Below are 129,715 nucleotides of genomic sequence, written 5' to 3' on the forward strand. Positions count from 1 at the left end.
CCTGTGCTACTCTCTGCTTCGGGTCTCTCTCCCCTTGCCAGTCTCCGCTCTGGGACTCTCTCCCCATGTTGCTGTCCGCTCCGGGATTCTGTACCCGTTTTGCTCTCCGCTCCGGGAATCTCTCCCCGTTCTACTCTCTGCTCTGGGACTCTCTCTCCGTGCTACTCTCTGCTCCGGGACTCTCTCCCCGTGCTGCTCTCCGCTCCGGGATTCTCTCCCCGTGCTGCTCTCCGCTCCGGGTCTCTCTCCCCTGTTGGTCTCCGCTCCGGGACTCTCTCCCCGTGCTGCTCCCCACTCCGGGACTCTCTCCTCGTGCTGCTCTCTGCTCCGGGACTCTCTCCCCGTGTTGCTCTCCACTCCAGGACTCTCTCCCAGTGCTGCTCCCCTGTCCGGGACTCTCTCCCCGTGTTGCTCTCCGCTCCATGACTCTCCCCGTGCTGCTCCTCTCTCCGGGACTCTCTCCCCGTGTTGCTCTCCGCTCCAGGACTCTCTCCCCGTGCTCCTCACTGCTCCCTGCTCCGGGACTCTCTCCCCGTGCTGCTCCCCTCTTCAGGACTCTCTCCCCATGCTGCTCCCCTCTCCGGGACTCTCTCCCCATGCTGCTCTCCGCTCCGGGACTCTCTCCCGTGCTGCTCCCCACTCCTGGACTCTCTCCCCGTGCTCCTCTCTGCTCCGGGACTCTCTCCCCATGCTGCTCTCTGCTCCTGGACTCTCTCCCCGTGCTGCTCCCCACTCCTGGACTCTCTCCCCGTGCTGCTCTCTGCTCCGGCACTCTCTCCCCATGCTGCTCTCTGCTCCGGGACTCTCTCCCCGTTCCGCTCCCCACTCCGGGACTCTCTCCCCGTGCTGCTCCCCACTCCGGAACTCTCTCCCCGTGCTGCTCCCCTCTCCGGGACTCTCTCCCCCTGCTGCTCTCTGCTCCAGGATTCTCTCCCCGTGCTGCTCTCTGCTCCGGGACTCTCTCCCCGTGCTGCTCCCCACTCCGGAACTCTCTCCCCGTGCTGCTCCCCTCTCCGTGACTCTCTCCCTGTGCTGCTCTCTGCTCCAGGACTCTCTCCCCATGTTGCTCTCCGCTCCGGGACTCTCTCCCCATGCGGCTCTCCGATCCAGGACTCTCTCCCCGTGCTGCTCTCCGCTCTGGCGTTCTCTCCCAGTGCTGCTCTCCGCTCCGGGTCTCTCTCCCCTTGTTGGTCTCCACTCCGGGACTCTCTTCCCATGCGGGTGTTTGCTCCAGGACCTCTCCCCGTGCGTGTCTCTGCTCTGGGACTCTGCTCCGGGTCTCTCTGCCTGTGCAGCTATCCGCTCCAGGACTCTCTCCCCGCGCCGGTCTCTGCTTCGGGTCTCTCTCCCTGTGTTGCTCTCCGCTCCGGGACTCTCTCCCCTTGCAGATCTCCGCTCCAGGACTGTCTCCCCTTGCAGGTCTCCGCTCCGGGACTCTCTCCCCTTGCAGGTCTCCGCTCCGGGACTATCTACCCATGCTCCTCTCTGCTCCGGAACTCTCTCCCCATGCTCCTCTCTGCTCCAGAACTCTCTCCCCGTGCTGATCTCTACTCCAGGAGTCTCTCCCCGCGCGGGTCTCTGCTCTGGGACCTCTCCCCATGCTGCTCTCCGCTCCGGGTCTCTCTCCACATGCTGCTACCCGCTCCGGGATTGTCTCCCCGTGCTGCTCTCTGCTCCGGGACTCTCTCCCTGTGCTACTCTCTGCTTCGGGTCTCTCTCCCCTTGCCAGTCTCCGCTCTGGGACTCTCTCCCCATGTTGCTGTCCGCTCCGCGATTCTCTCCCCGTTTTGCTCTCCGCTCTGGGACTCTCTCCCCGTTCTACTCTCTGCTCCAGGACTCTCTCCCCGCGCTGCACCCCGCTCCGGGACTCTCTCCCCGTGCTGCTCCCCTCTCCTGGACTCTCTCCCCGTGCTGCACCCCGCTCCGGGACTCTCTCCCCGTGTTGCTCTCCGCTCCAACACTCTCTCCCCTTGCTGCTCTCCGCTCCAGGACTCTCTCCCCGTGCTTCTCTCCGCTCCGGGACTCTCTCCCCATGCCAGGCTCCACTCCAGGACTCTCTCCCCGTGCGCTCCCCGCTCCGGGACTCTCTCCCCGTGCCAGGCTCCACTCCAGGACTCTCTCCCTGGGCGGGTCTCTGCTCCAGAACTCTCTCCCCGTGCGGGTGTCTGCTCTGGGACCTCTCCACATGCTGCTCCCCGCTCAGGGATTCTCTCCCCGTGCTGCTCTCTGCTCCGGTACTCTCTCCCCTTGCAGGTCTCTGCTCTGGGACTCTCTCCCCTTGCAGGTCTCTGCTCTGGGACTCTCTCCCCGTGCTACACCCCACTCCGGGACTCTATCCCAGTGTTGCTCTCCGCTCCAGGACTCTCTCCCCATGTTGCTGTCCGCGCCAGGACTCTCTCCCCGTGCTGCTCCCCTCTCCCGGACTCTCTCCCCGTGTTGCTCTCTGCTCCGGGACTCTCTCCCCGTGCTGCTCTCTGCTCCGGCACTCTCTCCCCATGCTGCTCTCTGCTCCGGGACTCTCTCCCCGTGTCAGGCTCCACTCCTGGACTCTCTCCCCGTGCTGCTCCCCACTCCTGGACTCTCTCCCCGTGCTGCTCTCTGCTCCGGCACTCTCTCCCCATGCTGCTCTCTGCTCCGGGACTCTCTCCCCGTGCTACTCCCCACTCCGGGACTCTCTCCCCGTGCTGCTCCCCACTCCGGGACTCTCTCCCCCTGCTGCTCTCTGCTCCAGGACTCTCTCCCCGTGTTGCTCTCCGCTCCAGGACTCTCTCCCCGTGTTGCTCTCCGCTCCGTGACTCTCTCCCTGTGTTGCTCTCCGCTCCGGGACTCTCTCCCCGTGCTGCTCTCCGCTCCGGGACTCTCTCCCCGTGCTGCTCTCTGCTCCGGGACTCTCTCCCCGTGCTGCTCCCCACTCCGGGACTCTCTCCCCGTGATGCTCTCTGCTCCGGGACTCTCTCCCCATGCTGCTCTCCGCTCCGGGACTGTCTCCCCCTACTGCTCTCCGCTCCGGGTCTCTCTCCCCATTCGTGTGTCTGCTCCAGGACCTCTCCCCGTGCGTGTCTCTGCTCTGGGACTCTGCTCCGGGACTCTCTCCCCGTGCTGCTCTCCGCTCCAGGACTCTGTCCCCGTGCTGCTCCCCACTCCGGAACTCTCTCCCCGTGCTGCTCCCCTCTCCGTGACTCTCTCCCTGTGCTGCTCTCTGCTCCAGGACTCTCTCCCCATGTTGCTCTCCGCTCCAGGACTCTCTCCCCGTGCTGCTCTCCGCTCCGGGACTCTCTCCCCATGCGGCTCTCCGATCCAGGACTCTCTCCCCGTGCTGCTCTCCGCTCTGGCGTTCTCTCCCAGTGCTGCTCTCCGCTCCGGGTCTCTCTCCCCTTGTTGGTCTCCACTCCGGGACTCTCTTCCCATGCGGGTGTTTGCTCCAGGACCTCTCCCCGTGCGTGTCTCTGCTCTGGGACTCTGCTCCGGGTCTCTCTGCCTGTGCAGCTATCCGCTCCAGGACTCTCTCCCCGCGCCGGTCTCTGCTTCGGGTCTCTCTCCCTGTGTTGCTCTCCGCTCCGGGACTCTCTCCCCTTGCAGATCTCCGCTCCAGGACTGTCTCCCCTTGCAGGTCTCCGCTCCGGGACTCTCTCCCCTTGCAGGTCTCCGCTCCGGGACTATCTACCCATGCTCCTCTCTGCTCCGGGTCTCTCTCCCCATGCTCCTCTCTGCTCCGGGACTCTCTCCCTGTGCTGCTCTCCGCTCCAGAACTCTCTCCTCGTGTTGCTGTCTGCTCCAGGACTCTCTCCCCGTGCTGATCTCTACTCCAGGAGTCTCTCCCCGCGCGGGTCTCTGCTCTGGGACCTCTCCCCATGCTGCTCTCCGCTCCGGGTCTCTCTCCACATGCTGCTACCCGCTCCGGGATTGTCTCCCCGTGCTGCTCTCTGCTCCTGGACTCTCTCCCTGTGCTACTCTCTGCTTCGGGTCTCTCTCCCCTTGCCAGTCTCCGCTCTGGGACTCTCTCCCCATGTTGCTGTCCGCTCCGCGATTCTCTCCCCGTTTTGCTCTCCGCTCTGGGACTCTCTCCCCGTTCTACTCTCTGCTCCAGGACTCTCTCCCCGCGCTGCTCTCCGCTCCGGGATTCTCTCCCCGTGCTGCACCCCGCTCCGGGACTCTCTCCCCGTGCTGCTCCCCTCTCCTGGACTCTCTCCCCGTGCTGCACCCCGCTCCGGGACTCTCTCCCCGTGTTGCTGTCCGCTCCGCGATTCTCTCCCCGTTTTGCTCTCCGCTCCGGGACTCTCTCCCCGTTCTACTCTCTGCTCCGGGACTCTCTCCCCGTGCTGCACCCCGCTCCTGGACTCTCTCCCCGTGCTGCGCCCCGCTCCAGGACTCTCTCCCCGTGATGCTCTCTGCTCCGGGACTCTCTCCCCATGCTGCTCTCCGCTCCGGGACTCTCTCCCCGTGATGCTCTCTGCTCCGGGACTCTCTCCCCAAGCGGCTCTCCGATCCAGGACTCTCTCCCCGTGCTGCTCCCCACTCCGGGACTCTCTCCCCGTGATGCTCTCTGCTCCGGGACTCTCTCCCCATGCTGCTCTCCGCTCCGGGACTGTCTCCCCCTACTGCTCCCCACTCCGGGACTCTCTCCCCATGCTGCTCTCCGCTCCGGGACTGTCTCCCCCTACTGCTCTCCGCTCCGGGTCTCTCTCCCCATTCGGGTGTCTGCTCCAGGACCTCTCCCCGTGCGTGTCTCTGCTCTGGGACTCTGCTCCGGGACTCTCTCCCCGTGCTGCTCTCCGCTCCAGGACTCTGTCCCCGTGCTTCTCTCCGCTCCGGTACTCTCTCCCCATGCCAGGCTCCACTCCAGGACTCTCTCCCCGTGCGGGTCTCTGCTCCAGGACTCTCTCCCCGTGCGGGTGTCTGCTCCGGGACCTCTCCACATGCTGCTCCCCGCTCAGGAACTCTCTCCCCGTGCTGCTCAATGCTCCGAGACTCTATCCCCGTGCTGCTCCCCTCTCCGGGACTCTCTCCCCATGTTGCTGTCCACTCCGGGACTCTCTCCCCGTGCTGCTCTCTGCTCTGGGACTCTCTCCCCGTGCGGGTCTCTGCTACAGGTCCCTCACCCCATGTTGGTCTCCGCTCTGGTATTCTCTCCCCGTGCTGCTCCCTGCTTCGGGTCTCTCTCCCCGTGCCAGTCTCCACTCCATGACTCACTCCCCATGCGGGTCTCTGCTCCGGGACTCTCTCCCCGTGCTGCTCTCCGCTCTGGGACTCTCTCTCCGTGCTGTTCCCCGCTCCGGGACTCTCTCCCCGTGCTGGTCTCTGCTTCGGGTCTCTCTCCCTGTGTTGCTCTCCGCTCCGGGACTCTCTCCCCTTGCAGATCTCCGCTCCAGGACTGTCTCCCCTTGCAGGTCTCCGCTCCGGGACTCTCTCCCCTTGCAGGTCTCCGCTCCGGGACTCTCTCCCCATGCTCCTCTCTGCTCCGGGACTCTCTCCCTGTGCTGGTCTCCGCTCCGGAACTCTCTCCCCGTGCTGATCTCTACTCCAGGACTCTCTCCCCTTGCAGGTCTCTGCTCTGGGACTCTCTCCCCGTGCTGCACCCCACTCCGGGACTCTATCCCCATGTTGCTCTCCGCTCCAGGACTGTCTCCCCGTGTTGCTCTCCGCTCCAGGACTCTCTCCGTGCTGCTCCCCTCTCTGGGACTCTCTCCCCATGTTGCTCTCTGCTCCGGGACTCTCTCCCCGTGTTGCTCTCCGCTCCAGGACTCTCTCCGTGCTGCTCCCCTCTCTGGGACTCTCTCCCCATGTTGCTCTCTGCTCCGGGACTCTCTCCCCGTGTTGCTCTCCGCTCCAGGACTCTCTCCCCGTGCTGCTCCCCTCTCCAGGACTCTCTCCCCGTGTTGCTCTCCGCTCTGGTACTCTCCCCGTGCTGCTCCCCTCTCCGGGACTCTCTCCCCGTGTTGCTCTCCGCTCCAGGACTCTCTCCCCGTGCTGCTCTCCGCTCCGGGACTCTCTCCCCGTGCTCCTCACTGCTCCGGGACACTCTCCCCGTGCTGCTCCCCTCTCCAGGACTCTCTCCCCGTGCTGCTCCCCTCTCCGGGACTCTCTCCCCGTGCTGCTCTCCGCTCCGTGACTCTCTCCCCGTGCTCCTCACTGCTCCGGGACACTCTCCCCGTGCTGCTCCCCTCTCCAGGACTCTCTCCCCGTGCTGCTCCCCTCTCCGGGACTCTCTCCCCGTGTTGCTCTCCGCTCCAGGACTCTCTCCCCGTGCTGCTCTCCGCTCCGGGACTCTCTCCCCGTGCTCCTCTCTGCTCCGGGACCCTCTCCCCGTGCTCCTCTCCACTCCGGGACTCTCTCCCCGTGCCAGTCTCCACTCCTGGACTCTCTCCTCGTGCCGCTCCCCGCTCCGGGACTCTCTCCCCGTGCTGCTCTCCGCTCCGGGACTCTCTCCCCATGCTGCTCTCTGCTCCGGGACTCTCTCCCCCTACTGCTCTCCACTCCGGGACTCTATCCCCTTGTTGGTCTCCGCTCCGGGACGCTCTCCCGTGCTGCTCTCCACTCCAGGACTCTCTCCCCGTGCTGCTCCCCTCTTCGGTACTCTCTCCCTGTGTTGCTCTCCACTCCGGGACTCTTTCCCCGTGCTACTCCCCGCTCCGGGACTCTCTCCCCATGCCAAGCTCCACTCCAGGACTCTCTTCTCGTGCGGGTGTCTGCTCCGGGACCTCTCCACATGCTGCTCCCCGCTCAGGAACTCTCTCCCCGTGCTGCTCACTGCTCCGAGACTCTATCCCCATGCTGCTCCCCTCTCCGGGACTCTCTCCCCATGTTGCTGTCCACTCCGGGACTCTCTCCCCGTGCTGCCCTCTGCTCTGGGACTCTCTCCCCGTGCTACTCTCTGCTCCGGGACTCTCTCCCCGTGCTGCTCTCCGCTCCAGGACTCTGTCCCCGTGCTTCTCTCCGCTCCGGTACTCTCTCCCCATGCCAGGCTCCACTCCAGGACTCTCTCCCCGTGCGGGTCTCTGCTCCAGGACTCTCTCCCCGTGCGGGTGTCTGCTCCGGGACCTCTCCACATGCTGCTCCCCGCTCAGGAACTCTCTCCCCGTGCTGCTCAAAGCTCCGAGACTCTATCCCCGTGCTGCTCCCCTCTCCGGGACTCTCTCCCCATGTTGCTGTCCACTCCGGGACTCTCTCCCCGTGCTGCTCTCTGCTCTGGGACTCTCTCCCCGTGCGGGTCTCTGCTACAGGTCCCTCACCCCATGTTGGTCTCCGCTCTGGTACTCTCACCGTGCTGCTCCCTGCTTCGGGTCTCTCTCCCCGTGCCAGTCTCCACTCCATGACTCACTCCCCATGCGGGTCTCTGCTCCGGGACTCTCTCCCCGTGCTGCTCTCCGCTCTGGGACTCTCTCTCCGTGCTGTTCCCCGCTCCGGGACTCTCTCCCCGTGCTGGTCTCTGCTTCGGGTCTCTCTCCCTGTGTTGCTCTCCGCTCCGGGACTCTCTCCCCTTGCAGATCTCCGCTCCAGGACTGTCTCCCCTTGCAGGTCTCCGCTCCGGGACTCTCTCCCCTTGCAGGTCTCCGCTCCGGGACTCTCTCCCCATGCTCCTCTCTGCTCCGGGACTCTCTCCCTGTGCTGGTCTCCGCTCCGGAACTCTCTCCCCGTGCTGATCTCTACTCCAGGACTCTCTCCCCTTGCAGGTCTCTGCTCTGGGACTCTCTCCCCGTGCTGCACCCCACTCCGGGACTCTATCCCTGTGTTGCTCTCCGCTCCAGGACTGTCTCCCCGTGTTGCTCTCCGCTCCAGGACTCTCTCCGTGCTGCTCCCCTCTCTGGGACTCTCTCCCCATGTTGCTCTCTGCTCCGGGACTCTCTCCCCGTGTTGCTCTCCGCTCCAGGACTCTCTCCGTGCTGCTCCCCTCTCTGGGACTCTCTCCCCATGTTGCTCTCTGCTCCGGGACTCTCTCCCCGTGTTGCTCTCCGCTCCAGGACTCTCTCCCCGTGCTGCTCCCCTCTCCAGGACTCTCTCCCCGTGTTGCTCTCCGCTCTGGTACTCTCCCCGTGCTGCTCCCCTCTCCGGGACTCTCTCCCCGTGTTGCTCTCCGCTCCAGGACTCTCTCCCCGTGCTGCTCTCCGCTCCGGGACTCTCTCCCCGTGCTCCTCACTGCTCCGGGACACTCTCCCCGTGCTGCTCCCCTCTCCAGGACTCTCTCCCCGTGCTGCTCCCCTCTCCGGGACTCTCTCCCCGTGCTGCTCTCCGCTCCGGGACTCTCTCCCCGTGCTCCTCACTGCTCCGGGACACTCTCCCCGTGCTGCTCCCCTCTCCAGGACTCTCTCCCCGTGCTGCTCCCCTCTCCGGGACTCTCTCCCCGTGTTGCTCTCCGCTCCAGGACTCTCTCCCCGTGCTGCTCTCCGCTCCGGGACTCTCTCCCCGTGCTCCTCTCTGCTCCGGGACCCTCTCCCCGTGCTCCTCTCCACTCCGGGACTCTCTCCCCGTGCCAGTCTCCACTCCTGGACTCTCTCCTCGTGCCGCTCCCCGCTCCGGGACTCTCTCCCCGTGCTGCTCTCCGCTCCGGGACTCTCTCCCCATGCTGCTCTCTGCTCCGGGACTCTCTCCCCCTACTGCTCTCCACTCCGGGACTCTATCCCCTTGTTGGTCTCCGCTCCGGGTCTCTCTCCCCTTGTTGGTCTCCGCTCCAGGACTCTGTCCCCGTGCTTCTCTCCGCTCCGGGACTCTCTCCCGTGCTGCTCTCCACTCCAGGACTCTCTCCCCGTGCTGCTCCCCTCTTCGGTACTCTCTCCCTGTGTTGCTCTCCACTCCGGGACTCTTTCCCCGTGCTACTCCCCGCTCCGGGACTCTCTCCCCATGCCAAGCTCCACTCCAGGACTCTCTTCTCGTGCGGGTGTCTGCTCCGGGACCTCTCCACATGCTGCTCCCCGCTCAGGAACTCTCTCCCCGTGCTGCTCACTGCTCCGAGACTCTATCCCCATGCTGCTCCCCTCTCCGGGACTCTCTCCCCATGTTGCTGTCCACTCCGGGACTCTCTCCCCGTGCTGCCCTCTGCTCTGGGACTCTCTCCCCGTGCTACTCTCTGCTCCGGGACTCTCTCCCCGTGCTACTCTCCGCTCCAGGACTCTCTCCCCGTGCTGCTCCCCTCTCCGGGACTCTCTCCCCATGTTGCTGTCCACTCCGGGACTGTCTCCCCGTGCTACTCTCCGCTCCAGGACTCTCTCCCCGTGCTGCTCCCCTCTCCGGGACTCTCTCCCCATGTTGCTGTCCACTCCGGGACTCTCTCTCCGTGCTGCTCTCCGCTCTGGGATTCTCTCCCCGTGCTGCTCCCTGCTTCGGGTCTCTCTCCCTGTGCCAGTCTCCACTCCATGACTCACTCCCCATGCGGGTCTCTGCTCCGGGACTCTCTCCCCGTGCCGGTCTCCGCTCTGGGACTCTCTCTCCGTGCTGTTCCCCGCTCCGGGACTCTCTCCCCTTGCAGATCTCCGCTCCAGGACTGTCTCCCCTTGCAGGTCTCCGCTCCGGGACTCTCCCCTTGCAGGTCTCCGCTCCGGGACTCTCTACCCATGCTCCTCTCTGCTCCGGGTCTCTCTCCCCATGCTCCTCTCCGCTCCGGAACTCTCTCCCCGTGCTGATCTCTACTCCAGGACTCTCTCCCCGCGCGGGTCTCCGCTCTGGGACTCTGTCTCCCCGTGTTGCTCTCCACTCCGGGACTCTCTCGCCATCCTGCTCTCCGCTCTGGGACTCTCTCCCCGTGCGGGTCTCTGCTCTGGGATCTCTCCCCATGCTGCTCTCCGCTCCGGGTCTCTCTCCACATGCTGCTCTCCGCTCCGGGATTGTCTCCCCGTGCTGCTCTCTGCTCCTGGACTCTCTCCCTGTGCTACTCTCTGCTTCGGGTCTCTCTCCCCTTGCCAGTCTCCGCTCTGGGACTCTCTCCCCATGTTGCTGTCCGCTCCGGGATTCTCTCCCCGTTTTGCTCTCCGCTCCGGGACTCTCTCCCCGTGCTACTCTCTGCTCCGGGACTCTCTCCCCGTGCTACTCTCTGCTCCGGGACTCTCTCCCCGTGCTGCTCTCTGCTCCGGGATTCTCTCCCCGTGCTGCTCTCCGCTCCGGGTCTCTCTCCCCTGTTGGTGTCCGCTCCGGGACTCTCTCCCCGTGCTGCTCCCCACTCCGGGACTCTCTCCTCGTGCAGGTGTCTGCTCCGGGACTCGCTCCCTGTGCTGCACCCCACTCCAGGACTCTCTCCCTGTGCTGCTCTCTGCTCCGGGACTCGCTCCCTGTGTCGCTCTGCACTCCGGGACTCTCTCCTCGTACAGGTGTCTGCTCCGGGACTCTCTCCCCGTGCTGCTCCCCACTCCGGGACTCTCTCCTCGTGCAGGTGTCTGCTCCGGGACGCTCTCCCTGTGCCGGTCTCTGCTCCAGGACTCTTTCCCCGTGCAGTTCTCTGCTCCGGGACTCTCTCCCCGTGCTGCACCCCGCTCCGGGACTCTCTCCCCGTGTTGCTCTCCGCTCGAACACTCTCTCCCCATGCTGCTCTCCGCTCCAGGACTCTCTCCCCGTGCTTCTCTCCGTTCCGGGACTCTCTCCCCATGCCAGGCTCCACTCCAGGACTCTCTCCCCCTGCTGCTCCCCTCTCCGGTACTCTCTCCCTGTGTTGCTCTCCACTCCGGGACTCTTTCCCCGTGCTACTCCCCGTTCCGGGACTCTCTCCCCATGCCAGGCTCCACTCCAGGACTCTCTCCCTGGGCGGGTCTCTGCTCCAGAACTCTCTCCCCGTGCGGGTGTCTGCTCTGGGACTCTATCCCCGTGCGGGTCTCTGCTACGGGTCCCTCACCCCGTGTCGGTCTCCGCTCTGGTATTCTCTCCCCGTGCTGCTCCCTGCTTCGGGTCTCTCTCCCCGTGCCAGTCTCCACTCCATGACTCACTCCCCATGCGGGTCTCTGCTCCGGGACTCTCTCCCCGTGCCGGTCTCCGCTTCGGTTCTCTCTCCCCATGCTCCTCTCCGCTCCGGGTCTCTCTCCCCGTGCTGCTCTCCGCTCCGGGTCTCTCTCCCTGTGCTACTCTCTGCTTCGGGTCTCTCTCCCCTTGCCAGTCTCCGCTCTGGGACTCTCTCCCCATGTTGCTGTCCGGTCCGGGATTCTCTCCCCGTTTTGCTCCCCACTCCGGGACTCTCTCCTCGTGCAGGTGTCTGCTCCGGGACTCTCTCCCCGTGCTGCATCCCGCTCCTGGACTCTCTCCCCGTGCTGCACCCCGCTCCTGGACTCTCTCCCCCTGCTGCACCCTGCTCCGGGACTCTCTCCCTGTGCCGCTCTGCACTCCGGGACGTTCTCCCTGTGCCGGTCTCTGCTCCAGGACTCTTTTCCCCTGTGGGTCTCTGCTCCAGGACTCTCTCCCCACGGTGCTCCTGACTCCGCGGCTTGCCTCCGGGACTGGCCAGTTCCCCCATTCCCCCCCTGTTAGGTGCAAGTCATTTGTTGAATAAAAAAACAGAGGCAAGAGGAAGGAGAAGAGAAAAAAAGAAGTGAACGGGTGGAGCAGAGCAGCTCCAGCCGGAACCTCTGACAGTGACATCATCCTGGCACAGGATTGATAAGTTCATCATCGGTAAAGGGATCAAGGGTTATGGGGAGAAGGCAGGGGAATGGGGTTGAGAAACATGTCAGCCATGACTGAGTGGCAGATCAGACTTGATGGGCTGAATGGTCTAATTCTACTCTTCTATTTTATGGTCTTATAAATGGGACCTGACTGGGGACAGAAGCTTATATACCTCCTCATAAATACGTGTTTATATTTCAGTGACAGATAACCATGTTAAATTATAATAAAAAATGACTTATAAGGCCACAGCTGGACTACTGTGTACAGTTTTGGTCTCCTTACTTGAGAAAGGATGTACTGGCAGAAGAGGTGGTACAGAGGAGGTTTACTCGGCTGATTCCAGAGTTGAGGGGATTGGCTTGTGAGAAGAGACTGAGTAGACTGGGATTTGGAGGAATGAGGGGTGATCTTAGAGAAACATATCAAATTATGAAAAGAATAGATAGCATTGAAGTAGGGAGGATGTTTCCACTGGCGGGTGAAACTAGGACAAGAGGGCATAGCCTCAAAGTAAGGGGACACAGATTTAGGACTGAATTGAGAAGGAACTTCTTCACCCAGAGGGTTGGGAATCTATGGAATCCCCTGCCCAGGGGAATAGTTGAGGCCTCCTCATTGAATGGTTTTAAAGTTTGGATAGATAATTGTTTGAACAGTATAGAAATCAAGGGTTATGGAGAGAGAGGGCAGGCCTCAAAAAGATCCGCCATGATCTTACTGAATGGCAGAGCAGTCTCAAAGGGTCAGATGGCCTACTTCTTGCTCCTGGTTCTTATTGTTTCGTATTTTGATGTTTCGAATCCGGCCAGGTTTCAGTCTGGTTTCAGACACGTCCACCAGCAACATCAGCTGGGGTCATAACACAACTCTTTGTCAGAGCTTTTCAATTTGTCTCCTCCTCTCCAGAGCTCTGCAATTTCCCTCTCTACAATCTGTCATCATGTGGTCTGGTGAACGTTATTATTAGAATTTGATTCGGGCAATTTACTGAGACCTAACCAAGCCTCTTCTATTTTTAGTTCAGTTCTCACAGGGGTTTGGAGAGGTGTGTATTTAAAACAGAAAACACCCTCAACATTCGAGCAAACTCTCCAACACTTCAGTAGAGGAAATACAAAGCTTATGTCCCAGTCTGAGCCACTTCATCAGAATTCCCGGGCAGTCTCTCGAACATGGAGCTGAAGAGAGCAGGAGAAAGGGAGGGGCTATCATGAGGGTGTTGGGGAAAAAGGGGGAAGATGAATCATGGGTGGTGTTTGTGATTCCTGAGTGGTTTTGTTTAAGCATACCTTTGAGACAGAGTTGAAGGGGATTAATCCTTCATCGATTACAGTAAAGAGCTTCCCAAAGCAGGATGGTGATTTCTGGGATGAGAATTTGGGGTCATGTGCTCCGTGGCAGGGGTGGAGATCAGACTGAGTTTTGAAAGCAACTTGTCCTCTTTAATGTGCTGTTATATCCTGCCCGTGGGAGTCACTTAATTATCTGATCTCTGTCGCCTGATTTCTGTTACCAATCAAAACTGTTAAAAAGTGGGTCTTTGCTTTTACTCTCAGGACAAGCCCAACAGTTTTTTAACCCCTGGTCCACCACTCGCTACCCATTCAACAAACTCTCTAATCCTGTATTTCTCAAACATTTTCCCACCTTAACCTCATTTCAACCCTTGGACATTGTTATAGTCCCATAGTGAGAATTGAGATGGCAGGGAGAGAGAAGGCAGTGGGAGTAGAGGGGAGGCTTAATGTAGTCACGTCATGCTCACATCAAAGAACTTTGGTGAAGATAGGCTGGTTGAGGAGATGGAAAGATGAAGAACAAAGAGACCTTCAGAGAAAAACCTCCTTTCCTGAAGAAGGGCTCATGCCCGAAACGTCGATTCTCCTGCTCCTTGGATGCTGCCTGACCTGCTGGGCTTTTCCAGCAACACATTTTCGGCTTCCCCATCATGAACATTGATTAATATTTATGTACATTCTTAAAAGAGTCTTTACAGCATTTTTACAACATCTTTTTATTACAATTACTGTAACTTTCTTCCTTATCTTCTCACTCCTCAAGTGTTTGCCTGAATATTTTTATGTTGGTACAAGGGCCAGGAAAGTGTATAAAGAGGTCCAGAAATAATACGTAGAGGTAAAATTGGTGAGCTTTCTGTTTCTCTGCTGGCTTCTGTTGGATCAGAGATTTAATTAAGTTGGTTGCCTGGCCACATTCTCTGAGAGAAAGTGAGGGCTGCAGATGCTGGAGATCAGAGCTGAAAATGTGTTGCTGGAAAAGCGCAGCAGGTCAGGCAGCATCCAAGGAACAGGAGAATCGACGTTTCGGGCACAAGCCCTGGCCACATTCTCTGACCAGATAATACAAACCAAGGGATCAGTCGAAGGTAGTTTCACTTCACGGATACACTGTAACATAAGCAGGAAGATCCTGTGGTAAGGAAGGTCGATGTCTAGTTTGGAACACTGAGATACAGTAATGTCGGTTCAAATAGATAGGATCTTTGGTCATACTTAAAAGCTATAATCAGTGCTGCACAGGAGGTTTTTCTGTGAAGGTCTCTTTATTCAGATAGGTTACCCATGTACCAATGTAGGCAACATCTTTGCACAGTAAGGTTGATCGTAGTTCCATGTCCGACTTCTCTGAGAAGTTATGTGAAATATCCTACAATCACCTCATGGAAGTAAATTGCTTGATAATATAGGATATTACATATTCAACCTGCACTCCATCACTTGTTCTGGTAGAGACAGCTCTGAGGAGAGCAGAGTGGAGCTGTAAATGAGCGGAACAGGATTTTCCACAGTCTGAACCACAGGTTCTGCCTCTCCACTGGACTGGGTGGACTAAAAGCTGACTGTTGAAATGCTTTGAACACCTCGCTAGCAAACTGTGGGCTATTGTTGGAAACAACAACAACTTCTGGAATACTGTGGGTCGTGAATATCTCCCACAAGGCTCAGTGATGTCAGTTTTACGATCTCAGGCAGTAAAGACTGCAATGAAGTAAGAGTGGCCTTCACTGGATGAAGAGGTCCGTGTCTAAATCAGGATTGAACCTAAAAGTTTCAATCAGGAAATTCAGTATCATTGAGAGCTTCCCATTATTCCTTACCATGTGTGGCACATGTATAGTATTAGTTGCATGACCCCTGGCCACCAAACTGCCCTACACCACTGCTCTTATCCCTCACTTGTTTATGCCAAACCGACCTTCCTCGATCCTTGGATTAGATTAAATTCCCATCAATGTTAAACAGGCCCTTCTGCCCAACAAGTCCACACCAACCTTCCAAGAATGACCCACCCAGGCCCATTTCCCTCTGATTAATTCACCTAACACTCTGGGCAATTGTGCATGGCCAATTCACCTGACCTGCACATCTTTGGATTGTGGGAGGAAACCAGAGCACCCGGAGAAAACCCACACAGGCACGGGGAGAACGTGCAAACTCCACACAGACAGTCGCCCGAGGCTGGAATTGAACCCGGGTCCCTGGCGCTGTGAGGCAGCAGTGCTAACCACTGAGCCACTGTGCCACCCATGCACTCCTCTGAAGAAGCTTGTTCAACAATGACTGGGGAATTACCAGCTGACTAAACCAGAGAGATGCTGCCTGGGTTTATAGCAAGTGTCTTGAACAGGGACTGTGCATTGAAATCCAGACCATCTTTGGGTACGATACATGTGCACAAGGATGCTCTCTGCATCATTCTTCCTGGATGAGGTTATATTATTTGGGCAAGGTTGGCCAATGCGGTTAGCTGGGCATCATTCCCAAAATCAGTGTAGTCTAACGTGGGTACATTCGCCATGGCTCTGAAGAGACCATCTGCCATGTCTAATATCTGTCTTGAACAGGCTGGTGTTAATCTTGCCAGACCCTGAGTGACATGGTTCATGGTGCAATGCCAAATGATATCCTTCTATAGGTTGAGACGAAAATGTCACATTTTGCAACCAAGATCCCTGATGCTCTTTAGCGAAAGAAACTGCCATCTTTCCCTGGTCTGGCTTACATGTGACACCAGACCTATAGAAATGTGGTTGACTCTTAATAACTCAGGATGGGCAATAAATGCTTCCCGAGCTAGTGATACCCTCATCCTGTGAATGAATTTTAAAAATCCAGGCATTGAGATCAAATTCTTGCTTGGAATTGGTGAGACTCTAATTAACGATGGTTATTGCTCATTATCACTCTTATTATTACTTAGTTTTGGTTTGTTATTACATACACTCCCATTCTACCATCCACTGGATAGGAAATAGACACCCAGCATTCTCGACATTAAAGTGTCTCCAGCTCACTGAGTCATAGAGTCACAGGGTCAATCAGCACAGAAATAGACCCTTTGGTCCAACTAGTCTATGCTGACCAGGTTTCCCAAACTAAGCTTTTTGTTAGCATTTGGCCCATATCCGTCTAAACTTTTCCTATTCATGTAGCTGTCCGAATGTCATTTACATGTTGTAGTTGTACCAGCTTCTATCATTTCCTCTGGCAGTTTATTCCATACACACACCACTCTCTGTGTGAAAATGTCCCTTAGGTCCCTTTTAAATCTTTCCCTTATCACATTAAACCAATGCCCTCTAATTTTGAACTCACCTACCCTGGGACAAAAACCTTGGCTCTTCACCCTATCCTTGCCTGTCATGATTTTATAAATCTTTATAAGGTTGTCCCTCAAAATCCTACACTCCAGTAAAAAAAAAGTTCCAGACTATCCAGCGTCTCCTTATAATTCAAACCCTCCAGTCCTGGTAACACCCTTGTAAATCTTTTCTGTAATCTTTCCAATTTAATAATGATCATCCATCTTGGACAACAGTCATCAATGTCTCAGGGAATACTCTGAGGGCAGTGACCACATGCACTCTACTTTCATGGTCATCAGAATCCCACTGGCCTCATTGCGACATCGTGGTACATCTTTGACCTTCTTACGGTATGGTTCTGCACATTAACGTGAGACTTTGGATGCACTGTCAATGGAATACTGCTGGAAGGACATTTTGTGGGCAGGTACAGGCCCCCAGCTCACTAACAGGACCAGGCTGCATCTCAGGGTTGCTGGCTCACTCTCTTAGCACTGTCTATATGCATGTAGGAGGCAGCTATGCCAGGACATCCTGCGAGGATTCTGTGCACCCTTCCACAGGAAGGGGAATGTGCAGCCATGTCCTCCTCTTGACTGCAGACTAGACACCTTGGAAATCCCATTTGTTATACAGGAGACAAAAGAGAGAATGCATTCATAGTGGGGACAGCGGGAGAGGAGCAAGAACTGGGCAAATGTCCACAAACATGCAGGGCAGCTCCAGACTGCTCGTTCTTGAATGGGTGCACCATGGCCTTTTAAACATATCACCAGTGGCAGGGGTCCTGGGATACCCTGGTGGAGACGAGTGCTTCCATCTATGGCCAAGTTGCAGAACCGGATTAGCATAGGATGAAAGGGTGATCATAGGGAAATGGTAGGTAGTTAATGGACAGTCTAGCCATTGGAGGAATACAAAGGTTTTCCAGACTGATTCCTGGGATCGCAGGACTGACATATAAAGAGGCACTGGATCAGTTTGGACTATATTCACTGGAGTTTAGAAGAATAAGGGGATCTTGTTGAAACCTATGAAATTCCCACAGGACTAGATAGAGCAAAGGCTGGAATGATGTTCCTGCTAATTAGTGACTGTAGAACCCAGAATCACGGTCTAAGGTATGTCATTTAGGATTGAGATGAGGAGAAATGTCTTCACCCAAGGAATGGTGAGCCTGTGGAATTCTCTACCACAGAAAGAGCGTGAGGCTAAAATATTCAATGTTTTCAAGAAGACTTAGAGGTAGTTCTTAAGGCTAAAGGAATAAAAGGCTATAGGAAGAAAACAGGAACAAGGAACTGCATTGAATGATTAGCCATGATCGTATTGCATGTTTTTATGAGGTGAGTTTGGGCTGATGGTGTGTGAAATCTTGCTAAGTCTTGTGGGGACAAACTCTCCCTGAAGCTCGATGAAACTAACATCCAGCTGATTTCATGTAAGCTTCAGTCCATTGAGGCTCACATAGGAATCACGAGAAGTCATTTTTGCAAACTCCTTTTCATCCAATAAGGAGATCAATGGTTTATGATTGGTCTCATCATGACTTTGAAGTTCAAAATGTGATTAGAGATATTTTCACAGTTCCATGTCACTGCTAAAACTTCTTTCTTGATGCTGGCATACTGGGTTGCCATATCCAATAATGTCCTTGAAGTGCAATATAAGGATTTGGCTGGACTATGCCATCTACGCTGAAGTGGTATTTTGGGCAACACCTGTGTCGAGATACTGTAACATCAGATTACTTAGGATTACACATTGATATTGTCACATCATGTATATTTAGCTGATGGAAGGTCTGTTTCCTCTGGTCAAACGTTTGATTGTGCCTTATGTAGTCAACACTTGCTATGGAATATTCTGCATTGAATGAAATTTTGCTGTACAATGCTTCTTAAACAACCTTTTAGACTCTTTATCCTCTGCCCATATAGAATACTCATTCTAGAGTTATATCCTCCCTTCATTGAAGCAGTTCAGTCAGTGACTTAAGTAAGAGATCAAACACAATTCTGTAACAAATGAGATATTATAAGTTTGCAATGTTAAATGGTTTATATCATATATATGAGACTTTAATAAACCTATCAACAGACTCTGGAATTGGCATCAGCCGTTGAAGCACGATCTCACCCGTATCCTTTTTGTTCTTAAAGAGAAATGTTTGTCAAAAGCTGTTACATTGTCAAATATAATTTTTTTCTCATTGACCTCTTGTCTGTGAAACACATCGTCTTAAGTTCTTCCCATATACAGAGGAACCTCGATTATCCGAACGAGATGGGCGGGTACTATTTTGTTCGGATAATTGATTATTTGGTTAATTGATTCAGTGTCTTTCCTCTGGGGTTTGGAGTTTTCTGTTAGGTCTGCTCCCCATTCAGGAGACTAGGCAGAAACACACCACACGCGAGCCCCTGCCCACCCCACCCCCCTGAGCATGCCCTCCGACCCCCAACTCCGTCCATCCGCGCCCACCCAACCCCATCCACCCCACACCACCCTCCAACCCCATCCAACACCGCCCCCTGTCTGCCCCTCTTCTTCCCCCACCCCTCTCTGGGGCAGTCGGACTGGACACTAACAACAAGACTGCTGCTGCTGCCTTTTGGGAGGGGGCGGTGTGAGTCTCCAAATTGTGCGCACGCACACAAACACACACACACACACACACATGCACAAACACACACACACTCACCCCCCACCCCACACACACACACACGCACACACACACACGCACAAACACATGCACAAACACACACACACTCACTCCCCCCCCACCCCACACACACACACTCACACACACGCACACATGCACAACCACACACACAACTTTTTGAAGTTCCACCTTTGCCCTGTACAGGACAATGTTGGAGAGATTATCTAGGGAAGGGGGGATTTAGGGTACACCCCTGTGCAGAACCCCAGGGAAGGTGTGGGGGGGGGGGGGGAGAGAGAGAGAGAGAACAGGCAGTCAGTCATTTGGAGATGATGTCTGGGCTCTCATCGATGTCTGAGACTGTTCTCAGGAGCATTTCAGTGAGCCCAGCTCACTTTTAATCACTGTAAAAAAAAAGACGCGAACAGTGTTGGAAACATATCTTTGATATAACGTTTCTAACAGGACCTCGAGATTTCCTTCGGATAATCCGATATTCGGATAATTGATATTTGGATAATCGAGGTTCTTCTGCAGAGAAGTGTGCTAACCTGTGTTGAGTTTGATTTGGTGTCCAATGCTGAAGCTGTTTAAACCCTTAGTTATTGTGCTTTTCATGTTTGCCAATTTGCTGATCTATCAAATCGATCCAATAGTTTGAATTTTTTGGTTGGAAAGTGCAGGTGAATTATATTATGGGTGTAGATTTGCTCACTGAGCTGGAAGGCTTGTTTTCAGATGTTTCGTCACCATACTAACATCATCAGTGAGCCTCCGGTGGAGCACTGGTTGTATGGCCCGCTTTCTATTGATGTGTTTAGGTTTCTATGGGTTGGTGTTGGTGATGTCATTATAAACATCATCATAATGACATGACTAACCCAAGGAAACCTAAACACATAAATTACCTAGTATGGTGACAAACATCTGAAAACAAAACAAACCTTCCAGCTCAGCAAGCAAATCTACACCCAGAACTTCAACCTGAACTACAAAACTCACGAAGTATATTATATTGGCCAATTGTTGATAGCCATTTGAAATTGTTGAATATTTTTTGACCTAGATAATCATTGTTAAGATTGTGATCTCCTGGAAGTACAGACATTTTATTGAATGCTTACTTAATGAAAATTGTTGTTGAACATTTGTTGTTGTAAAGATTGTGGTTGTAGTTCTAAAACTGAAAGCTCTCAAGGATTCTGCAGTTCTAAATACAGTTTCAAGGTAAAGTTTAGCTTTTCTTCATTAATGTGGCATCTTCATAGATGCCTGAGTGATTTCTAAAAGATCTGTGGGCTGACATTTTCTCAAAATGGTGACAATCAATAAGATTCAAAGACTTTTTGACTATATCAAAGATGGCAGCCATGATGTGTTTTGCAGTGACAGGTGTTTTACAATCCTTTACAAATGAGTGCTGAATTCATGCGCTCAGATTTGTGCTTCAGGTGCTGTTTCAGGTGCTGTTTTTGTTTCAGGTGCCGAATTCTGATTTATCATCTTGGCTACTAGTCAGCTTTGACTGCTGTCATTGTTTTATTGGTTTTGAAAATTTGTTTCCCCTATTGCTGGCTGTAAAAAAACGTTTGTTCAGATTTATACTTGTTTTTGGCGAGTTCCTCTCCAGGATTTTTCTGTTCAGCATTTTTTCTTCTTCACAGCAACTTTTCAGCTTTTTGGCTCTTCTGATTGCTAGCTGGTTTTAGATGATGGATCAATAATATTTTGAATGAGTGATTTTTTTTTAGTTTTTCTCTTTTGCCAAGGACTCCGAGTCTATTTCTTGATCTTTGCTGCAGCCACGGTTTTTCTGGGCTGCAGATCCCACTGCTGCCACCATCTTTAGTTTATGTGGTTTTAATGCCGACATCATTGAGTGTGGATTCAAGACAGACAGATCAAGAAGGCAAGGTCAAGAAGTGTGGTCCAGATTGGGTCTCTTCATCACACTGCGTATTACATATTAATTCTAGATATTACAACACATGTAATCAGGAAAGTGTATTACCACTTGACTGTTAATCTAGAGACCCAGGTAATGTTCTGGGGATGGCAGATGGTAGAATTTGAATTCAATAACTATCTCAAATGAAGAATCTGATGATGACCATAAATCCACCGTCAATTGTTGAAAAAACCCATCTGATTCACTAATGCCTTTTAGGGATGGAAACCGACATCCTTATCTGGTCTGGCCTACATGTGATTCTAGACCCACAGCGATGTGGTTGACTCTTAACTTAGGGATGGGCAATAAATGCTGGCCTAGCCAGTGATGCCCTCATCCCATGAATTATAAATAAAAAAAAACTAGGTTCTAATCTTACTGTTAAATTATTTAAAGACAGTCTACTGTCTGTCTACTTCACTGCATGTGTTTTTTCTGTCTCTCCTCTCTTCCTTCTATTTATGCCATGTGCTATTTATGCCCGGTGAGGATCAGTTCTTGGACATCATTGCAAGGTTGCTCCAGGGTTCTGAAGCTCTTTCACAACAGGTGGCTCAGATGGTTGAGGGGTGGGGACAGAATCCCGCAGTAATCATCTCTGCCTTGGAGCTCGCAACCCACAAAACCTCAGCTTACAACTCTACTTGGGATCCCTGACACCCACTTCGGGAGAGTTTGCTCTCACCCTTCTCCTCCACACATCCATCCCATCACTTAATCTGGGGGTTACACACAGCTTGAGGCTTTAGTACAGTCAGGGGCTCACAGGAAAATTACTTGGGAAGAACTGCACTGGATGACGGTGTAAATTCAAAATGAAAATGTTGATTCTTCCTTTATCAATGGCAAAGCCAACAGATATAAAGAAAAAAAATACAGATGAGCACATTAAATCTTTAAAACTCCTGTAACTTTTGGCAGGTCTCATGTGGAATGCCTAAATGGGTGGTGGAAAGAGGTCCATGAAACAAGGGGAATGTTTTGCTTAACCATTGGCTGAAAACATTTGATTTCCCTGAGAGATATTTCCAAACTAAGACAATTTCCACGTCATTCATTATCCAACAAATGTTTTCCAGCTGTTGACACTCTCAAAATTCTCAGGTACTCCAGAATTTCTGGTCACAGTCACAAGAACTTAATGACTGGCAGGAGAAAGAGTATATTTCCACAACCAATTAAAGCCAAGGGTAGGGAAAGAAATGAGAGAGAGTTGTAGGGAGGGAATTCAAGTAAAATTTAATTCCTGAAAAGGAGAGGACTAAAACTTCAGGTGATTTGCAACAGAATCAGATGGAACACGAAGAAAATAAAACTGTGATTAGAACGTGGAATGAATTGTTTTAAAATGATATGTCAGTGTTAATAATTGATATCAAAACACAATGTATGAATATTTGGAAGGAAAGAATGTGGGTGACTGACAGTGAGATTAGCTGGATTATTGTTTGAAAGAGCTAGGACTGACTTGATGGACTGAACGTCCTCCTGGTGAGTCATTCTGGTAATGAAATGTTTATAAACTTGCGTACTGAATAACACATTGTGCCACCCTCAGGTAAAGCTGGCTCTAAGGTGTGTTGGTGATTTTTCCTCTTCAAACTACCCGAAGTTATTGCTATACCCCTTCCTGATGAAGGGCTTTTGCCCGAATCGTCGATTTTGCTGCTTGTCGGATGCTGCCTGAACTGCTGTGCTCTTCCAGCACCACTGATCCAGAATCTGGTTTCCAGCATCTGCAGTCATTGTTTTTACCCCTTTGGGGCAGGCGAGGCTTTGAACCTCAGTCCCCTGGCTCAGCACCAGGGACATTACCACCAAGCCACTGATGAATGCTGGCGATATTTTCGAACGAGCCCGTTCAGGGATGTTGTTACACAACTCTGGGGCAGGTAGGACTTCAACTCCCAGGTCTCCAAGCTCAGAGACAGGGACACTATCACACGAGTCCTCTGATGAGCATGCTACAAACTTCATGGCAGCCGAACGCTGGGTTAGGATCGACTGGGAACCACGTTCCACCAACAGTAAGCGTAGTGACTAGGAAGACCTGCCTTCTTATATGGCATTGGTTGAAAGAGAAGAAACGACCCAATGATTGGCTCAGCAATCTGTCACTAATCCTGACCTCTATGGGGATATACAGTGCATGCCAAAAAAAATCCAAGAGGCGATGCAGCTTGTAGGAGATTCAATTGGGAGCGTGCTCTGGGTGTCTTGTCACAGGAGGCAAAAGATTTCTTTAACCCTCGCCAGTGAAATCCAGCAATCAGTCTTTGATGATTACAGTTTTTCCTTTGAATAGCAGCCAGACCCAAGAGTGTCTGATAAGCAGATGGGAGGCTGGTCTTGCAAAGTGAAGCCACGGTTCGATCCCACGACAGGTCATTGGTAATCGGCAGCACTAGCCCGGACAGGGGGAGTGCAGCAAAGAGGGGCTGAATGGTCCCAGCAATTGGAAATACACCGAGCTCGACGCTAGTCTCAGGGAATCACGTTCTAACCTCCTGTGTGAACGCCTGATGTGCCTTTTCTCAAGAAAGCTGGAGAAAAATAAAGAAAACAGACACCCAAAAGGATAACTTGTACGGTCAGCCAAAACAAGAAATCCTAATTTCTCTGCTGCATTTCAAGAATCTCGCTGACTGATATGCTCCTCTTTTTTAAGGAGACAGCGTGCATCTGTGCGCTTTCTCTTTTCCTAATTATAGGGCTCTTCACACAGTTTAATTACAGGTAGGTCATTTTCTTTTTTCTAAAAAAAAAACGCTCACTTGTTTCTGGGCTAGCTGACATTTCTGTTCGACATTTACTGCAGTCTCCTTTGTCACTTAGCCTCGAAGTTTTTGAGATGGAGGGATTGGGAAGTGTTACTGCAGGTAATCTAGAGGTTGGGAATATTTCTGGCTGTTTTTTTTTTGTGTGGGGTCCGTTACCCAAGAAGTCTCGCTGCTGATCCCTTACCCCGCCCAATTCCAGTTAACGATTTGAACATTACTGTATGGGCAAGTTGACTTTGAGTACCTTCACTTGTTCGCTGTTCCCTCCTGGTTAATTATAAAACCCAACAGCACAGTACTAACAGCTCTCAAAGATCATTTTTTTTCCAAATTAAGGTTTTTACATCAAGATTTCTATTAAAAAAGTTTTTTGGAGGGTGGGGTGGGTACGTGGCGGAGTTGTGTGGATTTTTATTTCCTTGTTGGAGGCAGGGGAAATTGGTGGGAAACGCTCTGCCAAACTCTGTTTCTGATCTTGACTGTACCAACAGGGAACTCAGAAAGTCCAAGGCCAGCCAATTCTCTAGGGATCAGATGGACTGCTTCCACAAGGATTTTGTGTTGTGCAACCTAGTAAAAGAGTTACTGAGGAACATTGAGGATGGTTTGGAAGCATGTTAACTGCTTGATTATCACCGGCAGCCAATGGCATTTGAGTTCATGAGATTTAAATACAAGCCTGAAATTAATATATCTTGTTTCTAAAAGACCATTTTTAAATGGCAAAGATATACTTTATTCATTTTTTAAAAAACTTTGTCCGTATACATTGCTACCAAAGCAGTTCAGTTTTGTTCAGCCTTTGTATGTGGAGAACAATCAACCGCCGAAGTTACAGCAAAACCCAAAGACAATTATACAAGGTGGCATTTACTTGTATTTGAGGCTCTGGACCCCCATTGTACTTTGGTAGAATGACGATAGATAGATTAGTCAAACTGAGCAAGAATACTAACAGGAAGAGGGGGGCCTTACCCCCATATTCACAACTAAACGCAAAGTGTCTCTCTCTCTCTCTCTTCGTGTGTTCACTGTAGTTTTTAAATACAGACCTGTTTATTCACTGTAATTTTCTTAAATATAATGTGCATTCCATTAATGTCTCATTATTTGTGCATTGCACAGGCAGTGCTTTGTGCATTTCTGCTGGTTTATCCTTCATCTGCACGCCAACATTGACCAGTCATCGATGCAATTCAAGCCACCTGGCTTATCACGTTTGTACCAGCTTTTTGTTCACTTAACCTCACTCCCATTCACCTTCTCGATTATCTTACTTTGCCTATCAAATTTATTCTGTTGAACTTCTTGTGTGCCATTTCTGAAAACTGCTTTACAACTTGGTGGGGCAGTTGTGTTTGCTTCTTTCTTCCACGAGATGATGTTGTTGTTGGAAACGTCAGCAGTTGGTTACCTGTCACTAGTTGCTCTTGACTGTAATGACTTGCTAGTAAAGGGGCAACTGCATTGCTGTGGATCTGGAGTCATAGACCAGACCAAAGAGAGTCATAGAGATGTTCAACACCGAAACAGACCCTTTGGTCCAACTCGTCCATGCTGACCAGATATCCTACGTATATCTAGTCCCATTTGCCAGCACTTGGCCTATATCCCCTAAACCCTTCCTATTCCTATACCTATCCAGGTGCCTTTTAAATGTTGTCATTGTACCAGCCTCCACCACTTCCATAAACGTGCCACCCTCTGCGTGGAAAATGTTGCCCCTTGGGTCCCTTTTAAACTTTTCCCCTCTCACCTTAAACCTATGCCTCTTGTTTTTAAGTTTCCCCATCTTGGCGGCACGGTGGCACAGAATCGGTTGATTCCGGAGTTGAGGGGGTTGGCTTGTGAGGAGAGGCTGAGTAGACTGGGATTATATTCATTGGAATTCAAAAGAATGAGGGGTGATCTTATCTATTCCCTCCATAAATTTATATATTTCTATAAGATAGAAGTAGAGAGGATGTTTCCACTGGCAGGTGAAATTAGGACAAGAGGACAGAGCCTCAAAATGAAGGGGAGCAGATTTAGGACTGAATGGAGAAGGAACTTCTTCACCCAGAGGGTTGTGAATCTATGGAATTCCCTGCCCAGGGAAGTAGTTGATGCTACTTCAGTCAATGTTTTTAAAGCTAAGATAGATTTTTTTGTTTGAACAATAAAAGAATTAAGGGTTATGGTGAGAGCGCGGTTAAATGGAGCTTAGTCCACGTAAAGAGCAGCCATGACCTTATTGAATGGAAGAGTAGGCTCAAACGGCCAGATGGCCTATTCCTGCTCCTAGTTCTGATGTTCCGCTGGATACCTTACAGACTTGAGGACTCAACATTGAGTTTAAGAATGTGAACACCTTCCTCCATATTATTATCTACAGCCACACCTTTGTTTTGTATGGATTGCCCCCAGCACAGCCAGCACATTTTAAGTTATTTACATTTCTTATTATCATTGTAGCATTTCTGTCTCTCTCTCTCAGCTTATCAACAATTACTTTGCATACTTATGCCTTTTTCTCTCTCTCCCTCTTATCATCAGCAATCACTTTGCTTTCCAATGCCTCACTCTCGTGTTCTCTCGCCTTATGTTCTCTTGCCTATGCTTCTCTCATTCTCACTCTCTCTGGCGCTCTATCTCAGCTTATCATCAACCAACACCATGGGCGGCACGGTGGCACAGTGGGTGGCATGGTGGCACAGTGGTTTGCATTGCTGCCTCATAGCGCCAGAGACCCGGGTTCAATTCCCGCCTCAGGTGACTCTCTGTGTGGAGTTTGCACATTCTCCCCGTGTCTGCGTGGGGTTCCTCTGGGTACTCCTGTTTTTTCCCACAATCCAAAAATGTGCAGGTTAGGTGAATTGGCCAGGCTAAATTGCTCATAGTGTTAGGTGACGGGGTAAATGTAAGGGAATGGGTCTGGGTGGGTTGCGCTTCGGCGGGTCAGTGTGGACTTGTTGGGCTGAAGGGCCTGTTTCCACACTGTAAGTAATCTAATCTAAAACACTTTGCCTGCCTGTCTCTTTTTCTGTCTATCTCTAAGCATGTATTCTATTCTCTCCTCTCAACAATGCAGTGAGACTTCCTGGGGTGTTGATTCAATGTTGAGGATTCCTTGGGTTTTTGCCTCCAATGTACAACTGTTGGCGACGAGATAAAGCCAAGTGCAGACTCTTCTGCTCCATCTGCTTTTAGTTTCATTTTCTTTCTGTTTTTTTTAACTTTAACCATACTTACCTTCTGTGGACAGCAACCAGCAGTTTCAGCAGCAGCTGCTTTGCCAAGATTGCAACCATGAGACCGTGTGGGTCATCGGTGAAGCAAGATGGCGCCGAAGAATGGTGACACTTTTCTGCATGTTGAAGGACCACTTACTGGTGATGACCTCAGCGTCAGTTGTGGAACAGCCTGGATCCACCTCCATGGCTAAACCGTTAAGAAGGACTTTAATGCTAAACTTTTATTTATTTCTTATTTCTTATTTCTTTATTTTCTACTTTATACCTAGGATGTTGTACCTAGGTACCTTTGTGTCTAAGATGGTGCTGGAGAATGGCGATTTGTACACTTTTCACTGTACTTCAGTACATGTGATAGTAAAACCTAATTCTAATTAATGGTGGGTAAAGTCGTGCACTTTTTAAAGGACAAGGGGAAAATTAAGTAATAGTTCTCTGACAAAGATATGGTATTTAACTATGAATAAACATAAAAATGATTTATTTATAAATGTCTCATTATAAAATTTTATTCCTTCCATCTGTTAGCTGTTCTCCATCTTCACTCTCCTATTCCTTCCTTCCTTCACCTCGCTAGCTTTTAAATGCTTCTTTTGAAGGACACTTCTTAGAACTCACCTTTTGAGCAAGCTTTTGGTGATCTGCCTATGTGGCTCAGTGTCACACTTTGTTTTACAATGCTCATATGAAGTGTATTGGGGCGCTTTGTTATATTTATGTAGCATCTTTGGTAGGAAGTTGTCTTCTCTAATAGTATGGTGAAAAGGGTTATATAAATGCATATTTTGTTTTAGGTTTTTAGATTTTTTTTAAGATTCCCTACAGTGTGGAAACAGGCCCTTCAGCCCAACAAGTCCACACCAACCCTTCGAAGAGCATCCCACCCAAACACAATTCCCTTCATTTACCCCTGACTAATGCACCTAATACTATGGGCAGTTTAGCATGGCCAATTCACCCAACCTACACATCTTTGTGACTGTGGGAGGAAACCGGAGCATCCGGAGGAAACCCACGCAGACACGGGGAGAATGTGCAAACTCCACACAGACAGTTGCCCACGGTGGGAATTGAACGCAGGTCCCTGGTGCTGTGAGGCAACAGTGCTAACCACTGAGCCACCGTGCCGTGTTGTTGTTGTAACAAAGAAACCATGGTTACAAAATCATGGTGACCATTCTGGTCGATGTTACCATTGGCCCTTTTCCTGAAGAAGGGCTCATGCCCGAAACGTCGATTCTCCTGCTCCTTGGATGCTGCCTGACCTGCTGCGCTTTTCCAGCAACACATTTTCAGCTCTGATCTCCAGCATCTGCAGTCCTCACTTTCTCCTTTTTCTGTTCCAGGCAAAAATATTAGTCATATTAGTCAGTATATTCGTCCTGAGGAAGGATCACTGGACCCGACATGTTAATTCTGTTTTCTCTCCACAGTTGCTGCCAGACCAGCTGAGTTTTTCCAGCAATTTCTGTTTTTGTTTCTGATTTACAGCACCAGCAGTTCTTTCAGTTTTTATTGTGTATATTAGTAAAACTGATGCTAGCTCATGCTTCCCTTTTCAAGGTCACAGGTCACCTACCCCAAAGAAAGGCAAATACATGTCAGTGAAAAGAAAGCTGGTGACAGAGGTTGCGACAAGTGCGCTTACAGGTAAGAAACAGTGGGGCTAAATCTAAGAAGGTTTCTGCTGGTTACTGGCCTCGGTTTGGCCAAGTATCCCTCAGTGACAATTCAATCCCAGTGCAATAGTTTGGTAGTAATGACCATAGTGTTGATAATTGGACAGAGATAAAGAAACGAGAAGAACATTTACTGATTTTAAAATAAATCATTTCATAGAATTGGTGTTGCGGCAGGCCATTCAGCCCATCAAGTCCACACTGACCCTCTGAAGACCAACCCACCCAGATCCACCCCCACACACTATCCTTGTAACCCTGCACTTGCAATGGCTAACCTTCCTAGCCAGCACATCCCTGGACAATTTTAGCATGGCCAATCCACCTAACCTGCACGTCCTTGGACTATGGGAGGGAACCCACGCAGACATGGGGAAAATGTGCAAATTCCACACAGTTAGTAAGATGTAATGAAAGGTGTGGCACGGGATTGGTGCTGGGACCTCAACTGAAAAAGTGATTTAGATGGAGAGATGGAAGATATTGTTATCAAATTGGCTGATGATGCAAAGTAGGAAAATATATTATGAATAGGACATAAGGAAGCTACAAAAAAATACAGATAAAGAAACTGGACAAAGATGTGGCAAATGGAGTATAACATGGAAAAATGTAAAATTGTCCATTTTTGACAGGAGGAATAAAACAAAAAAGCATTTTGTTATTGGTGAGCAATTGCAGCGCTTTGCGAAGCACAGAGATCTGGGTGTGTTAGTGCATGTACATCCTTTCTTAAATAAGGTGACGATTACTGTGTGCAGTACCCTAAGTGTGTTCTCACCAGACCTCTGTATAAATGCAGCATCTCCTTTGACAGGAAAAGTGAGTACAATTAACTAAAAGAATCTGTTAACTTTCCGAATTACTTGATGTACCTGCATTCTAAACTTTGTGCGCTAAACCTGTCTGCATCTCAAAGTAACAAACATCTTCCTTTCTGCTTGGGATGACTATCTCCAATGGAGAGGTTTAACGCTGATCCCCATTGTTATGGACAAGACTAGACCCCCCAAACTAAAGTCAGATAGTGTAGACTCTGACTATTTGTTATTTAAAGGCAAGTGTAAGGTGCTGTGTTCCCGATGTGATTTGCATGGTCCACCAATAGGCTTTAATCAAAACCCGCATTATTCTTATAGTGTAACTAAAGTAACTCTATTGAATGACTTCACAAGATAATATATGATTTAACTGTTCCAATGTAAGCAGCATCCTTTGGCAAAAATGTAATTCAGCAGAACAGCTATGATTCGCATGTGCTGTCTCTCTCCCCAGTCCAGAAAAATGAAACAATCTGCCCCTTATGATTTTTAAGAGGCAGCCTGCCTGTCTAAGACTTCACTCCAGCAGAGAAATTCAGTATTAAGCTCAGCAGCCAGCAGAAATCTTCTCACTAACTGAAAGTCTTTTTAGGTCTGTTTGAACCCTGACCCTGCATACATGATTTTTTTTCCATCTCATTAAAAACACACACACAGCAAGAATTTAAAAGCTCTTTGCCAAGCGCCAGTCTGAAGGAGATGTTCTGGTAACACTGTCACCACACCCCTCTATTAGAGAAACAGCACCCAATACATCTCTCTTCAAGGCACAGTTCTGTCACAATTGACACAAGTTTTAATAGGGCTCCTTGATGTCAAACGTGGTCAAATGCTGCCTTAATGTCAAGGGCAATCATTCTCTCTGACTCTCTTGAGCTGTTTTTGTTTATGCTCGAGCTAAGGTTGTAATAAGATCAGGAGCTGAGTGGGTCTGCCAGAATGCAACTGAGTGTTGGTGAGCAGGGTGTTATTGAGTAAGTGCCAATTGATAGCACTGTTGACAATCGTCTCTATCGTTTTGACGGTACAGTATACTAGGACTATATTTCTCTTGATTGTATCTTGGCCTTTGTTCAGTGGACAGGACGTACCTGGGTAATCTTTTTAAACTGCTGGTTAGGTGCCAGTGTTGGAGCTTTTATGGAGCAATATAGTTTGGAGTCTGGTAGCTCTGGAGCACAAGTCTTTTTTTTATATATAGAATCCCTACAGCATGGAAACAGACCCTTCAGCCCAATGAGTCTACACCGACCCTACAAAGAGTAACCCACCCAGACCCTATTGCTCTATATTTACCCCTGACTAATGCTCCTAGCCAACACATCCCTGAACACTTTAGGCAATTTAGCATGGCCAATTCATCTAACCTGCATGTCTTTGGACTGTGGGTGGAAACCGGAGCACCCGGAGGAAACCCACGCAAACACTGGGAAAACGTGCAAACTCCACTCAGACAGTTGCTTGAGGGTGGAATCAAACTCCTTTCTATGGTCAGAATGTTGTCAGAGCCCATAGCATTTACAGTATCTAGTACCTTCAGCCTATTCTCGATATTAATTTGAATGAATTGAATTGGCTGAAGGCTGGCATCTGGATACTGAGCACCTCTGGAAAAAATGATCACCCACTCAGAACCTGTGGCTCAACATTACCATGAATACTTCAGCCTGATCCTTTTGCAGTGATGTGTAAGGCTTCCCCACCATTGAGGCAGGGATATTTACGCAGCCTCCTCCTCCAGTGAATTGTTTAATTGTCCACCACCATTCACAACTGGATATACCAGGACTGCAGAACTTAGTTCTGATTTGTTGGTTGTGGGATCGATTGGCTCTGTCTATTGCAGCTGCTTGCACTGTTTGTTGTGCGAGTCATCTGGAAGTTGTGGCCATATCTCTTTGGCATCTTGTGTCTAGGAATGGCAGGTGTTGCTCCAGGCACTACATCTTTAATTCTTGGTTGATCCCCTCCCTCGATGGTAATGGTGCAGTGAGGGATGTGTCAAACCTATAAGGTTGAAGATTGTGCTTTGAGTGTATGTCTGCTGATGACCCACAGCAATAGGGTTAACCCTAACCCTAACCCTATCGCTGATGACTCACAGCGATAACCCTTATGGAGGCCCAGTCGAGAGTTGCTAAATCTCAAAATCTAACAATCTCAGGAAGTTCAAACTCTATCCCATTCTGCATGGTTGTCATGCCACACAGCATGATTGAAGATGTGCTTGCAGGTCTGTATCTCCAAAAGGAGTGTGTAGTGGTCACTTCCACCAGCTATGTCATTGACTGATGCCTCTGGAAGTGGTAGATTTGTGACAATGAGATAAAGTACATTATTTTTCTTATTTGTTTCCTATCCACTGGCCACAGGCCCAGTCCAGCAACTATGTCCCTTACGAGTTTGCCAGCTTGATCAGTAATGTTACTCCTGGGCCACTCTTAGTGATAGACACTCTGGTTTCCCCACCCAGAGTATGTTATGTGCTATTGTCACCTCTTGGTGCTTCCAGCAAGTGGCGTCCAATAGAAAAGACCTGATCCATCAGCTGATAGTGGTGGTAGGTGATAATCAGTAGGAAGTTTCCAAGCTGTGGTTGACCTGATGCCATCAGGTGTGGAGTTAGTGTTGAGGATCCCTGAGGTAATTCTGTTTTGACTGCAAACTACTGTGTTGCCACCTGGAAATTCCCAGGGATGGCCATGATGAAGGCCGGGATGTTGTCTGTCTCCTTTTGACTATATCGGGCTGTTGCTCCACAGTCTGGGGGACAGCTCTCCGAGTTTTGGTGCAGGGCCCAAGGAGAGCTTGGAGGGTTGCCTGACAGGGTTTGTTGGTCCAGCTGCCTTGGTCAATGCTGGTTGATCCAACTGGGGTCATTCCTTTTAAGGGACTTTATGGTGACCTTAGGGCTGTTTCCAAGGGAAATTGAGTTAACTACATTTCTGTGAATCTGGTGTCACATGTAGGCCAGACTAGGTAGGGATGGAAGATTGCTAGGTGTGTAAGCCAGATCGACTTTTATGACAATTAAAAATAGTTTCAAGATCATTATTAGACTAACTTTTAATTGCAGGTTTATTAATTAAAGACAAATTTGACCTCAGTGGTTAACAATGCTGCCTCACAGCGCCAGGGACCCGGCTTCGGTTCCAGACTCAGGTGACTGTCTGTGTGGAGTTTGCAAATTCTCCCTGTGTCTGCGTGGGTTTCCTCCAGGTGCTTCGGTTTCCTCCCACAGTCCAAAGATGTGCGGGTTAGGTGAATTGGCCACGCTAAATTGCCCATTGTGTTGGGTGCATGAGTCAGGGATAAATACAGGGTAGGAGAATGGGTCTGGGTCGGTTACTCTTCGGAGGGTCGGAGTGGACTTGTTGGGCCGAAGGGCCTGTTTCCATACTGTAGGGAATCTAATCTAATTTAATCTAAACCAAAGGATTTTTTTGGATCTCTGGATTACGATTCAATGGCAATACTGCCTCCCCTACACAGTGATTCATAGAGTCCGTTTCCATGCTGTAGGACTCTTTGATCCAACCAGTCCGTGCTGACCATGTTCCCAAACTAAACAAGTCCCACCTGCCTGTGTTTGGCTCATTTCCCATCAAACCTTTCCTATTCATGAACGTATCCAAATGTCTTTTAAACGTTGTAACTGTACCTGCATCCGCCACTTCCTCTGGCAGTTCGATCCACATACGAGCCATTCTTTGTGTGAAAAAGCAAAGTTGCTTCTTGGGTCCTCTTTAAATCTTTCTTCTCTCACCTTTGAAATATGCCGCCTGGTTTTGAACTCGCCATGTGAGGGAATAGGCTCTTGCAATTTACTTTATCCATATCCCTCATGATTTTATAAACCTTTGAAAGGTTGCAATCTCCTACGCTCCTTTTTATAACTCAAACCAGTATTCCTGGCAAAATCCTGGTAAATCTTTTGTGCACCCTCTCCAGTTTATAATATCCTTTTCACTCAACATGGTTCGTCAATAATAAAACTTATTTTTTTGTTTAGTCAGGTGGCAAATTTCTGGGATAAGAATGTGACAGAGTGTGCAAGGCTTTACAAGGAGATTGCATCATCTCCCGCTAAAAGGTGAGTCAACTTTCCTTTGTTTCTTGCTCAATGTTATCTTGCAAGATTTTCTGAATGATTTAGGTGCTAATAAATGAATTGACCTGCTTATCAGTCTGAAGCATACAGTTTATTTCCATCACGCCCCACTGACTACATTTGAGCAAGTCTCTCCAGAGTCTGGGAATTGAAAGAGATGGTTAGTGCTCAGGGCGCTGTTGTCATTCTGTGACTGTCGTCATGGTGGGCTCGAGAGGACAACTCCGCCTCTGTTTTGTAACCTTCTACTGGAACTCCCTGAAGTTTTCGGCAGAGCTCTCCATGTCTGTATAATTAGGAAGCAGGACTTTTGGCCACTTGTCCAGTACAACCAGAGTTCTTCTGTATTTCCATAAACTTCCAATCCTGGTTTCAGTTTATCAATTTGTATCATGGCAGTCATGATGATTAGGGGCTCTGTGATTCAAATGTGTCTAACTGCAAAGAATTTCAAAGTTTCAAAGGAGCGACGCTCCTTCATCAGGTGATTGTCACGAAGGAGCGTTGCTCCGAAAACTAGTGCTTCCAATTAAACCTGTTGGACTATAACCTGGTGTTGTGTGATTTTTAACAGATAATTTGTGTTTGTGATGTTGATTTGAGAGATAAATATTGGCTATGGGTTAACCCTCTTGATATTCTTTAAACTAGTGCTCTGGGATTTTATTTTTCTTAACATCCACATCAGGTGGATGTCTAATCTGAAAAATAACCTCTCCAATTAATGCAGCGCTTGCCCAGTATCGCACAGCTGAATCAGATTAGATTTTTACACATGAATAGACAAATTAAGCGACTAGTGGAGTTTTGCATTTGGGACCACAACTATTCACGTTATACACCAACGATCCGAATGAAACAATTGAGGGCATTGTTGCTATGTTTGCACATGGCACAAAGATAAGTGGAGGGATGGGTAGTATTGAGGAAGTTGTGAGGCCGCAGAAGGACCTGGACAGGCTGGGAGAGTGGGCAAAGTGGAATGCAATGTGGGAAAATGTGAGGTTATGCACGATGGTAGGAAGAATAGAGATGTAGACTATTTTCTAGAAAGGGAAAGGCTTTGGAAATCTGAAGCATGAGGGGACTTGAGTTCAGGATTCCCTTACAGGTAATGTGCAGGCTGACTTGGCAGTTAGGATGGCAAATGCAATGTTGGCATTCATTTCAAGAGGGCAAGAATACAAGAACAAAGATGTACTGCTGTGGCTGTATCAAGTTTGGTCAGACCGCATTTGGAATATTGTGAGCAGTTTTGGGTTCTGTATGTAAGGACAAATATTCCGGGGGGGGGGGGGTGGACTTTTACTAGAATGATCCCAGAAATGAAGGGCTTGTCATATGTGGAGAGGTTCAGGACTAGGGATCTGTACTCGATTGGACTTAGAAGGATGAGGGGTGATCTCATTAAAACTTACAGAATACCGAGAGCCTTGGCCATAGCAAATATGAAAAGGTGTTTCTACTCGTAGAAGCAACTAGGACTGAAGAGCATAGCCTCAGGGTGAAAGGACAATCTTTTCGAGCTGAGATGAGGAGGAATTTCTTCAGGCAGAGGGTGGTGACTTTGTGGAACTCATTGCCACAGAGGGCTATGGAGGCCAAGCCATTGAGTATATTTAAGTCAGAGATACATAGGTGCTTATAGAGTCATACAGCATGGAAACACATCCTTCAGTCCACCCAGTTCATGCAAACCAGGTTCCCCAATCTAAACAAGTCCCACTTGCCTGTGCTTTGGCCCATATTCCACTGAACCTTTCCTATACATGCATCTGCCCCAGTGTCTTTTAACTGTTGTAAATTTACCACTTCTTCTGGCATTCCATATACAGAACATTCCTGTGTGATCATCTTTGATTAATAAGGGGATCAAGGAGTCATAGTTTCATAGAATCCCTACAGTGTGGAAACAGGCCCTTTGGCACAACATGTCCACACCGACCCTCAGAAGAGTAACACACCCATTTTTACATTTACCCCTGACTAATGCACCTAACCTAGACATCCCTGAACACTATGGGACAATTTAACAAGGCCAATCCACCTAACCTGCACATCTTTGGATTTTGGGAGGAAACCAGAGCACCCGGAGGAAACCCAAATGGATGGGTTGTGGATGCTGTCTCCACAATGCTGTTGGGAAAGCAGTTTCATAGACACTCAACCCTCTGTAGGAAAAGCTGCCTCCTCATCTTCATCTTGAACAGCACGCCTCCTTTTTAAACTACGCAGGGGAGAACACTCTTAAAAGGAAATTAATTTGATGATAACAGACGACTTGAAAGGTTCTGGTTTTTGCAGAATAGCCTTGGCTTCAGCGGAAAGCCATCTGGGGGAAAAGACATGACTTTGTGTCATAAGCACAGATTGAGTCCAGCAACTTGACTGAAAGCCAAGAACAGGGATATACTGCATTGTTCTGGAGGCTGAGTTGTGAATGAGGATTTAATCTGAGGATCCGAGGAATCTGTTGTTGAGGCTAACTTTGGTGCCAAATGACATATTGATTAGGAAAATATTTGGAGGTGGGGGGAGGTGGCAAGTGAACAGGGAAAGGTGAGGTTGGGTATTGAAGGAACCAGGAACAGTTCGTATGAGGAAGTGAAAGTTCATTGGCACTTCTTGAAACATGTCTGGAAGGGAGTGTTCTCCGCGACTACAAAAAAAAATTGCTGGAAAAGCTGAGTAAGTCCGGCAGCATTCCGTGAAGAGAAATCAGAGTTAGCATTTCTGATCCGGTGACCGTTCCTCACAAGACCCAAAACGTTAACTCTGATTTCTGTTCACAGATGCTACCAGACCTGCAGAGCTTTTCCAGCAACTTCTTTTTTGTTTATGATTTGAAACATTCCCAGCTTTTTTGTTTTTTATTTAACATTCTCTGGGCTTTGGCCAACAACTCCTCTGCCTCGCAGCCATGCAGAATTGAAAATGGCCAACCACTCCCTGGGCTAGTTTCAATAGCGAGCGCACCTCACAATGTTTCACGTAGTACCCATGAAACACTGAAGCAGTTTGCAATGATAAAGAAGTCCTTACAGGAGGACTTGTATCTCAACGCTTCACTCAGGCCTGCTGTACATTGAACAACAACTCCTCTACCTGCTGATCATAAATAGGATTGTTCAGCCTGTAGTCCCTTGGCTGGCTCTCCAGAGCAGCCACCTCAATTCATCTCAACCCCTTTGTTCTTTCCCATTGCTCCTGCAGGTCTTTCCCTTTCAAATCTTTATCCAATTTTCTTTTGAAAGTTACTTGCTAATCCAATTCCATGGCTGTTTCAGGCAGCACATTCCTGCACATAATTTGCTGTGTTTATAAAATTATCCCTCCTCATTTCTTTGAGGGAAAAAAGTCTTTTCCCTGGGGTGGGGAAGTCCAGAACTAGAGGGCATAGGTTTAGGGTGAGAGGGGAAAGATATGAAAGAGACCTAAGGGGTAACTTTTTCACGCAGAGGGTGGTACGTGTATGGAATGATTTGCCACAGGAAGTGGTGGGGGCTAGTACAATTGCAATGTTTAAAAGGTATCTGGATGGGTATATGAATAGGAAGGGTTTGGAGGGATATGGGCCGGGTGTTGGCAGGTGGGACTAGATTGGGTTGGGATATCTGGCTGGCATGGACAAGTTGGACTGAAGTGTCTGTTTCCATGCTGTACATCTATATGACTCTAAAGTCTTCAATTATAGACCATCCTGACCTAAGCTTCTAGCCCTATAAATTTACATTTTAAGCAACAATCATGCTCCCAACTAGCTAGTTATGTAAACATGATGAGGAGGAACTGGTGTTGGACTGGGGTGGACAAAGTTAAAAATCACCCAACACCAGGTTATAGTCCAGCAGTTTTATTTGGAAGTACCAGCTTTCGGAGCGCTTTCATCAGGTGGTTATGTAAAAACAGCCCTTCAGTACAAGCAACCTTCGGCTCACCCATTTTGAGTGAGAGTCTATTGCATGTCTCGGGGAGAATCATTGAGAGGAATTGAGATGGAGCGGATTTTGTTTTAATCAAGGTGTGGAAATGTGCTCATTTGTAACCTGTCTCTTTTTTTGTTGCCGACTTCCAAAATCAGATCAATTGCAAATCTCATTGTGCACCTCTACATTTTGATGAAATCAATGTTTTTCCCTCTCTAAGCCCCTTATCTTTTCCTTTGACATTGAATTGCAGACAGACTGAAGACCTTCTTAAAAATATCACCGAGATTTGGCATTGCCAGTGGCAAAAGCAGGAGCTAGCAGTTGAAGAATTCAGGTACTTTCTGCCCTAGAGTGGAACATGTTGATATTTTTGAAAAACATCCTAAAACATATTTACAATACAGAGCAAGCCATGTGATTCAATGAGCTTATACCAGCCTTTTTTTGCTCGATACATACATTTCTATCCCTTTTCTCATTGTCAGAGTTTTCTGTTGCTTTCTATCACACTCTTAATCAGAATCATTGATGTAAGTGAATGATTTAATTTATCCAATCCCTTCAGCCTTCCTGATATCGGCAGGTCTCTAATCCTGACCTCTTGTGCATCTCCAGTTTGTGTTGTCTTGACCTTGATACACCTCTCAGACACTCTATGCTGCTTTCTTTCTTTAAGATGCTTCTTAAAATGTATCGCTTAGACCAAACCTTTGGTCAGCTGACTGCGTAACTCCTTGTTTGCTACTGCGACACAGCTGTGTTTAAACTAAATAGCGGGAGGGAGGGGACAAACTGGAAGTTTAAGAAGGAAATTGAAGGGAAAGTTAGAACAAGGGAAGTCAAGAAAGACAACGGTATCAATGAAGCAGAAAACTCAAAAAGGGATCATGCCCTAAGGTTGAGTGAAATAGGGGTTGATAGGAAGGGTGAGGGCAGTAACAAGTTAAAAATACTATATATGAATGCACAAAGTATTAGAAATTTTGGAAATTGGCAGCTACGAAATTGTGGGGATAACTGAGACGTGGCTTCAAGTGGATAGGGCCTGGGAAATGAATATTCAAGGCTATACGTGCTATCGTAAGGACAGACTGATGGGCAGAGGGGGTGGGGTGGCCCTGTTGGTAAGGGATGATGTTCAGTCCCTTGCATGGGGGGACCTAGAATCAGGGGATGTACAGTCAGTATGGATAGACCTGAGAAATTCTACGGGTAGAAAGACCCTCTTGGGAGTTATCTACAGGCCCCCAAACAGTAATATGGATGTAGGGTGTAAGTTGAATAAGGGGCTGAACTTGGCCTGTCGCAAAGATGCTACTACAGTTGTTATGGGAGATTTCAACATGCAGGTAGACTAGGAGAATCAGGATGGTATTAGACCTCAAGAAAGAGACTTTGTGGAGTGCCTCCGAGATGGATTCTTAGAACAGTTGGTGCTGGAGCCAACCAGGGAGAAGACAATTCGGGATCTGGTATTGTGCAACAAGCCAGAATTGATCAGGGACCTCGAAGTGAAGGAGCCATTAGGAGGTAGTGACCATAATACAATAAGCTTCAATCTGCAATTTGAAAGGGAGAGGGTACAATCGGTAGTGACAATATTTCAGTTGAATAAAGAGACCTATGGAGCTATGAGGGAGGAGCTGGCCAAAGTTCAATGGTGCAATACCTTAGCAGGGATGATAGTGGAGGAACAATGGCAGATATTTCTGGGTGTAATGCAGGAGATGCAGGATCAGTTCATTCCAAAAAAGGAGGAGGCAGAGGTGGCCGTGGTTGATGAGGGATGTTAAGAAACATATAAAGTGAAAAGAGAAAAAGTATAACATGGCAAAGATGAGTGGGAAAACGGAGGACTGGGAAGCTTTTAAAGAACAACAGAGGATTACTAAGAAGGAAATATGCAGAGAAAAAATGAGGTACAAAGGTAAACTGGCTAAAAATATAAAGGAGGATAGTAAAAGCTTTTTTAGGTATGTGAAAGGGGAAAAAATGGTTCAGACTAAAATTGGGCCCGTGAAGACAGAAACAGGGGAATATATTACGGGGAACAAAGAAATGGCAGAAGAGTAGAATTGATACTTCAGATCTGTGTTCACTGGGGAAGACACAAGCAATCTCCCAGTGGCTGAAGGACATGAACTGAAGGGAATTTATATTTGCCAGGAATTGGTGTTGGAAAGACTGTTAGGTCTGAAGGTTGCTAAGTCCCTGGAGCCTGATGGTCTACATCCCAGGGCACTGAAGGAGGTGGCTCTAGAAATCGTGGATGCGTTGGTGATTATTTTCCAGAGTTCGATAGATTCAGGATCAGTTCCTGCGGATTGGAGGGTGGCTAATGTTGTACCACGTTTTAAGAAAGGAGCGAGAGAGAAAGCAGGAAATTATAGACCAGTTAGTCTGACCTCAGTGGTGGTAAAGATGCTGGAGTCAATTATAAAGGATGAAATTATGACACATCTGGATAGCAGTAACAGGATAGGTCAGAGTCAGCATGGATTTATGAAGGGGAAATCATGCTTGACTAATCTTCTGGAATCTTTTGAGGATGTAACTCTGAAGGTGGACAAGGGCAATCCAGTGGATGTAGTGGATCCAGTGGACTTTCGGAAAGCCTTTGATAAAGTCCCACATAGGAGGTTAGTGAGAAAAATTAGGGTGCATGGTATTGGGGGCAAAATACTGACTTGGATTGAAAAGTGTTTGGCTGACAGGAAACAAAGAGTAGTGATAAATGGCTCCATTTCGGAATGGCAGGCAGTGACCAGTGGGGTACCGCAGGGATCAGTGCTGGGACTGCAGCTTTTTACAATATATATTAATGATATAGAAGATGGTATTAACAGTAACATTAGCAAATTTGCTGATGATACAAAGCAGGGTGGCAGGGTGAAATGTGAGGAAGATGTTAGGAGATTACAGGGTGACCTGGACATGTTAGGTGAGTGGACAGATACATGGCAGATGCAGTTTAATGTGGATAAATGTATGGTTATCCACTTTGGTGACAAGAACAGGAAGGCAGATTACTACCTAAATGGAATCAAGTTAGGTCAAGGGGCAGTACAGAGAGATCTGGGTGTTCTTGTACACCAGTCAATGAAGATAGCATGCAGGTACAGCAGGTAGTGAAGAAAGCTAATAGCATGCTGGCCTTCATAACAAGAGGGATTGAGTATAGAAGCAAAGAGGTTCTTCTCCAGCTGTACAGGGCCCTGGTGAGACCGTACCTGGAATATTGTGTGCAGTTCTGGTCTCCAAATTTGAGGAAAAGCGTTCTGGCTATTGAGGGAGTGCAGCGTAGGTTCACGAGGTCAATTCCTGGAATGGCAGGACTATCTTATGTTGAAAGACTGGGCTTGTATACCCTTGATTTTAGAAGACTGAGAGGGGATCTGATTGAGACGTATAAGATTATTAAAGGATTGGACACTCTGGAAGCAGGAAACATGTTTCTGCTGATGGGTGAGTGCCGAACCAGAGGACAGAGCTTAAAAACAAGGGGTAGGCCATTTAGGACAGAGATGAGGAGAAACCTCTTCACCCAGAGAGTGGTGGCTGTGTGGAATGCTTTGCCCCAGAGGGCAGTGGAGGCCCAGTCTCTGGATTCGTTTAAGAAAGAGTTGGATAGAGCTCTCAAGGACAGTGGAATCAAGGGTTATGGAGATAAGGCAGGAACAGGATACTGATTGAGGATGATCAGCCATGATCATAATGAATGGTGGTGCAGGCTCGAAGGGCAGAATGGCCTACTCCTGCACTTATTGTCTATTGTGTGGCATGATGTCCTGCATTGTTTTATAATGCTCCTGTGAAACACTTTTGGGATGTTCCATTGTTCCTATCTAAGAGTAGGAACAAGCCATTCAGCTCCTCCATAAATTGTGTTGGATTCATCAATGCCAGTTGCTTCAAATAAACCTTGTGGTAGTGACTTCCACATTTAACCACACACTCTGGTTGAAGAGGTTTCTTCTCTCCGATAAATTTGTTTTATTTGAGACGTATATTTATAGTCCTTGGTGATGGTCTTGCTTGCAAATAAACTTCATCTCCAAGCAATATCTCCATAATCTTAATGATAGTCATCAGGTCAATCTTCCTCTGCCTTCTATCTATGGAAAGGATTGCCTGTCCAACCTTCAGTTAAGATTTTTAAAACCCACTGTGGATCTTGTGGTTACCCAAAGAGCTCTGCCCCATTTCCAAAATGTTGAGAACAGTATCTTTATCCATTTAAGCAAAATTTAAAGCAACATAGGAGCAGAAGGAAATTATTCAGCCTATTGTTAAAAATCATGCAATTCCAGGTTATAGTCCAACAGGTTTATTTGAAAGTACAAGCTTTCAGAGCGCTGCTCTGTCGTCAGGTAGCTCGTGCGGCAGAATCATAGGACACAGAATTTATAGCAAAAGATCATAGTTCAATGTTTGTGAGAAGATTTGTAGCTCAGGTGCTCGTTGTTGTGGTTCTGTTCGCCGAGCTGGGAATTTGTGTTGCAGACGTTTCATCCCCTGTCTAGGTGACATCCTCAGTGCTTGGGAGCCTCCTGTGAAGCGCTTCTGTGATCTTTCCTCCGGCATTTGTAGTGGTTTGAATCTGCCGCTTCTGGTTGTCAGTTCCAGCTGTCCGCTGCAGTGGCTGGTATATTGGGTGTAGGTCGATGTGCTTATTGATTGAATCTGTGGATGAGTGCCATGCCTCTAGGAATTCCCTGGCTGTTCTCTGTTTGGCTTGTCCTATAATAGTAATGTTGTCCCAGTCGAATTCATGTTGCTTGTCATCTGAGTGTGTGGCTACTAAGGATAGCTGGTCGTGTCGTTTCGTGGCTAGTTGGTGTTCATGGATGCGGATCGTTAGCTGTCTTCCTGTTTGTCCTATGTAGTGTTTTGTGCAGTTCTTGCATGGGATTTTGTACACTACATTGGTTTTGCTCATGCTGGGTATCGGGTCCATCGTCCTGGTGAGTTGTTGTCTGAGAGTGGCTGTTGGTTTGTGTGCTGTTAGGAGTCCTAGTGGTCGCAGTAGTCTGGCTGTCAGTTCGGAAATGCTCCTGATGTATGGTAAAGTGGCTAGTCCTTTGGGTTGTGGCATGTCCTCGTTCTGTTGTCTTTCCCTTAGGCATCTGTTGATGAAATTGCACGGGTATCCGTTTTTGGCGAATACCTTGTACAGGTGTTCCTCTTCCTCTTTTTGCAGTTCTGGTGTGCTGCAGCGTGTTGTGGCCCTTTTGAACAGTGTCTTGATGCAACTTCTTTTGTGTGTGTTGGGGTGGTTGCTTTCATAGTTCAGGACTTGGTCTGTGTGTGTGGCTTTCCTGTATACCTTTGTGGTGAATTCTCCGTCTGGTGTTCTCTGTACCATCACGTCTAGGAATGGGAGTTGGCTATCCTTTTCTTCCCCTCTCGTGAATCGGATTCCTGTGAGTGTGGCGTTGATGATCCGGTGTGTGTTTTCTATTTCTGTGTTTTTAATGATTACAAACGTGTCATCGACATATCTGACCCAGAGCTTGGGTTGAATTTGAGGTAAGACTGTTCTAATCTTTGCATTACTGCTTCTGCTATGAGTCCAGAGATGGGTGAGCCCATGGGTGTGCCGTTGATTTGTTCATATATTTGTTTGTTGAATGTGAAGTGTGTTGTGAGGCACAGATCCAGTAGTTTGAGTATGCCGTCTTTGTTCATAGGTTCAGCGTCCTGTTTTCTGTTCTGTATGTCCATCAGGTTGGCTATTGTTTCTCTGGCTAGGATTTTGTCGATAGAGGTGAAAAGTGCCGTTACATCGAATGAGACCATGGTTTCTTCCTTGTCTATGTGTATATTTCTGATGATGTCCAAGAATTCCTGTGTTGATTGTATAGAGTGATCAGGTGTTTCAGTTTCTGCTGTAGTTCTTTAGCCAGTTTGTGTGATGGTGTCCCTGGTAGTGATACTATGGGTCTGAGTGAGATGTCTGGTTTGTGCACTTTAGGTAGTCCATAGAATCTGGGGGTGTTGTTGCTTTCAGGTTTCGTTCTTTGCAGGTCGAACCTGGTTATCTGTCTTTTTTTTAAGGACACAACCAGCTATCCTTAGTAGCCACACACACAGATGACAAGTAACATGAATTCGACTGGGACAACATTACTATTATAGGACAAGCCAAACAGAGAACATCCAGGGAATTCCTAGAGGCATGGCACTCATCCACAGATTCAATCAATAAGCACATTGACCTGGACCCAATATACCGGCCACTGCAGCGGACAGCTGGAACTGACAACCGGAAGCGGCAGATACAAATCACTATAAATGCTTTAGGAAACATCACAGAAGCGCTTCACAGGAGGCTCCCAAGCAATGAGGATGTCACCTAGACAGGGGGCGAAACGTCTGCAACACAAATTCCCAGCTTGGCGAACAGAACCACAACAAAGATCATAGTGTTATACACTGAGATATATGGAACGAATTATCTCAAGAATGTGACTTGAAAGACGTTCTGGGATTTACATAATAATTAATAGAAACCTGCAACCCATTCTAAAAGATTAAAGACATAACAGCAATCTAGGTCTGCACCTTTGTCCTAAGTTTAAATGTCTTGTTAGGAACATGTCTATATTTATGGACAGTGTGTGAACCTGGAAGATATGACAGATTCCAGATTCAGAAACAATTTAAAAAAAAAAAAATCAAGGTTATGAAGGGAGTCCATGTTGTTTGTTGGAAAGCAAGACAACAATTTAATGTGATTTATGATCAGCCTGCTGATTATGGAAAGTCAAGAGGCCCATATCACATACAGGAATTTATCCTCTGACGTATCGGTGCTGAATTCATAGAATCATAAAATACCTATAGTGTGGAAACAGGCCATTTGGCCCAACAAGTCCACACTGACACTCTGAAGAGTAACCCACCCAGACCCATTTCCCTATCACTCTACATTTCTCCTGAATAATGCACCTAACCTACACATCCCTGAACACTATGGGCAGTTTAGCATGACCAATTTATCTAACCTGCATACCTTTGGACTGTGGGAGGAACCGGAGCACCCGGAAGAAACCCATACACAGATTGGGAGATTGTGTGGACTTTGCACAGAGACTGGAGTTGAACCCAGGTCCCTGGTGCTGTGAGGTACCAGTGCTAACCACTGAGCCACTGTGCACCCTTTACCCAGTCACTGAAATGACCCATTATTACTATATTACCAACTTTATATGCATCTCTACTTTCATGATTGAAACCTACCTCATCTTTACTATTTGGACTATAAGCAACTCCGACCAATATTTGCCACTTTTTGCTCTGTTAGCTGCAACCAAACTGATACTACATCTTGATCCTCCAATTCAAGATCTTCTATTAATAACATTTATCCCTTTATTAAAGAGTGCTGTCCCAGGACTATCTCATATGTAAATTTTGCCTTTTGGGGAAGATTTGATGGTTTTGTGTTCATGGTTCAGTTATAACATTGCTCGTGTCTTCAAAACCTAGATTATTTACAAAGCTGGTTCTGTTTTGTGGAAGAGAACTGCTTTCCATTGATTTAGAGAGACAGACTGTGAATCCCTGGCAACAACCTTTTGCTTGTTTGTGAGAAGTTTATTTGTGCAGATATTTAATGGCGACTGGTGAACACTGCTGACTCACGTCATGGGCTATCTAAGCCATGCATATGCTGTGCAGTTGGGAACATTATTCAAGTTGATCTCTGCCTGCCTTTCAGATCAGAACTGAAGCAATGCTGTAACTGTACTTACAACTTTGTGGTCACTCAAAAGAACACGCCGTTGGGGACTGAGCTAACTTATGAAGTGGAACCCAAAAGGAAGATAAAAATTACTCCACAGATTTTCGCACTGTTTCCCAAGGTAAGTGCTGCACTTTAAACTGGTACCACTGTTTTGCACCGGACTGGTGTTGCAATATTAGACATATCTCCAGTGCACCTGTCAGCTCAGCCCCTTGGTTTGCAGTGAGAATCAAACATTGCATTTTTCATTTTGCCCAATTGTGGCAGTTTGGTCACTGAAACTGCCCCCTTGTTGAGCATTGTATTGTTTCAGCACATTGATTATATACCCCACACCTGGAGGCTTGTTTGTTGGAAGGATATTATTAGGCTGAAGAGTATTCAGAAGAGATGTACCAAGATGTTGTCAGGTATGGAAGGTTATAAAGAATGGCTGGGATTTCTTTCACTGGAGTGTAGGAGGCTGAGAGGTGACTTTTATCGAGGTTTATAAAGTCATGAGAGCTGTGGATAGGGTTAATGGCGGCATCTTTCCTATAGGATGGGAGATTTCAAGACCTGGGGGCATGTTTTTAAGGTGACGGGGGAGATTTAAAAAAATAGACATGGGGGCAAATTTATTACACAGAGGGTGGTTCGTGTGTGGAACGAACGTCTGAGGAAGTGGGTACAGTTAGAATATTTAAAAGACATTTGGATAGGAAGAGGAAAGGTTTGGAGGGATATGGGCCAAGAGCAGGCAGGTGGGACTAGGTTAGTTTTGGGATTATGGTTGGCCTGAAGGATCTGTTTCCGTGCTGCAGGACTCTATGGCCTTGGAGTCAGAATTCCGCCTGCCGTATGTCTCGGCAATTGGCAATGACTTCACGGTCATCATTAGATTTCTCATTTTGCATTTTTATTGAATTCAAATTTCACCATCTGCTGTGGCGGGATTCAAACCCAGTTCCCTGCAACTTGAGCTGGGCCTCTGGATTAACAACCCCACAATGATACCACAAGACCACCAGTGGTCATCTGTGAGGAATTGCTCTTTCAATCATGAGCCATTTGTCATCAACCACAGGTGAATAGAGAAATAACAAGTGAATTGAAAGCATTTGGGCTGTCCCCATAGCTTGCAGTGTAGTTCAATAAGATTGTGCCTGATCATTTTGGGTTTTGAATTTGTATCAACTCCCTATTAACCATTTCATTTGATTGCTCAATAACAATCTGTTGAATTTCACCTCAAAAATCAGCATCAATGAGTCTCTCTCACCACTCTTTGAGGTGAGAATTCCATATTTGCACAACTGAGAGGAAAAAAAGTCCTCATCATCCTAATTTTTAAAACAATGCCCCCCTAATTCTGGACTCACCGACAAGAGGAAACATTCTTTCACCTTGTCAAGACCATTCAGAATCTTGTAAACATCAATCTAATCAGACCCCTCATTCTTTTATAAACTCCAGTGAAGAGCCCAAGTCTGTTCCTCATAAACACCCCATTCACTCTCGGTATTGATCTAATAAACTTCTGAACTGACTCCATATTATTTACATCTTTATTTAAATATTCATACTGTGGTCTCCCCAGTGCCCTGTATAACTCAGGCACAACATCTTTCCTTTTATGTTTGATGTCAGTTGTAATAAAAGCATTATTGGAATGCTATTCTTCCATTACTTGCTGTACCTGCATATTAATGTACTGTGACTCATGCGAGAAAACATTTCTTTCTCAGTCATTCTGTAGTCATTCTAGAATTCAGTAATGCTTTATTCTTCCTGCAAACTACTTCACATTTTCCCATATTATACACCATCAGCCAGATCTTTTCCCACTCACTTAACCTTATCTGTACCTTTCTGCACCCTCTGTAAGTCCTCTTCAAATACTTTGTGACATTTATGTCATTTGAACATGTACCTACCCAGTCTTTCATCCTTTTGTTTAGGTGATTGATATAAATTGTAAAAAAAACTCAGGCACAGACCGCTGCTGGATTCTGCCATGTTTAGGTACACTCTGTTTTCTTTCTTGATGAAGGGCTTACGCATGAAACATTGATTCTCCTGCTCCTCGGATGCTGCCTGACCTGCTGTGCCTTTCCAGCACCACACTCTCAGCTCTGATCTCCAGCATCTGCAGTCCTCACTTTCTCCCACACTCTGTTTTCTGCCAGCCAGCTAATCTGCCTGTGCAAGTACATTACTCCATGCAATGTAAGGAGCTGCTCCTTTGCACAGTACCCTTTTCAATGCACCTTGTTAAACACTTCCTAAAATCCAAGTACACACAGCGAGACTACAGGCTCCCCTTTACCACTATGCATGTTACTCTTTCAAAGAACCCTAGTAAGTTGATTAAACTTCTCTTTCATAAAACTATGCTGACTTTTTCCAACTATCTTGAGTTTTTCCAAGTGCCTAGCTATATTCTCTTTAATTAATTTTCACACCTTCTCCACAGCAAACATCAAGCCAATTGGCCAACTGTTTCTATTTTCTCCCTTTCTCCATTCTTGAACAGAGGAATTATATTTCCTGCTTTCCAATCTGATGGATATTTTCCAGAAGCTAGCAGATGTTCTAAAGTTCAACACCAATGCACCTACTACCTCGTGATCAGCTTGATTTAAATCCCGAGGATCAAGTTGACTACCACCCCTGGGGTTTATCAGTCCGTAGCTCCATCTATTTACTCAGTGAAGCCAACAGTGGGTTCAAGTCCCACACTGGCTGAGGTCACCATGAAGGACTCTCTCCTTCTCAACAGTGTCCCCACCTCCCTCCCCCAGACATGGTGATCCTCAGATTAAACCACCACCAGTTTTCTCTCTCTATCTCTCTCTCTCTCTCTCTCTCTCTCTCTCTCTCTCTCTCTCTCTCTGTGTGTGTCTCTCTCTCTGTCTCTCTCTCTGTCTCTCTGTCTCTTTGTCTCTGTCTCTCAGTCTCTGTCTCTCTCTCTGTCTCTGTCTGTCTCTGTCTCTGTCTCTGTTTCTGTTTCTGTCTGTCTCTGTCGCTCTCTCTCTGTCCCCAACACACGGGCATCTCCTGTTTATTCTTTTTAAAGTCTACCTGAAAACAAGGGGAAAGGCAAAAAAGAAAACTCTCCTCCTCAGTAGGAAACCCAACAGCAGTATTAACACAGTGACTGTGTGGTCCAGGCATTTAAGAGGTCAGTCTCCCTCTTTAACACACAAAATGGAGAGTCCTTTACCACTGATGCAGCTCCCTCAGAGGCAGCTCTCAGTCAGCAGGATGTCTGACACTCCTGTTTATTATTTTTTTATTTTTCCTTTTTTTTTCCCTTCCCTCACACTTATATTTTCCCCAGCACCCATGTTGTGTGTGTGTGCAGGTGTCAGACACAAGCGTGTAAATCTGTATTGATATTTCGCCACCTGGAAGAAAGGCAACACCCAAGTGGCCAGTGACCAGCAGTGCCCATCTCCTGTTTATTTTTTCTTTTGTTTTCATACAGAAATAAGCAGAAAGAAAAGCCAGAAAACAAACAATCACAATAAACAATAAAGAAAAACAAAAATTCAAAGTAAACACCTCCTCAGTAGGAAGATACCAACAGCTGTAAATAAGACACTGACTGTGTGGTTCCAGGCTGTTCTGAAGTCAGTCTCCTCTCCTCTCCTCCTTAACACAGAAAAGTGGAGAGTCCATCACTCACTGATCCAGCTCCCTCAGAGGCAGCTCTCAGAGTGAACAGAACCTCTGACACTCTAATCATTTTTTTTCTCTTTCCTTTTTTTAATCTTCCCCCACAGTACCGCCTGGCAGCGGTAGTGTTTGTTTTTCCCCAGCACCCACGTCGCGTGTGTGCAGCTGTCAGACACAGTGAAGAACGGCAAGCATGTAAATCTTTATTGATGTTCCACCACCAGGAAGAAAGGCAACACCCGAGTGGCCAGTGACAAGCAGTGCCCATCTCCTGTTTATTTCTGTCAGCCAGGGCTTCCTGATTGGCCCAGGTTAAGAACCCCAATCAAGGATCTCAGTCAGAGATCCACCTGACCATGGTGCCAATCACTACATTTCCATTTTCCATGTGCTCTCTGACATACTTTGGTTCTCAGTCCAGGAATACCTTGCTGTTTAAAAAAAGAACCCTGCTTTTTGCTTTTGCTTTCAGTTTCCTCCACATTGTTGACCCTCCTTAATTCTGTAATCATATCTTGACCTCGGGAATCTCTGCACATCTCCAATGTTGGCTCTAATTCCACATCCATGATTCTGTTTGCTTCCCCAATGGCTGTACCTTTAGCTGCCTGGCCATTAGCTCCAAAATTCCTTGTATATTTGTTTGTGGGATATGGGTGTCCCTGCCGAGTCCAGTGTTTATTGCCGGTCCCTAATTGCCCTTTGAACTGAGTTGCTCATTGGGCTGTTTCAAAAGGCGTTTAAGATTGAAGCATTGCTGTGGATCTGAGGTCACATGTTGGTCAGACCAGGTAAGGATGACAGATTTTCTTCCCTAAAGAACATTGTTGAAGCAGATGGATCTTTATGATGATGGCTACACTATCATCACCTGACTAGATTTTTCTTAAATTGAATTCAAATTTCACCATCTTGTGTAAGTGGTGGGATTCAGTCTCCCCTCCTGACAACATAAGTCCAAGGTTCTGCATTACTATTCCGCAATTAGCACTACCCCACCACCTGTCTGAAGGGGAACTCTAAAGCTCTGCCCATCCCATCATTTAAGATGCTCACATTGCGTTTGCTTTCCTAACTGCTAACTGAACCTGCATGTTAATCTTAAGAGAATCCCGAACTAGGATTCCCAAATCTCTTTGTGCTTCAGACTTCCAAAACCTTTCCCCACTTAGAAAATAATCCATGCCTCTGCTCTTCCTATCAAATTGCATAGCCTCACACTTTCCGACATTTTATTCCATCTGCCACTTCTTTGCTCACTCTCCTAGCCTGTCCAAGTCCTGCTGCAGCCCCCCCCCCCCCCCCCCCCCCACTTTCTCAACACTGCCTTTGCCTTCATCTATCTTTAGGTCATCTGTGAATTTAACAACAATGCCCTCAGTTCCTTCATGCAGATTGTTAATGTATAACAGGAAAAGTTGTGCTGCCAATACAGACCCCTGTGGAACTCCACTAGGCACAAGTTGGCATCCCTGCTCTCTGCCTTCTGCCAGTCAGCCAATTCTGTATCTGTTGTGAGTACCTTGCCCCTAACAACATTGGCTATTACCTTATTTGGCAGCCTCCAATGTGAAATAACTCCTCAAAGCGGGGTATCCTATCATTAAGCCACCCTTTATGTACACACAGTGCATAGTATGTGTCACTGACCCAGCTAGCTCAGAACAGGGTCCCAGAGTGAACAGAGCCTCTGACACTCCTGTTAATATCTGTCAGCCAGGACTCCCTGATTGGACCAAGTTAATAGCACCAGTCAGGGAACTCCTGTGGCTGCTGCTCTCAGCCCAAAGATAGCCTTCAGGTTCAGCTCCAAGCCAAAACAGTGAGCATTCTAATAATAATACGTAGAATTGTAAAATCTTTACAGGACAGGAGGAGGCCATTCAGCCCCATTGTGTCTGTACCAGTCCCATTCTTTAGCTCTATCTCCGTAACCCTCTACTTTCCTCCCTTTCAAACATATCTCCAGCTTGCTTCTGAAACCTTCTGTGGAATCTGCCTCCCAGGCAGCCCATTCCAAATCCTACCGACTCTCTGAGTAAAGAAGTTTCTCCCCATCTCACTCTTGGCTCTCTCGCTGATAGTCTTGAAATGTTGGCCCTTAGTTTATAACATACTAACTAGTGGAAACAGAATTTCCTTCGTTACCCTACCAAAATCATTTGTAATTTTGAACACTCGATACAGTCACCTCTTAATCTTCTGTGCTCCGAGGAGAGCAAGCCCAATCTCTCTCATCTTTCCTTGGATCTAAAATCCTTCATTCTAGTAACGCTCTAGTCAATCTTATTTGAACTCTGTCTCCAGAGCTTTAATATCCTTCATTAAATAAGGTGCTCAGAATACAATACTCCGAATGTGGTCCCACTAATGATTTGTAGAGGTGAAGCATCACTCCCTTGTTTTTATACTCTGAGCCTCCATTTACAAGTCTTCTTTGCAATTATTTCAACTTGCCTGGTCACCTTCAGAGAATCATGCAATGAACCCCAATGTCCCTCTGCTCCTGAATTCCTCTCAGAGACAATATGTCTGCTAAAATGCCTTACCTCACATTACTCTGCATTGAGATTCATTTGCCAGGTGTCTCCTCATTTGGCATACAACTGTGAATTGCCTTGATTTCTCATATGTTAAGGGAGTCATAGAGTCACAGAGATGTACAGCACGGAAACAGACCCTTCGGTCCAACTCGTCCATGCCGACCAGATAAGTCCCACTTGCCAGCACCCGGCCCGTTAACCATCAGATGTTGTTTCGCCAGGACCATCTTTCCCTAATTTTGAAGGTTTGTTTGTCCTTCTTTTGTAGAATATATCCTTTAGCAACCTGCAACACAAACGATGTGCAGTCGTAGGCAATGGAGGGAACTTGGTTAACAGCAGTTGTGGGGCTGAAATCGATCGGGCTGATTTTGTTTTCCGGTAAGTTTCGCAGCAACAAACGAAATCCTGGTCAAACGAAGGAGTCCATTCATTCGAAGCAGAACCTGGCCCGGGGAGGGGAGGGGACGAATGGTTACACTGAGATGTGCAAACCAACAAGCAAATCTTTTGTTGCAGATTGTCAGTGCAACAGTTCCCTTGTTCTGATCCAAGAACTAAAACTCTTGGGCAGTTTTGTTTTTGTGTAATAAGTTAAAAATATCACACCAGATTATCGTCCCAACAGGTTTATTTGAAAATCCAAAAAAACCTGTTGGACTATAACCTGGTCTTGTGTGAATTTTAATTTTGTCCACTCCAGTCCAACAGCAGCCCCTCGGCATGTTGCTTTTGTGTGAAGTTGCAAACTGGGAGAAAGAACTGGCACGTTTCACAACGTCAGGCAATTGCTTTCGAACAATGAAGCACTTCTTCTGAAATGTAGCCATTCTGAAAGCGCAGGAAATGCAGCAGCTGTTTTACACACGTCAAGCTCCCACATGTGGCCGTGTGATAGTGACGAGGTAACTTGTTTTTGTAATGCTGATTTAAGGGGTAAATATTGGCCAAGGCACACCGGCTAACCTGAGAGAGCAGATCGCAACAGTGCAGCATGCTGTCACTACAGCACTAGCATCAGGAGGTGATGTGAGAATGATTGCAATTGCCATTCAAGCAGCGTTTGAGAATGTGCCATCAAAGAGCCCAAATTTATCTGAAGACAATGGGATTCAAAGGGAAATATCTCTGCTGTTTGGAGTCATCCCTAGCATTGTAGAAGATGGTGGTGGTTATAGGAGTCTATCACCTCAGCTCTAAGTGATAGCTCGAGTCCTCGGTCCAACCATCTTCAACTGCTTCATCGATGATTAGATTCTCTACAGTGTGGAAACAGGCCCTTCGGCCCAACAAGTCCACACCGCCCCTCCGAATTGTCCCTCCAAACCCATTCCCCTACCCTAGGTTTACCCCAGACGAACACACCTAACACTGTGTGGGCAATTTAGCATGGCCAATTCACCTGACCTGCACATCTTTGGATTGTGGGAGGAAACTGGAGTACCTGGAGGAAATCCACGCAGACACTGGGAGAATGTGTAAACTCCACACAGACAGGTGAGAATTGAACCCAGGACCCTGGCGCTGTGAGGCAGCAGTGCTAACCACTGAGCAACCGTGCCACCCCAATGATCTTCCTGACATTGTGAGGTTAGCAACGGGATGTCATTGTTGAATATTTAGCACTATTTACGATTCCTCCAATAATGAAGCAATCCATGTCCATATGCAGCAAGCCCTCGATAAATGGGCTGATAAATGGCAAGTAACAGAGCAGAGCCAGGCAGGGTCCAAATTCATTGGGAAAGATTTGGACCAGGTTCAGACTATAACCATCAACAGTGTCACTGTTGCTGAAATCCCCCACCGTCAGCAAACACTGTTGGTTCGAAACTGCATTGGATCAGCCATATTGTGGCCCCAGGAATTGGTCAGTGGCTGGCCATTGTGGTAAGCAACTCACTTCCTGACACCCCAGTACCTGTCTGCTACCACCAAGAGAGAAGTCAGGAATGTGATTGAGTACTCTGCACTTGTCTGGATTAGTTCAATTCCAACAACACATCGGTCGACAACTTCCAGGACAAGGAGAAACTGAGACTGGAGATCGGAGTCAAATGTGTGGTGCTGGAAAAGCACAGCAGGTCAGCCGACATCGGAGGAGTAAGAGAGTTGATGTTTCGAGCATCATCTCTTCATCAGGAATGTCCAGGACCAAGCAGTCAGCTTGATTCGTACCCTCTCCATTTCCTTAAGCACTCAGCGTCGAAGGGCAGAGAAACAGGCCCTTCAGCCCATCATTGTCTACGCTGACCAACAAATCCCAAATCTAGCAGTGTGCCATCTCTAATAGGATTATTTACATACTGGCACAAAAGAATCTCCTGAATGTCTTTCAAAAAATTCCACCCTGTCTGATCCTTTCGCTCTGAGATGATCCCAGTTAATGTTAAGAAAGTCCCCTGTGTTTTTTCTCACATCGTCCTTGGATTTGCTTACATAACTGCTCCTCTAGCTTACTATCGGGAGCCCCATAGTACAATCCTAGTGAGGTTATCTCCCCTTTAAGCTCTGTCCAGATGACCACATTGAAGACCCTTCCATGATGCCTTTCCTCATTACTGTTGTTTCCTTTACCAATAACGCAATGCCCCACCTATCTTATTCCTCCGCACCCCACCATCCTGACTAAAACTCCTGTTGAGCTGGCAGCCCTGTCCTTCCTCCAACCATGCCTCAGCAATTGTAACAATATCATATTCCCAAATACTGATCAATTATCCACGTTCACCCATCTTACCGGTCAAGGTCCCTGCAGGAGCAAGTACCAACTTAGCCTCCCATTGAAATAACTCAGGGATTAATCGAAAAAAGCTTGAGATTTAGCCTCTTCTGGGAATGGAGTGTGTAACTGTACATTGCTCACATACTTGCTGTGTTTTCCTTTTAAATAGCATCCGGAAAACAGGCAAGTAGACAGCAGCAGACATCCACACAGCAGCTGAGACAAATAAAAATTTGGACTTATCACAATTGCTAGGTCAGGACAATCCAAATGAACTTCTTTTTGAGGAAACAGTTGTGACACAAAGATTGGAAAGGCAGTGGACTCATGGTATTATGGCGAGACTGTTACTCCAGCAACCCAGATAATATCCTGGGGACCTGGGTTTGAATCCTGCCACTACAGATGGTAGAACTTGAATTCAATGTAAAATATACAAAAAATGCAGCCATTAGTGATGGTGGCAAGCAATTTATTTCAAGAAAACAAAATTACAGCATAAATACACAATATTCAATATTTCCAAACAGAGTTAAATTCTAACTCCACATCTCCAAAGCAATTAATACATAAACTGGAAGCTCTTTGCGATAAAAAAGATCAGATACTGTCACTCTGTTTCATACTTGGAAGTATGTAATAAATTATTTGTTTAGTAGTTAATTAGAACACCAAATATTTTTTTAAATACTTTTGGGCTTGAAATAAGATTCAAAGTTAAAAATTATCCCTTTGGTTGGAGGAACTAAGGGGTCTATTTGTCACTAAGTTTGACATAAAGTCTGAGTTGTTTTCTCTAATTCTCCCCATCTTCCCAGTAACTGCCCTCGTGTCTCCACCCTTCTATCTGCTATAACCCCGAATTCCCACCTTTGCAGCTTCACTATCCATCCTCTGCTTCGCTCCTGTATGTTCTAAACTGAATGTTTTTCGTATTTCTAAAGTGATTCAGAAACATTGTTGTTGTTTTCAATTTATTTATTGATTTTCCCTTTCCCTGACCACTCAACTCTCACTTCCTACTAGTGAAGGTGATCAATGATTCCTCCTTAACCTGTTCCATTTTCCTTCCAAACTTCAAAGCATTACAATGCTTTTGAAAATCCGCCTGAATCCTTCCATGATTCCTCTGACGCTCTACACCCAGTTTTGGAATTTCCAATTTGCAGTCCTCTTTCCCACGGACATGCAATCCCTTTATACACCCATCCCCTGCAGAATGGTCTCAGGGCTCTCAGCTTCTTCCCGGAGCAAAGGCCTGAACTGTCCGCACCCACCACCACCCTCCCCCATTTGGCTGAGTTTATCCTCACCCTCAACAACTTCTCTTTTGATTCCTGTAATTTTCTTCAGGTCAGAGGGGTAGCCATGGGTAGCCTCACGGGCCCCGGTTATGCCTATCTCCTTGTGGAGTATGTGGAACATTCCTTGTTCCAGTCCTATTCTGGCCCCCACCCACAACTCTTTCTTTGATATGTTGATGATATCATCGGTATTGCTTCACTCTCTCCTCTGGAACCGGAAAGGTTTATCGATTTCACTTACAATTTCTGCCCTGCCCTCATTTTCACCTGGTCCATCTCTGACTCCGCCCTTCCCTTCCTCGCCATCTGTTTCCATTTTCTGGGGACAAACTTGCCCTAATATCCAATATTAAGTCACCGGCACCCACAGTTACAGGACGCGAGGATGTATAGTCCAGGTAAAGACTTGACTCCATCTTCCCAGTTCCTCCGTCTCCGTTCCACATGTTCTGATGAGGCCAGCGTTGACAAGGGAGCCTCCGAAATGTCCACCTTCTTCTATTCATATACCCATCTGGATGCCTTTTAAATGTTGTAATGGTTCCAGCCTCGACTACTTCCTCTGGCAGCCCATTTCATACAAGCACCACCCTCTGTGTGAAAACATTGCTCCTTAGGTCCGTTTTAAATTTTTCCCCTCTCACCCTAAAACCAAGCCCTGTAGTTTTGGACTCCAAGAGAGAGACTTGGTCTATTTATCCTATCCATGCCCCTCATAATTTTGTAAACCTCTATAAGGTCACCCCTCAGCCTCCGACGTTCCAGGAAAACAGCCCCAGCCTGTTCAGCCTCTCCCTATAGCTCAAACCTGGCAACATCCTTGTAAATAAATTTTGAACCATTTCAAGTTTCACAACATCCTTCCGATAGAAGGGAGACCAGAATTGCGCACAATATTCCAAAGTGGCCTAAACAATGTCCGGTGCAGCCACAGCAAGACTCCTAAACTCCTATTTCTGCTTTTGTTTCTTATCAACCCATGTTCTATCTTTCATCTCTGTTCCTTTCCCCAGGTAGTTGCTGCCTAACTTAAGATCCATCTCTCCCAAACAGTCTTTTAACAATCAATCCAATCTGGCATCCGTCCACTTGCAACACTGCAGTAGAACATCTCTAATCCAAGTTGCAAATATCCTATGACAGCAACAGAGGTGTCTTATTTATCCTTCATCCTGCAGCATTGGACACTGATAACTACACACCCAAAAACGTCCCTTCAATGTGCACCTCAACAGCATTACTTTGTCTGGAAACCTGAATGTGAACGAGCATCTGGATGTAAGTTTGCTCGCTGAGTTGGAAGGTTTCATCACCGTACTAGGTAACATCATCACTGAGCCTCCGGTGGAGCGCTGGTGTTATGACCCACTTTCTATTTATGTGTTTAGGTTTCCTTGAGATTCCATCCAGAATCTCAACCTGACCTGCAAATCTTCTCAAAACTTGACGAAAGAGCATCTTCAGCCATAGCTTCTCCTCTTTCTCCTCCCAACCCTCATACAGTTCCTCCAAAGCCCCCAAGGAGATATTCTTTACTGCTCATCTCCTTCTCGCCCACATACCCCCGCTCAGGAATATACTGAAGGACATTAGCGAGATAGACACACTTGGAGAAGTGTAAGAAGGCTATTCCAGCGGTGGTGTGCTGATGGTGGGCAGTTAAACCTGGAGATGTTAAAGTATCCAAAATAAAGGATCAAAACTATCCCAATGTGGTGGAGATGGATCATATTTGCAGAGATAGAAAAAGGGAGAAAGCATGGAAGGAATGGAAAACAAGGAATGTGAATCCTTAAGATCTGCTCTTTGAACATTCCTCAAACCAGAAAAGGATTCCCACTCTCCACCATAGGATTATAAATCTATGCCAGAAATGAGGAGGAAATGGCTCAATTCCATGTGTCTTTGTGGCACAGCTGAAATAACAAGTACCGTACAGATGAAGTTAAAGTCTCAATAGTCTTCCCAGACTGTAGAGCTGTTCTCTCAGGAGAGATCCGCATCCACGAACATCAACTAGCCACGAAACGACACGACCAGCTATCCCTAGTAGCCACACACGCAGACGACAAGCAACATGAATTTGACTGGGACAACACTACCATTATAGGGCAAGTGAAACAAAGAACAGCCAGGGAATTCTTAGAAGCTTGGCACTCATCCACAAACTCCATCAACAAACACATAGACCTGGATCCAATATACCGGCCACTACAGCGGACAGCTGAAACTGACAACCGGAAGCGGCAGGGACAGGCCACTATAAATGCCGGAGGAAACACCACAGAAGCGCTTCACAGGAGGCTCCCAAGCACTGAGGATGTCACCTAGACAGGGGACGAAACGTTTGCAACAAAAACTTCCAGCTCGGCAAACAGAACCACAACAGCAGAGAGACTACTGGTTAGTGGTTGCACCTGAGGGTCATCACCTCTCATAATTTTGTAATCCTCTATAAGGTCACCCCTCAGCCTCCGACCTTCCAGGAAAACAGCCCCAGCCTGTTCAGCCTCTCCCTATAGCTCAAACCTGGCAACATCCTTGTAAAGGATCCTCAGGCAAGGGGAAAGGTTGAGAAGTGAGGTTCTTCAGTCAATGCAGGAACTGAATCCACACTGTTGGTGTCATTCTGTATCTCAAACCAGCCGTCCAGGTAACTGACTACAAGATGTTAGAAAAGTGTGCATATTTTAAAAATCTGTATTCACATCTCAAAGAGATAAGTGCTCAGAGAGCTTTCCAAAAAGCTGTGCTTGGCACAAAGTCAAAATCATCGTGAATTCAAACCTTTTCTCTATCTATTAAATGGAGATTAATTATCAAATCCCCTTCAGAATAAATTGTGATGTGAAATTTCATCAGGAACAGATTACAGCGCGTTTTGTAAAAGAAAAATTCTCATTACTGTCGGAAGTGCTGTGGTATTCTGAAAAAAATCCTAGACCAATGTGACAATGATACAGAAAAAACGGCATCTTATCCAATCTCCTGAGTGCAGACCCTTTCCTATTAACAGCATTTTCCAGCTTTTTGACGTCTCACAGATACCCTGCATTTTCACAACACAAAAGTTCAGACGTTAATAAGTGTAAAAATGTTTGCTAGCCAAAAATGGTCTCTCCATGCAGAAAACTAGAGGTAATAACTTGGTGCTTGACAACGAATAATTAAAGCAAAATTATGTCAATTTAAAGTATTCTTTCTTTGTGATTTTTTTAAAAAGTAGGGTTGGACATGAATTGTGTCTCCAAATAAATTCAGAGGTTCAAAAGGAACAGTAAAAAGGTTTGTCTATGAATAGTGAAAGAACTGAGTGATGACAAGAATTATTTTCACGGTTTCTGACCAATGCTTTTTTGTGACTCCTCACATTAAGTTAAACTTGTTTGTTATACAGTTTGTTTCTGAAATATGGGTGTGAATAAAGAATCTAGGCTTATTGTTATGACTCCATCCAGCTATTTCTCCACTACAATGATCGGAAATATTAATAGCACCTTTCAAAGCATTATATAAGAGTTGCAATCTTGCTTCTACTAAAAAATGCCATGTATATAAATAAGTCAGTTTTGATGGAGAACATACATACAGTTGCAGTAGGCTGCACCATCTATAATCCAAGAGTGTTTTGACAGCATCTTCCAAAACTGACCTCTAACCACTTAAAATGATGAGAACAGAGATAAATGGGAGCACCACCACCTGTCAGTTCCCTTTTCAACCACTTGCCAACCTGACTTAGAAATATATCTCCATTCTTTCTGTGTTGCTGGGTCAAAATCCTGGAACTCCTCCTTAACAGCTGATTTTGACCGCTGCTGCCTCACCATCCGACGCCTGGAGGAAGAACGCCTCATCTTCCGCCTCGGAACACTTCAACCCCAGGGCATCAATCTGGACTTCACCAGTTTCCTCATTTCCTCTCCCCCCACCTCACCCCAGTTCCAACCTTCCAGCTCAACACCATCCTCCTGACCTGTCCTACCTGCCAATCTCCCTTCCCACCTATCAACTCCACCCTCCCTTCTAACCTATCACGTCCATCCCCACCCCATTCACCTATTGTACTCTTTGCTACCTTCCCCCACCCTCCCCTCTGACCTATCACCTCCATCCCCACCTCCATTCCCTATTGTTCTCTTTGCTACCTTTCCCCACCCTCCCCTCTGACCTATCATCTCCATCCCCACCTCCATTCCCTATTGTTCTCTTTGCTACTGACCCCCACCCTCCCCTCTAACCTATCACCTCCATTCCCTATTGTTCTCTTTGCTACCTTTCCCCACCCTCCCCTCTGACCTATCATCTCCATCCTCACCCCCATTCACCCATTGTACTCTTTGCTACCTTCTCCCCATTCCACCGCCCCCCCCCACCCCATTTATCTCTCCACCCTGGAGACTCCCTGCCTCTATTCCTGATGAAGGGCTTTTGCCTGAAACGCCGATTTTCTTGCTTCTCGGATGCTGCCTGACGTGCTGCCCTTTTCCAGCACCACTCTGATCTAAACTTTGATTTATTATAGTCACATGTACCTAAGTACAGTGAAAAGCTTTATTTGCGAGCAGTCAGATCATAGCAAGCAAGGACATACAAAGCAAGGCATACCGGTTACAACTGCACAGGAGTTGCACAAAGCAAGGTCAACATTATTTGAAGTTTGAGAATGTATTCATCAGTCTAATAATCTATTCTCGAACCTGATGGTGCATGTGTTCAAGCTTCTGTATCTTTTGCCTGACAGAAGAGATTGGAAGAAAGCATTAGTGAGAGCATTGACAGATGGAATTGAGCTATTTACTCCTCACTCTGGAGGAACTTTAATGATATTGGCGTATTTCTACACAGGATGGACTGCAGTCTCTGATTAATACCCTCCCAAGGGCAATTAAGAATGGGCAACAGTGCTCATTTCTAGCAATGCTCACATCTCATGAAAGATGAAAATTGCTCATCTAAATACTACTAAATACATTTCTACAAACCTTTGAGGCAGTGAGTTGAGCTGCCAACAGCCCTCTGAGTGAGAAGATTTTCCTCAAATTTTCTTTCAACCTTCTAGCCCTTACCTGTAAAACTGTACCCCTGGTTATTGACCTCTCTACTAACGGGAAAAGTTTCATTTTATTGACCCTGTCTATATCCCTCAGATCTTCACACCTCAGTCAGATCTCTTCTAAGCCTTCTGTGATGTATATGAAATAACCCCATCATATCTCATTTCTCTTCATAGCAATAGATGCTGGTACAGTTTTACAGGTAAAGGGCTAGGAAGTTGAAAGGACAAGGGCAGTAGATGCATGGGATCATGTCCACTGCATGTTCCCTCCAAGTCCCTCATCATCTGACTTGGAAATATATTGCTGTTCTTTCAGTGTTGTTGGGTCAAAATCCTGGTTCTCCCTCCCAATGGGCATTGTTTGCAAGAGGTGTGGCAGCAAAATCTATCAGCATAGTCTGTGTTGTAGGTCGACTTGAGTGGGTTCATAATCTGTAATCCTTTTGGTATCTTTCCTCCTTTGTTGCATTTCTGCAGAAACTTGACGTCTGTGTGGATATGCGTGATCTTCTTGGAAATCCTGTCCACTTTGAGCCAGCTCCTCCACATCATGCCTATGGGCATTGTGGGTCTACCTACAGCACATGAACTGCAGCAGTTCAAGAAGGCAGCTCACCACCACCTTCACATGGGCAACCAGGGATGGGCAATAAAAGCCAGTGATACCCATATCCCACAAGTGAATTACAAACAAAGAGATGATTTAACACCCTGTAGTTCCCTTGCATCCTGTGCCACATTTACACGGTGGTGACCCAAAACTAAAAGACTCTGGTTTCTCTTGTGTGCAGGACACACTCTTGGAGAGATGAATGTTGATCTCATGTCACTTTAAGAAAGAAACATTCTAATAAGAATGTAACCAGGATGTAGTACATGTAACTAGTTGCACTATGAAAATGTAGTGTATGTTTCCTAGCCGAAACAATTGCTGAACCTTGAACAATTCTGTTCAGCAAATCTAGATTAGCCCTTTAGACCCTACCTCTGTTTATCAGTTCTGGAGTGTAGTAACTTTGTGTTGGGAGAGCACTGTGAAGATAATCTTTTAATTTGGCTGGATCACTGTGCCCAAGCTCCCAAATGTGAATCCTTCTGGGGAGTTCTTGAACTGAATGTTGTGATGATACTGTGGTTTTAGGAGGTGTATTTTGACCTTTTTTTTGAAGTGTATTTTAAGGTAGAGGAAGTGAGCAGTCTACCAGAGCCTCTAGAACAAACAATGTGTGAAGCCATGGTTTTTTTTTTAATGGAACAACAGTTGCATATCGAATAGGTGTAGTCAAGCTCCAACAGAAGCAGGGTTTTTAGTTTTAGCTTGCAGCAGCCTTTGCTGTTGGGGTCTTGAAGAAGTGAAAGTTATTTTTTTCCCTCTCTCAGTAATAACCAAAAGCTGGGGGTTCTCTGCCTGTTCAGGGAATTACATCTGAGACAATTAGTTTTCGGAATTTGCCTTTTGCCAAAGGTGTGATTATAGGATGTTATTATAGCAACAGTTAATTAGTAATAAAGAATGTATCTATTGTCCTGTTAAAGTTTTCCAATGGAGTTACGTGATTCCAATTTCTTCTTTTGTTGCATTTTGTTTTAAATCCAGTAGTTTGACCAATCGAATTGAATCTGGAATGTAACACTGTAAAATAAATAGAAGTTAGCGTTCAGGCTATCTTCTGAATATTTTGAGGGGGTTTGGTCTGTTCCGTAACAACATTCATGTCCTTTTTCCAGGTGCAACCTCCCTCCAGTGGGTGGGAAGTTTACCCAAGATGTTGGAATAAAAACTAATTTGGTGACGGCAAATCCAAGCATCATTACAAATAGGTGAGAGCCCGCCTTTAGCCACTCAAGCACCTCTAGTTGCTCCGTATTTTAAATGCTTCCATCCTTTGTAGTGGGTAAAGAGGGAATTGATGATTTGTGGAAATGGGGGAAAAGCACGAACTTGATGTTTCGGGTTGCCTTAGGCTATTGGGCTTGATGCACCAGCCCAAGATGGCGTCTCAACCAATGTTGTTTTGGAGGGGGGGGGAGGGGGAGATGTCCAGAGATTTTCTGAACACTGGAGGAGTATTGAGATGAAGGTCAAACCAGGCGATGGGACTTTGGCTCTGCCCAGTTGCTGGCTAAGGCAGTTTATTTAGTAGGAACCTCTGAGGAAATCCATTGGCTTCTCTTGGTTAATGATTGAATCCAGTAATTTGGCAAGAAGCATTGGACTTTTGACATTCAGTGATCATTTATTGATCATTTGTTTAATGTTCTGTGAAATAATGAGCAAGGGCTTCTCAGTAACTTGAGTATTGCAAAAGATTGTCAACAAGTGAGCTTTCATCTATTTTACAGGGTGAAATTGGACATACTGCAGAGGAAAGTGAACTAATAGAAAGCTCTTCATCGAATTCTGATATCTTTCACATATCTTTACCTGATAGGCAGGCAGGGCCTCAGTTCAGTCTCTCATCTGAAATATAGTTCCTCTGCAGATGTTTAAAGCAGGCACAGTGTATAGATTGTTCTAATCAAATGATTACTCTAACTAGAAGTTTAGAAATAGTTGGTATTGCTTCCATGTTGAATGGAGTAAATAGGATGCGTACAGAAGTAGGGATAGGTAGTGGTAGTTAAATATTATTGGTAAAGGGGTAAGGGAGATGCTGCATATTGAACTAATAAAAATATTGTGAAGTAAAAGTGAATGCTTTTATTTTCTCTGACAGATATGCAGGACTCCTCAATAGGAGAAAATCTTTTTATACTGACACCATTGTCTACAATGAAGCCCTTCTCCTCTTTCCTGCCTTTTCCTACGCCCAGAACACGGCTCTCAGTTTCAGGGCTCTTTATACACTTGAAGATTTCCAGGCAAAGCAGAAAGTTGTGTTTTTTCACCCCAAGTACATGCAAGACTTGAGCAAGTTTTGGCTTTCCAAAGGCATTAAAGTGAACCGTCTCTCCACTGGCTTAATGATTATAAGCCTTGCAGTGGAACTGTGTGACGAAGTGTGGATTTATGGTTTCTGGCCCTTTGCAAAAAGTATTGAAGGTAAAGCCGTACAACATCACTACTATGACAATGAGTTGCCCAAACTACATGTCCACTCTATGCCGACAGAGTTCCAACATCTTCTACGAATGCACAGTAAAGGAATTATCAAACTTCAGCTGGATCGGTGCCAGGTGGAGTAAAACACAATTTCGAGTTAGAATAATATTTTGACTGGGTGAAATGAGCTATGAAGAGCTTCACTTTCAACCAGCAAGCTCTTCAGATCTTCGCTTAAGTTCATTTGTCTCACTTTAACTTGCTTGGAGACAAAACATAGACACCTAAACATTTCATTTTAGATATAGACTGGAGCTAGGGGTTATCCCATCATCACTGACAATTAACCAATCAATAAAATGGGTTTCTTGACTTGAGCCAAAACCTTGCGTTGAAAATGGGGCTGGCCTAATAAGGAGCTCAGGAGTTTAATCATGGAGAATGATGCTGAAGCACAATAACTGAAGAAAGAGCGAGGAAAGCTCTTGCCTTTTCCTTTTCCACAAACATCTCCCCTTCTCAACATTTTTACTTGTACAGTTTCTCATTCTCCGTTTTCCCTGGATCCTCCTTCACCTGCTGATCGGAAATTTGCTTTAATGGAGTAAAAGCTAATTTCTGTTGGAAGATGCGGTCAACGTGGAATATCTTTCATCTCTCGAGAATGTTCTGACACAAACAAACAAACAAGCATTCATTTTTATCAAATTTCAGTTTTAAGTTTGATTTTCCCCTTGAGTTTGGATTTCTGGTCCAGGCCAGGCAGCGTGGTGCAGCATGGATAACAATCAGACAAGCAGCACTGTTGTCTGTCTCTGCATCTTTTATTGTCTGTTCATCGAGACAGGAGAAAGTGAGGACTGTAGATGCTGGAGATCAGAGCTGAAAATGTGTTGCTGGAAAAGCGCAGCAGGTCAGGCAGCATCCAAGGAGCAGGAGAATCGACGTTTCGGCTCATGCCCGAAACGTCGATTCTCCTGCTCCTTGGATGCTGCCTGAACTGCTGCACTTTTCCAGCAACACATTTTCAGCTCTGTTCATCGAGACAGTCAGCTTAACAAGTGTGTGTGTGTGTGTGTGTTTTAACCCTTTGTTTTAGCATTCCCCCTACCACCCATCCCTCACCCACAGCCTGCTCTTAAAACACAGCAGCTGGATAGTTGTTTTTCCAAAAGGAGTTGGTTCCTCATCCATTCAGAACTTAACCCTTACAAGTATTTAAGCTTGGGAATTTCCAGCACAGACACCAAAAGGCAATGGTTGGGACCTTCTGAGCTGAAGCACATCAGAATGTTACTACAATCATTGGGCCAAAAGAGTGACATTTAGCTGGGGTCTGTAGCCGGGGACCAGTCTTGTGTTTGTGCTCAGTTGAAGTAGGAGTACAGCTACTCTGGAGACAGAAACCTCCATTGTAAGTCTGCCATTTTCTTTTTAATGCAGTCAGGAGGGTAGGAATGCTACTGCTTTCCTTATTGGCCACCAGCCCCCTCCCTGGCCCTTGAAACCCCCATCTCCCTACCCTCCAACTGTGGATCCTTCGCCACTTATTGCAGTCTGCCGTGTGAGCAAACGTTGTACAACCTTTCTGTCTCGGCATCCTTTCTGTGCCATCCTCCTGCTGGGTCCACAAAGGGCAGTGGCATTGAAATGAAACACATGATTTATAGCCTTCCGTTTTCACGGGCAGGAGGAAACAAATTTTTGCTGCAAAACCTGTTGCTGGCTTTGAATTCCAATGTTAAGCATGTAACTGTACAAAATGCCACAAGACCACTGTACCTGCCTCTCTCTTTTATTTGTCGATGGATTTCTTTGGAATCATAATGTCCCACTCTCAAGCTGTGCATTATGTCAAATGAACTGGTTTGGACCAGTGCAAGCTGCAAGAAAGCAAGAATTTACTTCCACATAGCATTTTTTCACGACCTCAGGACATTCCAAAATACCTTTTGGCCACTGAATAATTTTTTGAAATGGAACTGTTATAATATAGGAAACACAACTGTTAATTTGAGCACAGCAGGATCCCACAAATAGTGATAATGGACAGACGATCTGATGGTTACAGGATCAATATTGAGTTGGACATGAGAAGTTCCTTTTGCACCTCTCTTTTTCTGAAAACAATAGCCATGGAAACTCTTATGCCTACTTAAAGGGACATTTCTCATTGAGAAGTTGCTACCTCCAACACTGCAGCACTCTCTCTATAGTGCTGTGCAAGCGTCACACTAGATTTCAGGCTGTAGCCTCTGGGTGGGACTTCAGTCAACAAACCCATGACTGAGAGGCAAGTGTGCTACCAACTAAGCTAAGGTCCTTCTGTGACCTCTGTCTAATGGTTCAAATCCATTTTATGTTAATGCCATTGCTAGAGTAGCAAAGGAATGATAAAGGATTGCACTCTAGATTCATGACTAATATCGTCAATGATTGCAATGATATTGTGACGTTATCAGGAAGCAATGTAGATTCATTGGAATAATATGAGCTGAATTTATCATTAATTGATGATGGGATGCATAGATTCATATTCTGTTATGTTTGGAAGATTAACGAGATATCTAGTTGAAGTATTTCAAATGGGTGGGTGGGGAATTGGGACAGGGATCAAAAGAAAATCTTCAAAATTATTTTATTTTGGTTTGGCAATACTTTTAAAATGCTGGGGTACCAAGCATGGTAAAGGTGTTGTTCAGTCACGATATAATCGAAGAATAAAACAGGCTGTGTCAGTCATACAGCAGAGATGAGGCCCTTCAGCCCATAGGATGCTAACCTATCTGCACCACTTCTTGCATTTAGCCCATAGATTAGACTAGATTACTTACAGTGTGGAAACAGGCTCTGCAGCCCAACAAGTCCACACCGACCTGCCAAAGAGTAACCCAGACCCATTCCCCTACACCTAACACTACAGGCAATTTAGCATGGCCAATTCACCCAACCTGCACATTTTTGGATTGTGGGAGGAAACCGGAGCACCCGGAGAAAACCCACGCAGACACGGGGAGAATGTGCAAACTCCACAGAGACAGTTGCCTGAGGTGGGAATTGAGCCCAGGTCTCTGGCGCTGTGAGGCAGCAGTGCTAGCCACTGTGCCACTGTGCCTTGAATGTTATGGCAATCTAAGGGCCAAGTGCTGTAAAGTGCGTTTAGGGTAAGTAGGTCTGTGCAGACTCAATGGGCTGAAGGGTCTTGTGTCTGCTGTATGACTCTGACTCTTTGGCCTGTTCCATCATTCAGTTATATTGTGACTGATTGGCACCTTAACCGCATTTACCCAGGTAGTAACCCAACATAAAGGGTCCCTACACCATGGGTTTTCCTGCAGATCTCTTGTTCTGGTTAGTTCAGTGCCACCTGAGTAGAGCACTTTCAATGATTTAGCTGATTAAACAAGGGGTAACAAATTACTTTTAAGCTTTTTGTCCCTTGCTTTTGTTGTGATAACCTGGGGAGGGACAAAGAGAGTCCAATAATTAATTCTTTTTGACTCTGCAACTCCCGGCATTTCTTACATACACCATGTCTCCACAATTCCTAAATAGGACTCTCCAGGAAATTGAAAACCTTTAGCACAAAAATATGTTCTGACTTTGGGAAAACTGACCCTATGTCATTTAGAGAATGATAATTTGCACCCGATTTCAGCTTGACATTTACACAGTGAAGAAAAACCTCATTGGTTTTCAGATAAACATGTGTACTGCCTCGAGAGAACTTTCAGAGTGACACCGAGAGAAGATTCAGTTAGACTTAAAGCTATGATGTACGCTTGAGTAGTTTAACACAGGGAAAGTCATTAAGGATGTTTAAAGTACAATTACTTTCAGACTGCAGTGAAACTTTCATTCATAAAATGAGGCACTTTAGGGTAACATCTGATCTATAATCAGCTGTTGCATTACCTGCAATTCTGAAAATTGCTTTCTTAAAGTTATACACATTGATTCAAGTTTGTTTGTGTATGTCTGGGGCTACATGTGTTTTTAAGAATGTATTAACTCAAGTGCCTATCTGTTTGAATATATCTGGTTATGCGTATGTGTATTTGGGACTGTAAGTCAGTGCAATTTGACGTAAGTCAAATGTTTTTCCTCTGTAACACCGTTCTAAGGCTCGAAGATTGCTATGACCCCTCAGTTGGAACTCAGAGAGCGGGAGGACAACTGTCCAACTGTTCATAACTTAGAAATTCACAGAGGTATGGCTGCCTTACAACTTGTGACTGCACTTTGAGAAGCCCAACTGTACATGTGTGGAAATGCATGCCAGCAGTTTGTGTGGATGTCAGTGGCTGTAAGCATTTTGAATGTGTGTCTGTGTGGGATCATTTTTAGGAAAACAAATGGAAAGTTAAACGAAACCAAGTGATTGACATGCCCTGGAGCTGCAGAGAGTCAAGAAAATGTTGTTAACTTGCAGGGCCCTGTTTATTACACATGGAGAGTTTGGATGACGCCAACTTTAACTCAGCAGCCTGATGGGAGGCAGCAGTGAGTTTCTTACTGGGCCAATCCAACAGCTTGGAGCCACGATTTTAGTTCTGCATCATTCTGGGTCCTGGATGGACTGGGATCGTTACTTTAAGGTGCACAGAAACGTTGGGATCCATCCTCTCAATCCCCTGATTGCAGGGCATTCTGTATCCATGGATTACCTGGCAGCTGATCCGGTCACTCAGCCACTATCAATGGATGGCCTCCGGTGATAGATTTTCTGCCACTGCCCAGCTCTCAGGTGGGCCATTGTAGGTTGAAAGGTATCCTGGCCGTTATATTGTCCAATCTGCCTCTGTATTTAAAAGACAATCACTAACATTGACATCACCCACAGGAAGGCAACTTTAATTTTGATTTGATTCAAGTTAATTTTGAAGCTTTGGTGGTTCTTGTCCTTTATTAATGGTTTTTTTAAGAAGGTGTGGGGAGGGGATTATAACACATGCTAATTGTTAATGTCAAAAATTTTAGAAAACTACTGGCCTTTCAAATTCATCTAAATGGACATTTTATATGGTTTCTTTAGTTTCACTTTCATTCTCAACAGCATTGAGGAGAAAGTGAGGTCTGCAGATGCTGGTGATCAGAGCTGAAAATGTGTTGCTGGAACAGCGCAGCAGGTCAGGCAGCATCCAGGGAACAGGAGAATCGACGTTTCGGGCATATTCCTGAAGAAGGGCTTATGCCCGAAACGTCGATTCTCCTGTTCCCTGGATGCTGCCTGACCTGCTGCGCTTTTCCAGCAACACATTTTCAGTTCTCAACAGCATTACCAACAAGGGCAGCATTTAATGCTTATGCCATAGTTATCTTTTGAGAAAATGAAGACTGTCCATCTGGAATAACTGCACACTGTGTGTGATGGTGTTTCCATTAGCACTGTCAGGGAATTCCAGAGATTTGACCCGGAGACAATGAAGTGTGAATTTGCACATATCTTGCATATGGGGTTATACACTGTGTATACAGAGATGTATGCACGAATGAATGCCCATCAAAATGCAATACTGTACATATTACCCTTCATGTATGTATATGAAGGTAAATATAAATGCTGCTGTAATCACTGAGAACAGAATGTACCAAATGTGAATAAATCAAAATGTACAATTTTAAATAAAACTTTGTAAAAATAGAATCTCTATCCTTGTGGGAGGGGCTGATAATTACAAATAAATTAATATAATGTTTTTTTCAGATGCGTGTTTGTTCTTCCTTAATGGCACTAAACAATGTGTCTTGGTACTGTTGCACTTGCTGAGGACAGGCAGCTTATACTTCCACACCGATTTCACAGCAAAAAGGCAATTACATATGTCTAACTATTTAAAACTTGCAGTGGAGGACCAAATTCTGGAAAGCTCTTGGAGCCAGTTCAGGCTAAACAGGAGTTAGATTACCTACAGTGTGGAAACAGGCCCTTCAGCCCAAATCGACCCTCTGAAGAGAAACCCATCCCCTTATATTTACCCCTGACTAATCCACCTAACACTACAGGCAATTTAACATGGTCAATTCACCTAACCCACACATCTTTGGACTGTGGGAGGAAACCAGAGCACCCAGAGGAAACCCAAGAAGACACAGGGAGAATGTGCAGACTCCACACAGACAGTTGCCTGAGGCAGGAAGTAAACCTGGGACCCTGGTGCTGTGAGGCAGCAGTGCTAACCACTGAGCCACCGTGCCACCCCAAAGTTCCAGTCAGTATTAGTGCTGTGACAATAATTTGCATTCAGGTACTAACTTTAACATCCCAAACAAGCTAACTGAACCATTAATAAAAGCATAGCATTGAGATATTGGGGCAAGTAATATACTGTTCTGAAGTAGGGTCACTGGACTCAATGTTAACTCTGTTTTCTCTCCAAATGGGTGCCAGTCATGCTGAGTTTCTCCAGCATTTTCTGTTTTTGTTTGTTCAGATAAGATCATGCAAGGTCAAAGATGAACGTTTTGAAAATCTCTTCAGCTGTGTCAGAGCTAGTGCAGTATAGAGGGGGATTTCCAAATGACCAATATCGTCCTGATCTTCTGCTTGCATTCCAGATTTCCTCAGTAGAACTGTAGCCTTATTGAAAGTACTTAGGAGTAAACTTCTGTCTTTGTTGCTTAGATAGAAAGTCTTATTTAAAGTAGATTACAGAGAAGAAAATTGGCAGAGAGGATCACACGTCAGAAATGGAGCCTTTCCATATTCTCTCCCATTTCAGATAGTAACCAAACAAGTGAAATAAATGAGTGAAAGCTGTGCCTACTTAACATATTGGGACTTTTAGATGGTTCGCGTTGTAGGCTACAGAATTTCAGAATGAAGAGTGAATCCTCTCCCCTTGTCATATAACCACAAAATAGATTTTGCATGCAATATTCTATGTGAAATCCTAGAGCTTTTTGAATACGCAGATTTTCCTCTGCTGTTTGTAGTTCCTCTGTGCTACAGTAGAGCAAACAGTCAATGAGGACCTTCAAACCAGCATCTACAGGAAAACAACACATATGGACTAAATACTGAACTAAAGAAGCAATAATCCCAACATCCACAAACGAAGCTGCATTAGAACATTATTTCAACGAGCCAATACATGCTGTAGTCTCCATGATCTGTTTGTGTTATAATAGAACATAGAATGTAGAACATTACAGCACAGTAGAGGCCCTTTGGCCCTCAATGTTGTGCCAACCTTTTATCCTATTCTAAGATCAAACTAACCTACATACCTTACATTTTACTATCATCCATGTGCATATCCAAGAGTCGCTTAAAATGTCCCTAATGTATCTGACTCTACTACCACCGCTGGCAGTGCATTCCATGCACGCATCACACTGTGTGTAAAAACCCTACCTCTGACATTTCCCCTAAAACTTCCTCCAATCACCTTAAAATTATGCCACCTGGTGATAGCCATTTCCACCCTGGGAAAATGTCTCTGGCTATCCATTCTATATATGACTGTCATCATTTTGTACACCTCTATCAAGTCACCTCTCATCCTTCTTCGTTCCAATTAGAAAAGCCCTAGCCCCCTTAATCTTTCTTCATAAAGATATGCCCTCCAGTCCAGGCAGCATCCTGGTAAATCTCCTCTGCACCCTCTCTAAAGCTTCCACATAATGAGCCGACCAGAACTGAACACAATATTCCAAGTGTGGTCTAACCAGGGCTCTATAGAGTTGCAGCATAACCTCATTGCTGTTAAACTCAATCCTCCTGCTAATGAAAGCCATGATATGCTTTTTTAACAACCCTATCAACTTGGGTGGCAACTTTGAGGGATCTACAGATGTGGACCCCAAGATCCCTCTGTTCCTCCACTCCGCCTAGAGTCCTGCCTTTAAACTTGTAATCTGCATTCAAATTCGACCTTCCAAAATGAATCTCTTGGTGGGAAAGCATTTCGGTGATAGTGTTCACAACTTCTTGATCTTTACTATAGTCATGGAGAATGTTATGGACTAGGCCAGACCACTCAAAACATTCTGAAGCAGGCAGCCCAGATCATAACTTTGCTATTTGTTTCGGTAAGTGTAAAATTACCCGGAGTAAGTTAGCTCGGTTGACTATCAGGTTTTAAAACCAGACAAAAATGTATTCACAAAATTATAGTATGATTAGATTCCCTACAGTGTGGAAACAGGCCGTTTGGCGCAACAAGTCCACACTGACCCTCCGAAGAGCAACCCACCCAGACCCATTTCCCTCTGACTAATGCACCTAATACTACGGGCAATTTACCATGGCCAAATCACCTGGCCTGCACATCTTTTGGAATGTGGGAAGAAACCAGAGAACCCAGAGGAAACCCACGTAGACACAAGGAAAATGTGCAAACTCCACACAGACAGTAGCCTGAGGCGGGAATTGAACCTGGGTCCCTGGTGTTGTGAGGCAGCAGTGCTAACCACTGAGACACCATGCCACCCTCGAGCCACCATGCTGCCCTCAGAACAGAATATAGAATACCCACAAAACTCAGTCTATCCAAACTAGACTTAATTATGCTGTTTCGAAAATACACAACAGTCCCAATAAACAAACCCCTTAAAACTGAAACAGAGGCTTACAGGTCGAAGTTAGAAGGACATAAGGAGGCAGAGTCTAGCAGCCTGTTTCTACACAGCTCCTCTGCTGAACTGAACTGACTAACAACAAGAATTCAGCTTCTAGGGCTTATCGTTCCCCTGTCATTATACTGGTCACTCCTAAAACATGAAGGCTATGACCTAAAGTCTCATATGTTTACGTATAAACAAAAAGGCCTCCCAAAACCCCTTTCATCTCTGTACCAAGCCAGCCATGTAGGTATGGTTGGGATGCTCTTGGGAGGGTCAGTGTGGATCCAATGGGCCAAATGGCATGCTCCCATACTGTAGGGATTCTACAAAGTTTTGGCGTTCATGCGTTTGCAGGTGAGATGTTTGTGTAAGGCTCTTTTGACATTCTCCTTATCACACTCACAAGGCTTCAAAGAAAGAGAAGGTTTCAGAGGTTAGATAACTTGAAAAGACATTCCCATTCAGCAGAGACCTTACCTGTTCAGAAAGTACACTAAGTTGTTCCTCCAGTTTCCAGACTCTAGGGAATTGGCCAAACAGCCCAGAAAATCACAGGGAATTCAATTGAATAACTTGCCTGAAACCTCCATTCTCCTTTACCTCTGAAACTAAAATGGAGGTCACAATGAAGTATTATTTATGCACTTGAGCAGCCTAGGGCTGGGAAACACAGCTGCCTCTTGACTCCACTCCAATAATTGGATTAAACAGAAGATCCACTATTAACATTGTGTGGTGGATAATAGTCAACCTTTTAAAAGGTAACTGATAATCTTTAGGAGCTCTTCATGTTGTGACTAATTGTTATACATTTAATCAGCCTTCAGACATTACTAGAGGTTATTTTCTTAATCAACCTGTTCAGAGTTGTTATTACACATCTCTGGAGCAGGTGGGACTGGAACCTGGGCCTCCCAGTCATGGGGTAAGACACTACCACTGTGCCACAAGAGGGCCCCTTAGTCACCAGGTTAAAGTTGTTCTGTAAAGTCCAGTCAGCTGAACTAACTATTCTTCAAGCCCATTCCTTTAAACAACACAAAACAAGGAAAACAGGAACAGGAGTAGGCCATTCAGCCCATTGAGTCTATTCTGCCATTCAATAAGATCATGGGCGATCCTTTATCATAATATCACTCGGTCCCTTAGATAATTCAATGACTTTCATCTCTAGAGATTTTTTTATTTCTTAAACATTCAGCACCTCATCGTTATTCACTTTTTGTGGTTGAGAATTCCACAGATTTATCAACCTCCAAGGAAAGACATTTCTCCTCATCTATTACTGAAATGGCCTACTGTCACAAAGCTGGTCCCTTTTTTCGGAAAGTTGTTCCTTTTCTCAAGGATCCTGTCTCCTTGGTTTTTTCCAGAGGGGTAATAAAAGCTCCCAGCTCCGATTGGTTTAGGACAGAGATTACAGGGTATTGAGAGGCCTTTTTGTTTATAAGATGAGACTTCAGGCCAAAGTGGTCATGTTTTAAAAGTGCTTAAAAATGTGTTGCTGGAAAAGCGCAGCAGGTCAGGCAGCATCAAAGGAATAGGAGAATCGATGTTTCAGGCATAAGCCCTTCTTCAGGAATGAGGAGGGTGTGCCAAGCAGGCTAAGGTAAAAGGTAGGGAGGAGGGACTTGGGGGAGGGGCGCTGGGAATACGATAGGTGGAAGGAGGTTAAGGTGAGGGTGATAGGCCGGAGAGGGGGTGGGGCGGAGAGGTCAGGAAGAAGATGTTTTAAAAGTGACCTGTATAATGAAAGGGGAGAGTTCAGCTCTCCTGCTGAGCTTTCAGTTCTCTCTCTCTCTCTCTCTCTCTCTCTCTCTCTCCTGCCCTGCTAACTTCAACCTGTAAGCATTTGTTCCATTTTTTAACTGTCTTTTTTTAAAGGGGTTAGCTTATTGGGACTGTTCTGTATATTTGGAACAGCAAAATTAAGTCTAGTTTGGATAGACTGAGTTCTGTAGGGGTTCTTTATTCTGTTCTTTGTGTTTCATTGTGTCATTTTGTAAATAAATTTCTGTCTGTTTTAAAACTTGGTAGTCAATCTCGCCAACCTACTCCGGGTAATTTTCACTGTACACTTACTGATACAAATTGCAAAGTTGTGGTCTGTGTTGCCTGCTCAAGAATGTTTTGAGTGGTCTGGCTTAGTCCATAACACTACACTGTGACCTCTTGTTCTTGATCCGTTGGCTCACAAAATTCTAATAACAGTAACCGCAAGCATCAGAAAGTCAAGTTAAAATGCTAAATAATTTTTATTGGGCAGAATATCATTGAAATGCAGTCAGATTTCTCTGGACATGACATACATGTTAGGTAATGAAGAAACTGAACTCACAATTCAACCTTTACATCCAATATTAGACTTTGAAGAACAGCTTAGCACGGTCTTAATAGATTGTATAGGACCGCTACCTAAAACTGAGGTCATCAGGACCTTAAACTAATGATGATTATATCATCAAGTTTCCAAGCCTTTTGGGAAAAATCAATCCAAATTTTTGACACAAATTTTACCCAAATAAATACAATCAAACCAAGATTCAAATGTTAATTCACAAATGTTCGAAGTAATCATGTATAACTTTGGAGTGAAACTGCTTACATCTTCAGTTTAACACCCAAAGTCCCAAGAGGTCATAGAGTCATAGAGATATACAGCATGGAAACAGACCCTTCGGTCCAACCCATCCATGCTTACCAGATATCCCACCCAATCTAGTCCCATCTGCCAGCACCCGGTCCATATCCCTCCAAACCCTTCCTATTGATATACCCATTTAAATGCCTCTTAAATGTTGCAATTGTACCAGCCTCCACCACTTCCTCTGGCAGCTCACTCCATACCCATACCACCCTCTGTGTAAAAAAGTTGTCCCTTAGGTCTCTTTTATATCTTTCCCCTTGCACCCTAAACCTATGCCCTTGAGTTCTGGACTCCCCAATCCCAGGGAAAAGACTTTGCCTATTTACCCTATCCATGATCCTCATAATTTTGTAAACCTCTATAAGGTCACCCCTCAGCCTCTGATCCTCCAGGGAAAACAGTGCCAGTCTATTCAGCCTCTCCCTATAGCTCAAATCCTCCAACCTTGGCAACATCCTTATAAATCTTTTCTGAACCCTTTCAAGTTTCACAACATTTTTCCAACAGGAAAGCAACCAGAATTGCATGGATGGCATTGAACATTGAATACCACGATTTGAGATTATTATCCTTATGATTGGAATAAAAGAATTCCCTTGTTAAGGTTTGCCATTAGGGATGCTCCTGATGAATCTTTTTCAACTGAGAAGGTCTTTAAGCTGAAAGAAACACTTAAAATTTATTTTAAAAGAAATTTATGATGGTTCAGAATCTGTGCTCCCAGCCTATCTTTCAACTTTCAGATAGAAACTAACCAAGACATGTGAGTTAATCAAAAAACATTTGAAAAGTGCAAACAATTAAATTTACTGCAGATAAAAAAGCCAACATCTGAAATGTTGTTACTGGAGACAAGGTGAGCATTCTACTACTTTCAGTGGTTCACCAGAGGAAGTAAGATTCACTGGATCTCACCAAATCAAAAAGAAACTGAGAAATGTGTATTATGTAGTGAGTACTGCAGACAGGAGGGAAATTGAGCAAATGTATCTTTATGGTTGTTAAGGATCAGACCAGATTCCCCAAAATATATTATGGAGCCATCCTCGACCTTAATTATTATTTTTAAAAAAGGCAAGTGTAAGGTGCTGTGTTCCGGATATAATTCAATGGGCCACCACTAAACTTTAATCAAAACACACTTTATTCTTACAACACAGTTAAAATATAGCAAAAAGAATAATTGGCATAGCCTTATTCTTTTGAAATTACTTAACAAGATAATATATGATTGAACCACTAGTCATCAACAGTTCCAGTATAGGCAGCATCCCATAGACACCTCCCGACAAAGGCAGTTCACCAACACAGTTGTTATTCTCAAACAATGTCTGTCTCTAGTCCAGTAGAAAGAAACAATTTTCTCCTTTTGACTTTTCAGAGGAAGCCTCTCTGTTTAAGACTTTACTCTAGCAGCAGATACCTCAGCCACAGAAACCTACTTAACTCATTGAAAGAAAACTAAATACCTTTCGGGTTTGTGTGAACCTGACCATACTGACTCATCTTTCTTTTGTTACACTCAGGGAGAACCCAAAGCTGTTTACCAGCTGTCTGTCTGAAGGAGATATTTCATACCACTGTGACAACACCCCTCTCTGAAAGAAACAGAATAGAACATCTCTTAATGGCTGTGTATCACTACATTAATATCTTAGAGATATTATGGCAGTATAAGATAGACAGGAGAAAAATTTGTTTACAATGGGGAGTGAAATAAAAGTCAAACAAATTGTTGAATGAATCAGAATTTAATAATTCAAAAGTTGGCCCTCCTGTAAATCAGGTTGGATAATAGGCAGGTACTCACAATGTTTGCTGGTATAATATTCAATCTTCCAGAAAATTATCAAAGTGAATTTGCAAAACTTATTTCAAACTTATGAGTCACTTTTTGAAAGTAGGTTGGGAAAAATGTTTTTGGCTGTACATGATGTTGATATGGAGGATGCATTATCTATAAAACAGCATCTTTATAGACTCAAACCAGAGAAGTTAGCTCAGGGAATAAGTAAGAGATTTCAGATTAAAAAAAAATGCCAGCTAAGTTCAATTGATGAAATATATTGCTACTGATTCTTTGCAATAGGCTAAGTTATTACATTTGTTGGGAATAGATAAGAAAGGAGGTACACCTTATATTATAATATTTTAAATTAAGAGGTTTTTGTGGCCTCTAATTTCTCCTGCTAGTGCATGGTACACAACAATGGCTCCCAAAGCCAGATATTAATGTGTCCGCATGCTGAGTGGCATGTGTGGAACATCCGAGCAGTTGAGGAGAAACATGTTTTGTGATAGAACGGCAACTTGACCATCTCTGGACTAGTAGTTCCAAATTGAAGTCCCACCTCAGGACATGGTGGCCATGGAAGACATGTCATAACTTAAGTTAAAAAAAGCTTCATTTCAATCTATAAATCCTTTGGATACACCCACAGCAGGCAAAGGGGTTTCCTGGCTGTCCGGAACAGTGTGATAGGTGTATCTCCAGGTTGAAAAGTACCATGCAGAGCTTCGTGCCTTGACCGAACATCACCCTCATTCTGAGAGGATACTATGTGCAAGATTTTAAAGGAGAATGGTACTTTGATTTGCTGATATCCACATTTTTATTGATGTAATACAGCAAATTAGCAGTACCTGCTCACAGGAATATTATTAGCCAGTGTAGAAGTGTAGCACACAACCCAACAGTCTCAAACTCTGATGTGTCAGTGCGAGCAACATCAACACATTGGGACGCCATGATACAAGGTAAATTTTTTTTTTGCTTTCTATGCTTCTGAAATAATAAACTCTGACCTGCATTGAGATAGCACCAGTCATGCAGTCAAAGATCTCAAGACACTTCTTTGGCACAGAGCCACTGTAGGAAATATCCAGATGGATGATCATAAGTTTGGTCACAGGGTACGTTTCATGGAATGTCTGACAGGAAGTGTTGGAAGGACAGAGGCAGAGAGATTTATGAAGTGAATTGCAGGCTCCAGGCAACAGGCAGTCATGGCACAACATCAGAAGACATAGAAAGAGAAGCAGGCCATTCAGCCCATTAAGTCTACCCTGCCATTCAATGTGTTCATGGCTAATCTGATAATCCTCAACTCCATTTTCCTGTATTTTCCCTATAACCTTTGGTTCCCTTACTGATTAAAACTCTGTCTATCTCAGCCTCGCATATATATTAATGATCCAGCCACAAAAGGTGTCTGCTGTAAAGAATTCCACATACTTACAATCCTCTGAGAGAAAAAATTCCTCCTCATCTGTTTTAAAAGAGTGACCCTCCTATTCTGAAACTATGCCCTCTGGTCCTGGACTTTCCCAAGAAGGGAAACAACATTCCCATTACAAGAATAAATGAAAGATAATGGGAAATACAGTGCAGTTAACAAGTATATTACTAACATGGAGAAGTTGCAGTGATAGAGAAACATAAAACTGTGAAAATTAATGGAAAATCTTATTTTCCAGAATACAAGGTTTGCTTCAAGATGAACCATGGTAGACTGTTTTTTCTTGTCACATTCCACTGACAAGATGGCATATTTGAAATAATTGCCTGAAGAATTGAAGGTTTGAGAAGCATTCCATGCATAAGAAGTGCTGAGGGCTTGGTTTTTTTGTTTAGACGTCACAGTGGCTCAGTGGTAAGCATTGCTGCCTCACAGCATCAGGCACTGGGTTTGATTCCAGCCTTGGGTGACTGTGTGGAGTTTGCACATGCTCCCCATGTCTGCGTGGGTTTCCTCCAGTTACTCCGGTTTCCTCCCACAGTCCAAAGATGCGTAGGTTAGGTGAATTGACCATGCTAACTTGCCCATAGTGTTCAGGGACGTGTAGGTTAAGTGCATTAATCAGGGGTAAATGTAAAGTAATAGGGTAGGGGAATGGGTCTGGATGGGTGACTCTTCAGAGGGATGGTGTCGACTTGTTGGGCCGTAGGGCCTGTTTCCACATTGTGGGGATTCTACAATTCTATGTATTACATAGCGGTTTCAAAGGGAGCATATTTAAAAAGAGTAAGAAGTGTAGGTTTAAACAAAACTACTTTAGGCCAAAGCCATTGATGTTTCCACAATGCTCACTAACGTCTTACAAGAATATATTCCAAGAGCATCCAGCAGATGACATTGCTCCCCTGTTTACTGAGCAGTCTTTTCTGATAACTAGTACAACGATGCTTTGAGCGTGGCTCCTAAATGGAATGTCTGGCTTGTTGACCTATGATTTTGTGAAGTTCCTTTGATAATTGTGAAAAAATTCACATTGTGAAATAAAACGGTCAAAGCTCTTTGGTCAACACTTGCCCAAGAGATGTTGTTCAAATTTATAACCTAGGTCTATGGCAAAACACTCAACTGAGTAAAAGAGGCCTCATCACAAATTACTGTTATGTAAATGAAGTTAACGCAACAAGAAGTATAATTTTCATCAGCACCCTGAAACACGCTCTGTGACATATCCTGGACTCAAAACTTAAAGGGATCTGTGTTAATGAAACAAACATTGCTTAGTGGTGCCAAACTTAATGACAAGTCATTGCTGTCCTCTCTAATTCAGTTTGAAGAGGCACCCTCAGACTTCAATGCTATGACTGAAGGTGCAAGGAATATTGATAAAGATTTCAGTGCTAGTGTAAATTAGCAATTAATATATTACAGAGGTTTGTAGTCAGTGATCTTGTTCTGGATGGAATGTGAAGTTTGAAGCTCCTCTATATTTCAAGGTAAGAGTTCTGCACGCACACACAGAGAGGGAATAGGTTTTGTCTCAAAAGATTTTGGCAGGATCTTACTCACATATGATTGAAGTACCTTTCGACCTATCTCCAATTTACTATCAAATAGGCAGCACAGCAACTTTAAGAAGTCTTTGCGTAATCCAGGAAAGTGGAAGAGAAAACTGTGTGAGAAAAGAGAGAAAAATATAGCTACTTGGGTGTGTTCAGTTACTGTCTACAATGTTCTTGAATTAAATATTATACATCTTATAATTTCACAAACATGAAGTTTATTTACATCAGTGCTAAACACAGCAGTGTCCTTTCAAAAAAGTCTTTTGGACTGAAAAAGTTGGAAAATTACATGTCATTGTCCACATCACGATGGCATCAAATGACTTGTTAATGTACTTAATAACAATTTAAGTGTTTATGTTTTAAATAAACTAAAAGCCTTTGCTGTATAATGTTCATGGTTTCTTTGATGCGATGCAATGAAATGAATGAATATGTAATAATCAAAATATGTAACAATTAACATCAGCAACATTTTGAATTTGTCCATCATCTGAATTCTTTGTACCTTGAGAAAGATCTAGCAACCGTCTGTCTGTCTGTCTGTCTTGTGAGACAGATATCAGCCTATGTGTGGGCATGGTGTGTAATAACAGGTTGGGCAATGCCACCACAACTTAAGAAGCACAACATAATAGTTAGAACTGTACAAAATGCTTAGACTGATAGTTTCGTCATTCATTTTGTTCCAAGTCTATGATGGACCGAATTATTCATGAAGTACAAAAATAAATTTTCTGTATTTTAAGTGTTCCACTTTGGTTTGTCAATAAATAAAAACAAAACGTCAAAAGCACCTAGCAACACAAACCAATTATTTTGATTTGATATAAATTTATGCTTCAGATCAATAAAAACAAGAAGTCTCAACTACAAAAGTGCAAGCAAGACATTGGAGATTTAGGGGATCTCTGTCCTGATAATATTTGTGATGTGGAGGTGCCTGTGTTGGACTGGGCTCGACAAAGTTGAAAATCACTAAAATCACTAGGTTATAGTCCAACCAGTTTATTTGAGAATATAAGCTCTTAGAGCACTGCTCTTTCACCACTAGCTACTCGACCATTTATTTTCAAATAAACCTGTTGGACTATAACTTGGTATCACGTGACTTTCAACTGTGATAATACTTGTCACTTACCATGATAATCAGGTCATAATTGAGTATAAGATAGACAACATTGGCCGAGTCACATGATTACCTGCCACATATATGATGGCGGCGTAATGGTGGTATTCATGTCAATGTTGGCAACCACTGCAAAGTGTGTCAGATTTATGCATTCCATCTGCTTTATTGTAAATTGGCTCATAAATCACCCACAAGGGAGTGCTGATTCACTTCAGTGGTTCGAAAGTACTTTGGAATATTATATTATAATAAAATATCCATGATCTCGCTTACGTGGTTAAAAAAAAACTCATTATTCTGATATGATGTTTGATTGCCCTGTGACTACATCTTACAGGATATGTGGGCATCTGTTCAAGTCATCACAGCTGTTTGCAACAAGATATAAGTAGTCAGTTAGTCTTGCCCTATTGAATTACCACATCATATAACTCGTACGAAGAAGTTTCTCAAAAAAATGCAAAAAGTAAAAGAGTCAGTTAAAAACACTGTCGAGTAATCCAGAGGCTTGGCCAATTGATGGGGAGACATCTACTTGAGTTATGCTGCACCTGGGAATTTCAGTTAATTAAATTAAGGTGGATTAAAAGAAAAAGCTTGCATCAGCCATAGTGACAATGTAACTGTCAGATTGTTGTACAACTTATCTGTTTACTGGTGTCCTTTAGGCGAGAAAATCTGCTATCCTTACTTGTGATTGAAACTTAACTGTCCAATGAAATGATGTGGGGGGTGCCAATGTTAGACTGATGTGGACAAAGTTAAAAATCATATGACACCACGTTATAGTTCAACAGGTTTATTTGAAACTACAAGCTTTCAGAGCACTGCTCCTTTGTCACTAGCTACCTGACAAAGGAACACTGCTCCAAAAGCTTGTGTTTTCAAATAAGCCTGTTGGACTATAACCTGGTGTCATGTGATTTTTAACTTTGCCCTACAAAATGGCCTAGCAAACTATCAAGTTACATTCAAGAAAATGGCTCATTAACCTTTTACAAGAGCAATTAGGAATGGGAAACAAACATCGGCCTTGACAACAATTCCTACAGCCTGTGAATTGACAAAAAAGGCCAATAGAGCATAGAATAAGGTTCTGGGTAAAATATTGGCCGTAAGTAATCTGAGATCATTGAATAAACATTTGGGTTTAGTAAAGTCAATGTGGCAAAATTGCAAAATGTTTCCAGATTTTGAAAGAAGAATTGGCCTTACCAGTGACTTTCTAGTTTTTGCAGATGCATAGTTTAGACACTGCAATAGCTCTCCAAAAGTTCATTGCTCTTTGGGAGCAGAACAGTTTGATAAAATTTACCATTTAAATGCATTATGGGAGAATGGCAATTTTGACACAAATTTGACATTATCAGATAGATCACAACGTTGACTCCTGTACGAGGTTCTGTTCAAAGATTCTTTGGGACTTTGCGAAGAAGAAAATATCTTGAAAGAACCATGCAACTCATTCACTGAAGCTTCTTATTCACATCTGAAGAGTCATACCACACTGAAAACATTAACTCTGTTTTTTCTCTCACAGAAGATGCTACCAGATTTATTGAATTTCTCTAGCATTCTCTGTTTATTTCCTAAATAATGCCAGGAATGTTCAGTTTGTGAATCAGCATAATTCCCTAAACAACAGGAATGAAACTAGCCTCCAAATCTTATTTGAGGAAGGTGTTTTAAGAATATCTGAGGCAGCTGCTGATCACTCACTTTAATTTGGACAAATTAACCTCCACTTCAGAGCTCCTGAAAAGGATCAGTTACCTATTATAAGATTGAGTATTATCTACGAGACAATTTAAATAGTGGATCGTTGTTTTGTCTAATTATTGGAGTGGTGTTGAGAGGCAGCTGTGTTTCTTATCCCAGGCTCCTCAAATGCATAAATAACATTTAATTGTGGCTTTCTTTTCAGGTTGAGGAGAATGGAAGTTGCAGGTGAGTTATTGAAACAAATTCCCTGTGATTATCCAGGTTGTTTGGCTACGTTTACCAGAAGGTGGAAGTTGGAGGAGCACCTTAGTGTACATACAGGGCAGGTAAGGTGTTTACTGAATGCAAAAGTCTTTTCAAGTAAACACTTGATTCATTTTCTAATCTCTGAAAGTTTTTTTTTGTTAGAAGCCTTACAAGTGTGATCAGGGAGAATGTCAAAAGACTTTTACTCGCAAATCTCACCTACAAAGACATGTGTGTCAACACTTGGGACAGAAGAAATTCCGGTAAATACTAGTTGGGGACCTAGTGTGAACTTTTTAGTTCACTAAGTGTGAGGGTAACTATCTCTGAGGACACTCTATCCCATTTAAGAGTTTCTTTTGAGTTCAAGTTTTCTGATTGATTAACAAAACTAATGGATGATACTAACCTCTTGCCATAAATTGTCTTATGATCTTGCTCCTTCAGTTACCTGAAGGAACAGCACTCTGAAAGTTAGTGTTTCCAAATAAAGCAGTTGGACTATAATCTGGCGTTGTGGCTCTTAACTTTGTAATTCTAAAACACTATAGTAGAGATTGAAGGTGAGGGCTTTTATTAATAAACTTTTATTACTTTTTATCCTAAATAACTATAACATGGACAACTGATTCCTCTGGGATTGTTAAAAGTCACAACACTGTTTTATAGTCCAACTGTTTTATTTAAAGTACAAGCTTGGTGCTGCTACATCAGGTAACTGGTTTGTGACAAAGGAGCAGTGTTCTGAATGCTTGTCCAACAGGTTTATTTGATGGTACTCAGCCTGGTGTTGTGATGTTTAACTTTATCCATCCCAGTCCACGACCGGCACCTCCATCATCCTATCAACACAGTTCCTATCTTTGAAACCACCCCACCCCACATCTCTCTACCAGCTTACCATCCCACTTTTGCTGCTTTTTGTAAATTCAAAGCATCAGGTATCTTACCCAGAGTAAGGTCCCACAAGCTGCTTTGGTGGTGATCTGAATGTTGAGGGATGAACATTGCCAGGATTGAGATCTCCTAATGCACTTTTGGAACATTGCTTATGGCTCAATTCAATGAAACATGTAATTGGACAATTGAGTTCATACATAAACTAGCCCCTTCAGGTATTTAAATCACATGTAAAATGCTTTTTACAGATGTATAGCTGATGGTTGCACAGAAGCATTTGTTAATAATAATCGTTTGAAGAAACACATGATCTATCAGCATGGAAACAAAGAATACTTCAAGGCAAGTTGAGGAATGATGTAGTATATCAAATGGGTGGCTTTACTTAATATGCATTTACCATGTAATTATAGCATTGAGAATTTTTGATTTGAGCTTAATGCATGTGCAGCAAAGGCCTTCAATCAAAATGTGGATTATTTGAAATGGGGGTTTGCTTTTTCTGAACACTGCACTTGTGAATAATTCCAGTTTTTAATGGGAGGTTAACTTGGGATTGATAGTTAAAATTTTGGGATGGCTGAGTGGAGGAAGAAAGATTTGGATAACAAACTACACATATGCTCTGCTTGAGCACTGGGATATCTGCCTTCATTTGAACCTTAATATCTTTGTCTAAAAACACCTGTAACCCATCAAATCAATCACTTTGTCCAGCTGATAATGCCTAACCAGTAATGCATTAACTATTTGACAGGATTGAATGTTCATGTTAAATCTGGCAGTGGACTCATCTTTGGTGCCACTTATTGCACAGTAGAGATTATCCTTCCCTACCTTAACCTTTTTTAGGTATATGGGATAGAACCTTATGGTCAAGAGACTGAAACAGCATTAGACCAGAGAAACTCTAGATGGAAATATCTTCCTGAAGATAGAAAGCCACTGGCTGGATCTGTACTGACTAGTGTCTTCCATCATTGTTCTGTGAGCTATTGGTTCCTTTCTCCAGTGTAGAGACCTTTTAACAACAAAATCATAGATTTCTAAACTCTCCTTTCGTGCTTATTTGCATGTCTTGCAGTAAGTGTTGGACAACATTAGTTTGCAAGAGCAAGTTGCCCAGTGTGAATTCTGGAATTCTTCCAGAACACTAGGGGTCTGGATTGGAGGACAGTTGCATTAAGAATATTGGATGCAACTTCCTGTCCATTCAAACAAATGTCCCTGGGATGAATTAACTTAAACTTATTTAATTATGGACTATGCCCTCAGGGCAGAGAAGCAATGGACTGAAGTAACTTGTTTTTTCTCCTTGAAGTGTTCTTCTGAAGCTTGTGGGAAAACATTCAAGAAAAATCGTGACTTGAAGACCCACTGTTATGAGCACGTCAAAGAGCCTGCTTTTGAGTGAGTGATAAAATAGTTCTGAAGTCAACTTGAATTGAAATCTGCTTGGGTGCTCTTCCACGTGGTCTTGTCATAACAAGACAGACCTGTAAACCTTAAATGTTGCAGAAACTTTGGGTGTGGTTGTTGAATGTTGTGCACTTGACTTCGCTGATTTATAATCCTTGGAAAGGCACTAGATTTGAGCTGCAGTCAGGCTAGTAATGGCACTTGGAAATGCTGCAGAGGCAGCTAGCACAAGCTACCAGGTCCAAAAAGTGTTGAAGAGCTGTTTGAATTGCTGGTTATACTTGTGCTTTGGCATTAATACTATATGTTTTCACTTTTGAAAGGTGAGTGCTATTGCTTAAGACCACATTGCAAACGTGATTGGAGATCTGAATTTTGTGGGTCAGATGATTTACCATGAAATGGTTAGACACTGATGTCTGCAGCCTTGGAATGGAAACATTGAAGCAAAAGAGTTAATGTTATACCTGACTCATGTTTTCAGTTCAGACATCCATCCATATAGTCCACTTGTCAAAAGTGGACACCTTTTATTCCATCCTTATCAAAATTGAAGCAGTGGCCAGAAAGAAGCTTTGATTAAATGATGTGATTATGTACCACTGATCTTGCCTGTTATCATCCACTAAACAAGCTAAGATAACAACATTTGTCCACTTGTTTCCTGAACTAGGTGCCAGAAGGAGGGGTGCAAAATGAAGTTCAAGACACCAAATGAACGCAAAGTGCATGAAAGAAAACACAATGGTAAAGAGATAAATTTAACTTGTCTTTCACCTTTATTATTCATAACTCTCTGGTTACTTTGCATCTATAGCCTGTTTTGGTTTCCATGTAACTAGCCACAGTTTTTTTTTATGCTGCTAGTTGCCTTTTCTGAATCCTGGCTGTTATCTCAATCTGCTTTTTGTTTTTGCTTTTCATAGTGTCAACACATGACCTTTTTAATCAAAGGTTCATGTTGTCATTCTGTTAAAGAGTTGGACCTAAACCTTGCAACCTGATTTGAATGTTGCTGCCCACTTGAGAAACAACTGATACCCTGAATGTTAGCATTTTGTTCCCTTGAGGGGTGGTTCACATAACACAAATTTTGCAAAAAAAACTTTGCATGTAATCCAAGCCTTTATGCATATTCTAATTCTCTAATAGAAATTCCTGTTCTTTCTCCTCCCTGCCTCTCCCATCCCAGGATATCCTTGTGGTTTTGAAGAATGTCAGCTTGTTGCTACCACATGGACACAACTACAGAAACATCGGAAAATTCATCCAAGTAAGAGGTCCAGTGACTGCTCAACAAATCATGTAAAATCTTCATACTAATGAGGCAGAGTCAGTTGATGCTTTGACCAAGTGTTTGTCCTCCAACATCTAGATGAATTGAGATTAAAGTTGGCTTGCATAACCTGACTATTGTGCACAATACCTGTCAGTCTTTGATTTTAATGTGGTGTTCATCACAAATATCTAATTGCTGCTTGTTAGAGTAACTCCATCACTTTACTGAAAACAACAATGTTTGAATTGTAAAGATGTTACCACAAACCAATTAGTTTCATAGCTCTCTGGTCCATAGACACTTGGGCAGTATTGCAAAGTATCCTTGAAGGTATCTGCAACATGCCAACTTGGATTAATTTCCTTTATAGTGAAGTTCACATCATCCCCTCTGGCTTGTATAAACCATGACATTCAGTTTTGCTCCACATGCAATTAAATGTGAGGCCACCCTCCTGTGAGAAAATAGTGTTGGCTTGAAAAATGCTTTCTGCCCAAGTCTTGTAGCACAGTGGGGTAAACCAATTATAGCAGCACAGCTGCTGAAATTGACAAGTGGTCCAAATTTCTGAATTCTGGGGTGCAGTCAATTTGTCATCGATACCAAATCCGATAGCTCCATATCCTCTAACACTATTGACTCTCTTTAAATTAGTCTGAGCCACAAAGGTCCAAGTTCCATTGCATTGTCTGAATGGCATGGAATTATTTCAGGTGACTATTGATCTTTTATTCTTTGCAATTACTTCTCTTGATTTAGGGCATGGGAGAAATAAACTTAAACTTGGCATAGGCCTTCAAGTGCAGTTTAAATTTGCTGCCTATAAAGATCATCCATGCTTAAGAATATACTTGAAGACAACTGTAGAAATAAAAAATGCAATTCTGCTATAATTGAAGCTTTGAACCAGTGCCCTGAATAGGGTCATTTGGACAAGCCAAATGATCTATGCAAAAATGTGAGCTTTTTGAGTATTACCATAACCTACCAAATAATTTAACATGCCTGGCTTGCTACAACATCAGCCTGAAAGAATAGGTTTTTAAAAAAAATTGCTTGATTATAACTAATTCCTGTTTTGAATTTACTTGGAGTGTAAATGGATCAGGATGTTCTGGGGGAGTGGAGATAACTCAGCTACCCAGTTGAGCAAATTTTTGGGAACTGGTTCCTGAAGGTGTTTAATATTCTGGGCAAATTGAGAGACAGTGCCAGGCTACTTGGCTGGCCTATTTTATCCCCCTACCCATGACATTCCTTGACTGCATAGGTGCATCCAGAAACAAAGGTCTGGAGTTCAGGGATACTCTAGAAACAGATCCTCTGCCACATTCAAGAAAATTTTGAATGGGGTCAGGGATTTGTGAAATTACCAGGATTGGTGCAGCACAGGTGGCTATTCAGCCCATTGTGCTGGCACCAGTTCTTTTGCCAACCTGCAGTTTTTTATTTCTTCCCAGATCGCCATTTTCTATTCAAAAAATCACCTGAACCTGCCTCTCCTTCCAGGTAATGAATTCTGACCTTAATCACTGGCCATGAAAACTTATCTCCCATCAGCCTTTAGATGTTATCACTGTCTATGCCCAACCTCTCCCTATCCATTCTGTCTCCCCCACTTAGGAGCCTGAAAACATTTATCAAATGTCCTGTCTTCTCATGACTGAAGTTTCTACTTCCATCTATCCTCAAAAGGAAGCTTCTCATTCCTGGAACCAATCTGTCAATTGCCTCTGCAGTTTAATGTATTAATGTCTCTTCCATAATGTAGTGTGCACAATATTCCAGTTGCAATCTAAAGTATCTTTTAAAAACTTCTTTTGCCCTTGCACTCCTATTAATAAAGCATTTTGTAATATTCATCTAATCATATCAAAGACTGATGCTACTGAGTTGTAGGGATGTTTCCTGACCCGTTCAATTACTACTTTGAATAATGCTTTAGGAGTCTGAACTAGCTATAGAAACCTGTATTGGTGTTTATTTCCTACACTCTGCCCACAGGTTCAGTTGAACACTGTTGTGCTAATTGTGAAAAGAAATTCAAACACATTCGTGCCCTACGTAGACACAAACTGATCCATAGGGCTCAGAACTCTGGGTGGACGTGCCCAATGGACAACTGTGACCTGAATTTCAGAACTGGCTTTAACTTGGAACATCACATCCGAAAAGATCACTTCAAGTTATTGGAATACAAATGTTACTTTCCAGACTGCCAAAAGGCCTTTGCAATGAAGGTAAGTGGGTCTGCTTGCCTGGAGGTGATGGGACAACTGTAGCTTTGTGTTTTAAATACTGCTTTAATTATGGTAGCTGTAGGAGCTGGACAGCATTGAATCACCAACTGCAATTATAAATAGTTCCCACTACTTCATACCAGTCTAAGTGGAGACTAAATAACTGACCAGTAAGGTGACATGGCTGCTTCTGTTTTGCAACTTGCAGGGGAGATGCTTTAAGGCATTTTAGTATTGGTAAATTGGATATCCAATCTCAATCAGCTGCTTGCTGCATTGGACATAGAAAGATGTCTATCCCAGGGCTGAACTAGTTTCCCTCTTGGGCAAAATCGGAAGGGGAGTAACTGTGCTAATTTGCATTAGCAAGTAAATGAAGCATGGCAGCCAAGCAATTTCAATGTAGATGTTTGATCCACTTTTGTGTAGATTTCTGGATCACCTCTGCACTTCCATATGACTAGTTAACATCTCAACTTTGCATACACTTGAACAATTGAGCACTCGCAGCACTTAAGTAGGTATTGGGAGTTCTGAAATTTATTGCAATAGCCACATAACCCTTCTGGCTGTCACATACACCATAGCATTCCTTAAATTTCATTCATGTAGGAATCCTCATGTTTCCCAACTTAAGGGAACGCTTTCCTGCAAACAGGAATTCTCCAAAGAGCATTGTGATTATGAGCTTAAGTGATGAACAAATAGTTCACAAGTCCCTGAACTAAAATGAAAGAAATCCACTTTAGTTAAATGGACTGAATTACTGACCATTCATTTCCCTGTTGATAGCATTTATTGCTCTAACTTCAAGTACATCCTTAACTGTGTGTTGACTAATCTGTGCAGGGGAATTAAGATCAGTGATTTCCTTTTCAAATGGATGACTAATCTGAAATGTTGCAGATTAATGTTATGTTGCTCATTGCTGTCAATTTCCTCCTTTTTTAAGGAGAGTCTTAATCGTCATCTTGTGGTGCATGATCCTGACCGGAAAAAACTAAATGTAGGTCACACTTTTTTGTCTTGTTTGAGCTTTAGGGAGGAGGCTTCTGTTAAGCTTTGACCTTGTTAAATGTTCAACTTCCATCACCTAGAATGGAAATGCTGCAATGAAATAGTTGAAGGGGTATTAAGTCTCTTGTCTTCCAAACTTAGTCAATGGGTTTAACTATTATCCAGGGTGTGGGTTCCAGAGCAGCTGTTCAGTTTGAGCTGTTTCTTAATTCCACTTGCTACTGATCCCTTGTGTAATCAGGCTCTTAACTATTGATCCATGTTAGAAATATTGAATTGTTTGAAGCCATTAAAGTTGTTGTAATTGAGCTAATTCATCGGCCCTGGTATTTCCTCCTCTTGTCATCCTCTGCAATTGTTCCAGCCTCTGGCATCATCCCCAAACATTCCTGGGCTGGCAGGGCTGAGGTGTGAAGAGATGTTTGGGGAGGTGGGGTGGTAGAGATGCAGAAGGGAATAAAATGTGGAGAACAAGGGAGGAATAAAATGGAACCTACAGGATTCTAACACTCTAGAAAAGAGAAATGCAGGAAAGATGTCCCTTGTAACCAGGGAGCTCAAAACCAAGGCTGCCAATCTAAAGGTGTGGGGTTAAAAAGCAACTTTTAAATTTGTGGATGTTACTGGCTGGCCAGCATTATTTCCGATTCCAGATTGCCTTATGTGGGTGGACTGCAGCCCATCTGCTGTGGGTTGACCCACCATCCAATAGAAAGGGATTTCAAAGGTGAGCCTCCATTTTCTGCCACCAGGCATTTGAGGCCAAAGCAAAGAATCCTTTTTGAGAAGGCCGTCAATAGCTCTTGAGGCTAAAAGGAACCAAAAGATATGGGGAGAATGTTGGGGGGGGGAGAAAGTGATCTGTTGGATGGTCCGCTGTGATCATGTTGAATGGCAAAGCAGGCTTGAAGGGCTGAATAGCCTACTCTTACTTCACTTGGAAAAGTACTGATTTGTCAAAATAGTTTAAACTGTTGAATGTTGATTCAAACCCAGATGAATTGGAAAGGCTTTTGACCTTCAGTTTAAGATGTTCTCTACACTGCCTTAATTACTTAATTTTACTATTTTTCCTCCAAGTATAGAGGTCATAGTCTTCATAACAAAAATACTATCTGGTGTGCCAGCTTACCACAAAGCTATTGCTTATGCAGGCATCTCCATCCTGTTAGTTTCTTAAACTACAGATCCTGCTTCCTGTTGTGCAGGAAGAAAACCACTTCTATTGTGTAGGTAGGAAACTGCATGCATGGTTAGATTACTTTGATGTGGACATTAGACTAGATGATAAAAGTCTCTCCTTTGATCATAAACTTGTGCTGTCCAGAAGTGGACATGGAACCTAGTGGGCGGCACAGTGGTTAGCACTGGTGCCTCACAGCGCCAGAGACCCGGGTTCAATTCCCGACTCCGGCGACTGTGTGGCGTTTGCACATTCTCCCTGTGTCTGTGTGGGTTTCCTCCGGGTGCTCCAGTTTCCTCCCACAGTCACAAAGATGTGCGGGTCAGGTGAATTGGCCATTCTAAATTGCCCATAGTGTTAGGTAAAGGCATAAATGTAGGGGTGTGGGTGGGTTGCGCTTCAGCGGGTCGGTGTGGACTTGTTGGGCCGGAGGGCCTGTTTCCACACTAAGTAATCTAATCTCTTTGTAAGAGGTGAACCTGACATTATGACCGTTAATGTCAAAATAATGTGGCTCATACTTCTGCAATTGATTGATTGCAGAAGTAATTTAACTCCTTTTCAAGGTCTGAACCAGAAAGCTGGATATTAAAGACTTGAAGGAACTCTCTTAAATACTGCAAGACAAGTTGTTCTCTAGCTGGCTACCCTTTATTTGATATCTGTAGCCTTGAAAGGCCTAATCCATTGCCTTCCAAGCCCCTACCTTCCATCTTGCTGAATTGGGCTGTATCTCCAGAAAATGCCTGCATTAACTTCTCTCCACTCCAGCAACATGTTGGCCCAGTAAAGTCAGGCTTTACTCTACCACCCCTTTATTCTTTCAAAATAACTTCAGTATCTAGTACTAGACTTGTAATTTCCTGACAAGTGGACTGAAAACATTTCTTTACAATATCCGCCTCAAACCCTTTTTACACTTGTGGTGATACATCACTTCAAAGCTGTTTTGCCATCTGTTTTGAGGATGTAGAGGTGCCAGTCTAGGGAGTGACAGCAAAACAATGGGAGTGGCTAATTCTTCCATCTCCTGGTGTTTTTCTAGATTCTTGCTGTAGCAGTAGCAATATGTTGGAATCTAGAAGTGTTGCAAGCTTCAGTAAAAGATTTGACTGAAATCTCGATGTTCCCTCTGCCTGTAAGAATGTTTGTTTGAATTAGCCTTTGGCAAAGGCTGAGCTTCTGGGATGTTAGTGAGCTTACTAATTAACAGTTGCAACACTCAGGCTGGTTAAGTTAGCAAATCAAGTTACTGTAAATTTCACTTTGAGCTAGACCTTTGTTTTTGCTTGAAGGTGAGTGGTTTGACCATATGCATCACACCTGGAATGCCCACATCATATCTGCCTTTTAAAATAGTTAAGGTCTAGGCTACTTTAGTATTTTGCAGGGAGGGATTCTGGCCAAGTCAAAACACTCCACGTAGTTGAAGTAAATAAAACCAAACTTTAGCCATCTACCCCTTCTCAATGGCAATTGGGGAAGAGCAATAAATGCTGGCAAAGCCGGTCATGCTTGAATTATTAAACTAAACCTAGATCACTACTCCTGATTGTCCACTAAGCCCTCAGTGTATGCCTTGCTTCCAGATGTGAGAATTCACAGGATAAGAAGTCCAAAAGGTGACATTGGTTTAAGGTGAGGGGAAAGATAAGGGGACACCTTTTTAAAGCAGAAGGGTGTGTATGGAATGAGGTGCCAGAGGAAGTGGAGGCTGGTACAATTACACCTTTAAAAGATTACCCCTTTTAAAAGCCACCTGGATGGGAATATGAATAGAAAGGAAGGGCTTAGCAGCATATAGGCCAAAAATGGGCAATGGACTAATTGTCCATATCTAGTCAGCATGGACACATTGCACTGTTTGTTGTACATCTGACTCCATATAAGTTGCTTTAAGCACAAGTTGCCCAAATTCATCACCCCCTGCCCAGGCTTGGTGACCTTCACTTGCTCCTGGTTAAACACTTGTGTCTCATGGATTTCAAATTCTTCCCGGGTCTTGTCTGTTGTAATCTGCCTCCTGCCAACATCTTTCTCCAAACTATAGCCTCTTGAGCATTCCTAATTCTAATTGCTCCATCAAAATGTTGTTTACATCAGACTTCAGGTTGAATTTGTTATTACTACTTCAGTTTTGGGCCCATCACCAATGAGAATCCAATGACATTTAATGCTGTTAGTTACCTTGGCAAACCTGAGGTGGTAAAGATCATTATTCCTCTATCTTTGACACTTCCCAGAGCACTTGTCAGTTGAATTTGCCTTTGGGTATAGTATAACTAGATGCCTGGTCCATGAAAATATTTTGGGACCTTGATACCATCTCTGGAGCCACTTGCAGTCCTGCACTAATTAGTAATAGTAGAAATTTATTGCTTTGTCCAGATGATTCTAGTCCAGTTTTTGTTTGGACCTACTGTGTAATTGCAAAACTTATTGCAGATCAATCATGAATGTAGACAAAAATGGCATCCAGGCCAGAGGAACCTGGTGATCGAGGAGAAACTGACCAGACTCTTCAATGAGAAGCAAATTTTCAGAACAAAAAGTAAAATAGAGTGTGACCTCTCTGGTCTCTTTAATGAGCGTAAAATTACACATCCTGTGAATACTGAAGCTTATCTTTCTCAGCTATTTGAAAACCAACTGCTTTTACCAGGAAAATAGTTTCTTTTTTTTTAATTTGCAACCGAGTTTTATTTGAGGTTTGATCATGCCTAACTCTTTTAGGTTCTCAAGTTTGGTATTTTGATTTGGAAGTTTAGCATGTTTTTTCAAAGTGATAGACTCACTTGGAACTTTAGTCTTATTCTTGAAAATGTTCAAGTTTGCCTTAAGCATGTAACTTCAATGGTTTTTGGGTGCCCCTCCACCTCCATTACCCTAAGCAATCTCTAGACTAAGATGCAAGCCAAGTTCCTAGCATTTTGTTCTAAATTGTAAAACTTTTAAGCTCGATTGTTCTGGCAATTTTTTTTCTGAGCAAAAAAACGAATCCAGTATGGACCAATGCTCTGAAATGTAGTTTGCTGTTTGGCTTAGATTTTTTCTTTCATGATTAGAGATACATGGCCCTTTTCTGGAAGTATGTTACATGATGAATACTTCCAGGTGTAATTTTAAGTTTCAAAACTCGTGGATGGCATGCATTAATTCATTTATTCACCTTTGGAGGTGGTGGGTCACTCAATTAATAATCTCAATTTGTGAATCAAGTTGGAGTGCTGTCAAATGTTTGAGCCAAGGTTGGCTTGGTTTGATTTATTGGAATTCAAAACCTGGAAATGTGGTGTTTTAGTAAATGCATAAACTTCAAAGTTTGGTTGTTTTATTTAACCAACTACCATAAACATCCATAAATTTGACTTTGCCTTCCAGTCTGTCCCATGGCATTGTGACTCCATTATTATGAAATGAACACCAGGCTACAAACTGAAGCTGCAACACTCCAGCACCATATTTTACTGTTGCCCCAGGAATTTTTCTAACTTGTACCAAGTCAGGATTTTCATTAATTTGAAACTTTCAAATTTGGGTCATGGCCTTTTTCACTTGGATTTTGAAGAAAACTCTCAATTTAAAGGGGCTAACTCCAATGTTGCAGTAGTTTGGTGTATGTTAAAACACTTCTTTTAGGAAACTCAATGGAGTATTTGACATTTCATCTTGAATCTGGGCTTGTTTTGATTCTGCTATTGCATAAGCTAACTGTCCAAAGCCAGACTGAATACATTGAGTCCTCAAGTTATTACCAAATTCATGGCACAGACTTGTGAAATCTTACCAATAGGAAGATCTCTTGACCAGCCAAGCAACAGACATTTATCAACAGATTTCCATAATGCAAGTGGAATTGTATACCTGCAAGGCAGATCTGTGGGAATTTAGTGTGGGCCTGGATTTGTTCACTTTTTTTTCTGCAGTGTGCTGGATTCTAATTTACACATTACAAGACAATAGAGGGTGCTGCAGGGCTACTATTGCAGCTTCATCTACTAAACCTGATCACAGACAAATTCAGACTTGCATAGTATTGATGGTCTCAATGTGATGTGTGGAAACATTGAGCTGCACATTCAGTTTTATGCATCAGAAACTTAGCTGCTTCAGTGCCTAGCTCTCTCATTGTGCTACCTTCCTGAAACTTGTGGGAGTTTTTAGGTCACATATTCAAATAGTGGTGTGAATTAATAATTTGATCAGCTAGCTAATGTTTTAGATTTAGTGTGGAAACAGGCCCTTCAGCCCAAGTCCACATGACCCTATGAAGAGCAACCCACCCAGACCCATTCCTCTACATTTACTCCTTCACCTAACACTGGGCAATTTAGCATGGCCACTTCACATAACCTGCACACTTTTGGACTGGGAGGAAACCAGAGCACCCAGTGTCTGTGTGGGTTTCCTCTGGGAAGAATGTGCAAACTCCACAACACAGTTGCCTGAGATGGGAATTGAACCTGGGTCTCTGGTGCTGTGAGGCAGCAGTGCTAACCACTGCCACTCACTAAAGATTTTGCAATTGAAACTGGAAGTGTGAAAGAAATTCTTACAGCTTGTCTCAAAACTATTGCTATTAACTACACTCACCTAGTGAATGCATTTCATTCATAGTTAAATCCTATTAAACTAAATTTGTCCTCTTGTTTTGCTTGGCTTCACTTTTATTGGCCTCCCAGTAAAGCCTTTGTTCTTCACTCTAGACTGTCAGTTGTCTTAAATTCCAATCTCTTTATCAGTTTAGCTGCACTTCAGTAGACCTAATTTCTAATGCTGATTTGTATTCCTGCTCTTGTGCTACATTTGTACAGATGTTACTAAAGTCTGCTCCTCCAGTGATTGTGCAGCAAAACAGGCTGGTATTTTCTGGAGTTGACTGCAGCCTTAGGATTTGGAGATCTAAATCAGCAAAGCTGTCATAAAATTTAGATCTCTGCCAGGCACTACTCAGTGAATTGCTATTGATTTTTTTTTTTCAACCCCATGCTTGCCCTTACTTGCCTGTTGTTCTGCACCATATTTTGCAGAACAGTTCTTCACTTAACCATTCTGTGGCCTCACCAATTTAACACTATATTCACCAGTTGTCTACATCTTTATATAATGAGGTTCAAATTAGTTCACTTCTGACACACCACTCCCATCTGGTAACTAACCCAGCAGCAGAGTGGGGCCAACCTGATTACTGTGGATTCCTTCCTGCCTTTTTAGATTTAAGGAAATAAGAGTGAATTGAAATACTGGAATCCTGACTTACTAGGATAGTGGACTGGAAATCAGCCCTGGTATTCCTCCAGTTATGGCAAGCTAGGTTTTTTTCCAAACTTCCCAGCTAACTTGTGTCAAATGGTTAAGCATAGATAATGTTTCTGGTTCATAAAATTTCCATTGTTGCAATTATCAATAATTAGCCTAGAGTATGATGTCACCTTCCTTCAATGTTTAAAGGAAGGATATTTCAAATGGGAGGGTTCAGAAGAAGTTTACCAGGATGTAGCTAGGACTGGAAGATTGGAGGCTGGAACCTTTTTTAGGATAGGAGGTTGAGGGGTGACTTCTGGTTTATAAAATGAAGCATACATAAGGTGAATGGCAAGAATCTTTCCCAAGGGTGAGTTCAAAACCTAGGGGCATATTTTAAGGTGAGGAGAATGGTTTTTTGTTATTTTTTGACCCTTCTCCCTTTTTGGAAATTCTGAACTGAGTAGGAGAGCAAAATTGACTTTTATTTTAAATGGCATTATCTAACTTTTTTGTTTTACTCAATCACACACCACTATATAACCTGTCTCTTAACTTTGCCCACCCCAGTCCAAAACTGGCACCTCCATTATACCCAGGAATTGTCACCTGAAGCAGTGTAGGATCAAGTGAGTGAGCAATTTTTTGAAGCTTTTTTAATGTGAGGCCTTGTGATGAGACCCATAAGAGACTCCATTCTCAGTCGGGTGCATCTAGGCTGTCTTGCCATCTGTTAAGCATGTCCAACAAAAGACCACATGAAAACTAAGTGGATGTTGTATTTTCTTTTAATCTGCTTTGCAAATCTCTATCGTGATGAGGATTTGAAGCATGAGTTTGTTTGAATATTGTCTGATTAAAGATGAGATTTCCTACCAAGGCTACTTTGTTTGAAGAGTGCTATTTTCTAACTAATGCACGCACTTTCAGAACTATATAAATTCCAACAAAGCAGTTAGCATTTTAGAATTGTTGCTGCAGGCATTAAGCATCGCATGAAACAATTGAGTCGATGTCACGAAAAAATTATGACCAGCTGTTGCATTCACTACTGTATGGTTTCTCAAATTAAGTATTTGTGGCTAATCTTCCCCAAAAATGCATTCTATATGGAGTGTCAATGTTTGATCACAAATGTCGTGTTCAGTGGGGCCATGTGCTATCTACTTTTCATAAGACTTAAACTAATCCAGTAGCAGCCCCTACATCTGGCTAGTGCTGATATTCCAAGCCTCAAGTTCTACTCATTCCATTTTTTTTATAGGAATAGCTACTCAAATTGGCCTGGATTTTATTCCTCTGCTTTAATTCTTAGTGAGGTTGTATAGTTAAACAAACTCTTGGTCTAACTCATCCATACTGCCCTAGATAAACCCAGTCCTTTTTCCTGGTATTTGGCCCACATGCCTGCGAATCCTTCCTATTCATATACCCATCCAGATGCCTTTTAAATGCTGTAATTTTACTAGCCTCTATCACTTCCTCTGCTAACTCACTCATTTATGCACCACTCTGCACAAAAAAGTTCCCCCTTAGATCCCTTTTAATCCTTCCCTTCATCCTATGCCCTCTAGTTTGATGACTTCTCCCTCCAAACTTCTTGGAAAAGACTTGCTATTTACCCTATCCATGTCCCTCATGATTCTAGAAACCTCAGAAGTCACCCTTCCTCAAATGCTTCAGAAAATACCCCTAGCCTATTGAACCCCTCTGTAGATCTAACCCTGGCAACATTCTTCAATCTTTTTCTGAACTCTTTCAAGTTTCACAGCATTCTTCCTATAGCAGGGGGACACAAATTGTACACAATGGCTTGGCCACCTTTGGAACAATGTCCTGTCAGTCCTATACTCCATATACTACCCGATAAAGTCAGTGACCCCATGTCCAGACTGTGCTATGCCAAGATGATTTTGATGGCTCTAAGAGGGTGTCTCCCTTTTGCTCATGTATCTCTTTTGTCAACAAGACCTGCCTCCCAGAGTTCCCCGTCCAACAGCTCCAGCCATCCCTGGAGAAGACTCCTCCTATGTAGCAAACTGTGCAACATTATGGGTGACTAGATTAACGGAAGCTAAAGTCAGGTTGAGAAGGAAAGGCTTGATTGGGAACCTGCAAATAAGATATTGACAACTTGTGTGCATAGTCCAGCTATTGAATTGAGCTAACAATGCTAGACAGTCTAAAGTTGATCTTGAATCACTGGCCACAAGATTTCCAATTAGCTCTTGCTTCTGATCTTGTTCAATCTGTATTTTCCTTTTTTTTTCCCTTTTTTTTATTAACCCCCACACTACCACCTAAGTGCGGTAGTGCTTATTTTTTCCCCAGCACCCATGGTGTGTGTGTATACGTGTGAGACACAGTGAAAGACACGAAGTGCACCAATCTTTATTCAAATTTCACCACCAGGAAGATAGGAAAACACCTGGGTGGCCAGTGATAAACATTGCCTTCACATCAAAGGGCAGTGCTGTGTGATCAAAACAGTGAAGGGGAGGGTAGGGACTAAATCAAAATAGAGTTGGTCGACACCGCGTGCTCCTTCTCCAAGGACACCTGGGCCCTAACGTAGCCGCGGAAGAGGGGCAGGCAGTCGGCCCTAACGACCCCCTCCACTGCCCGCTGCCTGGACCTGTTAATGGCCAGTTTGGCCAGGCCCAGGAGCAGACCCACGAGGAGGTCTTCAGACCTGCCCTCCCTCCCTCCGTACCGGGTGCCCAAAGATCAGGAGCGTGGGACTGAAGTGCAACCAAAAGCAGAGGAGGTGGTTTTTCAGAAAATCAAAAAGGGAGTGCAAATGCTCACACCCAATATATACGTGGTTCACGGACTCCAGAGCGCCACAGAACAAGCAGTTGGGCTGGGAGTCAGTGAACCACCACGATCTGTGGTTGCAGGGGACTGCTGCGTGCAGCACCCTCCACCCCAGATCCCCGAGAGAAAGGGGCATTCCGTATTTTCTATCTGCATCATTATTCCAAATGCAGCTGGAAAATAGCTGCTGCTGCTGCCACATTGAAGTCCATAATATCATTCAATGGCTTATGCTTCTATGACACTCCTGTCTTTCACTACTTTCTCAATCCAGATGATACAGCTGGAAGACTCTTTATTTTGACAAAGAATAAAAAGCCACTTGCTTAACCTTTACCAGATGCTTTCTTGTTTCTTTATCTCCTTCTGGCTGTACATTTCATTACCAACTTGAAAAATTATGGAATTAATTTCATGTCTAACTGGGTTTTACTCTTCCAATTGGAAGAGGAGTTGGTTCCTAGTCCTAATGCAAACAAACACTGCAATAGGGGTTTTTTCAGTCTGAGCTGAATACTAAAAGGCAGTTGGCCGATTGCTATTAGTCACACTCTCTTCCAGCTGCTACCTTCCACCAGTCTTTTTATGCTGACCCTATGCCTACCCATTTTTCTCAATGTCCTTTTTGTTAGAATACGATCAAGATGCATGAGGTCTTCCAAACCAAATCCCCATTCTGAGTGGGTTTGTCTTGCCTAGTGTCTTTAATACGTTGCATTAGTTAACTGGGCCTTCACCTGAAGGAGACTGGGTTAATGGTTGATTGAAGTTTGGGAGTGGTAGATTTCTTAATCTGCTGCTTGACGGTATGAACAAGAATTCTCATGCATGTGGATAGCTGAAGGCAAGGATTCTAATGATAGCTTGGAGGATGCTTGTACCATAAGATGGTGTAATAAGGATTGTGATTCCAACATGCCATCTCCTGCCTCATGAAAACAAAGAGATTGGAACATAAATTTCAAATGTATTGGATTGGAAGCCATGTTGGAAAAGGATTTGGCTCAAATCTAGGAAAGATTTCCAAGTTCTAGAACAATTCTAATATGTCTTGTATATTGACCTAATATTCATGTAACTCACCCATTGTTGACTGTAGTGTATCACCTCTTCTTGCACTTAACAGTCCAGATTCACTCTCCTCCACTAAAGGGTTAATCATTCCAATACCCTGCTAATAAGCATGTGCATAAAATATACCATGTCTGATCCCATGGACCTGGGGATGTGATGGGATGAGACCTGAGTGAAGCTTGGCTCTTTCATATTTACCTGTTAGTAGGTGGTAAAATAGTTTGCATTTGTCCCACCTTTGAGTTCCTAGAAAGTCTATAACATTTGCATGCTACACACACTGTCCTAAAACTCAATAAAATCTATTGACCAACATATAGATATCCAACTTGCTCTCATTTGAATTATTTTCCTTAATAGACTTAAACCTAGCTTAAAGGTGAGCTTGATATTCCCATGGTAAAATTACTGATATCTGCCTGAACTTTATTTGTAGTCTAAGTGGCTCCTGATCATTCTTCCCTTTGTTAAAATGCTTGTTTCTGATACAACACTACATTAAAAGATGCTATGTAAATACAAGTTAACATCTCAAGGCACTTCACGGACCTCCATCCAAAGTGAAATGTAGGGCTCAATAACAAAGAGCTTGGTCAAGGTGGATTTGAGGGAAAATCTTAAGGGGATGGGTGGTTAGATAGAATATTCCGAACCTTGACCAAGGCATAGCTAGCAGGAGTGGAGTGATTTAAAATTGACTCTGCTTTTTGAAGCCAGAATTAGATTAGTGCAGAAGTCATGAGTTACAGCACCAGAGCTAACAGGTTGAGGAAAAGAAACTATTAAATCTGAGGTCATGCTTTACGGGGAGTTAATGGGAGCTGATGAGCACAAGGCTGATGGATGAGACTTCGTACCTAGCTGACTGACTGAAAAAGCTTGCGAACGGAGTTGGAAGGACTTGTGGGCTGAGTGAGAACCAACATTTACATCTCTGAATGGAAACAGTATTCGGGAAATATTACTGTGTTCAATTTCTGAGCAATTGTTCAGTAGGTTTGCAAATTACTGCCCCCCTTGCACCTTAACGTTTTGGGTGGAAACACTCCAAGTATTTTGAATGCTGATTTTTTTTTTTTCATTTTAACTTCCTTCCTCCCCTTAGTTCCACACTCGCGAAACCAGGGGTTCTCTGGGCCAGCAGGGATTCTGCAATTGAGATGCTGTCTTGAATTGTGTAAGTGGCACGGTGGCTCAGTGGTTAGCACTGCTGCCTCACAGCACCAGGGTCCCAGGTTCGGTTCCAGCCTCGGGTGACTGTGTGGAGTTTGCACATTCTCCCTGTGTCTGTGTGGGTTTTCTCCAGGTGCTCCAGTTTCCTCTCAGTCCAAAGATGTGCAGGTCAGGTGAGTTGGCCATGCTAAATTGCCCATAGTGTTAGGTACATTAGTCAGGGGGGAATGGGACTGGGTGGGTTACTTTTCAGAGGGTTGGTGTGGACTTGTTGGGCTGAAGGCCCTGTTTCCACACTGTAGGGAATCTAATCTAAAAAGCTGCATTCCCTTGGGTCAATAGTTGATACATTAGTCAAGCTTTTCTATCATGATGGGAACAAGTTTTTCACTTTCAACCTGATCTCGACCTCCCCTAACATCCATATGGGAACTTTGAGCCAGTGATCCTTTCTGGGGCTCAGTTAAGAGCAGCAGGAATGTTGATTAGAGATGAACAGACCCATTGTAATCCCAATTTTAAGTAATGGCTGGGAAAGGAGCATTGGTTGAGGAGCAGGATGATGGCTAAGGCTGTGATAACTGAACTAAAATGATTCTTATAGATATTGGTTTATGATGGTGTGGAGTGTTTAGTTGCATTGTGGGTAGTGTATTTGCCAACTGTGTCAATAGCCCTCCATGGGAGGCATCACCAGCAATGTGTAATACTGAACACAACGCCATGGCTGGATTTATCCACTGGCTCCTTGCTGTTGGATGCTTGTTACAGTATCAATGCACAATTGTACACATAACCATGCTGTTCCCAGAATTAAATCAAAATAGATCGAGATTACAGGTTGCCATTCTGAGATATTTCTAGTTCTTTATTTTAGTAACAGAATAGCTCCTTATAATCAGACCAGTGGGAGCATCATGTTAAATGTGGAGAGTATTATTAGGGATCTCTGAAGCGTATTAAGGCAGGTTTGTGATAACAATACAAAGTCTGTTTTTTAAACTGAGACAAAATTATATATTGGCAAAGAACATGGATGCAGTGATTTTAGAAGATCATAGAAATAAAACTTGCCTTTTTGTCCACAGTTAAATCCCTTCAGGTGCAAAACTTATCTTGAAGAGAATTTATTCAGCAGTTGGTCCTGATCTCTGAAGGAAATATAACCCTGAATTATACTGAGGAGTTTTTTTCTCGATAAATAAAAGAAATAAACTCAAGCCTTGCGCTTTTCTCAGAATTGGGGGAGCTTGGAACCTATCATTCTCTGCTTTCTCCATGTCTTGACTAACAGTTGACTTGCTGGTTGTCACTGTCCATCCCTGGGTGAGGCTTGCACTACAATTTCTGATGGATAGGACAAATCACAAGTTCCGAGGTTCAATCTACCTTTTTCATTCTTTTACACCACCTCCTGCCCAGTTATTTGGAGTTTTAAAAGCCTTCCTTTGTTTCTCACAAACTAAATTAAATGACTTTTGACATAACTGCCAAGTTAACTAGGTTTTTGAGTTGAGTTTTTAACAAGAAATGAAAATGCACAGATTTCAAATGAAGTACGAAGAAGATATAGATCAGTGCAAGTATTCTCTGAAGAGTAGATAGTAGAATATGTGACCATTACATTGGATGATATTGTACCGTTGATATTTGTCTGGTTTATCTCAAGATTCTTTGCAGGTTGGAATTCTTGTTCTCCTTTTGGATGACTGGCAGCACAAAGAACATTTCCTTTCTTTCCCTGTCGTGCAGGAATGTCTAATGACTATTCCAAATGATGTGACTTTCACATCATTCTAGCCCACACGCTAGTATGTTAGCCCGCCAATAGACAACACTTTTTTGTTTTGCATATTTTTGGAAGGGTGGAGCCAATTTATCTGCAGGAGCTAGAATCCTATTGAGGGGCTGGAGCTGGTCCACCTGTCTTTGTTTGAAGTTTCCCTGACCCTGTTCAGTTAAATTCCAGTGTCTGGCAGAGTCCTGTGTGGACCAGTCACTGACCTTGGGTCTGTTGACATTTTTTTTGGCCATAGTAGTCCTCTTTCTAAGCAAAAAAATTCAAAGTAACATTTGTTTTTGGCTTTGATTGATTGAAACATTTGTCCTTATGTAAGTTGTGCATTTGCAATTTTGTTGAAAAAGTGCGATGGCTCAAAGGTTGTTTCCTTTCTCAGCTAAAAGAATCATTTCCCTACAGTCTTCCCCCATCCCTCTACACTTTCTTCCTCTTCTGCCTTTTTGTTGAAGCACTGTCTGCTGGGATGCAAGTTCACTCGGTACTGGCCACTCTCTGGTATCTTGCTAGGAGCCCATTCTTGGTGTGTGATCTTGGAACTTGTCAATCCGTAAGTTTCTTGACAAAGCTGAGGGAATAAGGTGTGTTATTCTTTATCCCTTTTTCCTCCAGATACGTTCACAAACCCCTTTGCAACTCTCGCCCTGGCGAGTTGTGAATATTTTAATAAAAAAACATTTATTACCGTTGTCTTGCAAATCTCTCTGGTACTTAAACTTTCTTTTCTAATGAGCTTCTGTGGGATCAAAGTGTTCTTGATCAGCAATGCCAGATCCTAATGTACAGCTAAAAGCAGTGCAGATTTCCTTGTGTCAGTTGCACTTTGGATACCAAATCTAATGGGTTTTGCTAGAAAGATGAGCTGTTATTGCTTTTCATCTTGCATTATTCAGGGCGATACAAGAATACTAAATTTCAATAGGAGCCACAGTTTTCACTTCAAGACTGCAGATTGGTTGAAAAGACGCTGGTCGAAGCATTGCTGTGGAGAATGCACCAAGGACCTTGGGAGGGAACAAGATCTCTAAATTAGAGGAGGTGGTGCTAGATATCGTTAAATGCATAAAGGTGGATAAATCCTTGGCACCTGATCAGTGTACCCTAGAACTCTGAAATTAGGAAAGAGATTGTTGGGCCCCTTGCTGAGATATTTGCATCAATAGCCACAGTTGAGGTGCTAGAAGACTGGAAGCTTGCTAACATGGTGCACTGGATAAGAGACCAGGAAAAGCCAGGGAACTATAGACCAGTGAGCCAGACAAGAGGCAGTGAATGCAGAATCTTTGAACACTTAAAGTATGCGGTCTTGATTTACTAAGAGACTGAATGATTATTGGGGGTACGGAAGGACATAAAATGGAGGTTTAACATCAGATCAGCCATGATCTTATTGAATGTAGCATAGGCTTAGGACTGAGTAGCTTTCTGTTCCTTATGTTTATATCAGGATACCATCCAGTAAATAACAGAATTGGGAAGCACTGTGGTTTACTCAGCTGTTAATTGGTAAATGCATGCCCTTGACACTTGTAGCTTTTCATTTTGCATCTTTTATACCTGCATATCACGATCAGTCAGTTGTCACTCACTCGGCTGGAATTTAATTTATTGTTGCCGACTCCTCCTTTCCATTAGTGACATCTAATTGGCTTCAATTTCCCAGAGAATTTACTGATGCCCTCCACTAGCCCAATGTTCCAGCCTGGGTGCATTCATAACTTGCCTTTTAAGAAATGTTCTTCCTGGTTCTTTTGGCAACCACCTTAAATCCTTGGTAGTGATGCTCCAGCCAATGACTAGACCCTGAGCTCTAGAATTCTCTCCCTAAAACCTCTCCATTTCTCTCTCCCTTCAAATTGCACAAAATGTGATTTCCTTATGCCTTTTGGTCACCTCTCCTCAGACCTAAGTAGCTCATTGTCATATTTTGAGGGTTATGCTTTTGACCTTTACTAAGCTTTGCTTTTCTAAACTTTTCAGGCAACTGGACTTTTTTGGAAAATTGAAAAGATGGGAGGGCTTAGCAAAAGTTATTACTTGTCCTGGAATCTTTAATAGGAAAGGGTTGGCCACATAATTTCAGATGGAGCAGATAACAGGACAACTGAAAGGGAGCTGTCAAAGAAAGACTGAAGGCATTGCGCTTAAATGTATGCAGTATACCAAACAAGGTAAGTAAGCTTGTAGCACAAATTGAAATTGACATACAATGTTGGTATCACAAACGCGGCTGCAAGGGGATCAAGGCTGGGGCCAAAATATCCAAGGATATACATTCTATCGAAAGAGTGGATGGGTTGGCTTCTAGTAAGAAATGAAATTCAATTGATAAGTGATCTAGAAGAACTGCAAAGGCAAAAAGAATGATGCCTCTTAGCAGTAGTTAGAATGATGGGAAGAAAATAAATCAGAACACAGGCAAAAAAACACTATTCATTGGGACTTTAATATGCAAGTGGACTAGGTAAATCAGGTTGGTAGCAGATTCAAGAGAAGTAATTTGTGGAATGTGTATAGATTTCTTTGGAGCAGCTTGTGGTAGACCCCACTAGGGATCAGGCCAATTCTGGATTTAGTGAGGTGTCATGAGGCAGACTTCATTAGGGAACTTAAGGTGAAGAAACCTCTAGAGGGAAAGTGAGCATAATGAGAGAATTCACCTTGCCGTTTGAGAAGGAAAAACTACTATAGGATTTCATGGTATTCCAGTTGAATGAAGGTAACTACAAGGACTTGAGGGAAGAGCTGGCCAGTCTTGACTGGAAAGGGACCCCCAGAAGGGAAGATGGTAGACCAGTAAAGGCAGGAGTTTCTGGGGATATTTCAGGAGACACAGCAGAGTTCTTCGCAAGAAGGAAAAATCATCCTAAGGGGAGGATGAGGCAACCGCAAGGGAAGTTGAGGATATGATAAAAAAAACATACAACATGGTGAAGGTTAGTGAGGAAGCCAAAGGATTGGGGAGCCTTTAAAAATCAGCAGAGCAGAATTCAAACAGCAAGTGGAAAATATAAACTATGGCAATAAGCCAGTTATATAGAGATTGCAAGAAGTATTTTTAGATATCTAAAATGTAAGAAGGAGACAATGGACTACTGGAAAATGAGGCTGGAGAATTAGTAATGGTTTTCTAAAAAAAAAGGCAGAGGAACTGAATAGGTACTTGCATCAGTTTTCACAATAGACACCTGAGCATACCAGAATTTCGAGTCAGGGGGCAGATGTGACTGCAGTGGCCATCACTGGGAGAAAGTGTTGGGGAGGCTGAAAGGTCTTTGGGTAGATCAATCACCCAGATCAGATGGCTATATGCTACAGTTCTGAAGGAGGTAGCTGGGGCGATTGTAGAGGCATTGGTGGTGATCTTTCAGGAATCACTGAAGTCAGAGGGTCCCAGAAGACTGGGAAATGGCTAATGTAACATCCCTGTTTAAGAAGGGAGGGAGGCAGAAGACAGGAAACTATAGTCTGATTAGCCTAACTTCAGTCATTGGTAAAATGTTAGAAGTTATTAAGGATGTTATTGTGGAATACTTAAGTGCATAGTAAAATAACGCTAAGTTAGCACTGTTTCTTCAAGGGGAGGTTATGTTTGACAAATATGTTGGAATCCTTTTGAGAAGGTAATGAACAAATTAGACAAAGGAGAGCCAATGGATTTTCAGAAGGCCTTTGACAAGGTGCCACACGAGATTGCTAAATAAGAGTGTATGGTGTTCGGGGCAAGGTATTTGGATGGATAGAGGATTGGATGACTGGCAAAAAGTAGAGATAAGGGGGTGTTTTTTCAGGACAGCAGCCAGTGACCAGTGGAGTTCTGCAGGGCTCTGTTGGGACCGCAACTATTCATTGTACATTAATGAACTGGACAAGGGCACTGAGGGCTTTGTTAAGTTTACAGATGACCCAAAGGTGGAGGGACAGGTAGTATTGAGGAAGTGGAGAGGCTGCAGAAGGACTTGGACAGGCTGGGGGAGTGGACAAAAGTGGCAGATGGAATACAATGTTGGAAAGGCTGAGCTTCATGCACTTTGATAGGATGAATAGAGGTGTAACCTATTTTTCTGAACAGGCAAGGTCTTTGGAAATTTGAAACACAAAGGGTCTTGAGACTCTTAGTTCAGGATTCTGAAGGTTATCACGTAGGTTTGGTTGGCAGTTAGAAAGGCAAATGCAAGGCGGCTGGAATACAAGAGCAGAGATGTGCTGCTGAGACTGTAAGGCTCTAGTCAGACTGCATTTGGAATATTGAGCAGTTTTGGGCTCTATATTTGAGGGAAGGATCTTGTGACATTAGAGGAGTCCAAAGGAGGTTCACAAGAATGATCCTGGGAATGAGAGACTCGTCAAACGAGGAGTGGTTGAGGACTCTGGAACTGTATTCAATGGAATTTAGAAGGATGTGGGGGCTGGAAGAGTCTCTGAAACTTACAGAACACAGTGGTCTTGATGGAGTAGACATAGAGAAGATGTTTCCACTTGTTGGAGAGACTAGGAGCTGAGGGCACAGCCTTCGGGAAGGGATGAACCTTTAGAACTGAGATCAGAAAGAATTCTTCAGCCACAGATTCACCATCCTCTGGAACTCATGGCTGCAGAGAGCTGTGGAGGCCAAGTCATTGGGTGTATTTAAGACAGATACATAGATTCTTTATTGGTAAAAGGATCAAAGGAAACAGGAAAAAGGCAGGAGAATGGGGTGGAGAAACAAATCAGCCATGATCGAATGGTGGAGCAGACTCTGGCCTTATGGTCCAACCTTCTGTCTGTCAAAGATATTTAGGATTTGGAGGTGCCGGTGCTGGACTGGAGTGGACAAAGTTTAAAAATCACAACACCAGGTTATAGTCCAATAACTGTGATGATTACAACTCCTTGACACTTACCTTTTTGCTATAAATTGCATCGTATGTCATGTTCCACAACCACCTGATGAAGAGGCAGCGCCTCAAAAGCTTATACTTCCAAATAATCCTGTTGGACTGTAACTTGGTATTGTGTGATCTTTAGTTAAAGGTATTTAGATTCTATTGTATGTTGCAGAGTTGGTGAGGTGGTGTATCTGCCAGTTTTATTCCCCGGCTTGCTGAATCTGTTTAGTATATTGGAAGATAAAATGGTGGGTTATTCTCTTGCAATCCTCGTGTTTATTTGCATTCGTGCTCTAGTTCACTGTCCCCAGAAATTTTCCAGTCTTCTCTGAACTGATGGAAGAATTGTGTCTGACTTAAACATTTATATTACAGTAAAAGACCCCTTGTGCCATGAATTAAGTTTTCTTGCAAAATAGGTCAGCCATGAATTATGCAATTGCAAGGAAGGCTTTTTGTTTTTATTTTTGCAGTGCTATTCCAATTTTCTCCTTCAAACTCTGGCAAGCATTCTGGTCACGAAGGATTCTTCGTGTTGTGGGGGTGATGGTCACATTGGGCTCATTTGAAGGACAATAGTGCCTGTAGACCTCCTACCAAAACCCAATTAATGGACCTGGTCAGACATGGTATGACACACCCGTAGACCAGGTGGGCTTTGAGCCCAGAGGTAGGGAATTTGCAAAACAGCACTAACGTTTATTTTTAATCAACCTCTGATGTTATGACACACCTCTAGGTCAAATTGACTTGAACCTGGATATTGTAAATGAGTGTTATTACATTAAAGCATAAAATCCATTTGTCAGTGCCCTTCTAGTTTCCTTTTATCAACCTGTTTGTACATGGGATATGGCACATCTGTGGCTCCCCATCAGGCTATTGAAGATGGGCATCCTGCCAGAGAGGGGGACACTGCCATGATGAAAAATAGGAGGACTCCTGTGTAATGAGGCTTCTACCACCACAGGGTAGGAGGTGGAACTGAAGGCAACTTGTACAAGAACCAGAAGGGCACAGGGCTGGGAGAATTCTCTTGACTGCTCAAATTGAGGGATGCAGGTCCCTGAAGGAGGTTTTGGGCCCTGGGACCAATGTACATTTCTGTTCAAACGTTAGTTAGTTCCAGTGCTAGAACTAAATAGACACCCGCATCAATCAACCAAATCGGCCAGTGGCTCAACATTTCAACTCCCCCTCCCACTCTGCCGAGGATATGGAGGTGCTGGGCCTCCTCCACCGCCGCTCCCTCACCACCAGACGCCTGGAGGAAGAACGCCTCATCTTCCGCCTCGGAACACTTCAACCCCAGGGCATAAATGTGGATTTCAACAGTTTCCTCATTTCCCCTTCCCCCACCTCATCCTAGCTTCTAACCTTCTGCAACTCAACTTGTCCGGACTTGTCCGACCTGCCCAGCTCCTTTTCCACCTATCCACTCCACCCCCTTTTCCCTGACCTATCACCTTTATCTCCTCCCCCACTGACCTATTGTACTCTATGCTACTCTCTCCCCACCCCCACCCTCCTCTAGCTTATCTCTCCATGCTTCAGACTTTCTGCCTTTATTCCTGATGAAGGGCTTTTGCCCGAAACGTCGATTTTGCCAAAGACCTCGGATGCTGCCTGAATTGCTGTGCTCTTCCAGCACCACTGATCCAGAATCTGGTTTCCAGCATCTGCAGTCATTGTTTTTACCTCGTTGATCTGCTTCAATGCCAAGTTTCTTCTGGTTTGAGCCACCACTGCTTTAAGTTTCTGAACAGCTTGAATCAGGTGCTGCACCCTCACTGATGTTCACTTGGTATGTTCCTGTGGTGCCAAACAGTGTAGCCCTGCACCTAGTCTTCTCAGCAGCCCTAACGCCCCCACCCATGACTGTGCTGATTCTGCAGCAGTGTCTCCCTTAAGCAGCTGCTATTTGTGATGCGGGCAGGGGGGACCTAAGGCCATAAAGATGAAAAGTAGCCACTTGACTGCAAAGGTGCCATCATTGTCTGACCGTCCTGAATGGGAGACAGAGTGGGTGACAGATGTTTGACATAATTCTCTGTGGCAAGTTCCAGGGTTGGGATCAAAGTGACCAAACAGCACCACAAGATGGCAGTGGTTAGTAATTTATGACCAGCATTTAACCCCTTTGTTGCCCTAGGTGTGTGGCAGCATGGTGGTACAATGGTTAGCACTGCTGCCTCACAGCACTGGGGACCTGGGTTCAATTCCACCCTCAGGGCTATTGACGACTGTGCAGAGTTTATACACTCTCCCTGAGTCTGAGTGGGTTTCCTCCAGAGGTACTGTTGTTACTCCCCACAGTCCACAGATGGGCAGGTTAAGTGGACTGACTTGAAAGGTGTGGCGTTGGAAAAAGCACAGCATTCCTGATGAAGGGCTTATGCTTGAAACATTGACTCTCCTGCTCCTTGTATACTGCCAGACCCGCTGTGCGTTTTCCAGCACCATAACTTTTCAAAGTTGACTCTCCAGCGCCTGCAGTTCTCACTTCCTCCTAGGTAAATGGTAAATTATCCATAGTATCAAGGATGTGCCGGCAGGTAGCTGGATTAGCCATGGGGGGTTGCAGGGATGGGATGGCTCTGGGTGGCGTGTTTTTTTTTAAAGGGGATTGGAATAGACTTAATGGGTCAGATGTCCTGCTTCCATACTAAGAATTCTGATATTATCACTTGCTAGTTTGCTCGGTCAGGGTAGCTCAGTAGGGCTAAGGTAGGCTTCCAAGTGGGGGGAGATGGATGGTGCAGGCCTGGTTTACACCCACAACAGCCCAACCAGGAATCCAGAGCACTTTCTTTTTTTCCCCCAGTTGATCCTTGCAGAGGACCCCTTTTGGCACTTGAGGCTGGAGTGCAGGTCAGTTGGGTCTGTAAACAATGGGAATGATCAATGTAAGCTGCAGGGACCACCTCCAGCCTCTGGACACGGCAAAGCCAAACCTGCCAATCTCATCCATAAGCAGCCCGTGCACAGCACAAAGGAAATGGGACATAGTGTTAAAGACACTGTTTAAATGCAAGTTGTCAAAAATAGTTGCATGGGGATGGAGTATCTCAACAAGTTTGGTTTTGCCACCAAGAGAATAAACATCGAATTGTATTAGTGCCTGGGCCAGGGGCTTCATGCACTGAGTGGTACCAGTCTCCTCGGTCACTGGTACTGTATCCCTGAGGACCAGTGCATAATTCATACTGCTCATTGCTGCTCTGGGCAGTCATTTTGTAATGTATTTATTAGCAAGCACTGCTACCCAACAAAGTGTTTACTTCTAGATTTTGTTTTGGTGGAATCTTGCTGTGCACACACAGCTGTTTTGTTTTATTCTGGAAGGTGATAAGTAAATGAAAGGAGGGATCATTTTCATGCAGCTGTGAAAACTTAATCTTGGGAAGAAGCAGTAACTGGTTGAGTTTTGATTTTTAGTTGGAGGACGTCCCATTGTCTCTGTTCCAATGCCCCAGCCCTACTTCCTTCCTCTCCCCTCGAGATTGACTTGTTCTTAATGGACAAGATATACGATTACATTCATAGAATTGCTACAGTGTGGAAGCAGGCCATTTGGCCCATCTTGTGGGGTTATTGCTCAGTGGTAGAGCATTTGACTGCAGATCAAGAGGCCCCCAGTTATGGGCGGCACGGTGGCACAGTGGTTAGCACTGCTGCCTCACAGCGCCATGGACCGGGGTTCAATTCCCGTCTCAGGCGACTCTCTGTGTGGAGTTTGCACATTCTCCTCGTGTCTGCATGGGTTTCCTCCGGGTGCTCCGGTTTCCTCCCACAGTCCAAAAATGTGCAGGTTAGGTGAATTGGCCATGCTAAATTGCCCGTAGTGTTAGGTGAAGGGGTAAATGTAGGGGAATGGGTCTGGGTAGGTTGTGCTTCGGTGTGGACTTGTTGGGCCGAAGGGCCTGTTTCCACACTGTAAGTAATCTAGTCTGTACCGACCCTCAGTGCATCCCACCCACTCTACCCCCATATTTACCATGGCGAATGCACCTAGTCTGAGCATCTCTGATCACTATGGGCAATTTAGTGTGGCTAATCCACTCAAACTGCACATCTTTGGACTGTGGGAAGAAACCAGATTATCCAGAGGAAATCCACACAGACATTGGGTATTATGTGCAAATTCTGCACAGATAATCATCCGAGGGTGGAATCGAATCCGGGTCCCTGGTGCTGTGAAGCAGCAGTGCTAACCACTTGTTCAACCATTTCCCCGAACATTTCCAAGGGCAGTCTGCAGACCTTTCTTTGTTACTGTGACAGAGAGCAAATGAGGAATGAAGACTGAAGATGCATGGGGTTCATTGGGTTAATGTTGCTCTTTTTGGAGCTCTACCTGAAACAACCCAGTGTCTAATTTTGGTTACTGCACCTGCTTTGTTACTGAAGCCTGTACAACATGAAATTATAGAGTCAGCAATGCTAGGTGTCCAATTCATACTCTGCTATGTATTAATAATATTTAAGCTTTAAGTAATGAGCTGACAGATTACATCTGTAGTATCACATTGCCAGTTGCATTTCTTTTTCAATGTCCATAAGTTAGAAATAGGCCTGAACTAATGAGAGGGAAAGAAGGATGGTTAGTTTCTCAATGCTTTTAATGGCTCATCACTCTGTCTGGTAGGAATTCAAAAAAAAAACTGACTAGGTGCAAGATTTCTGGGTGTGTTTTTTTTTCCAAACATTTAGACAATTGTTTTGTTGAAAAATGATCATGGCAGCACTTGCTGGATTTTGACAATACAAATAAACCAAGTGGTCCTAATTTATAAAGTTGTGTAATCCTTGATTGTGTTTTAATGGTTTGCAAATTATGCACAACTCTTTAATTTACAGGTTTAAAAATGAAAGGTGTCCTGTATGCTCATACAAAATGCAAAGTCCATAGATTGTCTACTGTCCAATTACATTTCAATCATTTAACACCCTCTCTCTGACATTCTATAAACTAGGCAATTGGGCTGTCTAATTGTCACTTTTAGACTGTTCTTTCCACATGATTCCATCACTCATAATATTACTTTGCCTTATTTGTCTCTTCCTATCTAGCAGTGTACTGGAACCTTCTTAAGGCTAACCACTGTTTTATTCTTCAATCAGCATTACAAAAACCTGCTCTTATTAGATTGTGTTGTTTGTGGCATCTTGCTGTGCGTAAGTCAAATGCTTTGGCAATATCATTGAACTCACCATATTAACTTTCTCATGGATGGTCATGCCAACATTTATGATCATCATCACGTGCCCCGATTCACCCTCATCTCTTTCGTTGTGGCTATATTATCAGACTGTTTGTCCAACACCCAGTACTAGAGGGACAGATATTCTCTCCAGTTAATTACTGGGAAAACTGAACCTCTTGTTTTTGGTTATTGTTCCACATTTTGAATCTGAGGGACTGTCGTGATTCCTTTCCCTGGCAATGGTCTCCAAATAAAGTATTTACAACCTTTTTGTGGCCAAATTTGACCCCAGGATGAACTTCCACTTTCATTTCTGTCGAAGGGTCACGACTCAAATGTTAACTTTGCTTTCTCCCCACAGATGTTTCCAGACGTAATGAGTTTCTCCAGCAATTTCTGCTTTTGTTTCAGATTTTCGGCGTCCTCCATCCTTTTGTTTTATTCAAACCTCATTTAGTTGCCATGCATTCCCGTGGTAACATGGGGAAATCTAACCCCACTGTTCCTTACATTTACAAAAAGGAGGGACCAGGATTCTGCACATAACAATTACTGTCCAGATTAGAGTGGTGCTGGAAAAGCACAACAGGTCAGGCAACATCCAAGGAGCAGGAAAATCAATGTTTTGTGCAAAAGCCCTTCATCAGGAATGAGGTTGGACACCTCCCGTGTGGAGAGATAAATAGGAGGGGGGTGGGGCTGGGGAGATGATGGCTAAGTGCAGTAGGTGGATGGAGGTGGGATAAAGGTGAAAGGTCAGAGGAGGGTGAAGTGGATAGGTGGGAAGGAAGATTGGCAGGTAGGACAGGTCATGAGGATGGTGCTGACCTGGCAGGTTGGAATTGGCGTAAGGTGGGGTGAGGGGAAATGAGAAAACTGTTGAAGTCCACATTGATGCCCTGGGGTTGAAGGTTTCCGAGGTAGAAGATGAGGTGTTCTTACTCCAGGTGTTGGGTGGTGAGGGAGTGGTGGCGGAGGCGGCCCAGGACTTCAGGACCAGTTCCACCACAGAACACACCAGATGACCTCCTCCTTCAAAGACCATAATTTCCCTTCCCACGTGGTTGAAGATGCCCTCCAACGCATCTCATTCATGTTCTGCACCTCTGCCCTCAAATTCCACCCCTCCAACAGGAACAAGGACAGAACCCCCCCCCCCCCACCTCCACCCCCTGGTCCTCACCTTCCACCCCACCAATCTCCACATAAGCAGCATCATTTGCCGACACTTCCACCACCTCCAAATGGGCCCCACCACCAGGGATGTATTTCCCTCCCCACCCCTTTCCGCAAAGACTGTTCCTTCTGTGATTACCTGGTCAGGTCCATGTGCCCTAACAACCCACCCTCCTGTCCTGGCACCTGCCACTGCAGGAACTGCAAAACCTGCGCCCACACCACCTCCGTCACCTCCATCCAAGGCCCCAGAGGAGCCTTCCACATCCATCAAAGTTTTACCTGCACATCCACCAATATCATTTATTGTATCTGTTGCTCCCGATGCGGTCTCCTCTACATTGGGGAGACCGGACGCCGCCTCAGAGAGCTTTAGGGAACATCTCTGGGATACCTGCACCATTCAACCACACCGCCCTGTGGCCGAACATTTCAACTACCCCTCTCACTTTGCCGAGGGCATGTAGGTCCTGGGCCGCCTCCACCGCCGCTCCCTCACCACCCGACCCCTGGAGGAAGAACGCCACATCTTCCGCCTCGGAACACTTCAACGCCAGGACATCAATGTGGACTTCACCAGTTTCCTCATTTCCCCTCACCCCACCTTACCCTAGTTCCAACCTGCCAGCTCAGCACCATCCTCATGGCCTGTCCTACCTGCCAATCTTCCTTCCCACCTATCACCTTCATCCCCACCTTCATCCCCACCTCCATCCACCTATTGTATTCTTAGCTACCTTCTCCCCAGCCCTACCCTCCTCCCATTTATCTCTCCACCCCAGTGGCTCCCTGCCTCATTCCTGATGAAGGGCTTTTGCCCGAAATGTCGATTTTCCTGCTCCTCGGATGCTACCTGACCTACTGTGCTTTTCCAGCACCATACTCTCGACCCTGATCTCCAGTATCTGCAGTCCTCACTTTCCCCTGCTGAACAATTACTGCCTATTACAGATAGAATTTAAAGCTAGGTAACCAGTAATGAACTTTCTACGTGTGTCTCTTCTAGTTAAAACTAGAATAGTAGAAGGACATTATTAAATTGGAGAGGGTTCAGAAAAGATTTACCGGGATTGGAGGATTTGAGTTAAAAGGAGAAGCTGAGTAGGTTGGGACTTTTTTTCGCTGGAGCGTAGGAGGTTCAGGGATCACCTTTTTATGGAGCTTTATAAAATCATAAGGGGTATAGATAAGGTGAATAGGGTAGGGGATTCTAAAACTCGACATATTTTAAGGTGCAAGATGAAAGATTTGAGAAGGATCTGAGGGGCATCTTTTTCACACTCAGGGATTTCTATGTCGGGATAAACTGCCAGAGGAAGTGGCAGGTGCAGTTACAACATTTAAAATCACTTTGGATAGTTACATGCATAGGAAAGGTTTGGAGAGATAGGGGCCAAGTGTAGGCCAATAGGACTAGTTTAGTTTGGGAAAACCTGGTTAGCATGAACGAGTTGGACCGAAGGGTCAGTTTCTGCGCTTATGATTCGATGGACCCGCTTTATTAAACTCCCCTATACATACGTAGAGACACAGAAAAACTTAGGGTTATGGGAATGAACATCAGTTCAGTGGTCTCACTTCACTGAAATGGTCCTTTTGGCTTGTGAGATCTCTTGTTGCTCATCAATCTCCCTTACCCAGGAACTTTTCACCAGCCAGGAGAAAGTGAGGACTGCAAATGCTGGGAAAAAGCACAGCAGGTCAGGCAGCATCTGAGGAGGAGGAGAATTAACGTTTTGGCTTGTGCCCAAAACATCGATTCTCCTGCTCCTCAGATGCTGCCTGACCTGCTGTGCTTTTCCCGCACTACACTCTCAACTCTTCACCTACCTCCAGGAGCCACAGATTCCAAACTTGTTCACAACGAACAAGTTAGAAACTATAATGATTGAGAATAAATAAACTGGCTTACTTCACGCTTCAAGTATATTCTTGATATAGAAATAGACAGCACCTCCCTGTGCAGAGATCCAAACGTTTCTGACTATCATGTACATGGGCAGAAGTTTGATTCGATTCCCTACAATATGGAAACAGGCCTTTCGGCCCAACATGTCCACACCAACCCTCTGAAGAGTAACTCACCCAGACCATTCCCTCTGAATGATGTACCTAACACAATGGGCAATTTAGCATGGCCAATTCGCCTGTCCCGCATATCTTGAATTGTGGGAGGAAACATGCAGATACTGGGAGAACATACAAACTCCACGTAGGCAGTCACCCGAGGCTGGAATTGAACCTAGGTCCCCGGCCCTGTGAGGCAGCAGTGCTAGCTACTGGGCTACCATGCCACCCTATGGTTGTTCAGTTACATTACATAGATGTTGTTAGGCAACACCATATTGTTATGGACATCTGGCCATCACTCCACTGATTACTCAGCTACTGGTTTCTCACTAAATCTCACTTTATATGCGCTAACCACTGTCAGTTTGTCTCTTCTGTCATGTGCCTTTGGATATTTTGTTCTGTTAAAGCCAATTTACAAATGTCAACTGTTGTTGCTATTGACCCACTTTGAGCTATATATTGTTTGTAGTAGCCTTTTTAACAAACTGTATGTATGAAATGCTTCTGAATAAAGTGCCAAGAGGTATTTAAATAGCCATACAAATGTAAAATGTTACTCAGTCATGACTAATAGTTGGACATTTATTCTTGAATATGTGGCTTTGAAAAATGCAAGCACGAAATGAATGCAATCATTATAGATAATAGTTATTAATAACTGTAAAAATAAAGCAAAAATTAATTAGAAAACACTGCAGTCCCTGATGCTACATGATATAAAACCAATTAAATATTAAGCATACAATTCTCTGCAGCTTGTCAAATTGCTCTGTTCCAATATTGCTACAGGCACAGCAAGAGTTCAACTGATCCGTGACCTTTTTTTTGGATTAATAACGTTGCTGAAACATCTCGAGTTTTAATTAGATTATTTTAAAATCGAAAAGGGACAATTTAAAAATTAAAAATGCATCATCACTTAAACGTTTGTTCAGCACAAACGATTGGTGGGTATTACTCAAGGGTGCGCTAATTCTGCTGTCCACCTGGAATTCTAATTCACTAAAGAAGGTAAAGTGAGATTGCAGTCAGGTCTTGGATGGGTGGTGAATGTATGGCAATTCCAAGGAGGTTCACTAGAATAATTCATTTTTTAAAAAAAATCTCGAAAGCTCTTCAATAGCGTCTGCATGGAGTCTGCCACTGCAGTTGAATTAATACAAGATTTAAAATGGAAATAAATTATCTGAAGGCAAGGAAGAAAAAGAGGGTAGTGTTATTTATCATGACTTCAAGGTGCTTTCCAACCAATGAGGTAATCGTGAAATGAAGTCGCTCTTGCAATGCTCAAAACTTGGTAGCCTGATCCCACAAGGAACAATGTCATCTTTTCTTCAGAGGTAAAATTTGAGGTGAATGTTATCAGACATTGGCTAAATGCCAATTTTGGTGCGTTTCAGGGAGGGCTTACGGACTTACGTGGAAACATAGGAGATAGGAGGAGCCATTTAGCCCTTCAAGCCTGCTCCGCTATTCGTCACGATCATTGCTGACCATCCAACTCAATAGGCTAATCCTACTTTCTCCCCATAACCATTGCTCCCATTTGCTATATCTAGCTGCCTCTTGAATACATTAGATTTCCTGCAGGGTGGAAACAGGCTTTTCAGCCCAATAAGTCCACACCAACCCTCAGAAGAGTAACGCACCCAGACTCATTCCCCTACCCAATATTTACCCCTGACGTGGCAATTTAGCACGGCCAATTCACCTGACATGCACATCTTTTGGATTGTGGGAGGAAACCGGAGTACCCGTAGGAAACCCATGCAGACATGGGGAGAATGTGCAAACTCCACACAGATAGTTGCCCGAGGTAGGAATTGAACCAGAGTCCCTGGTGCTGTGAGGCAGCAGTGCCACCCATTCAATGTTTTTGCATCAATTCCTTCCTATGGTAATGAATTCTGCAGGCTCAACACTCTTTGATGAAGAAATGTCTCCTCAGCTCCGTCCTAAATGGTCCACCTCAAATCCTCAGACTCTGACCCCCTGGTTCTGGACATACCCACCTGTCTAGAATTTAATAAATCTGTATAAGATTCTTTCTGGGATGCTCAGTGGCTGTTCTCTGACTATCTTCACAAACTCAGTTTATTACCTTTGTCCCAAGGCCTCTTGGTCCCCCACTTCTATTCTCCTTACCCTCCAGTAAACCCTCACCCCTTACCTTGGGCAGAAGTACTCTCCATGACTGGGATATCTGGGAGGAAGAATGGGAACTTACATGTGAAAGTGGGTAATAATCAGTTTTTATTACAATTGAGCTCCTGACTGCTCACTTGTGAGAATCTCACCTTGAGGTTCAACAGCTATCTGGAAAATCGGACTTCATCCTCTTGTAGAGGAACTCCATGCTGGATATCTAAGGAATTTGCAAGAACTTTGGAGAAATAATAATTTGTTCAGTGCCAGGGAAAACTGTGGCCATTGTGTGTGTTAGTAGTGTTGTTTTATAATGAGGAGGAGTAAAGATGGTATTCTGAATCCACGATGAAAATTTAAATACAGACACTCAACAGGAATTGGTTAAGGTTATTGTAAGCTAGGAATGACCCATTCAAGCTGGAAGCTCTGAGGGGCCTAATGAAGAAACTTGGCAATAGCTGTGATGGTAAAGTTGCCATCATAGGGCTGATCGCTAGTTATGAGGAGAATACTGATGTTGGTTTGACCTAATGGCCACCACACTGCAGGCAAGGGAGAGATTGAAAAGATGAGCCCTTCATGATAACCTCATTCAGTGCAGGAATTGGACCCGTACCGTTGGTGTCACTGCATTTGCGAAACAGCCATCCAGCCAACTGAGCTAACCAACTCCCCTGTGAATGCATGTAAGATTCTTTTTAATGTCAACCTGCTCAGAGATGTTATTGCACACCTCCGGAGTTAGGTGGGATTTGAATGAGGTCTCGTTGGCTCAGAGGTATGGACACTACCACTCTGCCACAACAGCCATGAAAATGTGAAATAGTAGAACATGAAATCTAAAGCAGATGGATGAAACTACACTGGGAAAGTGACCATAAATGTTATGTATGATGTATTGTACAGCTCACTAAAGTTACAATTGAAACTGATTTGGGGCTGATCCTATAATTTGAATGTCATGTAATGTAAGAAATGCAACAACCAGCAATCCGAGTTATCCCAAAACAGTAATGACCGGGTAGCCTGTACAATCGATGTGAACTGTTCGCAAGGACATCAGCGAGAATTTCCCTGCTCCTTGAAATAGTGACAAGATTTTTTTACATCCTAAAAGAATAGGACATTGGCTTGAGACCTCACTCATTTAAAAAAAAACCCTCTAATAGCTCAGTATTGTTGGATTCCTCATTGGCCTGAATCAGAAAACCACAGGATATCAGGATAGGTATTGATTGGCCTGCTCTCTTAACTGCTTTCTCCCACCTCACGTACACCTCTGTTCAATATTGACGGAACATTGCTTCAAGGTATACCAAGACGCTGAAGCACAAATGCACAAAGAGGAAATGGGAAAGCTACCAATGCAGTACAGCAAACGACTCAGAGTGTGAGAAGTACAACTTCATCCACACGGGGCAGTTGTGGGAAATGGAAAGCGTGTATATCGTTTGAGTTCAAGGACAACTGAGATGGCACATTTAGTGGAATGATGACCATTAACTAATGTCAAAAACATTTTAAGATCATGGTGGGCGTTAAACTTTGGAGGCTACAACTGAAGAGGCACAGTGAATTATGAGAAGGTTTAGAAGATCAAATAAAGGATCTGGATTAAGCAGATAGAATTGGATAGCATAGAAAGAGGCCATTTGGCCCATAGTGTTTGTGCTGGCTCTCTGAAAGATCTGCCCATTAGTCCAACTCCCCTCCTTCAGTCTGGGGTCAGTACTCCAAAGCGTACAAGGTGCATGGAGTCAAGAGATTTTGGAAGGCAAAACAAAAATGTTCAATATGAAACAGGTTAATGAATGACTCGAATGTGAATTTAATCCTGGCGGGACTGTCAGCCGGAGTGTTTGAGACCAGAGGAAATTGTGTGGCGTCAAATAGCCACAGATGAAGAGGGACCCAAAGTGAAATAATCAGATTGAGAGCTTTTGTTGATTGGATTTTTTAAGAGATATGAAGGAGCTGTCACTACCAAATTGAAGCTGCTAATACTGCCATAAATATGGAATTCATCAGGTGCATCCTTCTGCAACACTAGGTCCATTTTGATATTTTTCATGTATGAAAATTTCAGTATCTTATTACTGGATGCCTCCGTGAATTACAAGCGCGAATCTAGTTTCTGACTCCAGATGATGTTATTGGAAGCTCTCAATTGAATCATTGCATTGTAATTTGCTGGGAGGCATCCAATTTTCTCAACAAAGGCAAGGAGACATGGTATTGCATTGATTTCCACCAGGGTAAGTCGAGATGTAATTTGAGATGATTGAAGGAAGCCATTCAGACAGGCAACCATTTCCTCCAAAACATTGCAAAATAAAATTCAGCCTCCCTTTGGAAACAGTGGATGATTCTGGAAGCTGTGATTTTTAAATGAGATCAGAAAAGGCAGCACCTCTGGATGGTGGTAAAGGTCAGCGAGTTTCAGATGTTTCAGGGATTGTTTGACAAAAGTTAAGTGCCCAATACTGCACCTGACTCTAACGGTCATGATCTGCTTTTATCAGAGTTTTCTCTAATTGAACTCCTATCTGTTCAAACTTGACAAAAGAAAATGACAGTGATAAACTGTTCATTGATTCATAGACTGTGTCTATTTAACATGGCACACAGCACCTTTGGTGAATTCAGTCTATTTCACTGGAAAGAACTGACAATTACTGGTTAATCTGCTCAAAAAAGTGTCATTCAGTATTTATCAGGATTTTACTGCATTTAAAGTTGTATTTGATTGCTTATCACGTTGAAGGACATTATTAAGTGGAGAACGCAGCTTTTCAATTCAGGCACTTCATGTTAGCATCAAACTGGATATGGTTAAAGGCAACGCTAAATCTCTTGCTGTCTCACCCTTCATCTTGGAAGAGCTAACCCTTCTGGCACAACTTTATCTTTGATGTTTTCCTCATCTCGTTCATGGTTTCTCAAGGAGATTTCCTAAATTAGCATTGATTAGGAATCTAATGCTTTAGACCCCTGGTTGTTGGGGAATGGAGTCTGTAATGCCTGAACCCATTTAACTGAGTTTCAGGTGGACTTTTTAAAAGAGAGTCACGAATCATGTAGTTCACTGGATGGAAGGTTTATAAATGCTAACTACTGGACACTTTAGGGTTCAATGGATGCAGTGTTAAACAATCCATCATTTTACAGCTAATAACAGTTTTAGACTTATTGATTCGTAATTTTAGTGGGCCCCACTAGTCACCAGAAACTAGAAGCTGTCAGTGTGCCATCCTTGGAATTTCTGAATCACAAAGTTTTTCCAGCACAGGAGGAGGCCATTCAGCCTATCATGTCTTCACTGGCTCTTTGAGCAGTACACCTGGTACTACTTCCCCTGTAGTCCTGGTCACTCTTCATTCTCAGATAATAATCCATCTCTTTGAATACCTTGATTGATTATCCCTCCAACATACTCTCCAGCAGTGTCTTCCAGACCTTCATTGCTGTGTGAGGAAGTTTCCCCTCATGCCTGAATCTATGCCCTCAGGTTCCTGATTCATCCAGTGAAGATAACTTTTCCCTATCTACTGAGTCATGAGTCTTCAGGTTTTTAATAACTGGTGGTTTAAGCCCTCACTCCAAAGTTTAAAAAAAATTGTCTCCCCATTAAAGGTCAACCCATAGCAGGTGGACTGCAGTGGTTCAAGAAGGGAGTTCACCACCACCTTCTCAAGGGCAACTAGGGCGGGCAATAAATGCTGGGCCCAGCCAGCGACATTCACATTGCACGACTGAATAAAAATATTATCATGTGGATGTAGGTTTGGTGGGGGTGTGTTTGGGATTGATAAGAAGACAAGGTGGCATTAAATGATGAGTTAGTGGATGGGTGCATTGAAAGCACTAAGAAACGATGGGGAAGGGTTACTGTGAAAACTTCCAAGTCAATTACCTCCACGAAACAGGCTGGAAATGGGAAGCCGGTAGGAGCACTTCTGTTACATCAGACTGCACGTGACTTGTGAAGATAGACTAATCACTGTGCGTACAAAAGGGAAGAAAACTCTGCATTATGTAATGCTACACTTAAGCCAAGCATGAATGTCAGCGGTGGAGTATTTTGTCGACTGGAATACCTGAAATGGGGGCTGAGAAGGGTGGAGGCAGATGTATTGGCAACTTTTTAAGGTAATGGGCACAGAAAGAGCTAATGTTGGAGACTACATTAGGTTCCACCCAATCTGATGGTGTCGCAAGTTTGTGTGAACATACAGATCCCAGTTCTAGTTCCTGATGGGCTCAGATGTGTCATCTCTGGCTCTTGATTGTGCCTAACTCACCGACCTATAAACTACATTCTCTTATTGTTAAAAGTGAGTCTTCATGTTAGGACTCTCAAGAGCTTCGGCTTCCACCATTTTGAATTGAACAGGCCCTCAGACACGGTATAGGAAGGAGGTGGGAGGCAGCACTCTATCCCAAACACAAGGTGCTAGTGGCTGATTTTGCAAACACATGCCAACTTTTAAAGGGAGCAGGGTACAATCTAAGATGGAGCAGAATGGGTGCAATTGGGCCTATTTGGATAGCCCTTTCAAAGAGCTAGCATGGCTAGGTGCACTGCAAAACGCTGTGGACACTCCTAGTTTACACTGACACCTAATCTCTCTCCAGACAATGCAGGAATGGTCATATTGATTTGAAACAAGACAGTGCAAAATATTTGATAATGATTCCAATGGAAATTTGAACTGGGAAAGTGATTAGTTATGACCAAGTGCAGCCGAACTTGCAGACGCCAACGTTCCTGTCAGTGAGCCTCTATCTCATTCCGTCCATTGTCAGTGACTTCCTTGTTGCCAACTTGAGGTTTGCTTCAGGTTGATCTTTTTATTTCAGAAGCGTCAGTTTTTTTTTGCCATTTAGAGTGTCTGCTGGTTATCACTCTTTCAAACTGAATGCCATATTTTCCTGGACACATCATCCATCATTTCCCCTTGACATATCAGTTGAATGCAAATGTTCCACAGCTGCTCCTAAGTGACAGGTTGGGAATTTGATCCTGACACAATTGGAGCATCTGTCCCTGCAAGAGGAAAGTGATTCTGACTGAAAGTCATCCTTTCACAAAATATTTGGTGGATCGTGGCACGTCATGTGGGGCATCTGAAAAACAACGTTACATCAGGCCTTTGTCGTCAAGTTTCCCCCCCCAACCCCCCCATCTCAGCTGGGATTTGAACAAAAAAACATTTTGCATATTGTGTTTCTAAAACACAATTGGAAGTTTTGCTCCTTATTTGTATTGTGGAATTTTACCCGTGAGGGGTATGGATAAGGTGAATAGGAAAGGTCTTTCCCTGAGGGTGGAGGAGTTCAAGACTAGAAGGCATATTCTTACGATGGGAGGAGAAAGATTTAAACGGGACCTGAGGGGCCACCTGTTCACACGGACAGTGGTTCGTGTGTGGAATGAACTGGCAGAGGAAGTGATGGGTACGTTTAAAATATTTAAAAGACTTTTGGATAAATACATGAATAGGAAAGGTTTAGAGGGATATGGGCCAAACACAGGCACGTAGAATTAGTTTTGTTTGGGAAATTTGGTCAGCATGGACTGGTTGGACCAAAGGGTCTGTTTCCTTGCAGTATGGAAGCAGAGTCTTGGGTCCTACCAGTCCATGCTGAACATAATATCAAACTAAACTAGTCCCACCTGCCTGCTCCTGGCCCATATACCTCCAATCCTTTCTTATTCAGGTATCTATCCAAATATCTTTTAAACATTGTAATTGTTACCACTTCCTCAGGAAGTTCATTCCACACATGAACCACCATCCATATAAAAAAGCCCCCCTTATGAATTTTTAAAATCTTTCTCCTCTCACCTTAAAAATTTGCCCAGTTGTCTTGAAATAATTGCTTTTTAAATATTCAAGGCTAATATTTGTTAGTCATCCCTAATTGCACTGGAGAGCTGGGCGTGACCATTTCATATTCCTGATGAAGGGCTTATGCACGCAATGTCAACTTCTCCTGCTCCTCAGTTGCTGCCTGACCTGCTGTGCTTTTCCAGCACTACACCTTTTGACTCTTGGCCATTTCAGAGGACCATGAGTGAGAATTGCTGAGAGTCTGGGTTCGCATCTCTGTGAGGCTGGGTAAACATAACAGATTTCATTCCCAAAGAGTATTGATGAACTAGATTGTTTTGGACAACAATCAATGATAGCTATCTTGGTCAACTTTACTGATACAAGCTTCTGTAAATCATGATGATTCCTAGAGCATTAGCCTGAGTCCCTGGGTTATTAGTCCACCATGATATCTGTTATTAGAATTCTGAGCTTGTTGCTTTCTGCAAATCTTTCTTTGTCTTTCTAGTAATCTTTGGATTGTGATATTGCAAATAACTTCTTGGACAGAATAGGAGGAGGTTGAGTTTCAAGTTTCCTTCCCAACTATAATTCCAAAAGATGCTAGTCAATATTATAATGGAGTGGATCTACAGTTCAATACCGCTGTTGGAAAATCTTTCAGAAGGAGTTTAATAGTTCTGACTCCAAGTTGAATTTCACTGTTGGACTGTGGATATTTTGAGCTAAGTTAGAATCTCTGGGCAAAGTATATAGATTAGATTACTTACAGTGTGGAAGCAGGCCCTTCGGCCCAACAAGTCCACACCGACCCATTCCCCTACATTTACCCCTTCACCTAACACTACAGGCAATTTAGCATGGCCAATTCACCTAACCTGCACGTTTTTGGACTGTGGGAGGAAACTGGAGCACCCGGAGGAAACCCACGCAGACACAGGGAGAATGTGCAAACTCCACACAGATAGTTGCCTGAGGTAGGAATTGAACCCAGGTCTCTGGTGCTGTGAGGTCGCAGTGCTAACCACTGTGCCGCCCAGCAAGTGCAGCAGGATTCATTTGCAAGTTGTAGTCTGTTGCCAGGAGCAGCTGTTTTCAGAATTTCAGAATTGCAAAAAATGTCTTTCAATATTCAAGCTTCTGTTGCTGTAGAATATAACTTTTTAACTTCAGTGCGTTTTGAAAAGTAGTTCATAATAATCAAATGTGACTTGCCAATGATGACAAATACATCCATGCCCAACCTTTCATAGAGTCATAGAGATGTCTATCATGGAAATAGACTGTTCGATCCAACTCATCCATGCTGATATTCTAAATTAATCTAGTCCCACTTGCCAGCACCTGGCCCATATCCCTCTAAACCTTTCCTATTCCTATACCCATCCAGGTGCCTTTTAAATGTTGTAATTGTACCAGCCTCCACCACTTCCTCTGGCAGTTCATTCCATACACGCACCACCCTCTGTGTGAAAACGTTGCCCCTTCGGTCCCTTTTAAATCTTTCTCCTCTCACCCTAAACCTATGCCGTCAAGCTCTAGACTCCCCCACCACAGGAAAAAGACCTTGTCTATTTATCCTATCCATACCCCTCATGATTTTATAAACCTCCATAAGTTCACCCTTCAGCCTCCGACACTCCATGGAAAACGACCCGAGCCTATACAGCCTCTCCCTGTAGCTCAAGCCCTCCAACCCCGGCAACATCCTTGTTTCCTGTTGTCTGGTTGGAAAGTCAGGCATTCTCAAAGGCTCTCCTTGTTCTGCTTCACAGTTTTGGAAATTAGAAATTATTTCCTCAATGTCTATACTGAGGAAGAGTCTTTACAGATTTACAGATTACTAACAGGGTGGAAACAGGCCCTTCGACCCAACAAGTCCACACCGACCCGCAGAAGCGCCCCCACCCATACCCATTCCCCTACATTTACCCCTGCATCTAACACTATGGGCAATTTAGTATGGCCAATTCACCTGACCTGCACATCTTTGTGACTGTGGGAGGAAACCGGAGCACCCGGAGGAAACCCACACAGACACGGGGAGAATGTGCAAACTCCACACAGACAGTCACCTGAGGCGGGAATTGAACCCAGGTCTCTGGCGCTGTGAGGCAGCAGTGCTAACCACCGTGCTGCCCACATTATTACATTTTGATGATGCCCAATTGACTTTGAAGTAGTTTAATGAAAATCTCCTTTTCTAGGTGAAATTGTAATAACTAATCCAGCATATTTTTATTCACTCATGGGAAATGGGGGTCGCTGGCTGGGACAGCATTTATTGCTCGCCCATCGTTGGCCTTGAGAAGGTGGTGGCGAGTTGCCATCTTGAAATGCTGCAATCAATTTGAAGCTGCTAGACCCAGAATGCCATTGGTGGGAGGGGGCAGGTCTAGGATTTTGATGACTGATGCCAAAGAAATGGTGATATATTCCAAGTCAGGATGGCGAGTGACTCAAAGGGGAGTTTGCAGGTGGTAATATTCCCAGGTATCTGCTGCCCTCGTCCTTCTGGATGGAAGTGGTCTTGCGTTTAGGAAGTATTGCCTAAAGATCTTTGGTGAAGTTTTGCAGTATATTTTGCAGATGGTACAGGCTGTTGTTATTGAGCATCAAGGTGAAATGAGTAAATGGATGTGGTGCTAATGAAGTAGACTGCTTTGTCCTGGATGGTGTCGAGCTTCTTGAGTGTTGTTGGAGTTGCACCTGTCCAGGCAAGTGGGGAGTATTCCAACACACTCCTGACTGAATCTGTGAGAGTACAACCAGGTGGATGTGAGAATGTGGAAGTGAGTGTGAGAGAGGGAGAGAGAGACACACAAAGCGCCTTGTAGATGGTGGACAGGCTTTGGGGTGGCAGGAGGTGAGGTACTCACCGCAGTATTCCTAGTCAGTGTTCCTCTAACCTGGTCTTGTAACCGCTATTCATATGGCAGTTCCAGGTCAGTTTCTGGTCAATGGTTGTTGATTGTGGGGAATTCAGGAATAATAATGCATCAAAGGCCAAGATGTATCAAACATTTTGTCTATGTGACCCTGTTTGGAATTCAAAATTGTGGGCAGCCCAAGTCAGAGATGTGAGAGCAGGTTGTATAGTTTGTGAGCAAGTGTTGGCATCATAAAACAATCAATCATTTACCCACACGTTGTGTGTGTGTCTCTCTCTCTTACACTCACCCCGACACTCTCACACCCACCTGGTTATACTCTCACTGATTCAGTCATACTCGGTCAGAAAATCACTTTTTCATACTCACTCACTCTCAGCCTGTGACACATTCTCTTGCTCTTAGAATCCAGTCCTTCACTGACGTTTCGTAAATTAACATTAAGAAAAAGTCTACTCAAACTGCTCAAGTGGTTTTATGACTTCTTTCCAGCTCTAAAAGCTGTTAAAGTGCACTGCCATGGGGCTGGTGTAAAACAGTTCTTCTTGACTGAAACCTGATGTAGTCCCTGGTCTGTCTTTCTGTGTGTCATAAAAGTTCAACTTTGTCAACACTCATCAATTAAATCCCTAGATAGCTGATAATTTAAGTTCCATCTTATTCCATCTGAACCGAATCTTCAAAATAGACCAATGTGTGAAGTCTTTCGTTCTTAAATTTTTCAGTAAATGTTTCGCTGTTGCAAATCTTCTGAAAATAACAGGGAAAACATTCTGTTTTAATTCCTGGAACTGTTCACAATTGAGAGGTTTAACAATGCCACAGCATTGTAGGGATTTCTGATCTCTCATGGTTGTCCTTATAGCTGTGACTTCTTTTCTTGGTTTTCTTTTACCATCTTATTCTGAAGGAGATGTAACAGATTCTGAATATTTTCCATACTAAGGTTTTCCCACTCATTGAAAGATTGAGCAATGCTTCTGGAGGTAAAAACAATGACTGCAGATGCTGGAAACCAGATTCTGGATTAGTGGTGCTGGAAGAGCACAGCAGTTCAGGCAGCATCCGAGGAGCTTCGAAATTGATGTTTCAGGCAAAAGCCCTTCATCAGGACCTCTGCTCCTCTTAACAACTCTTGCTTTTTCCAAAGTAAGGTCTTCTTTTGCCTTTAATAAATCTGACAATGATTCATCAGCATTACCCACAATAATGTTGTCTCTGATTAATTGTATATTCAATCTCCATTTTTACTTTTCTCAAGTAATCTGTAGAAATCATTAGAATGAATAATTTTACTGATGCACCAAAATTCTGGACTCTTCTATTGAATTTCACTCTATCTAGAATTGAGTTAGTTTTGAGATTAAAATGATCACCAAAATTATTTTCAAGATAAGTGAAATGGAAAGTAAAGGAAGCAAAGCTGTGGGACAAAGTGAATGGTTTGAAATTGTTGGACTTAATATGTATCCAAGAAGGCTACAAAGCATTGAATTGCCTGATGCACTTCTGTTCCTCAGGTAAAATGAAACAAAGATGCTGGAAATCTGAACCAAAAGCAGAAATTGCTGGAGAAGCTCAGCAGGTCTGGCAGCATCTGTGGAGAGAGAGAAAAACAGAGTTAATGTTTCAGGTTCAGTGAACCTAGTTCAGAACTGTGACCCTCCAGCAATTACTGTTCTTCTTTATATTCCTCAAGCTTCTGTTGAGCTGAATTGGAACAGAGCAGCAAACCAAGGACAGAGTGTGATGGCTTAAGGTGGGGAGTGTAAATGGCAGCTGAGCCCTGATCACTTGTGGTCACACTTACGGACAGAATGGAAGTGTTCCATAAAGGTGTGACTTGATCTATGTTTGCATCTCCAATTTAAAGCAGGCCAAGTGTAAGCAATGAATGCATTCTGCAGAATTTAAAGGTGAATGCATAAATCACTGCTTCAGCTGAAAGGAATATTTTGGAACATTGCATTAAGGAGAAAGGAAGTTAAAGGGCAGATGTTACAACTCCCACATTCGAGTAGAAAAGTGCCACGGGAAAGGGACAGGCTGTTGCTGAGGGGGGTGGGGGTTGGAGTGTGAAGGGGCTGGCATTCATGGAAAAGTGGATGGGTATCACTGCGGAAACTGCCCCTTCGGAATTTCTGGAAGGGATGGACAGAGACAGGTGTTTTTAGTGGTGACATTCGACTGGAAATGGTTCTGCAATCAATTTTTATTCAAGGACCTGAGTAGAAATATCAAGACTGACACTCCAGCACAGTTCTGGTGGAATGCTGCACTGTTGAGGTGCCAACTTTCAGATTTGGCATTTGAGCAGAATCCCATCTGCACCCTCATGTGGATGTTAAAGATCCCATTACACTATTTCAAAGCAAAGCAGGGGCTTTTTCCCTTGGTGTCCTGACCCTTATTTACATCTCAAATGACATCCCATGTACGGATTGCTGCATAATGTTTGTGGGTGGGTGGTTACTGTGTGTAAGTTTGTTGTCATGTTACAATAGTGACAATGCTTCAAAAAACATTTCCTTGGCTGTGCAGGGCTATGAGACATCTGGGGCAGTGAAAGACACTATGTAAATGCAAATTGAACTTTTTATCTCAGAAGAGAAAATGGTGGTCAGAGAATAAAAATTAAAGGGATTGAGTTCAATTACTCCTCTTTAGATACAGCTAAGAAAACAGTAACAGAGACCTGGGAACTGGCTGTGTGCCCACCTTGTGAATACATAAACATCATGCCTGCCAACTCCTTTTTTAAGAATTCATGTACTGGACATATTCCAATCATTTCTCCCTTCCATAAAACCCTG

The 129,715-nt window shown here is 44.4% G+C and overlaps 1 protein-coding gene across 2 annotated transcripts; it reads left to right on the forward strand.

Annotated features, from left to right (window-relative positions):
* The first annotated feature begins 22,984 nt into the window (after positions 1–22,984).
* Positions 22,985–96,717, forward strand: LOC122539794 (uncharacterized). 2 transcript variants are annotated; one of them, XM_043674854.2, is made up of 16 exons: positions 22,985–23,538; positions 28,379–28,465; positions 33,328–33,408; positions 37,606–37,689; positions 45,079–45,223; positions 51,577–51,689; positions 62,125–62,217; positions 82,512–82,635; positions 82,718–82,818; positions 83,704–83,797; positions 84,777–84,865; positions 85,548–85,621; positions 86,067–86,147; positions 88,158–88,393; positions 89,346–89,399; positions 93,039–96,717. In XM_043674854.2, exons 1-16 carry the CDS (start codon positions 23,453–23,455, stop codon positions 93,261–93,263), a joined length of 1,767 nt encoding a protein of 588 aa, XP_043530789.2. In that variant the 5' UTR covers positions 22,985–23,452; the 3' UTR covers positions 93,264–96,717. The 2 variants fall into 2 exon arrangements, with proteins under 2 accessions (XP_043530789.2, XP_043530792.2); XM_043674857.2 differs by lacking the exon at positions 62,125–62,217.
* The last annotated feature ends 32,998 nt before the right edge of the window (positions 96,718–129,715 follow it).

The sequence above is a fragment of the Chiloscyllium plagiosum genome, unplaced genomic scaffold, assembly GCF_037043375.1.
Source record: "Chiloscyllium plagiosum isolate Xiang-an unplaced genomic scaffold, Cpla_swu_hap1 HiC_scaffold_32, whole genome shotgun sequence".
Lineage (NCBI taxonomy): Eukaryota > Metazoa > Chordata > Chondrichthyes > Orectolobiformes > Hemiscylliidae > Chiloscyllium > Chiloscyllium plagiosum.

What these genes read in the sequence shown, in the direction of transcription:
- LOC122539794 (XM_043674854.2), top strand. Translation starts at nt 23,453, where the DNA reads ATGCTCCTCTTTTTTAAGGAGACAGCGTGCATCTGTGCGCTTTCTCTT. An exon ending in CTAGCAGTTGAAGAATTCAG is followed by an intron (nt 37,690 to 45,078) that starts GTACTTTCTGCC and finishes CCTGCCTTTCAG; the next exon opens with ATCAGAACTGAAGCAATGCT. An exon ending in GAAACAAAGAATACTTCAAG is followed by an intron (nt 83,798 to 84,776) that starts GCAAGTTGAGGA and finishes TTCTCCTTGAAG; the next exon opens with TGTTCTTCTGAAGCTTGTGG.